Source organism: Lactuca sativa, chromosome 9, assembly GCF_002870075.4.
Source record: "Lactuca sativa cultivar Salinas chromosome 9, Lsat_Salinas_v11, whole genome shotgun sequence".
NCBI classification, from domain to species: Eukaryota; Viridiplantae; Streptophyta; class Magnoliopsida; order Asterales; family Asteraceae; genus Lactuca; species Lactuca sativa.
The window spans coordinates 118,005,891-118,150,069 of record NC_056631.2 but is presented as its reverse complement, the minus strand read 5'-3'; positions in this window follow the sequence as shown (position 1 = coordinate 118,150,069).

Genomic DNA, 144,179 nt, shown 5'->3' with positions numbered 1-144,179 from the left:
CTGTGTTTGAATTCACTAAGCTTCGTGCTTACGTTTTTCCCTTATAACTTTTCAGGTGTTAAGATTAAAGAGGCTAAGGCTTGACATGGAGCATCGGGACATCGCTACTAGTTATTTTGTTGGGACCTTATTATTATTATTACTTCCGCACTTATTTTATATGATTATTAAGTTGATGGATTATGTTATGACTATTTCAGTTGTTTTAATTTAATTTAAGATGGGTTTTAAAAGTTTAAAATTTTTGCAAAAAAAAATTGGGTGTCACAGTAGGATTTAAGTATTTGGTTTTATTTGTTTCCTTGTTTTTATTGTTTCTTGTCTCTAGATTTCCCAGTGGTTCAAGTTTGGTGAGAGGATTATTTTTTGCGCGAGACTTAGATGAATTTGAGTGAGGGGTTAGGAATGCGGCGAGAGAGGCGAATTTAAGCATATAGAGCGTTAATTTCATCACCGAAGCTGATGAGTCACATTTCCAGAAGTTCATATCTTCCTTAGTGACCGATTTATTGAAGAAATATGTTGTGAAATGCACTTGTTTTCACATCTTTACATCCACCACGATGTGGTCACATTTGTCACGACGTGGTGTCGTTACAGAAAACGAATATTATTTGTCACCCACTTAACACGACATGGTCTCGATACCACGCCGTGCTCACCGTTTCAAGTCCACTTTTCAAGTCTTTATCCTACACCTTATGAAGTACAAAATATCCAAGTCTTTTTGACGAGTTCCATAACAACCACACACTTCCTTTTTTACACATATTGGCAAACGATCCTACAAACAAGCAACACGATCAACCTTACAACTTCTATCCCATGGAGTCTATTCTTTTTTCTCCTTAAATTTTATATTTTTCATAGCATGCAATGAGGTCATTGCATTAAATAAGTGTGGGGTAGGGATTTATTGCTTTAGGAAAGAGCATTTGATTTTTAAAAATTTGCATTATCATAAAATTGCTAGTTTTTACGATATGCATTCATATAAACTTGAAATAATAGTTTAATTTAGGAAAATCATGCCAATTAATTTTTTTTACTAGTATTGCGTTGAATGATCCGATGAGAGCCCAAATGTTTGCATGAGCCAACACATGTTATAATGTATTTGTGGCTTCCCATTATTAGTGAAAAGCCATGAGATATGAAAGACAATCTGGTAGTTTATATGATGTAATAAGTTTTGCAGCGTGTAACTAAAATCCATCCAGGAAAGCTTATATAGTCATTGCAGTTAGACTAATACCTCTAACCAATAAAGGTTGAAGTCAAGCTCCTTGCTTAAGCTTGTAAGATTTGAGTGAAAAAAGTGAGATAGAAAAAAGATATTACCAAAAAGTTGAAAGAATTTTGGAGCTGTCAAAATATCAAAATCAAAAGATCAAAAATTCAGAAGAATCAAAAAGTTAAGATACCAAAAATCAAACAAGAAGGTGGTGAATTCAAAGAAATTGAAATGAAAATATCAAAGAAGAGATAAATTCGAAAGAGCTCCATTGTGGTATCAAAGTTGTAATTCTTTCTAGAATTTATGTATGCTTAGTAGTTTAACCAAAAATACCTTGAGGTTAAGAAAGATTTATGGGGATCGATTCGGAGGGTTGCAAAAATGAATGTTGTATAAGCTAAGGGGTGAATGTTTATAAGGATTGTGAGTATTTTGGAATGAGAAGATTTTCAAAATCATAGACACAAATACATGCATTACAGTCTTGGGATAATGGTTGGGTTTTAAATGGATTGTTTCATGAAATATTGGTAAGATAAAATAGGTTTGCTTGGGGGCAAGCAAAGATTAATTGTGGGGTATTTTGATATGTGCATATCTATACATATATTTTACATCATATATTATTATTTTTAGCCATTTTTATGACCATTATAAAACAAAAGGTACTTAATCTATTGTATTATGTGTTGTAGTGGTAAAACACATGCTCGGAGCAAAAAGGAAGCCGAAAGCTGGAATCTAGGAACTTGGATCAAGGAAAAAATGAAGTAAATACCCATTCCCACGATGTGGTGCTTTGAAGGCCAAGAACATAAATTTTGCTAGAGCTATTGTCATATTTTGAAGGCCAAGAACACACTTTGAGCTTTAGATTACATAAGATTGATTATAGCTTGGATTTGAGAGATTTGAGGCAATACAACTTGAATTTCATTTTTATGTGTTTACCTGTTGAAATCTTGGGCTAAAAACCCATGACTTCATTTAGATTAGATTGCTTGACTTTTTATGGCTTGATTTATGGTTTTGATTATGAATAATTGGTTATTTACGGGGATGGATTTGGAGGGTTGCAAAAATACCTTGAGGATAAGAAAGATTTTGGGGATGGATTCGGAAGGTTGCAAAAATTGAATGTCGTATAAGCTAATGGGTGAAGGTTCATAAGGATTGTGAGTATTTTGTAATGAGAAGATTTTCGGAATCATAGACACAAATACTTGCATTACGGTCTTGGGGTAATGGCTGGGTTTTAAATGGAATGTTTTATAAGTTATTTTGGTAAGATAAAAATAAGTTTGCTTGGGGGCTAACAAAGATTAAGTGTGGGGTATTTTGATATGTGCATGTCTATACATATATTTTACATCATATCTTAAAATTTTTAGCCATTTTTATGCCCATTTGAAAACAAAAGGTACTTAATCTATTTTATGATGTGTTGTAGCGGTAAAAGACATGCTCGGAGCAAAAAGGAAGTCGAAAACTGGAAGCTAGGAACTTGGATCTAGGAAAAAATGAAAAAAATACCCATTCCCACGACGTGGTGTTTTGAAGTTTCCCGTCTAACCTAGAAGACTTGCGGATTACGTGATAAAGTAGAAGACCACGTCGTGGTGGACTTGTCACCATGTGGTGGACCAACTTCGAGAAAATTATAAATAGAAGGCATAATCCTCCGAAAGCCCAACTTTTTCTAGAGCTAATGTCATATTTTGAAGGCCAAGAACACACATTGAAGCTTGGGGTTACATATGATTGATTATAGCATGGATTTGAGAGATTTGAGGCAATACAACTTGAATTTCATTTTTATGTGTTTACCTGTTGAAATCTTAGGATAAAAACCTATGACTTTGTTTAGATTAGATTGCTTGATTATTTATGGCTTGATTTATGGTTTGGATTATGAATAGTTGGTTATTTATGGGGATGGATTCAGAGGGTTGCAAAAATACCGTGAGGTTAAGAAAGATTTATGGGGATGGATTCGGAGGGTTGCAAAAATGAATGTCGTATAAGCTAAGGGGTGAAGGTTCATAAGGATTGTGAGTATTTTGGAATGAGAAGATTTTCGGAATCATAGACACAAATATTTGCATTACGGTGTTGGGATAATGGCTGGATTTTAAATGGACTGTTTTATGAAATATTGGTAAGATAAAAATAAGTTTTCTTGGGGGCTAATGAAGATTAAGTGTGGGGTATTTTAATATATGCATGTCTATACATATATTTTACATCATATCTTAATATTTTTAGCCATTTTTATGCCCATTATAAAACTAAAGGTACTTAATCTATTGTATGATGTGTTGTAGTGGTAAAAGAAATGCTCAGAGCAAAACGGAAGATGGAAACTAGAAGCTAGGAACTTGGATCAAGGCAAAAATGAAGAAAATACCCATTCCCACGACGTGGTGTTTTGAAGTTTCCCATCGAACCTCGAATACTTGCTGATTACGTGATAAAGTAGAAGACCACGTCGTTGTGGACTTGTCACCACGTGGTGGACCGACTGCGTGAAAATTATAAATAGAAGGCATAATCCTCCAAAAACCCGACTTTTTCTAGAGCTATTGTCATATTTTGAAGGCCAAGAACACACTTTGAAGCTTGGGTTACCTAATATTGATTATAGTTTGGATTTGAGAGATTGAAGAGAACTGTTATCGAGATTAAGAAAACGATTATGATTGAATGATTGAAATGTAAGAACACCACGAGTAAATATTAATCAGATCTTATATTGATGAAGACTGATTACAAAGCTTTTAAGCAGAAAGAATACTCGAGAGAAAAGTTTTTTCTACTTCTATCCTCAGCCCCTATTTATAGGAAACCTGAGTGTACAAAAAATATACCAAGTCTATTACAATACGCTTCGCATAAAACTGTGACTTAGTAAAATAACTAAAAATGCGAAACTAAACAAACAAATATTTCGACTTTTACAATTCATAACCTCTACAATCTCCCCCTTTGTAAACAGTCGAAGCTATTCAGTCCATAAGCCTCTGAACAGCTGAGTGAATTGTCTTTCGCACTTCTCCATACCAAGAAATCACATTCTTAAGCTCTCTCTTGTCTCCTTCATTATTCTTCTTGCAGTTGTTCATACGAACAATAAAGTTCATATATTGCGAAGAAGTATATCTTTCAACCTCCGAGACCTTGAACAAAAATTTCTTGGGCTTCCCCTTTGTATCTCTTCCTGAAAATACCATGCCAAAAGGTTTCAAGCATATTTCCCCAACAACATACTTAGATAGTGCTGACTGGGTCAAGGTATCTTCCCAAGGGACATTCACTTCTCTTCCCAAAGTAGTTGCAAGTTCTTCATCAGTTAAGGCCAAACAATCGAAGTAATTATCGATATAAGTCTTGACATGTCAGAACCCGATTCTAAACACTTCAGTTTCAGATCCTTTGAGCTTATTCTCTTCCATATGTTTGAAAATAAGAGTCGCTTGAATAAGATAATTGCAATTCATCAGAGGGAAGTCAACTATTGTGAAATCATACTGCTTGTTATCAGCTCGAATAACAAAATAACGAAAATTCTGAAGCATGTCTTCAAACATCGTATCCTTCTTGATCGTCAACACCTTTTTGATCTTCATTAAAGACCATACTTCATCTGGATTCTTTCCCAGTACAACATGAAATCTTATTTTCATGAGTATGTAGTCATCAACATTATCAAACTTCTCGCTAATCTTGTACTGAGCTGTAATGAGAAGCATTTCATTTATCGGAAAATCCAACTGGCATTTGTCCGAATTCGCAATATCGTAACTTCTCTTTGGCTTCTTCTCGAATTCATACATTTCCATTCCCACCACTTTCGAGTCTATAGTTTTATAAGAGTATAACTTCGCAGGATCTCCTTTATTCATTGTGGGAGGATCATTTTCCCTTTGCCTCATTATGCTTTGAACTTGCCTCATCCTTTCCAACTCAGCCTCTACTTCAGATTTCTTCTCCTCCTTCAACTTTTCATACAAAATCCCTTTTCCTTTTCCCACATTATCAGTTGGAGGTTTCGCACTAGAACTTCCTTCTTTTGACCCAATTGTTATTCCTTTGGCTATTGGTCTTGTGGTTATTGTTGTTGAAGAAATCGGCATAGTGAATATTGGAAGAGTAGATTTGAGCTGAGTAGATATGACTTTCCCCACGGTCTTCGCATCATCCTCTTTACTTGAGTTTGTCTCTCCCCCTTGCACCCCTGTGAAAGCAGGTGGGGCACTCTTCGGTAGTAAAGAGGTGAAGTTCGCAATCGGAGCAAGTGCCTTCTGAATTGCTTGTTCCAAAGTATTGACTTTGAGAGTCAAGAATTCAGGAGTGAGAATAGACGGAGATGAAGATTGCGAAATCAAGGCTTTCAACTCAGTCACCATTTGAATCAACTGATCAAACTTCTCCATGTTTTCTTTGTGATTCGCTTCAAAGATAGGAGCAGCAATAGCTTTGTTGATGTCTGAGACAACTACATCAAACCTCTTCTGTACTTCAATATGTTGAGAATTAATAGCTTGAAGCTCCTTCGCAAGTTCAGTTTTTAATCCTTCAATCTTGAAGTTCACATCCTCCCGAACCTTCTTTACATCCTGCACAAGCAGAACATGGCGTTCTTTTGCAACAGCTTGTAAATCCTTAACAACTCCATTAAATGAACTTCCTTGAGCTTTAATGCAAAGCTCATTGTTCTTGTCTGTCTGATCAACCTTCTCAAGTATTCTTTTCTCAGCAGCCTTGAGCATAACATCAACCTCCATTCCCGAGATAGATGACATTCTGCCAGAATCAGCTTGTGACTGAATAATGGCATTCAACTTTTGATTCAGGACTTTGAATTGCTTTCCTGTCATAAGCATATGATCAGGTATATCCTCCTCCTCTGAATCAAAGTGAATATCTTCAAATACTCCTCCAAAAGCTCATCCTTCGGTTTTATTATCAGACATAGGTTGCGAAGGTTGAGGAGTTTCAGGTGATTGTGATGGAAATAAGGTTGTAAATGGATTTTGTAGAGGATGGTAAAAAATGGATGAGGTTGTGGAAAGTGTAGTAGTTGGAAGTGATACTGGTGGTAATGAAATTGGTAATGTAGCTGGTAGGCTAATGGGCAAAGTGGTTTCAACACTTGTGATAGGTGCCCCCGTATCAGATATGTTGACAACCATATCGAAAATAGGTACCTCCTCAGAAACTGATTTGGTAGTCACTATTTCAAGTGGAATGGGTTGTGTGGAGATTTGCGAAACATTTGTAATGGAAACAGGTGGAATAGAAACGGTTACCGGTGTAGAAACAGGTGGAGTGTCTGGAACCACCTCTTCATCAGACGACTCATTGCGAATTATCAACTTTCGCTTCGTCAATAGAGTTTGTTGCATCTGTTTTGCAACATCCTGAGCTCGTTGCCTCTTTGAGACTGGAGAAACAGGAGCTGGAATACTGTGAACTGTCACCCGTTACTGCTAACTTCTGTTTTGCGAATCTTTTTCAATACCCCCGATTTTGAGGGTATTGTTTCTTTCTTCGATTTTGATGAGGTCTCCTCTATTTGAACCTCTTCTTCTTGACCTTGTTTCGAAGATTGAACGGTTTCATCCTTCTTGGCGGCCTTCTTCTTCTTTGGGGTTTTGGCAGTTACTTCTAACAAGATCCCAGTCTGCACAACTGGATCAAATGTCTTCATGTATCGTATCAACACTTTGTGAGTGGATGATACTTTGCAAAGCATCGCATATGGAATGCGAGCAACATGAGTAAAAATGTTTTCATCATCCTCCACCTCCTTCGGAAATTGATACAATGAAAATTCAGCAACCTCAGCACCCTCTGGAACTTGAATTCCCTCTTTGTTATACACCTTTTCCAGAATAAGGCTCCAATACCTTGCGCATGAAATACCTTTCTCAGAATTAGTGTTTTCCAAACTTTTTACGAACTCCTTCCACAACTGAGTTCCGTAATCAACACTAATATCATAATATAAGCCCATCACCATCGCGTAGACTTCCATACGCCCCCTATCAAGACCTACGGTTCTTCCTGTTAAACATCCGAGGAAAATTCCAAATAGAAAATTCCACATACAAGGTAATCCAGACTTTCTAAAATCACTAATCTTCTCAAGAGCTGGCTGGTGACCCATCTCATTGAACATAAAGATTATTTGGGAATTGAGAGGTTTGAAAAAAGGAGGGTTGTTGGGAATGTTCAAGAACTCGATGAACAGTTTCCTGGTGAGTTTAACCCTTTTGTTGTTCATCAGATTGAAGGTAATGACATCATTGACATAGTTGTATGAAGCCGATGATGCTGCCAATGACAACCAAGTCATCGGAACTGAGAAAGAATTGAACATTGCAGTAGACAGAGGAGATCTTTTCAAGGCTACGATTAACATCTTCAATCCTTCAGGGTATGATGAGACATTGGGATCAACCAGAAAGTTGGTACTTTGGATCTTCATGAGTGATTGTGAGAGAACTTCATCAGTGTTTGATTGGGTACCAGCCATTGATAGGGTTTGAAAGAGATGAAGTTGAAGAAGTTTGAAGATCTTTAGGATTGTGAGAGTTTTGTTCGCGTAACCGTATACAATGATCTTGATCCCCCTTTTATAGGTTACCCAAATCAATTTGAAATTAAAGCGGGATACATTTAATGTTATCCGATGTGGCACCTTGAAAATCGGATCATGACTGTAAAAGATAGCCATGCTGCAAAAAGTAACTGTCACATCTCCTAGAAAACCGGACAGAATACCAACCATCTTGAGTACACAGCCTGTCAATTTTCCCGTTATAGAATTTGAACCGTTAAAACCCTTCGCATAGAGGCAAGGCTCTTTCACTTTTGGGATGTAAAGTGAAGTCATATGCCAGATTTGCGAAATCATCAGCCTGAGTTGGTATTACTCAGAACCTCAAGGATTTCGTGAGTGCAGTGTTCCAAAGAAATAAGATGAGAAACAATCAATTTTTTTTTTGGAATTCTATGAGGTCAAAAATTCAATTTGACACGAATGCAGTTAAACCTCAGGCAAAGGTTGCTTCGTTAATTGTCAAGAGAGATGATCAACAGCTTGTGTAGTTTCCTGTGAATTACAATCGAATACTTTTGGATAAGAATCAAAGGGCTTCTTTTGAAAGATACTTTTGGGTTGGTTTCAAATTTCATTACATATCAACCTTAACATAAGGTGAGAAATTGTAACTAAAATTACTTGTATGACCAATGTAGTCAGTGACAAGTTGGATTTTGAAAATATTTATCATGACTAGGATTTGAAAATGAAACTCACACAAAAATCATATTCATAATTTTTTTTTGTACCGGATCTTGTTGGGTAACAAACATCGTGGGCTGCGAATGTTTGATCAATACCACACATGCGAATTGAATATGATTTGGAGTTTCGAAATTTTAGTACTGAAACAAAAGTTTCGTTAAAATCTGGAACTATGTTCCCCATCAATTCCTCAAAGTTTATGATTTTTGGGTTTCACTTTCATCACGGACTCATGATGTCAGATCATAAACACAGAATTTTTGTATATCTAAGTCTCGATGGGTTTGATCAGAGACCTCTCGGACATACGTCTTTGTGTGTGATTTGTGTGAAGAATTTTGAGATGAAAAAGATTGGTTATAAGATCGAATGTAACTCTGTTATTTGTGGACCAAACAGATAACTCTTAACTCATATGAGAAGAGTAAGGTAGCTCTTTTGACTTATGCGAATACAAGCCTTTTGGGAAGAAATTTTCATGAGATAATTTCATTAAGGCTTTCTTTTCTCACACATAGAGTCATATGAGGCTTGAGTCAACATGGTGCATCATTCTTCTAGGGACATCCTAACTAGTTCAAATTAAAAAAAATGATACCTTCCCATAGAAACATATAAGCATGACCTCTTCGCATTAAGCCCTGGACTAAACTCAAAACACACTAAAGAATATTTTTGTGATTTTTAAATTTTTCAAAATTAAAAACATAACAAAATAAAATCTTTTTGGATTTTTTATTTTTCAAAAACGAAAATGAATAAACATAGAATCTTTTTGGATTTTTCAAGTTTTTAAAAAAATACAAATCGAATCGTAAACCTAACCTGAGTTGTCATGAGTGCAAATGCGAAGAAATGTGGATGCGAAGCCATGCGAATCCTCTGGATGAACAGTAACATCTGAACAATTCTGACTCATAACTGTTGAATGAAACTTTCATGCTGGATATTTTGAAATTGAATTCACATCAATCATCCCCAAACCTGCTAAAATTCTTACAAATGATTTTTCATCAAGAGGTTTAGTAAAAATATCAGCAAGTTGTTCAGTTGTTTTAACAAAATGAATTTCAATATTGTAACAGCCCGGATCTCCAGGTATTTTATTGTTTTAATATTTTGAGTTTTGAGAAGGGACTCGGCGAGTTGGAGCTCAGACTCGCCGAGTAGGGTCGCGATTCTGGACACGGGATTCGTTCGGACTCGGCGAGTCCAGGATATGGACTCGGCGAGTCCACGCTGTTTAATGAAACCCTAATTTCTCGGGTTTGGGACCTATTTAAATGGCCTTATGGCCGTCATTTGCATCCATCAGTCCATAGAGAGAAACCCCAAAAGTGCTTTAGCGATTTGAGAGTGAAAGGAGGCATTTCTTGACATTTGTGAGTTGTTTAGCAAAGAAGAAGGAGGCTCTAGCCAAGAGGAGGCAAAGGAGACGACTATTTGGTGGATTTGAAGCTTGACCCTTCAATCTAAAGGTATGATTTCGACTCATCTCCTGTTTTGTGAAGTATAATCGATTTTAGGGTTTCTTGTGGCCTTGTTGAGTTGATTTGATGACCAAATAGTCCCATGCTAGTGATGAGACTTCGGATCTGGATCCATAGAGGTCCAGAGAGCCTCATTCTTCAAGCTTTATAGAGAACAATGGAGGCCATGACCTTGTGTAGTGAGATTTGTTGAAGATTCTTCATAATTGGTCATATAGAGGTTGTTAATGCATCAAGACTAGGACTTTACGTGATGAATCAGTCTAGGAGGGCCAGATCTATGAATTGTTGGAATGGATCTGACCTTAGAAGCGAGTTTGGGTGATTTCATGGAATGGACTCGCCGAGTCCGATGAGCAGACTCGGCGAGTAGCTTGAAGATTGCCTCGGACCGGCCAGTGAGTGGTCCAGACGAGTCAGGAGTTGACCCAGTGAGTCAGGGCGAGTTAGAGAGGATTGTCATGTGGTCTGAGTCGAGCTGGGACTCGCCGAGTCGTTCTTGAGACTCGGCGAGTTGAGTCGGGGTGGTCCCGCGATTCTTCCAGGTGGAACTCGTCGAGTCAGGGGGAGTACTCGACGTGTAGAAAGGGAATCCTAGAGAGTTGGTGAGAACGTCTAGACTCGCCGAGTTGCCGTGTGCACTCGCCGAGTCCGGTCAAAGTTGACCGTTGACCGTTGACCTGTGTTGACGTCTTAGGGGTAGTCAACCTTAGAGATAAAAAGTGTTAATTAGAGTCTTGTGATGTTATAGGAGGATTAGAGCTCGGAGGATCGAGCACGAGGGATTTCCAGGGATCGTGAGATACCGAGACACGCGAGGTGAGTCTTCTCACTATACCTTATCTTGAGTCGGTAATCAGAGTTATGTGTTAGTGCATGTATGTTACGTGTATGTTATGTGTTGTACTGCATTATTTCTATGTGATTTATGCTGTGCATGTTTATAGAGTTGGAACCGGAAGGTTCACAGAGTTAGAACCTGAGGGTTCACAGAGTTGGGTGCACGGACCCATAGAGTTATGGCCTCGAGTGGCTAATATGTGTTTTATGTGTGGTATTTTGGGGAACTCACTAAGCTTTGTGCTTACAGTGTTAGTGTTGTTGTTTCAGGTACGAGCGATGACCGTGGGAAGGCGCCGGCTTGATCTGTACACACGTAGAGGAATTCGATATAATTATGTGATCTTGGGATTTGTATGAGACATATTGGAATTTGAAACTTGATGTTTTATGGAATTAAAAGAGAAATGTTTTTTTTTTATAAATTGAAAAGAAAAAAAAAAAAAAATTCTAAAATTTTCGGTGTTACAAGTTGGTATCAGAGCCTTGGTTTGAGGGATTCGAGTACACCTTCGGGCGTATTTGAACTCAAACTGAGGATTTGAGATGTATTTTCAAAAAGAGTAAAGGATTTTCGAAAAAACGCAGAGCAAGAGATGTGTGTACGATCAGTCAGCGCCCGAACGGTAATTTCCCAAAATACCTTTTTATATTATGTGATATTGATATTGATATGATGTATCCGCATGCTAGAGTAGGCTAGGTATTGCTATTAGGACTAGAGTGGCCTGATGTGTGATGCCTTAGCCTAGGGAGAGGTGAGCTGCTATGAGATGCTTGAGAGTGAGTAGGTAGCAGCAAGGGACTTATGAGAGATCTATTAGAGAGTAGTCTATGCATGATAAAGTACTTAAGACCTGGGATCCAAAGAGAAGGACTTGGAGTGTATTCTGGTGCGGTGCGGACAGTAGTATTGGGCCCGTACTACTGGAAGCACCGGAGCGGTGTTCAGCCCAAGTCAGAATCTTTGGAATGCCAAGAATCAAGGAGAAAAGAGTTGTCGAGTGTGAGCATACTCGTGTGGATTCTAATTTATCGTATGTTGTATTTCAGAGGTAGATCATGGTGAGGACACGTTTGATGCCCGAGAGCAGTGGTACCAGTGAGGAGGAGATCCGCCGGATCATTCAGGAGGAGGTGGCTGCGGCCATCAGGGCAGAGATACCAGAGATGTTTGGGTCTATAAAGACCACATTGATTGAGACGTTTGATGAGCGTTATGCCGCTCTTTCTGAGGCTGCTGCTGCAGCAGCTACCGCAGCGATAGCTGCTGCGAGGCCGCAGGGTGGGGATGCGTTGCTGTTCCGTGAGTTCAGCAACACGAAACCACCAGAGTTTGATGGTACTCAGGATCCTGTGGCAGCTATGAGGTGGATATCTGATATTGAGGGGTGTTTCTTCACTTGCTCGTCTCCTGAGCATTTGAAGGTACGGTTCGCGCTGAACCAGCTTCGCTTGGGAGCGAAGGACTGGTGGAAGTTTGTGACAGCGCATTATTCGCCTGCTGAGCTTTCTGCGGTGACCTGGGAGAGGTTCACCACTATGTTTCAGGATGAGTACGTTCCCCAGGTGGAGAGGGAGCGTTTAGCACAGGAGTTTCTGACCCTCAAGCAGGGTACTGAGTCTGTTACAGCGATCACGAGGATGTTCCACGAGAGGGCGATGTTCTGCCCTGAGCACGTGTCCACTGAGCAGGCACGTATGAGCCGCTACTTGAGCATCTTGAGGAGGGATATTCGGGAGTTCGCTGCGAACTCCTCGTACCGGACATTTGCCGAGCTTCAGGCAAATGCTCGGAAGAGGGAGATTGAGCTTGAGACCCAGGCCAGGGAGGAGGCAGAGTCTCAGGGGAGGGACCGGCGACCGGCACTGTCGCAGCCGGCCGCCAAGCGGGCCAAGCCTGCTGATCCCAGACCAGGGAGCCAGAAGGGCCGCATTTGCGGAAAGTGCGGCAAGGGTCATGACGGAGTCTGCCGAGCAGGGTCTTGCTACAAATGTGGCAAGGAGGGGCACATGGCCAAGGACTGCCCCAAGGGGTTTGCAGTGTGCTTTCACTGCAACCAGACCGGACACCGGAAGGCCGAGTGTCCGCAGTTGCGCGGAGCATCTCAGGGGTCTGCTCCTGCCGCCACCAGAGTTACAGAGAGTCGGCCTGTGAAGGCCGAGACGCCGAGAGCTCGAGGGAGAGCCTTCCAGCTGACTGCGGAGGAGGTCCGCGCCGCGCCCGATGTTGTGGCTGGTATGTTTCCTTTCGTGTATTTATTTTGATATATGGTGTTATGCTTATATTATGTTATGTGTAGGTACCTTTCTTGTGAATTCCATACCTGCTTTAGTGTTATTTGACTCGGGTGCGAGTCGGTCTTTTGTATCTTTGGCTTTTAGCCAACATATCAGTGCTAGTCGTGAGGCACTGAGTCGGCCTCTGAGAGTCTCCATAGCTGATGATAGAGTGATTTGTGCCACAGAGGTTTTCCGGGGATGTGTGTTAGAGATCTTCGGGATTGAGTTTCCGATTGATCTGATTCCTATTGCGATGGGTGATGTTTGTGTCATTGTAGGCATGGACTGGTTGAGTCGATTCGGCGCGATTATCGACTGTGAGCGTCAGCTGGTGACTATACTGTTGGATAAGGTGTCTAAGTCCATAACTTATTTGGTATATACTTGACCCGACCGGCATGGTCCATTTGGGTTGCATCTCATCCAAACTATTATGGATAATTTTATGAGAGTTATACACATATGTTTATTAATATATTATGAGTTATAATATATTAATATGAAGTTACGTTATTTAATTAGTTTTAGTCTTAAATTAATTATGGATTAATTTAGAGATTAAAAGGAATACTAATTAAATTATGGGCTATTTGTTTTATATAGTGTGGGCTAATACTCATTTGTTAATGGGCTAGGCTTATGTGGAAGTCCATGGATGATCCATGGAGCTTTTAACCCATGGATCCTTGGAATAGGAAAAGACATGGGTTATTAGGGTTTCACCCTAACCATGCATACTATATAAGCATGCTTATGGAGCATGAAAGAGAGCCTAAGATAGCCTAAGAGAAAGCTAGTGTTCTAGTGTGTGTGTGCATGTGTGTGGCCGAAAATACAAGAGTGTGTATACTCTCTCAAAGTTTTCCAAGAGTTTGTGGTGTTTGTGATTCCATTTGAGGCATTCACACTATTGGTGCTTGGCCCTCAAACTCCTAAGAACCCAACACAACAAAGGTATGTAATCTCTTCTAACTCTTTTATGTTGAAATGTTCCCCATGCCATGTTAGATAGGTTATAAACCTTGGAAAATTATTATTTTGCATGTATTTAGACAAACATAGATCCAAGGTTTATTAGGGTTGCATGCACACTTAGGAAGTGTTAGATTGCTCAAAACCCAACAGTGGTATCAGAGCCTAGGCTTGCTTGTTTGATACTTGATGCAAAATAGTGAAAAAAGTCGAAATCGTTGCTGTCTGCATGCTAGACTCGCCGAGTCCATTGGGGGGACTCGCCGAGTCCAAGGCAAACTTCAACCTACTCGACGAGTCCGTTCGTGCACTCGGCGAGTAGGATCGAAAGAATGCAGAATCTCGACTTTTGCTGCTGGAAATGGACTGGAAACATTACCCTAAATTGTTTTGGTGTTGTAAAACTTATTTTAGTTGGTGTAATGGTTGTTCTAATCCATTTACAATAGCATATATCAAAAATCCATGATTTTATGTGTTCATATAATTCTTGAATTTTTGATGATCATGTTCATGTTCTTATGAATTTAGAAAATGATAGGAATTATTTGCTGAATTGTTTAGAATTAATTCTTAATCATTTATGTGTTTTAATGGAGTCCATAATTTGTCCTCAAGTTATGGATTACCAAAGGTCACTTTCATTTAACACACACTTAAAACACATAAGTTACATGAAAATGAAGAGTCTTCATTTTTATGAACCTTTAATTCATAAGTTATGAAATGAAGAGTTTTGCAAAGTTACAAAACTTGTCCTCAAGTTTTGGAATTTGTAAAGTTTCACACACTTTAATAAACTTTAATTCCAAACCTTAGAGTTTTAATAGTTAAAATTCAACCCTTATACTATTTATAACATTAATGGTTAATTATTATATATATGTATAAGAATAAGTCGTTTTACCGTTAGTAGGCCTCATTCACGAAGCCGGTCTATAAGGTGGGTATAAGGTTGTTGCCTATAAAATGGCGACTTAATGGGTGTATACTCTCACCCACCGCTTGCTTGATCGGTGGAGGGTCGTTAGCCGAACGGGTAGAACAACGACTTTAAATCCTCATTAAAAGTACAATGAATATTATAAAATAACTAAACTCTTTTAATTCCCAATCTTAGTTATTTTAGGAAAATGTGAACATGGTGCTAATCCATGGAATTCACACTTTGTACCTTACCAAGTCGTTAGTGGAGCGTGTGTGGTTAACCGGCACACTAATTAGACTAGTAAGGATCACGAAGGGTAACTTAATGTTGTCATAGATCAATGGAGCGTGTGTGGTTAACCGGCACATTGATTAGGTGATAATATTAGGAGTACCAAGTGAGTTAGCATGGTTATTCACACCTTGTTTTGTGATCCTCGGCATCCCAGTCACAAAACTTGAAGGGCACAATCGAGATTGAAACATGCCATTGAAAAGTTCAATGAATCTCAAAAGAATCTAGGAATTTCAAATCCAATTAAACCTAATTAATCATTTCGTTTTCATGGTGGAAATTGGTGAATCGTCATTCGCCTACCTTTCAAATATATTATTACTTAGATTACGACATCCCTCTTCTAAGTGTAATATATTGTGATTGGATCCTAGCCTTAATATTACATTTGGGTGTCTTATTAAGGATCCTAAATATCTAATCTAAACTTACTTTCTTCTTTCAGATGTCTTCCAACACTAATGCTTCAGGCTCTAACCCAACTGGTTCTTTCTCTCTCATGAATCTTTGTGGGAGGGTCATCTTTGATGGTTCCAACTTCATGGATTGGATTAGGAACATCAGGATGGTTACTCGTTACGAGGACAAGGAATATGTCCTCGATAAGGAGTTAAAAGAACTTGATGAGTCTACTGCTACTCCTGAGGAGATCGCTGAATTCAGGACTCATGAGAGAGATGCTACTAAGGTGGCATGTATCATGATGGCCACGATGACAGCCGAGCTCCAAAAGTCATATGAAGATTTCTACCCTTTTGAGATGCACCAAGACTTGATGGAAAGGTACCATCAGAGTGCTCGTCAGGAGCGGTATGAAATAATCTCCTCCATAATAACTACCCGCATGAAGGACGGTGAATCCATCACGGGCCACATGCAAAAGATGCAAAGGTATGTGGACCGTTTGCTGAAGCTGAATGTTAACATCCCCGAGGAGTTAGCAATTGACATCATTTTGCACTCCTTGCCTTCTTGTTATGATCATTTTCGAATGACATATCATATGAACAAGGAGGAAGTTACCCTCAGCAAGCTTCAAGGACTCTTGAAGACCGCTGAAACCGGTCTTAAGGGTAAAGCGGTTGTTACCTCTACTACTCCTACTCCAACTTCTACCCCTGTTTTAGCTATTGGGCAAGGCAAAGGGAAAAAGAGGAAGCACCCTTCGAAGGGTACCAAGGGAAAGTCTCTTGAAGGCTCCTCATCCAAGACTAAGAACGGTTCTGTCACTCCTTCTGCCATTCCAAAGGATGCTGAATGCTTTTATTGCCATGAAAAGGCACACTGGAAGCGAAACTGCCCTAAGTACTTGCAGGATCTAAAGGATGGGAAAGTGAAACCCACCTATGCAGGTATTTACACTATATTGTCTAATTACTCAACATATTCTAACTCTTGGGTGCTTGATACAGGATGTGGTATTCACATATGTTCTGATTTGCAGGGCCTAAGAAGAAGTGAGGATGTGGAGCACGGGAAGATAAACTTAATCATGGGGAATAGGAAGGCTTCACCTGTTTCCAAGATTGGAGTTTATACTTTGTTGCTTAATAATGGGTTAAAATTAGATTTGAATAAATGTGTATACTCGTCTGAAATGGCGAGGAATATTATTTCTTTTCATGCTTTGTACAAACAAGGTTTTACCTTTTCGTTTGATAATGAATGTGGTGGTATTAATGCCTTCTTTAATAATGTGTTTTATTTTAAAGCATTACCTTGTGATGGCGTGTATGAAACTGTGTCGATTGTAGACAACTTAGGAAATAATGTGTTGTATATTGATTCTTCTACTAGCCTAGATAAAGCATCATTGTGGCATTGTCGTCTTGGACATGTAAACAAGAAACGCATAGACCAACTCCAAAAGAGTGGAGTCTTGGAATCATTTGACCTCAAATCAGATGATAGTTGTGAATCTTGTCTACTTGGAAAAATGACAAAATCACCCTTCACTGGAACTTGTGAGAGGGGTGAAGGTTTGTTGGACCTAATACATACTGATGTATGTGGGCCATTCAAAACCGCCACAAGGGACGCTAATCGGTATTATGTGACTTTTATTGATGATTATAGTAGATATGGGTATGTCTACTTGATCAAACACAAGTCCGAAACCTTTGAAAGGTTTAAGGAATTCAAACAGGAAGTAGAAAATCAATTGGGCAGGAACATTAAGATGCTTCGATCCGATCGAGGTGGTGAGTATCTTAGTACCGAGTTCCTTGACTATCTTAAGGAGTGTGGGATTGTCTCACAATTGACTCCTCCCAGGACACCACAGCTGAATGGTGTAGCTGAGAGGCGTAATCGTACCTTGTTGGACATGGTTCGCTCTATGATGAGTCGAGTTTCGTTACCAATCTCTTTTTTGGGGGTATGCCTTAGAGACTGCCGCCCATATCCTTAATCTAGTCCCTACAAAGAAGGTTACCAAAACACCTCATGAGATGTGGACTGGGAAGGTTCCCAATTTGGACCACATCAAAATTTGGGGTTGCGAAGCCTTCGTGAGGCGTGAAACTCATGATAAGCTTGAACCCCGAAGTGAAAGGTGTATTTTCATCGGCTACCCACAGAAATCCTTCGGTTACCTTTTCTACAGACCCAGTGAGAATGTGGTCTTTGTAGCACGAAGAGGGATCTTTCGCGAGAAAGAATTTATAAGCCAAGGAGACAGTGGGAGGCAGATTGATCTTGAAGAAATTCAAGAATCAATTGGTGAAGGAACCTCAGACACTAGCAATCAACCTGAGGAAGAAACTCCTGTTGATCCAGCTGACGAGTCTGTACCTCCGAGACGTTCCACACGGGTTAGGAACACACCTTCATTTTATTATGGTTTTCATATTACTACGGAAGGTGATACGTTTATTAGTGATAGTACACTAGTAAATTTGGATGAACCTAGCACTGTTAAGGAAGCCATGGCAGGCCCGGAGTCTGCTAAATGGAAGGAGGCTATGGACAGCGAGATACAGTCCATGTATGACAATCAAGTTTGGAACTTGGTTGACAATGTACCAGGCCGTAAAACAGTCGGGTGCAAATGGATCTTCAAAAAGAAGACCGACATGGAAGGAAAAGTGCATACTTATAAGGCTCGACTGGTTGCGAAGGGTTTTACTCAAACTCAAGGTATTGATTATGATGAAACCTTCTCGCCGGTGGCCAAGATTAAGTCTATTAGGGTTATGTTAGCCATTGCAGCATTTCATGATTATGAAATATGGCAAATGGATGTCAAAACCGCTTTCCTTAATGGAAAGTTGGCTGAGGATGTGTACATGAATCAGCCAGAGGGTTTTGTCAATGCAGAGCACCCTAATAGAGTATGCAAGCTTAAGAAATCCATTTATGGATTAAAACAAGCATCTCGTAGCTGGAATCTTTGTTTTGATGAGAAGGTAAAAGAGTTTGGCTTCTTGAGAAGCGAAGATGAGTCTTGTGTGTATGTCAGAGCTAGTGGGAGTATAGTTAGCTTCTTGGTAATGTATGTGGATGACATACTACTCATAGGAAATGACATCCCAACCTTGCAGGAGGTTAAGTCCTGGCTTGGGAAGTGCTTTGCTATGAAGGACCTAGAGGAGGCTACCTATATCCTAGGGATAAGGATATTAAGAGAAAGGAGTAGAAGACTAATTGGACTTAGTCAGAGTATCTACTTGGATAAGGTGTTGAAAAGGTTCAACATGGAGAATTCCAAGAAAGGAGATTTACCGATCCAAAGCAATACCAAACTGAGTAAGACTCAGAGTCCGAGTACAGAGGCTGAGATAGCTGAGATGAGCCAATTACCATATGCTTCCGCAGTTGGCTCGATCATGTATGCTATGACTTGTACCCGTCCTGATGTGGCATTTGCTTTGAGCATGGTCAGCAGGTATCAGGGGAACCCTGGCAAGGCTCATTGGACCGCGGTAAAGAACATTCTCAAGTACCTGCGGAGGACTAAGGATTGGGTCCTTACCCTTGGTGGCAGTGATGACTTGAGAATATTAGGGTATAGTGATGCTGGTTTTCAGACTGATAGGGATAATTTCCGCTCTCAGTCGGGCTGGATCTTTACCTTAAATGGAGGGGCAATTTCTTGGAAGAGTTCCAAGCAGGAGACGGTGGCTGATTCGACTTGTGAATCAGAGTATATAGCAGCGAGTGAAGCAGCGAAGGAGGCGATATGGCTAAAAAACTTCATCGGAGACCTTGGAGTTGTACCAGCTATTAAGGAACCTATAGAGATTTTCTGTGACAACAATGCTGCGGTTATCTTAGCCAAGGAACCAAGAGATCATGGCAGATCCCGACACATTGACAGAAAATATCACTTCATAAGGCACAAGATTGAAGAAGGACTCCTTGTGACAAGGAGGATATCGTCAGATGAGAATCCTGCAGATCCCCTTACGAAGGGACTGACGAGGGTTAAGCATTTTCAGCATGCGAGACGCATCGGGCTGAGGGACGATATTAGTTTTACAGATTAGATAGTTTTCCTGAAACTTGTAAAATGTAATCGACGTTTGATGATGAATAAAATTTGTGATTTATTTATGAGTAAAGTGTTACTATCATTGTCAATTATTTACTATTGTTTCAGTTTTGCATGTTTTGACTTCCAGAATAATTAATTTGTTCAAACCTCCACAATCGATCATACGTCGGAAGTAGGTATGAATCAAGATTGTCATGAATTGGGTTTGTAGATGCCTTAAAGGTGTTTAGGCATGGCAATGGTTGCTGCAACATTCATGAGTACTCATAAGTTATGAGTATTGGTATAAACCCACGCTCACTTGTATCACTTCATGGAATTTATCTCGAGTGATCGTGAGACGATAACATCATATAAATCTTTAAACCTAGAGATATGAGTTGTTACCTATGAGTTGGTTGTGCATTGATTGCACGTAAACGCATCAGTAACTTGATGTTATAAAACGTGCCTTTGTGTACAATTCAATAAGTAGTAGAACAAGCATATCAGTCGAAGTTTATCTGTTCCTTCTAGAAATAGAAGCGATATCCGGGCCCCTCGATGATTTTGTGTTGACCCATATACCAGGCCTGGTCAGAACTAAACCGATGTGTTCAGTGAAGTTCTTCGTCAAACAAATCGGATAATCGAGAAACAACTGCTAGACAATAAGCAAGACATAGTTCCATGTGTTTGTCCGGCTGATATCATGAGAACAGAGGATTATGTGATCACTTATCTAAAATGGCGCTTCATAGTTCGACAGAGTCTTCATTGTTCGAGGGAGTTTTTGAGAGCTACGATTGTTGGTTGGTTCCTGAAGTTATAGGCAAATATAGTTATTAGACTTATCCAAGTGGGAGTCTGTTGGATAAGGTGTCTAAGTCCATAACTTATTTGGTATATACTTGACCCGACCGGCATGGTCCATTTGGGTTGCATCTCATCCAAACTATTATGGATAATTTTATGAGAGTTATACACATATGTTTATTAATATATTATGAGTTATAATATATTAATATGAAGTTACGTTATTTAATTAGTTTTAGTCTTAAATTAATTATGGATTAATTTAGAGATTAAAAGGAATACTAATTAAATTATGGGCTATTTGTTTTATATAGTGTGGGCTAATACTCATTTGTTAATGGGCTAGGCTTATGTGGAAGTCCATGGATGATCCATGGAGCTTTTAACCCATGGATCCTTGGAATAGGAAAAGACATGGGTTATTAGGGTTTCACCCTAACCATGCATACTATATAAGCATGCTTATGGAGCATGAAAGAGAGCCTAAGATAGCCTAAGAGAAAGCTAGTGTTCTAGTGTGTGTGTGCATGTGTGTGGCCGAAAATACAAGAGTGTGTATACTCTCTCAAAGTTTTCCAAGAGTTTGTGGTGTTTGTGATTCCATTTGAGGCATTCACACTATTGGTGCTTGGCCCTCAAACTCCTAAGAACCCAACACAACAAAGGTATGTAATCTCTTCTAACTCTTTTATGTTGAAATGTTCCCCATGCCATGTTAGATAGGTTATAAACCTTGGAAAATTATTATTTTGCATGTATTTAGACAAACATAGATCCAAGGTTTATTAGGGTTGCATGCACACTTAGGAAGTGTTAGATTGCTCAAAACCCAACATATACGAGACCCTAGTGGGGGAGTTCTTTCGGTGTACGGTGAGGGTACACGTTCGGGATCAGCCTTTTGTTCAGCCGCCAGGGCGAGGCAGTGTCTACAACAGGGCTGTAAGGGTTTTGTGGCGTACGTGATGGATACGCGAGCGACTTCCGGGAGACCGAGTTCAGTTGGGGAGGTACCCGTGGTATGCGAGTTTCCAGATGTCTTTCCCGAGGAGCTGCCGGGAATACCTCCTGTGAGGCAAGTAGAGTTTGGTATTGATTTGGTTTCGGGGGCTGCGCCTATAGCTAAGGTGCCTTATCGTCTTGCACCTCCAGAGATGCAAGAGTTATCCTCACAGCTTCAGGAGTTGCTGGGAAAGGGATTTATTCGGCCGAGCAGCTCGCCGTGGGGAGCACCTATTCTGTTCGTCAAGAAGAAGGATGGTTCACACCGGATGTGTATCGATTACCGGGAGTTGAACAAGCTGACGATCAAGAACCGTTACCCGTTGCCGAGGATCGACGATTTATTTGATCAGTTGCAGGGAGCATCTTGGTTTTCCAAGATCGATTTGAGGTCGGGATATCATCAGGTGAGAGTGCAAGATGAGGACGTCCAGAAGACAGCTTTCAGGACGCGTTATGGGCATTATGAGTTTGTGGTGATGCCTTTTGGGCTCACTAATGCCCCGGCGGTGTTCATGGATCTCATGAACAGGGTATGTAGGCCGATGTTGGATCGGTCGGTGATTGTATTTATCGATGACATTCTGGTGTATTCGAGATCTAGAGAGCAGCATGAGGAGCATTTGAGGGAGGTCCTTGGGGTACTGAGATCGGAGAAGCTTTATGCAAAGTTCTCCAAGTGTGATTTCTGGTTACGGGAGGTCCAGTTCCTAGGACATCTCGTTAACCAGGAAGGAATTCTGGTCGATCCGGCCAAGGTCGAGGCGGTGATGGGTTGGGAGGTGCCAAAGTCACCCTCTGAGATCAGGAGCTTCCTTGGATTAGCAGGGTATTATCGGAGATTTATCAAGGATTTCTCCAAGATCGCAGTGCCGCTCACCAGGTTGACCCGGAAGGGTGTTGCATTCTCATGGGGTCCCGAGCAGCAGACCTCCTTTGAGACACTTCGCCAGAGGTTGTGTGAAGCCCCGGTATTAGCCCTTCCGGAAGGGATGGAGGATTTTGTAGTATATTGTGATGCATCGATTTTGGGGTTGGGTGCGGTGTTGATGCAGAGGGGTCATGTGATAGCATATGCATCGAGGCAGCTGAAGCCTCAGGAGACGAGGTATCCCACGCATGATCTAGAGTTGGGGGCAGTAGTGTTCGCCCTCAAGATTTGGCGCCACTACTTATATGGGGTTCGATGTACGATATACACGGACCATAAGAGCCTGAAGTACTTGATGGATCAGCCCAATCTAAACATGCGTCAGAGGAGGTGGTTAGATGTGGTTAAGGATTATGATTGTGAGATCCTGTACCACCCGGGCAAGGCCAACGTGGTGGCCGATGCGTTGAGCCGCAGGGCGGAGAGCACTCCATTACGAGATGTATGTTTGAGATTGACCCTGATAGCTCCGGTATTGGATGCCATCCGTGGGGCACAGGCCGAGGCTGTGCAGCCGGAGATGCAGAAGAGGGAACGGGTCGTTGGTTTGGTTTCAGAATTCGTTACGGATGGGCGAGGGCTTATGACTTTTCAGGGTCGGATTTGGGTACCGTTTGTGGGTGGTTCGCGCACTTCCTTGATGGAGGAGGCACATCGTTCGAAATTTTCGATCCAGCCGGGGGCTACGAAGATGTATTTGGATTTGAGGAGAGAGTATTGGTGGCCCTGTATGAGGAGGGACGTCGCATGGTTTGTTGAGAGGTGCTTGCCCTGCCGTAGGGTTAAGGCCGAGCACCAGAGACCGCATGGCAAGTTGCAGCCATTGGAGGTTCCCGAATGGAAATGGGAACAGATCACTATGGATTTCATCACCAAATTGCCGAGAACTGCTAGGGGAGTTGATGCAATTTGGGTGATTGTGGATAGGCTAACGAAGAGCGCTCACTTCCTTGCCATCAGTGAGAGTTCTTCAGCAGAGAAGTTGGCAGAGTTATATGTGAGAGAAGTGGTATCTCGGCATGGGGTGCCGATCTCGATTGTTTCAGACCGTGATGTGCGCTTTACTTCCAGATTCTGGAAGAAATTTCATGAGGAGTTGGGTACCAGATTGCATTTTAGTACCGCATATCATCCCCAGACAGACGGTCAGAGTGAGCGGACGATTCAGACGCTTGAGGACATGCTTCGAGCATGTGTGTTGGATTTTGGGGGTAGCTGGGATGCGTATCTACCCTTGGCAGAATTTTCCTACAACAACAGCCATCATTCGAGCATTGGTATGCCACCCTTTGAGCTGTTGTATGGTAGGAGGTGTCGGACCCCCATTTGCTGGGGAGAGGTCGGACAGAGAGTGATGGGCAGTACCGAGATCGTGCTTCAGACGACAGAGCAGATTCAGCAGGTCAGATAGAGGTTGTTGACCGCCCAGAGTCGACAGAAGAGTTATGCAGACAGACGCCGGTCCGAGCTTGAGTTTCAGGTCGGTGACTTCGTTCTCCTGAAGGTCTCTCCTTGGAAAGGGGTGATTCGATTCAGGAAGAGGGGCAAGTTGGGGCCCCGGTATATTGGGCCATTTCGCGTGATTGCGAGGGTAGGCCGGGTAGCCTATCGTTTGGAATTGCTGTTGGGTTTTGAGCATTCTAACACTCCTAAGTGTACATGCAACCCTAAATACCTTGGATCTATGTTTTCTCTATTATACATGCAAATAAGAACATCCAAGGTATTATGCTAATCTATCATACATAACATAGATATAACAAGATAGAATACATACCTCTTGTAGAAAGTCTTCATGAAGCTTGAGTGCCTAGCCCCAATAGTGTGGAAGCCTCAAATGGAATCACAGTTATCAAAACACTTAGAATAACTTGAGAGAGTTCTACACTTCATGAAATCGGCTAGCCCTCTCTAGAATAATCCTAGTGGCCGATTTTTGTCAAGAATAATATCATTATATAGTGTTACAATTAGGGTAAATCCTTAATTGTCATGGCTTTCCATTTCCTTGGATCCATGGGTTCAAATACACCATGGAGCATCCATGGAGCATCATATGGGTTTTAGCCCAACTTGATTATCCATGGAGCATTAGCCCACTATATAAGTATGGATGATTTACACAATCAACCCATATATTTAATTAGTCTTCTTTTGATCACTTAATTAATCCTAGATTAATTCTTGATCAATACTAATTAAATAATCTTATTATTCTTATTATTAATATACTAGAACTTATAATATATTAATAACCATAAGTGTCTTATTTCTCTCATTATAGTCTATCCAAGTGCATGAAGGTTTGCAACCCAAATGGACCATGCCGGGTTGGGTCAAGTCTTACCAATTATAGTTATGGACTTAGACATTAATCCAACAGTCTCCCACTTGGATAAGTCTAAAACTATTATTGCGTATGACTTCAGGAACCAACCGACAATCGTAGCTCTCAAAAGCTTCTGTCGAACTCTGACCTTGTAGATGAACTCTGACCTTGTCAATGACTTGTCCATTAGATAAGGGATCATATAATCCTCCGTTCTCATGGAACAACGTCGTACTTATTGTCCAGCAGTTTGTTTCCCGATTTTCGATTTGTTTGACAAAGAACTTAATCGAACACATCAATTCAGTTCTGACCGGCCGGTACATAGGTCACAACAAAATCATCGAGGGGCCCAGATATCGCTTCTATTTCTAGAAGGAACAGATAAACTTCGACTCATATGCTTGTTCTACTACTTGTTGAATTGTACACAAAGGCACGTTTTATAACATCAAGTTACTGATGCGTTTACGTGCAATCAATGCACAACCAACTCATAGGTAACAACTCATATCTCTAGGTTTGAAGATTTATATGATATTATCGTCTCACGATCACTCGAGATAAATTCCATGAAGTGATACAAGTGAGCGTGGGTTTATTCCAATACTCATAACTTATGAGCACTCATGAATGTTGTAGCAACCATTGCCATGACTAAACTCATTTAGCCATCTACAAACCCGATTCATGACAGTCTTGATTCATACCTACTTCCAACATATGAACGACTGTGGAGTGTTTAAATAACTTAGTCATTCGGAAAGAATAACCTAGCTATTTTGGAAGTCAAAACATGCAAAGTGAAACACAATAATAATCGAATCTAATATGGTCTCAGAACCCTTTTGAATATAAATAAAACCACCTTTTATTTATCACCATATTGATTACACATTATTCAATGTTTCAAATAACAACTTAAGACTCGAATAAAAACAACAGTCGTCCCATGCTCCTAGCATGTACACTTTGTTTTCTAAACAATAGTTATGCCATACCCCAAGTATGCACACTATGTTTGTCTATGATCCTTACATTGTGATGTAGATCAATTGAACATAATTCCAATGATACTCATTTCACAATCCCAAATCCTTATTGTAAATGCAAGAATTCCAAATTTATGTCATTTACTGAAATCTGTTAGATTCTAAACTTATATGCATTGATCCTCTTGTAATGATTATGCACGAAGTCAGAAAGACTTGACAACAACCATTACAGAGCATTCCAAAGGAGATCAGCTCCTTGGGAACATCCTTCTTGCATTAAGTTTCCTAATCTTACATAGATTGAATAACTTCCACCTATGGAGACATTTCCATAGTCCTATTTGACTATCACTTCCGAACAAGAGTTACCTCTTTTCAGAAAATGTCAATATGGTCCTACCAAAATTAACACTATACTTCCAATTGTCCTTGAGAAACCAATCTTTGGCGAACCTCAGATTGTCCTCGACAATTGCTTAATCACTTTAGTCATATCCAGTTCTAGACTTTTCCCTTCTAAATGCCTTAAGCATTTGGAAAATTTAGAAAGGATGAATATTATAGCACATGAAATCGATCCTATATCCGAAGCATATGGGATACTATTCATGATGTTTGACATAAAGACATGACACTAGACCAGTCTTTTGCTACAATATTTTTCATTTGCCATGTTTTCAAAATTTAACTATGAAGAGGGATGCCGTAATCATAATCGAATTTTGAAAACGCAATATATATAGAATTTCCTTAAGTCGAACCATTCAGACATAAAATTCATATATATTCTTGACTAAAGATGATTAAAATCTCAATCTAAGCTTTAGAATTGAAATGAAGCATAATTTCCTCTCCCTTAATTATAGCAAAACAACTTTCAACCCCTGCAACTTCACGAATTGAAACTTTGTTTTCTCTAATTAACATTGCTAGCTTGCAATACTAATCATAATAATCATGCTCCCACTAACATGATGATTATCAACATAACACTTATGCTCCCACTAGCTTTGACATATTTCCAGAAATCTGCTGGACTTCTGAAATTTAGATTCATACACCCTTTCTTAGATAGCTCACATGTGTGTCTAAACAATTTTCAGAACTATGAAAAGGGATGCCGTAATCATAGTCTCAATTGCTTAGGCATTTGTCATTTCTCACAAGTCCATGTTAGTGTGCCGGTTAACCACACGCGCTCCACTAATGACTTTTGAAAATGCAAATGACACAATTGATATCTACTTAAAATCTATTTAGTGAAAGCGTTTCCTCACCATCATTTTCATGAATTGGAGAGAAACCTTATGACACTTAGATTTTATAGTGTATGAGTTCCTATCCATGCGAACTTGTCAAAACCATAATCACAAGATAAGGTTAGTGACAAATTCAGCCCTACATGGATTAAACTTATTCAATCTTAGTTTCTTGTCACCTTGGTAACACAAGGCCCACCAATGCTTCCAAGTTGAACTCTGATAACTCACATGTAAATTCAACTTATTTGAAGTAGGTACAGAAATAAGAATTATGTCAACACGATAGGTTATAAACCTCAAGTCGTGTGCTAGTGAAGAACTTGAGGTTTTATTCTTGATTATTTCTTGAGACTTTCAAGACCTTTAAGACTCCCACTGTCCTCTTGACATATAAGACTCCCTTGTCAAACATCCAAGAGATAGTGCGGATTCTAATCAAGAAAAACACTTTACCCAATTGGCCTAAGTTGGTCTTTGTTTTATCCAAAACATCACAACTTACCAATTTCAAATGTACAAGAGTAGAAAACTTTTACTCTTACATTTGACAAGTGTTTTAAACCTTCTTTAAGACATGTCACTCAAATGACAATCTTGGAGTATGACTCTAAGACTTGTATTGGAACGAAGTATGACTCATCTTCTTGATTTAACCATTTCAACAATTCAAGTTCCTCTTCTTAGTCATAAGAATGCACTAAGATTTCCTTAGAGAACTAATTTTGATATGGTTTCTTAATCAAAGATGATCACAAAACTGATACTAAAGTACTCTCCCATCTTTTCAGATTTGAGAAACTTTTATCCTTCTGCCTTATTTGATTCTTCTTATCGATCTTTAGTGGTGGACTTAATCAGTGCACAAGAATGTGTACTCGATCCCTAAGTCCTTTACTTGACTCACACATCCATGTGAACAAGTAATTAGTCTTAATTTTCCAAAACTTGAAAGTTCTCATTCATCATGCTATACAACTTGCATGATTCCAAGTTCCGGTCCAATTGAAACTTGGGTGATGAGAATCTTTCCTTATTTGGTAAATTTAGACATTACCACAAATGAAAGAATCAATTTCATACTTCCACTCTTGCTACTAATGGAATCTTATAAGCAACAAAAATTTCCACAGATGCCATTGTAAGGATATTTTAAAATAAATAAAATCAAAAATTTCCTTTTATTTTAAAACTTTGCGGAAAAACTATCCTTACAATCCATATGAAAACTTGTTGTTATCTATTCCTTAAGCAATATCTCATAACTCCTAAGAAGTAGCTCAAGAATCCGATTTTTCAAACTACGCGATAGAAATCCATCTATGCGATCAGATTCAGCATATTCTTTCTTTAAGTTTCTTCACCTTTCTTTCATTCTTAAAACATCACCATGTGAACCAGTCACATCATGTATCAAGAATCTCAGAATAGAAACTTAACAGAGTTAGATAGTGGAATTTACCTAAAGTAGAGTCAAACTTATTGACTTTAACATCCTTAGGTAAATTTGGCAGCTTCGTAACCAATGCCCCTTCCTTTGGCAATATAAACATATGGACCCTTTGATAAAGGTACACGGGACTATCACAGACTTAGCTTTTCTCTTTACCATTTGGTCAACCGAGTTGACTATGGCCGGTCCCTTTCCACTGGGAAGAGAGAGCTTTACTAGATATCCAATGTCATCATTGTCAATGTCCATAAAGATTTAGGAAGTTGATCTTCTAACAAAATTTGCTTTACTAGTGTTCCAAATCATTGCTGATTCCACAGCACAAAGCAAATAGATAAGATCATTAAGGCTCGTGTCATAGTTTGTCTCATAGTAGTCCCAAAGTGACCCGCTATGTTACTAAGAAAGTGATTGAACATCCAACTTTCACGAGACTTTGACACCCAACTCTCCCGTCTTGTCAATATGTGACTACATCTCCAAGATGTGACCACACCAAGACCTTAACTTGCCAATAGGGCTCGAGTGACCTTAAACTTTTTCAAGAACTTGTGGGGTAGGGAGAATAATTGGAGGAGATAAAGGAAGTGAAGCATGATGTTGAGGAACAACATCTTCAAGAGATTTGGGAAGATCATAAATGTCTAAACCAGACATGTTTTGGGAGATATTCAAGATAGTTAATTTAAAGTCCTTAATATGACACCCAATATGAAATATTAAGGCTAGGACCCAACAAACTATTTTATAACTTAGAAGAGGGATGCCGTAATCCAAGCTATAAAATATTTGAAGGTAGGCGAATGACGATTCACCAATTTCCACCATGAAAAACGAAATAATTTATTAGGTTTTAATTGGATTTGAAATTCCTAGATCTTTTGAGATTCATTGAACTTTTCAATGGCATGTTTCAATCTCGAGTGTGCCCTCTCAAATTTTGTGACTGGGATGCCGAGGATCACAAAACAAGGTGTGAATAACCATACCAATTCACTTGGTACCCTTAATATTATCACCTAATCAATGTGCCGGTTAACCACACACGCTCCATTGATCTATGACAAACATTAAGTCACCCTTCGTGGTCCTTACTAGTCCAAGTTAGTGTGCCGGTTAACCACACATGCTCCACCAACGACTTGGTAAGGTACAAAGTGTGAATTCCATGGGCTAGCACCAAATTCACATTTTCCTAAAGTAACTAAGATTGGGAATTATTAAGATTTTAGTTACTTTAGTATTTATCATTAATACTTTTAATGAAGGGAGAATTTAAAGTCATTGTCCTACCCGTTCGGCTAACGACCCTCCACCGATCAAGCAAGCGGTGGGTGAGAGTATACACCCATTAAGTCGCCATTTTATAGGCAACAACCTTATACCCACCTTATAGACCGGCTTCGTGAATGAGGCCTACTAACGGTAAAACGACTTGTTCTTATACATATATATAATAATTAACCATTAATGTTATAAATAGTATAAGTGTTGAATTTTAACTCTATAGAATTCTAAGGGCTAATTTGGAATTAAAGTATTCATAAGAGAAAAACTTTACAAATTCCAAAACTTGAGGGCAAGTTTTGAAACTATTCAAAACTAATTAATTCCATAACTTATGTGTTTAAAGTAGTTTTAATCCAAAAAACTCTTCAAGTTCCATAACTTATGGAAGACTTTAAACTAATAAAAGAATTAATCTTTTCTTTATTTTTATAACTTATGGAATTAATTAAGGTTACACTTTATTTATTTATTTATTTATTAATGAAGTGACTCTTGAATTTCCATAACTTGAGGACAAGTTATGGAGTCATAAAAAAAAATTGAATGACACAAGACTCTTCATTTTGTAACCATTACCAACTTTTATGAGTTTTATGAGTCTTTAATGTGACTCTTCATGTAACTTGAGGACAAGTTACACAAACACATTTTATACTCAACTCTTAGATTAAAATGGATTGAAAACAACTATTTCAATTAACTTTTCTATTAATCTAAGCAACTCATAAGAACAAGATAATTCATATCAAACTTCTTCATGTAATTAGTCTAAACCTTAAACTAATACAAAACATGAATCTATTGACAATTATCTTTGAAAATGGATTAGCATGAACATTACCACATTAAAAAACAAGTTTATAAGTTCAAAAACAACTTAGGGTAATGTTCCTAGTCCATTTCTAGCCAAAAACCTCGAAAATATGTTGTTTGGGGTCCAACTCGTCGAGTGCATGAACATAACTCGGCGAGTTGGATGCATTTTGCCTTGGAATCGTCGAGTCCCTTCGTGGACTCGGCGAGTCTGCTGGGCTGACAGCATCAAAACTCGATTTTTTCAGCTCCATTGCAAGTATAACAAGAAAACAAGCCTAGGCTCTGATACCACTGTTGGGTTTTGAGCATTCTAACACTCCTAAGTGTACATGCAACCCTAAATACCTTGGATCTATGTTTTCTCTATTATACATGCAAATAAGAACATCCAAGGTATTATGCTAATCTATCATACATAACATAGATATAACAAGATAGAATACATACCTCTTTGATGTAGAAAGTCTTCATGAAGCTTGAGTGCCTAGCCCCAATAGTGTGGAAGCCTCAAATGGAATCACAGTTATCAAAACACTTAGAATAACTTGAGAGAGTTCTACACTTCATGAAATCGGCTAGCCCTCTCTAGAATAATCCTAGTGGCCGATTTTTGTCAAGAATAATATCATTATATAGTGTTACAATTAGGGTAAATCCTTAATTGTCATGGCTTTCCATTTCCTTGGATCCATGGGTTCAAATACACCATGGAGCATCCATGGAGCATCATATGGGTTTTAGCCCAACTTGATTATCCATGGAGCATTAGCCCACTATATAAGTATGGATGATTTACACAATCAACCCATATATTTAATTAGTCTTCTTTTGATCACTTAATTAATCCTAGATTAATTCTTGATCAATACTAATTAAATAATCTTATTATTCTTATTATTAATATACTAGAACTTATAATATATTAATAACCATAAGTGTCTTATTTCTCTCATTATAGTCTATCCAAGTGCATGAAGGTTTGCAACCCAAATGGACCATGCCGGGTTGGGTCAAGTCTTACCAATTATAGTTATGGACTTAGACATTAATCCAACAGTCTCCCACTTGGATAAGTCTAAAACTATTATTGCGTATGACTTCAGGAACCAACCGACAATCGTAGCTCTCAAAAGCTTCTGTCGAACTCTGACCTTGTAGATGAACTCTGACCTTGTCAATGACTTGTCCATTAGATAAGGGATCATATAATCCTCCGTTCTCATGATATCAGCCGGACAAATACATGGAACAACGTCGTACTTATTGTCCAGCAGTTTGTTTCCCGATTTTCGATTTGTTTGACAAAGAACTTAATCGAACACATCAATTCAGTTCTGACCGGCCGGTACATAGGTCACAACAAAATCATCGAGGGGCCCAGATATCGCTTCTATTTCTAGAAGGAACAGATAAACTTCGACTCATATGCTTGTTCTACTACTTGTTGAATTGTACACAAAGGCACGTTTTATAACATCAAGTTACTGATGCGTTTACGTGCAATCAATGCACAACCAACTCATAGGTAACAACTCATATCTCTAGGTTTGAAGATTTATATGATATTATCGTCTCACGATCACTCGAGATAAATTCCATGAAGTGATACAAGTGAGCGTGGGTTTATTCCAATACTCATAACTTATGAGCACTCATGAATGTTGTAGCAACCATTGCCATGACTAAACTCATTTAGCCATCTACAAACCCGATTCATGACAGTCTTGATTCATACCTACTTCCAACATATGAACGACTGTGGAGTGTTTAAATAACTTAGTCATTCGGAAAGAATAACCTAGCTATTTTGGAAGTCAAAACATGCAAAGTGAAACACAATAATAATCGAATCTAATATGGTCTCAGAACCCTTTTGAATATAAATAAAACCACCTTTTATTTATCACCATATTGATTACACATTATTCAATGTTTCAAATAACAACTTAAGACTCGAATAAAAACAACAGTCGTCCCATGCTCCTAGCATGTACACTTTGTTTTCTAAACAATAGTTATGCCATACCCCAAGTATGCACACTATGTTTGTCTATGATCCTTACATTGTGATGTAGATCAATTGAACATAATTCCAATGATACTCATTTCACAATCCCAAATCCTTATTGTAAATGCAAGAATTCCAAATTTATGTCATTTACTGAAATCTGTTAGATTCTAAACTTATATGCATTGATCCTCTTGTAATGATTATGCACGAAGTCAGAAAGACTTGACAACAACCATTACAGAGCATTCCAAAGGAGATCAGCTCCTTGGGAACATCCTTCTTGCATTAAGTTTCCTAATCTTACATAGATTGAATAACTTCCACCTATGGAGACATTTCCATAGTCCTATTTGACTATCACTTCCGAACAAGAGTTACCTCTTTTCAGAAAATGTCAATATGGTCCTACCAAAATTAACACTATACTTCCAATTGTCCTTGAGAAACCAATCTTTGGCGAACCTCAGATTGTCCTCGACAATTGCTTAATCACTTTAGTCATATCCAGTTCTAGACTTTTCCCTTCTAAATGCCTTAAGCATTTGGAAAATTTAGAAAGGATGAATATTATAGCACATGAAATCGATCCTATATCCGAAGCATATGGGATACTATTCATGATGTTTGACATAAAGACATGACACTAGACCAGTCTTTTGCTACAATATTTTTCATTTGCCATGTTTTCAAAATTTAACTATGAAGAGGGATGCCGTAATCATAATCGAATTTTGAAAACGCAATATATATAGAATTTCCTTAAGCCGAACCATTCAGACATAAAATTCATATATATTCTTGACTAAAGATGATTAAAATCTCAATCTAAGCTTTAGAATTGAAATGAAGCATAATTTCCTCTCCCTTAATTATAGCAAAACAACTTTCAACCCCTGCAACTTCACGAATTGAAACTTTGTTTTCTCTAATTAACATTGCTAGCTTGCAATACTAATCATAATAATCATGCTCCCACTAACATGATGATTATCAACATAACACTTATGCTCCCACTAGCTTTGACATATTTCCAGAAATCTGCTGGACTTCTGAAATTTAGATTCATACACCCTTTCTTAGATAGCTCACATGTGTGTCTAAACAATTTTCAGAACTATGAAAAGGGATGCCGTAATCATAGTCTCAATTGCTTAGGCATTTGTCATTTCTCACAAGTCCATGTTAGTGTGCCGGTTAACCACACGCGCTCCACTAATGACTTTTGAAAATGCAAATGACACAATTGATATCTACTTAAAATCTATTTAGTGAAAGCGTTTCCTCACCATCATTTTCATGAATTGGAGAGAAACCTTATGACACTTAGATTTTATAGTGTATGAGTTCCTATCCATGCGAACTTGTCAAAACCATAATCACAAGATAAGGTTAGTGACAAATTCAGCCCTACATGGATTAAACTTATTCAATCTTAGTTTCTTGTCACCTTGGTAACACAAGGCCCACCAATGCTTCCAAGTTGAACTCTGATAACTCACATGTAAATTCAACTTATTTGAAGTAGGTACAGAAATAAGAATTATGTCAACACGATAGGTTATAAACCTCAAGTCGTGTGCTAGTGAAGAACTTGAGGTTTTATTCTTGATTATTTCTTGAGACTTTCAAGACCTTTAAGACTCCCACTGTCCTCTTGACATATAAGACTCCCTTGTCAAACATCCAAGAGATAGTGCGGATTCTAATCAAGAAAAACACTTTACCCAATTGGCCTAAGTTGGTCTTTGTTTTATCCAAAACATCACAACTTACCAATTTCAAATGTACAAGAGTAGAAAACTTTTACTCTTACATTTGACAAGTGTTTTAAACCTTCTTTAAGACATGTCACTCAAATGACAATCTTGGAGTATGACTCTAAGACTTGTATTGGAACGAAGTATGACTCATCTTCTTGATTTAACCATTTCAACAATTCAAGTTCCTCTTCTTAGTCATAAGAATGCACTAAGATTTCCTTAGAGAACTAATTTTGATATGGTTTCTTAATCAAAGATGATCACAAAACTGATACTAAAGTACTCTCCCATCTTTTCAGATTTGAGAAACTTTTATTCTTCTGCCTTATTTGATTCTTCTTATCGATCTTTAGTGGTGGACTTAATCAGTGCACAAGAATGTGTACTCGATCCCTAAGTCCTTTACTTGACTCACACATCCATGTGAACAAGTAATTAGTCTTAATTTTCCAAAACTTGAAAGTTCTCATTCATCATGCTATACAACTTGCATGATTCCAAGTTCCGGTCCAATTGAAACTTGGGTGATGAGAATCTTTCCTTATTTGGTAAATTTAGACATTACCACAAATGAAAGAATCAATTTCATACTTCCACTCTTGCTACTAATGGAATCTTATAAGCAACAAAAATTTCCACAGATGCCATTGTAAGGATATTTTAAAATAAATAAAATCAAAAATTTGAAAATGAAACTCACACAAAAATCATATTCATAAATTTTTTTTGTACCGGATCTTGTTGGGTAACAAACATCGTGGGCTGCGAATGTTTGATCAATACCACACATGCGAATTGAATATGATTTGGAGTTTCGAAATTTTAGTACTGAAACAAAAGTTTCGTTAAAATCTGGAACTATGTTCCCCATCAATTCCTCAAAGTTTATGATTTTTGGGTTTCACTTTCATCACGGACTCATGATGTCAGATCATAAACACAGAATTTTTGTATATCTAAGTCTCGATGGGTTTGATCAGAGACCTCTCGGACATACGTCTTTGTGTGTGATTTGTGTGAAGAATTTTGAGATGAAAAAGATTGGTTATAAGATCGAATGTAACTCTGTTATTTGTCGACCAAACAGATAACTCTTAACTCATATGAGAAGAGTAAGGTAGCTCTTTTGACTTATGCGAATACAAGCCTTTTGGGAAGAAATTTTCATGAGATAATTTCATTAAGGCTTTCTTTTCTCACACATAGAGTCATATGAGGCTTGAGTCAACATGGTGCATCATTCTTCTAGGGACATCCTAACTAGTTCAAATTAAAAAAAATGATACCTTCCCATAGAAACATATAAGCATGACCTCTTCGCATTAAGCCCTGGACTAAACTCAAAACACACTAAAGAATATTTTTGTGATTTTTAAATTTTTCAAAATTAAAAACATAACAAAATAAAATCTTTTTGGATTTTTTATTTTTCAAAAACGAAAATGAATAAACATAGAATCTTTTTGGATTTTTCAAGTTTTTAAAAAAATACAAATCGAATCGTAAACCTAACCTGAGTTGTCATGAGTGCAAATGCGAAGAAATGTGGATGCGAAGCCATGCGAATCCTCTGGATGAACAGTAACATCTGAACAATTCTGACTCATAACTGTTGAATGAAACTTTCATGCTGGATATTTTGAAATTGAATTCACATCAATCATCCCCAAACCTGCTAAAATTCTTACAAATGATTTTTCATCAAGAGGTTTAGTAAAAATATCAGCAAGTTGTTCAGTTGTTTTAACAAAATGAATTTCAATATTGTAACAGCCCGGATCTCCAGGTATTTTATTGTTTTAATATTTTGAGTTTTGAGAAGGGACTCGGCGAGTTGGAGCTCAGACTCGCCGAGTAGGGTCGCGATTCTGGACACGGGATTCGTTCGGACTCGGCGAGTCCAGGATATGGACTTGGCGAGTCCACGCTGTTTAATGAAACCCTAATTTCTCGGGTTTGGGACCTATTTAAATGGCCTTATGGCCGTCATTGCATCCATCAGTCCATAGAGAGAAACCCCAAAAGTGCTTTAGCGATTTGAGAGTGAAAGGAGGCATTTCTTGACATTTGTGAGTTGTTTAGCAAAGAAGAAGGAGGCTCTAGCCAAGAGGAGGCAAAGGAGACGACTATTTGGTGGATTTGAAGCTTGACCCTTCAATCTAAAGGTATGATTTCGACTCATCTCCTGTTTTGTGAAGTATAATCGATTTTAGGGTTTCTTGTGGCCTTGTTGAGTTGATTTGATGACCAAATAGTCCCATGCTAGTGATGAGACTTCGGATCTGGATCCATAGAGGTCCAGAGAGCCTCATTCTTCAAGCTTTATAGAGAACAATGGAGGCCATGACCTTGTGTAGTGAGATTTGTTGAAGATTCTTCATAATTGGTCATATAGAGGTTGTTAATGCATCAAGACTAGGACTTTACGTGATGAATCAGTCTAGGAGGGCCAGATCTATGAATTGTTGGAATGGATCTGACCTTAGAAGCGAGTTTGGGTGATTGCATGGAATGGACTCGCCGAGTCCGATGAGCAGACTCGGCGAGTAGCTTGAAGATTGCCTCGGACCGGCCAGTGAGTGGTCCAGACGAGTCAGGAGTTGACCCAGTGAGTCAGGGCGAGTTAGAGAGGATTGTCATGTGGTGTGAGTCGAGCTGGGACTCGCCGAGTCGTTCTTGAGACTCGGCGAGTTGAGTCGGGGTGGTCCCGCGATTCTTCCAGGTGGAACTCGTCGAGTCAGGGGGAGTACTCGACGTGTAGAAAGGGAATCCTAGAGAGTTGGTGAGAACGTCTAGACTCGCCGAGTTGCCGTGTGCACTCGCCGAGTCCGGTCAAAGTTGACCGTTGACCGTTGACCTGTGTTGACGTCTTAGGGGTAGTCAACCTTAGAGATAAAAAGTGTTAATTAGAGTCTTGTGATGTTATAGGAGGATTAGAGCTCGGAGGATCGAGCACGAGGGATTTCCAGGGATCGTGAGATACCGAGACACGCGAGGTGAGTCTTCTCACTATACCTTATCTTGAGTCGGTAATCAGAGTTATGTGTTAGTGCATGTATGTTACGTGTATGTTATGTGTTGTACTGCATTATTTCTATGTGATTTATGCTGTGCATGTTTATAGAGTTGGAACCGGAAGGTTCACAGAGTTAGAACCTGAGGGTTCACAGAGTTGGGTGCACGGACCCATAGAGTTATGACCTCGAGTGGCTAATATGTGTTTTATGTGTGGTATTTTGGGGAACTCACTAAGCTTTGTGCTTACAGTGTTAGTGTTGTTGTTTCAGGTACGAGCGATGACCGTGGGAAGGCGCCGGCTTGATCTGTACACACGTAGAGGAATTCGATATAATTATGTGATCTTGGGATTTGTATGAGACATATTGGAATTTGAAACTTGATGTTTTATGGAATTAAAAGAGAAATGTTTTTTTTTATAAATTGAAAAGAAAAAAAAAAAAAATTCTAAAATTTTCGGTGTTACAAATATTCCCATCTTCCACATGATCTTTGATAAAATGATATCGAAGAGCAATGTGTTTTGTCTTTGAATGTTGTACTGGATTATGACAAATGTGAATTGCACTTTGCGAATCACAATACAAGGGAATCTTTTTCATGTTTATTGCATAGTCACGAAGTTGACTCTGAATCCAAATAATTTGCGAAGTGCAAGCAACAACTGCAATGTATTCAGCCTCAGCAGTTGATATAGCCACACAAGTTTGCTTCTTCGATTGCCAACTTACCAACTTCCCATCCAATAGTTGACATCCACCACTCGTACTTTTCCTATCCAAAGTACATCCTCCTAGATCAGAAGCTGAAAAAGCATGAATGGAAAATCCCGATTTCGAAGGATACCAAAGTCCTAAAGAAACTGTTCCCTTAAGATAGCGAAAAATATTTTTCACTGCAGTCAAATGAGGTTCTCTGGGATTAGCTTGATATCTAGCACAATTACATACCGAAAACATAATATCAGGTCTACTTGTAGTTAAGTACAATAAAGACCCTATCATGCTTCGATAAAGTGTTAAGTCAACAGCAGGAGCATGTAATGAAGGAGTTAATCTTGTTCCCACTGCCATTGGTACTCTCAGTTTCGTGCTGTTGGTCATTCCAAACTTTTCAAGCAAGTTCTTCGTGTATTTTTCTTGATTGATTAAAATTCCATCGCTATTCTGTCTTATGTTCAATCCAAGAAAATTATTAATTTTTCCCATCATACTCATTTCAAATTGACTCTTCATAAGATTTTCAAATTCAATTGACAATGCTGGGTCAGTTGAGCCAAAAATAATATCATCAACATAAATTTGAACAAGCATTTGATGATTCCCAACATTCTTGCGAAATAATGTGGGGTCAACTGATCCTTGTTTAAATTTAGATTGTTTCAAGCAGTTTGTAAGTGTTGCGTACCAGGCTCTTGGTGCTTGTTTTAATCCATACACTGCCTTGTCTAAAATGTAGACATGATCAGGATGTTCATCATTTATAAATCCTGGTGGTTGTTCAACATAGACTGTTTCTTCAAGTTCTCCATTTAAGAATGCACACTTAACATCCATTTGAAAAACATCATAGTCTTTGTGAGCTGCATAAGCTAAAAATATGCAAACTGCTTCGAGTCTTGCAACAGGAGCAAATGTTTCTTCATAGTCTATTCCTTCTTGTTGCGAATAACCTTTAACAACTAGTCTAGCTTTATTTCGAATAAAATTTCCATTTTTGTCGGTTTTATTTTTAAAAATCCATTTTAATCTGAAAATTGAAACATCAGAAGGTTTAGGAATTAATCTCCAAACCTTGTTTCGTTCAAATTCAGCCAGTTCAGATTGCATAGCAACAACCCAATCTGAGTGTTCCATAGCATCCTTTACTGTCTTTGGCTCTATTTTCGAAATAAAGACATTAAACATACACAGTTCTTGGTTCGCATTCGGTACCTCATTTTTCGCACGAATTTGAGCTCTTGTCAACACACCATCTTGTGGATTGCCAATTACCTGTTCTTTTGGATGATTTCTTGTCCATTTTTTAAGTGGTGGATAATCAGGATTAAATTCCAATGGTGCATCTTCATACATATCTTCATTTTCAGATCCTGCAACAGAAAAATTATCATTTAGTTCATGAAATTCATCATTTTCATCAAGATTAATTGTCTCTGTTTCATCATGCTCCCCCTCAATATGATGTTCATCTTGATGCCCCCCCTCAAAATGATGATCCTGTTGAATTTGTGAATGCTCCCCCTCAACTTGATGATTCAAATTTTCATTCTCCCCCTCGAAAGTTTGCTTTCTGTATTCATTGTTAGTTGTATGCCCCCCTCCATACGAACTTCATGCACACTTTCGCAAGATATTGAACTTGTAGTGATTGTTGAATCATCAGTATGTTTTGAGGATTCTGATGATTGATTATCAGGAGCATTGTTTTCCGCATCAATTGCCCTGTCAGGAATTCCAAAAATTAAGTCATAATCAAAATCATTTATTTCAGAATTATCAATTTGTGTATCTGAATCAACAAGAACTGATTTATTTTCAAATTTACTATCCGTTTGTTTAAGATAGTAATCATCAAAAGTTAAATTGAAAGTTTCTTCAACTTTTCTTGTTCGCTTGTTTAGCGCCCTATATGCTACTGGATTTTGCGAATATCCTAAGAATATGCCTTCATCAGCTTTAGCTTGGAACTTTGTCAAATTATCTTTGAGATTCATTATGAAACACCTACAACCAAAAACATGAACAAATTTGACATTAGGTTTTCGATTGTTGAGCATTTCATACGGAGTGATATTGCATCTTCGATGAATGAATGATCAATTCTGAGTAAAGCACACAGTTGAAACCGCTTCAGCCCAAAGATATTGAGGTAGATTCGCATATGTTAACATGGTTCTGGCTGCTTCACATAGAGATCGATTTCTTCTTTCAACAACACCATTTTGTTGTGGAGTATATGGTGATGAGAAATTATGCGAAATTCCTTTGCCTATGAGAAATGAATCAAGAGTTTGGTTTTTAAACTCAGAACCATTATCACTTTTAATTTTATGAACATTCTTTTTAAGGCTAATCTCAATTATTTTGATAAAATCAATCATCGTCTGAGCAACTTCAGATTTTAACCTGAGAAAAAATACCCATGTGAATCGAGAAAAATCATCAATAATAACTAAAATGTACCGCTTTTTATTGATTGTAGCAACAGTTGACGGTTCACATAAGTCAATGTGAAGAAGTTCCAATGGTTCTACGATTTTTGAATCTATCACAATCGGATGACCTTTTCTGTGTTGTTTTCCTTGTTCGCAAGCTGCACACAGAGAATCATTGTCAAATTTTAGTACAGGTAAACCTCGAACTAAATCTTCAGTGACAAGTTTGTTAATATTGCGAAAGTTCAAATGTGACAATCTTCTATGCCAAAGCCAGCTGACATCATTAGATGCCTTTAATAGTAAACACACAGCAGGTTTGCCCACGATTGGTTTGATGTCCAGTGTAAACATATCACCATATCTTTTGGATTTGAGAAGTACTTCATTTGTCTTCGCATTTGAAATGATACTTCCTTCTTCATTAAACACAACCTGGTTTCCAGTACCCACAACAAGTTGCGAAACACTAATCAAGTTATGTTGAATATCTTCAACATAAGCAACCTTGTTAACAGTGAATTGTCCATTTGTTACTTTCCCATAGCCTTTCACTTGACATTTGTGATTATTTCCGAAATTGACTACTCCTGCATTTTCCAAGCTTCGATAATCTCGCAAGTTTTCCTTCCTTCCAATCATGTGATGAGAGCAACCACTATCAATATACCATTTCACATCATATTGCTCGTCACATATCACCTGCATTTATTGAAAAAATTTATGAACCCAAGACTTATTGGGTCCTCCATTAGTATTTTTGAACAAATGCTTTGAATTTAACAACCATGTTTTGACTTTGTCTGTGACACTATCAATTATATCAACATCATCAGATCGAGATATTGAAATATAGTTGTTCAACAGTTTTGGATTTTAATTGAGTTTCATCTCATCTTTCACAACATTCGCAACTTTGATAACTGGTTTCCATTTTTGTACTGGAACTTTCGAATTATAAGATGATAAACTACCAGTGGAAGAGTTATTTGCAAACTTATCAAATGAATTTTTTATTTGTTGCTCTGAAAACTTCCCACTTTGATATTGTTTTCCTTTCCCTTCAAGCCAACGATTGATCATACCTACATCAGATTTTCCTTTTGTATACGAAATTTTGGTCGGTTTTGAGACTGAAGGATTTGGAAAATTTGGTTGTTTAGGAGAAAACATCATTTTTGTTTGAGTTGTGACATTCAAAGATGATGAATCATTCGTGAATTTGCCAACTTTTTGAAACTTTGGATTTTTAACAAATTTTTGCGAATTCTCAAATTTTCGATTGTTGTCATATTTGCGAACAAGTTTATCATTATTTTTCATTGGAATCTTGTCAATAGAATAAATTGGTTTATGAAAACTTGTATCCTTTTTTTATTTATTCTTTGAAATTTTGACGATTTTGACTTTGAAATTTGTTCTTTTTCAGCTTTTGATTTATCATTGGACACAACTTGCCAAAAAATTGCTTTTCTTGCTTTTCTTTTTGAAACATTATTCTCTGTTGAATAATTTCCAACCATCAATTTAAATTCATGAGAATTTAATTTCACTTCAACCTTTGGTTTTTTAACTTTTTCAAAAACTTTGTTTGCTTTTTCACCTTGAACTACCCATTTTTGTGATGATTTTTGTGTTTGAAACACATAAGGATTTTGAGTTAAATTGTTTTCTTTTGTGTTTTGATTTGCGAAAAAACCTTCAGTAGTTGACCTTTGATTATCTTTTTCAACCATTTTGTTGAACTCAGGGTGAATTTTCTCAGCATTCCTAGTAGTAACAGAAACTTGATTTGGAAAAATGGTGTTATCAGTGCATATAGAATTTGGATATACCACAGTGTTGGTTTCCAAATAATGTGCACCTTTGTCATTTAAAATTTTGTCAAATTCTTTTTTATTTTCAAACACTTGATCAACCACAACTCTTGGAGGTATTTCATGTGAATCCTTCACATCTTCTTTGTTTTCATCAGTGTCATTAGATTTCTAGCTTTCAACTTCCACATTATCAAAATTACAGTGTTGCGAAGAAGAGGGTTTTTCAATGTCATCTTTGACCATGGAATCAACTATAATTTCTTTAACTTTGATCTTAGATGTGATATTAATGATTGACAATTGAGAACAATCAACCTCTTCTTCCTCTTCAATCTCACTGATTTCACTCACATTATCTGAATTGTCATCAATATCATTGAGTTGAGAATCAAGATTTGAGGTTTCAGTTTTCTTTAAGATTTTCACTTGTTCATTCTTTGTCAAACTTTCATTGACAATACTAACCAACTCATCAGCATTCAAAAATTCATCAATTTTGACAATACCATATGCGAATCTATCATCAGGTATTTTGTCAAATTGAGCAATTGTGTTTTCGCAATCATAAGACACAACATCAACTTTTCACGATCATATTCAAGAAAAGGTAAAAGTTTCCTATGTTGTTCTTTGCTAATTTTAGATGAATGATGTAAAGCAGTTAATTTTGCATACAAACGCTTAGCAGAGTTATAATATATATTTCTTTGTGCTAGCAACAACCTAACTTCATTTCCAAGATTGTCCTTATCACAATTTACATTTTTGATTTGTAATTCAAGTTTGTCTACTCTGCTTCGTTTTATTTGTAACTCTCTTCGTGTCTCAACTAGTTGCATATTTAAATTTTGAGCTTCGCTACTAGCAGACACAATAACAGAATCAAAATAAGCAACAATATCATCAAAAGAAGTAATTTCAGTATCATAAGCAGATAAAGGAATATTGAAAGATTCAAGAATAGCACGTACCTTGGTGGTCATTGGTGATTTGTCTGTGGATTTGGATACGAAGCACCTACCTGAAACATTCTCTTCGCAATTTTTTTCAAAGCTTGCGAACATTGCTCCATGAGTTGGATGCCTCATTTCTTCGTCATCGGATCCCGAAGACCATATCTGATATGTTCCACTTTCTTCCTCATCAGACTCACCCTTCGCAACAAGTGACATTCCTTTTGTCTTTGCACGCAACTCTTCAATCTTTTCCGAATAGTATGCTTCATCTTTCACTTTGTTCTTTTTCTCCTCTTTCTTTCGCAACATGCAATCAGCTGCGAAGTGATTCACACCATTGCAGTAGTGACAATAGATTCCAGAATCACCTTTCAGTTTCTTCACATCTTTATCATATTTTTGTTTTTCATCAACTTTTTCCATTTTCTTCTTCTCCTCTCCTCCAGCTTTTGAGACTCCACTCTGCGCATCATTTGCCTTTCCTTTTGGATTAAAAGGCTTTTTGAAAAACTTCTTAACTCTGTTGTTTGAATAGAATGCCACAACTTCATCATCTGAGTTCATTAAGAAGCCTTCATTGTCTGAACCATCTGTTTCATTAATTTCGACTTCAGATACCTTTGAAAAAAGAGCCAAAGGTCCTCCTATACTTTGTTTTGATTCTTCATACATTTCTGAAACTTCACTTTCGTGTGTTTTCAGCTGATTGTAGAGATCATTCAAGCTGGTTGTATCAAAACTCTATTGATTCAAAATCAACATACTCACACTTCGCCATTCCTTGCGAAGGCCCATGATGAATGTTAAATTGAACTCCGTGAGAGACCTAGTGATTCCATACCTATTGCAGCGATACACAAGCTCATTCAGACGGTCATAGTAATTTTCAAGAGTTTCAGAATCCTTTTGTCTGAATTCCTTTAGTTCAACAAGACATTGCTTCACAGAGTTGATTTTTGTCTTTTTGCTATCTTGATACTTCTCTTTTAGAGTGTTTCAGATCTCATTGGTTGTTTTACAACTACGAATGTAATTGTAAACCACAGGAGGTAGAGCACCTCTTAGTTCCCTCATGCATCTCTTTTCATTATTCATCAAACGTTTTTGTTGTTCAGCAACTTCAGCAGAAGTAGTAGACGGTCCAATTGGTTGAACATTAGCAGGAGCTTGCACTGTTCCATCGATACAATTCCAAAGTTCTTCATCAATTCCGTTTAAGTAATCCTCCATTCTATCAGCCCACTGATCATAGTATTCAGGGATTAACATCGGAATTTTGGTTGAGGAACCAAGAAAGTGAGAGAAAGAAGTCATTGTATTCATGTTGAAGTTCGCCATTGATAAACACGGAAATTTTCAGAAATATTGAAAAACTTGATGAATTTGAAAATTGATCAATTGAAATGATCACAAATTACTAATCGATCACTCGACTAAACAATTCAAAGACAGAATCAATTCAAATCTGAAGATCAAATGTGATTTTCAAAAGCAAAATGCGCGGAAAATTTTGAGTAAAGTTACTACTCACAAAGCAAATGATTCTAACACGAAAATCAGATCGATGCAGTTTGAATCCTGCTCTGATACGAATTGAAGAGAATTGTTATCGAGATTAAGAAAACGATTATGAGTGAATGATTGAAAAGTAAGAACACCACGAGTAAATATTAATCAGATCTTATATTGATGAAGACTTATTACAAAGCTTTTAAGCAGAAAGAATACTCGAGAGAAAAGTTTTTTGTACTTCTACCCTCAGTCCCTATTTATAGGAAACCTGAGTGTACAAAAAATATACTAAGTCTATTACAATATGCTTTGCATAAAACTGTGACTTAGTAAAATAACTAAAAATGCGAAACTAAACAAACAAACATTTCGACTTTTACAATTCATAACCTCTACAGAGATTTGAGGCAATAGAACTTGAATTTCATTTTTATGTGTTTACCTGTTGAAATCTTGGGCTGAAAACCTATGAATTCATTTAGATTAGATTGCTTGACTTTGTACGGCTTGATTTATGGTTTGGATTATGAATAGCTGGTTATTTATGGGGATGGATTCAGAGGGTTGCGAAAATACCTTGAGGTTAAGAAAGATTTATGGGGATGGATTCGGAGGGTTGCAAAAATGAATGTTGTATAAGCTAAGGGGTGAAGGTGTTGGATTAATGTCTAAGTCCATAACTATAATTGGTAAGACTTGACCCGACCCGGCATGGTCCATTTGGGTTGCATGGCATCATGCACTTGGATAGACTAAAATGAGAGAAATAAGACACGTATGGTTATTAATACATTATAAGTTCTAGTATATTAATAATAAGGATAATAAGATTATTTAATTAGTATTGATCAAGAATTAATCTAGGATTAATTAAGTGATCAAAAGAAGACTAATTAAATATATGGGTTGATTGTGCAAATCATCCATAACTTATATAGTGGGCCAAAGCTCCATGGATAATCAAGTTGGGTTAAACCCATAGGATACTCCATGGATGCTCGATGGAGGTTTCATAACCCATGGGTGATGGAAATGAAAGGTCATGACACATAGGGCTTACATGGTGTAACCCTAATTGTAACACACTATATAAGCATCATATTATTCACCAAAATTGGCCACTAGTGAGTGTAAAAGAAGGGCTATCCGATTTCATGAGTTGTGGATTTCTCTCAAGTTATTCCAAGTGTATTTGGTGTTGTGTGAACCATTTGAGGTGTCACACTTGAGGCACTAGGCACTCAAGCTTCATGAAGACTTTCTACATCAAAGAAGTATGTATTCTATCTTGCTATAGTCATTGTTTTGTATGCTAGATTAGGATGACACCTTGGATGTTCATATTTGTATGTATAATAGGGGAAACATAGATCCAAGGTATTTAGGGTTGCATGTACACTTAGGAGTGTTAGAATGCTCAAAACCCAACAATGGTATCAGAGCCTAGGATTGTTTTCTTGTTATACTTGCAAAAGTAGCTGAAAAAACGAGTTTTGATGCTGTCTGCCCAGCAGAATCACCGAGTCCATGAATGGACTCGCTGAGTCCATGAATGGACTCGCCGAGTCCAAGGCAAAATGCATCCAACTCGCTGAGTTGGTTCGTGCACTCGACGAGTTAGACCCCCAGACAGCATAAATTCGACTTTTTTGGCTGGAATTGGACTAGGAACGTTACCCTAAGATGTTTTTGGACTTATAAACTTGTTTTTGATGTGGTAATGTTCATGATAATTTAATTTCAAAGATAATTGTCAATAGATTCATGTTTTGTATTAGTTTATGGTTTAGACTAATTACATGAAAAAGTTTGATTTGAATTATATTGTTCTTATGAGTTGCTTAGATTAATAGAAAAGATGAGTGAAATAGTTGTTTTCAATCCAAATTAATCTAAGAGTTGATTCTAAAATGTGTTTTTGTAACTTGTCCTCAAGTTATATGAAAATCACATTTAAGTTTCATAAATCTCATAAAAGTTGGAAAAGGTTACAAAATGAAGAGTCTAGTTCTAATTAAATGGTTTTATGACTCCATAACTTGTCCTCAAGTTATGGAGGACCAAGAGTCTCTTCATTAAATAATAAGTAATAAAATATGTATCCTTAATTAATTCCATAAGTTATAAAATAAAGAAAAGTTAATTCGTTTATTAGTTTAAAGTCTTCCATAACTTGTCCTCAAGTTATGGAACTTGAAGAGTTTTTGGATTAAAACTACTTTAAACACATAAGTTATGGAATTAATTAGTTTTGAGTAGTTTCAAAACTTGCCCTCAAGTTTTGGAATTTGTAAAGTTTTCTCTTATGAATACTTTAATTCCAAGTTAGCCCTTAGAATTTTAAAAGTAAAAATTCAACCCTTATACTTTATAATATTATAAGTTAATAATATATATATATATATATGTATAAGAGTAAAGTCAGTCTTACCGTTAATAGGCCTCATTCACAAAGCCGGTCTATAAGGGGGGGGGGGGGGTATAAGGTTACTGCATATAAAATGGCAGTTTAATGGGTGTCCACTCTCACCGACCACTTCCTTGACCGGTGGAGGGTCGTTAGCCGAACAGGTTTGACAGGACTATAATTCTCCCTTCATTAAAAGTATTAATGATAAATACTAAGTAACTAAACGCTTAATAATACCTAATCTTAGTTACTTAGGAAAAATGTGAAGAAGGTGCTAATCCATGAAATTACACTTTGCACTTTGTTTAAGTCGGTTAGTGGAGTGTGTGTGGTTAACCGGCACACTAACTCATATTTAACAAGGTAGGCAAAGGGTAACTTAATGTTTATCATAATATCGATGGAGCGTGTGTGGTTAACCGGCACATCGATTGAGGAGTAAACACTTAAGGGTACCAAGTAATTTGCATGGTTACTTCACACCTTGTTTTGTGATCTTCGGCATCCTAGTCACAAAACCTGAAGGGCACACTCGAGATTGAAACATGCCATTGAAAAGTTCAATGAATCTCAAAAGATCTACGAGTTTCAAATCCAATTAAAACCTAATAATACATTTCATTTATCTTGGTGGAAATTGGTGAATCGTCATTCACCTACCTTCAAATATCTTATAGCTTGGATTACGACATCCCTCTTCCAAGTTATATAAATAGTCTGTTGGGTCCTAGCCTTAATATTTCATATTGGGTGTCATATTAAGGACTTTAGATCAACTATCTTGAATACCTCCCAAAAGATGTCTGGTTTAGACATCTATAATCTTCCCAAATCTCTTGAAACAAGCTTTCCTAAATGAAGATGATATCCCATGGAAATCATACTTCTTTCACCTCCTCCAAATTATTCTCCCTAACCCACAAGTTCTTGAAAAGTTTAAGGTCACTCAAGCCCTATTGGCAAGGCAAGGTCTTGGTGTGATCACATCTTGGAGATGTAGTCACATATTGACAAGCCGAGAGAGTTGGGTGTCAAAGTCTTGAGAGAGTTGGTGGTTTAATCACTTTCTAAGTCACATAATGAGTTCCTTTAGGAATCCTATGAAACAGACTAAGACAAGACCCTTAATGATCTTATCCATTTGCTAAGATCAACTTCCTAAAACTTTATGGACATTGACAATGATGACATTAGATATCCAGTAAAGCTCTCTCTTCCCAATGGAAAGGGATTGGCCATCTCGGTTGACCAAATGGTAAAGAGAAGCTAAGTCTGTGATAGTCCCGTGCACCATTACCAAAGGGTCCATATGTTTATATTGCCAAAGGAAGGGGCATGCCAATTTTACCTAAGGATGTTAAAGTCAATAAGTTTGACTCTACTTCAGGTAAAGTCCACTATCTAACTCTGCTAAGTTTCTATTCTGAGATTCTTGATACATGATGTGACTGGGTCACATGTTGATGTTTTAAGAATCAAAGAAAAGTAAAGAAACTTAAAGAAAGAATATGCTGAATCTGATCGCGTAGATGGATTTCTATCGCATAGTTTGAAGATTGGATTCTTGAGCTACTTCTTAGGAGTTATGATATTTTTGCTTAGGAATAGAAAACAACAAGTTTTCATATGGATTGTAAGGATAAGTTTTCCCGCAAAGTTTTTAAAATAAAAGGAAAATTTTTGATTTTATTTATTTAAAAAATATCCTCACAATGTCATCTGTGAAATTTTTTTGTTGCTTATAGGATTCCATTAATAGCAAGAGTGGAAATATGAAACTGATTCTTTCATTTGTGGTAATGTCTAAATTTACCAAATAAGGAAAGATTCTCATCGCCCAAGTTTCAATTGGACCGGAACTTGGAATCATGCTAGTTGTATAGCATGATGAATGAGAACTTTCAAGTATTATGAAAATTAAGACTAATTACTTGCTCACATGGATGTGTGAGTCATGTAAAGAACTAAGGGATCGAGTGCACATTCTTGTGCACCGGCTAAGTCCACCACAAAAGATCAATAAGATCATTTGTCATGCTCAGTAAATATGGTTATACTTAAAAGCTTAAGTGTAATTCTGAGACATTGGAAAAAGGTTCCAATGTATGACAGAGCGAATACGAAGAATCAACTTAGGCAGAAGGATAAAAGTTTCTCAAATCTGAAAAGATGGGAGAGTACTTTAGAATCAGTTTTTGTGATCATCTTAATGATTAACAAACCATATCAAAATTAGTTCTCTAAGGAACTCTTAGTGCATTCTTATGACTATGAAGAGGAACTTGAATTGTTGAAATGGTTAAATCAAGAAGATGAGTTATACTTCGTTCCAATACAAGTCTTAGAGTCATACTCCATGATTGTAACTTGAGTGACATGTCTTAAAAGAAGGTTTAAAACACTTGTCAAATGTAAGAGTAAAAGTTTTCTACTCTTGTACATTTGAAATTGGTAAGTTGTGATGTTTTGGATAAAACAAAGACCAACTAAGGCCAATTGTGTGAAGTGTTTGTCTTGATTAGAATCCACACTATCTCTTGGGTGTTTGACAAGGGAGTCTTATAGGTCAAGAGGACAGTGGGAGTCTTAAAAGTCTAGAAAGTCTCAAGAACTAATCAAGAATAAAACCTAAATTTCTTCACTTGCACACAACTTGAGGTTTATAACCTATCGTGTTGACATATTCTGTGCCCATTCCAGTTAAATTTGCCTTTGCATATGAGTTCTTAGAGTTCTCAATTTGTTGCACAACAACTTGGAAGCAATGGCAGGCCCTTGAGCTGCCAGTTGGCAAGAAATTAAGATTGAGTTCAGTCCATATGAGTTTGGATTTGTCACTAACCTAGTCTTGTGATTATGGTTTGACAATTCACATGGATAAGAACACATACACTAGTAAATCTAAGTGTCATAAGGTTTCTCTCTGATTCATGAAAATGATGGTGAGGAAACACTTTCACTAAGTAGATTTTAGCTAGATAGCAATTGTAATATTTGCATTCTCAAAGTCGTTAGTGGAGCGTGTGTGGTTAACCGGCACACTAACCTGGACTTATGAGAAGTGGCAAAAAGGTCTAACCATTATGATTACGGCATCCCTCTTCATAATTGTTTAGACACACCTGTGAGCTATCTAAAAGAGGTGTATGATTTTGATAAAGTTTTATCAAAACAATCTAGTATCAGAAATCTGAACTTTGGTAAGAAAGTCAGCTAATTTCTGAGTACATGTTAAAGCTAGTGGGAGCATAAGTGTTATGCTAATAATCATCATGTGAGTGGGAGCATGATAATTATGATAAGTATTGCAAGTTAGCAATGTTAATTACAGACAACAAAAGACTTCAATTGGGAAAGAGTTGTTTTGCTATAATTAAGGGAGAGGAAATTATACTTCATCTCAAATCTATAAGCTTAGATTGTGAGGTTTTAATCATTTAGTCAAGGATATATATATATATATATATATATATATATATATATATATATGAATTTCATGTTGGAATGGCTCAACATAAGGAAATTCTGTATATGGGTCCATTATTTGCGTTCTAAAATTCGATTATGATTACGGCATCCCTTTTCATAATCTGAATTATGAGAATTTGGCAAATAGAAATGGAAATGTTATAGCAAAAGACTGGTTTAGTCTTTATGTGAGACATCATGAATCGTGTCCGATATGCTTCGGATATAGGATCGATTACATGTGCTATATTCATCCTTTCTAAAATTTTCCAAATGCCGGGGGCATTAAGAAAGGAAAAGGTATAGAATTGGATATGACTAAAAGGATTAAGCAATTGTTGAGGACAATCTAAGGTTTACCAAAGATTGGTTGCTCAAGGACAGTTGGAAGTATAGTGATAATTCTGGAAGGACCATATTGACATAATCTATAAGGAGGCAACTCTTGTTCAAAAGTGATAGTCAAAATGGAATCTAGAAATGTTTCAAAGTTAGAAATTATTTAATCTGTGTAAGATTAGGAAACTTAATGCAAGAAGGATGGTTCCAAGGAGCTGATCTCCTTTGGAATGCTCTATAATGTTTGTTGTCAAGTCTTTCTGACTTTGTGCATAATCATTACAAGAGGTTCAATGCATATAAGTTTAGAATCTAACCGATTTCAGTAAATGGCATGAATTTGGAATTCTTGCATTTGCAGTAAGGACTTGGGAGTGTGAAAAGAGAATCATTGAAGTTATGTTCAATTGATATATTTCACAAAGTAAAGATCATAGACAAACATAGTATGCATACTTGGTGTATGGCATGACTAGTGTTTAGAAAACATAGTGTACATGCTTGGAGCATGGGAAAACTATTGTTTTAAATTCAAGTATAAAGTTGATAGCTGAAACAGTATACAATGAATAATGTGTAATCATATGGTGATAAATAAAAGGTGTTTTATTTATGTTCATAGGTTTTGATACCATATTGGATTTAATTATTCTGGTGTTTCATTTTGCATGTTTTGACTTCCAGAATAAACTAGGTTATTCTTCCGGAATGACTAAGTTATTCAAACCATCCACAATCGGTTATATGTTGGAAGTAGATATGAATCAAGACTATCATGGGTTGGCTTGTAGAGGTCTAAGATGTTGGACAAAGGGCTACAACACTCATGAGTGCTCATAAGTTCCGAGTATTGGATTCAACCCATGCTCATTTGAATCACTTCATCGATTTTATCTCGAGCGATCATGAGACGATAACATCTTATATTCTTCAAACCTAGAGATACGAGTTGTTACTATGAGTTGATAGTACATTGATTGCACGAAAACGCATTGGTAACTCGATGTTATAAAACGTGCCTTTGTGTATGATTCAACAAGTAGTAGAACAAGCCATATCAGTTGAAGTTTATCCATTCTTTTACCTTCGGGATAAAAGCGATATCTATGGGCCCCTCGGTGATTTGATGATGACAAATGGTAGTGCTCGGCTGGGCCAGGACTGATTTGATTTGTTCAATTACTCAGTCGTCATAAATCGAAAATCGGGAAACAACAAATGGACAGATAGAATGATTATAATCCATGTCTCAGTCCATATGATATCTAGAATGGAGGCATATATGATCCCTTATCTTATGGATAAGTCATTGACAAAGGTCAGAGTTCATCTACAAGGTCAGAGTTTGACGGAAGCTTTTGAGAGCTACGATTGCCAGTCGGTTCTTGAAGTCATACGCAATAATAGTTTTAGACTTATCCAAGTGGGAGACTGTTTGGATTAATGTCTAAGTCCATAACTATAATTGGGAAGACTTGACCCGACCCGGCATGGTCCATTTGGGTTGCATGGCATCATGCACTTGGATAGACTAAAATGAGAGAAATAAGACACTTATGGTTATTAATATATTATAAGTTCTAGTATATTAATAAGAAGGATAATAAGATTATTTAATTAGTATTGATCAAGAATTAATCTAGGATTAATTAAGTGATCAAAAGAAGACTTATTAAATATATGGGTTGATTGTGCAAATCATCCATAACTTATATAGTGGGCCAAAGCTCCATGGATAATCAAGTTGGGTTAAACCTATAGGATACTCCATGGATGCTCCATGGAAGTTTCATAACCCATGGGTGATGGAAATGAAAGGTCATGACAATTAGGGCTTACATGGTGTAATCCTAATTGTAACACACTATATAAGCATCATATTATTCACCAAAATTGGCCACTAGTGAGTGTAAAAGAAGGGCTAGCCGATTTCATGAGCTGTGGATTTCTCTCAAGTTATTCCAAGTGTATTTGGTGTTGTGTGAACTATTTGAGGTGTCACACTTGAGGCACTAGGCACTCAAGCTTCATGAAGAGTTTCTACATTAAAGAGGTATGTATTCTATCTTGCTATAGTCATTGTTTTGTATGCTAGATTGCGATAATACCTTGGATGTTCATATTTGTATGTATAATAGAGAAAACATAGATCCAAGGTATTTAGGGTTGCATGTACACTTAGGAGTGTTAGTATGCTCAAAACCCAACAGAAGGTTCATAAGGATTGTGAGTATTTCGGAATGAGAAGATTTTCGGAATCATAGACACAAATACTTGCATTACGGTCTTGGGATAATGGCTGGGTTTTAAATGGACTTTTTATGAAATATTGGTAGGATAAAAACAAGTTTGCTTGGGGGCTAACAAAGATTAAGTGTGGGGTGTTTTGATATATGCATATCTATACATATATTTTACATCATCTCTTAATATTTTTAGCCATTTTTATGCCCATTATAAAACAAAAGGTACTTAATCTATTGTATGATGTGGTGTAGTGGTAAAAGATATGCTCGGAGCAAAAATGAAGCTGGAAGCTAGGAACTTGGATCAAGGCAAAAAAGAAGTAAATACCCATTCCCACAATGTGGTGTTTTAAAATTTCCTGTCGAACCATGAAGACTTGCGGATTATGTGATAATGTAGAAGACCACGTCGTGGTGGACTTCTCACCATGTCGTGGACCGACTTTGAAAAAATTATAAATACAAGGCATAATCCTCCGAAAACCCAACTTTTGCTAGAGCTATTGTCATATTTTGAAGGCCAAGAACACACTCTGAAGCTTGGGGTTACATAAGATTGATTATATCTTGGATTTGAGAGATTTGAGGCAATACAACTTGAATTTCGTTTTTATGTGTTTACCTGTTGAAATATTGCGTTAAAAACTTATGAATTCGTTTAGATTAGATTGCTTGACTTTTTATGGCTTGATTTATGGTTTGGATTATGAATAGTTGGTTATTTATGGGGATGGATTCGAAGGGTTGCAAAAATACCTTGAGGTTAAGAAAGATTTATGGGGATGGATCTGAAGGGTTGCAAAAATTGAATGTCATATAAGCTAAGGGCTGAAGGTTCATAAGGATTGTGAGTATTTTGGAATGAAGAGAATTGTTATCGAGAATAAGAAAGCAATTATGATTGAATGATTGAAAAAGTATGAACACAATGAGTAAATATTAATCAGATCTTATATTGATGAAGACTGATTACAAAACTTTTAAGCAGAAGGAATGCGAGAGAAAAAGTTCTTTCTACTTCTATCCTCAGTCCCTATTTATAGGACACCTGAGTGTACAAAAAATATACTAAGTCTATTACAATACGCTTCGCATAAAACTGACTTAGTAAAATAACTAAAAATGCAAAACTAAACAAACAAACAATTCGACTTTTACAATACAACCTCTACAATAATCCATGATCATCTTTCAAACCTCCATAAGAAACCAAAGAATCCCATGAAATCAAACCTCCTTTCAACAATAATCCATAGAATTGAAATTCGTTGACTTCGTATTTCACACCTTCAATGATTACAATGCAAGAATCATACTCCAAACGCACCATGATCACAAAAACTTGAAGATTTCTAGAGAGAGAAAGTGATTTTGAATGGGTTTTCTAGAGAGAGAAAGTAAAAATCACTTGAATTCTAGTGAAGAAAATCGAATTATGAATAGAATCAAAGATGAATTCGATTTCTAGAATCCAAAAACTCTCTAAAACACAAAATCAAAGATCAAAACGATTCACCAAATCAAGATTGCCATCAAGGATCAATTCTTGATGAAATCAAGAACACCCGCTCTAATACCAATTGTAGTGGTGTTGATTATGATGGCATGTGCAGAATTAGAAAGATCTAGTGAATCATCATGTAAAATCAAGAACACATGGAGTAAATAAATCTTTGTAAGCTCTTATTAGATCTAGAAAGATTATACAAATGGGTTTGTATACAATTTCTCTCTCTAGTCTAACACTCCAAATGGGTCACTTGAATCAGATCATTGCAATCCATCAGAGGGAAGTCAGCTATTGTGAAATCATATTGTTTGTTATCAGCTCGAATAACAAAATAACAAAAATTCTGAAGCATGTCTTCTAACGTTTTTGTTGTTCAGCAACTTCAGCAGAAGTAGTAAACAGTCCAATTGGTTGAAAATTAGTAGGAGCTTGCACTATTCCATCGATACAATTCCAAAGTTCTTCATCAATTCCATTTAAGTAATCCTCCATTCTATCAGCCCACTGATCATAGTATTCAGGGATTAACATCGGAATTTTGGTTGAGGAACCAAGCAAGTGAGAGAAAGAAGTCATTGTATTCATGTTGAAGTTCGCCATTGATGAACACAGAAATTTTCAGAAAGCTTGAAAAACTTGATGAATTTGAGAATTGATCAACTGAATTGATCACAAATTACTAATCGATCACTCGACTAAACAATTCAAAGACAGAATCAATTCAAATCTGAAGATCAAACGTGATTTTCAAAACCAAATTGCGTGGAAAATTTTGAGTAAAGTTGCTACTCAAAAAGCAAATGATTCTAACACGAAAATCAGATCGATGCAGTTTGAATCCTGCTCTGATACGAATTGAAGATAATTGTTATCGAGAATAACAAAGCAATTATGATTGAATGATTGAAAAAGTATGCACACAATGAGTAAATATTAATCAGATCTTATATTGATGAAGACTGATTACAAAACTTTTAAGCAGAAGGAATGCGAGAGCAAAAGTTCTTTCTACTTCTATCCTCAGTCCCAATTTATAGGACACCTGAGTGTACAAAAAATATACTAAGTCTATTACAATACGCTTCGCATAAAACTAACTTAGTAAAATAACTAAAAATGCGAAACTAAACAAACAAACAATTCGACCTTTACAATACTACCCCTACATGGAATGAGAAGATTTTCGGAATCATAGACACAAATACTTGCATGATGGTCTTGGGATAATGGATGGGTTTTCAAGGGACTGTTTTATGAAATATTGGTAAGATAAAAATAAGTTTGCTTTGGGGCTAACAAAGATTAAGTGTGACGTATTTTGATATGTGCATGTCTATACATATATTTTACACTTTATCTTAATATTTTTAGCCATTTTTTTGCCCATTATAAAAAAAAAGGTACTTAGTCTATTGTATAGTGTATTGTAGTGGTAAAAGACATGCTGGAGCAAAAAGGAAGCTGGAAGCTGGAAGCTAGGAACTTGGATCAAGGCAAAAATGAAGAAAATACCCATTCCCACTACGTTGTGTTTTGAAGTTTCCCGTCGAACCTCGAAGACTTGCAGATTACGTGATAAAGTAGAAAACGAATTTTTGTGGTGGACTTGTCACCACGTGGTGGACCGACTTCGAGAAAATTTTAAATAGAAGGCATAATGCTCTGAAAACCCAACTTTTGCTAGAGCTATTGTCATATTTTGAAGGCCAACAACACAATTTGAAGCTTAGGGTTACATAAGATTGATTATAGCTTGGATTTGACAGATTGGAGGCAATACAACTTGAATTTCATTTTTATGTGTTTACTTGTTGAAATCTTGGGCTAAAAACCTATGAATTCATTTATATCAGATTGCTTGACTTTTTATGGCTTGATTTATGGTTTGGATTATGAATAGTTGGTAATTTAGGGGGATGGATTCAGAGGTTTACAAAAATACTGTCACACCCCAAAACCAAGAACGGTGGAAACGTTCTGGGGCGGAGGACGTCATGTATAGTATCACAACACAGTAAATGTAAATAAGCAAACAACATCATCCATTGCATTAAATATATAATTTTAATGCAAGCGTGTTCTATATAGTTATAGACACCAAAATAATGTAAATCATAATAATAAGATGAGTCTTGAATACGCTCCATCTTCTCAAAAGCTGGCCTCGGTACCTGTCTACTAATGACCTGAGAATACAAGTTATTTTGAAAGAGTTTATCAGCATTAAGCTGGTGAGTTCATAAGTATTTTAGTGTCAATGTTTGTTGTCAAAAACGTTTGGACATGTCTCAATGTATAAGTTTGTAAAATGTAAGTAAGTGTTTGAAAGTGTTTGTAAAAGTTTGAATCTCTCAGAAAAACCTATATTTTCTGTTAAAGTAACCTTCTACCAAGGCTTAACTGTTTTGTATGCTCGTTTGTTGTAAAAGTGTGTAATTTCCCAAGTGTAACTATCATTTAATAAAATATAGTTTGTACATTAATGCTTAAGTGAGGTCATCACTAAAATATGTAACAGGTAAATCATTGTAGTACTGTAGTTTTGTATAATAGGAACTACTTCCATACTAACTACCTTAAACCGGATTTATATTAAGGTATAATGTGATAAATTGCACCATGCTATCGACTGGTAATAACGACATAATGAATGGTCGTAATAACGGAATGACGTTTGGCACCCGCAGACCTGCAAGTCCGGTTGTAGCTAGCAGCAAGGTGTAGGATAGTCAATCCAGTATAGATCTATACGCAAACTCACACTCTCCCTCCAAGAGAATTCTAGCTACAACTCGGGCCATGACATTTAAGGCATGCTCCGACACAGTGGATCACAATTGTTAACGTGTTCATGTATATGAAATGTTTCTCGTTCTAGTATAGTTGTATATGTTCTGTTTCTAGTATAGTTGTATATGTTCTGTTTCTAGTATAGTTGTATATGTTCTCCTTCTAGTATAGTTGTATATGTTCTCCTTCTAGCATAGTTGTATATGTGCCTGTTTCTAGTATAGTTGTATATGTTCTGTTTCTAGTATAGTTGTATATGTTCCGGTGTTACCCCGATGGTAACTAACTATTGATGTACCGATAAGTATGAATATGGAAGTACTTTTATGTCTATACATGTATATATGATATATAACAAATATTGAAACGACCTTCGGACGGTTACCCGAAATCCCACCAGACCATATCCAAATCGAGAAAAAGGAAATAGGGCGGATGGCCTTCCTAAGCCCTTTAAACATTGCTTATATATCTATACATATATGGGCATGCAATTTATAAGGAGTAAACTAAAGTTTAATAAAAGCATTTGATAAGTAAAAGAGTTTGTAAAACATTTTGAAGTAAAACAGTTTGATAAACAGTTGGAACAGTGAATAAATCATTGATTTTCTAGTTATTAATCACATGTGATTAATGCAATCACATGTGATTGATGCAATAACTATAAGTATTTAACTTGTATTCCCCCCCATAAAGAATTTAAAACATTTAAAAGCATTTCAAAGGTTAATTAAAGGGGTATGAACTCACTTGTGGTGAGTAGATTGGATTGTAGTATCGGATACCGTGCTAGGTGGCAAACGGAGACTTGTTCACACGCACGAGCCTAGTTATCATATAATGAGAATATATATATATATATATATATATATATATATATATATATATATATATATATATAACTAATTAGCCAAATAATAACTTAATAAAATAAGTTGGGACACTTAGGAACATGAAAACAATTTGCATAAGTGTTAGGGGTCCTAATGGTTGCACCTAAGTTGCTACGGGACAAGGCAAAAGGATTTGAAGCTTCCAAAGGCCTTGTATAAGAGTTCACCACCCAACAAACCCCACCTTTGGAGTTTACGGTCGTAAACCCTTGATTTTACGGCCGTGAACTCCACACTTGGTGGTTTTGGGTGTTTTAAGGTGCTATATTAATCCTAGAATAAGCCTAGCACTTGTGGAATAATTCTTGAAGTAGTTTAAGGCCCTAGAATGCTCCATAGAGGAGTTTACGACCTAATGACCATATCCCCTATGAGGTGTTGGTTTTAATTCATTTAAGTCACTTGCACATGTAGGATAGCTTCCATGTTTTTGCTTAAGGCTAAAGGGGACAATAGGCACACATTTGTGCCTTCACTTGGAGTTTACGGCCCAAGTGATGTTCCTTGGCCGTAAACTCCCTTTAAGGGATGATTTTGATGTCATTCACTCCCCATTCAAGTTACAAGTATCAAAGGGTAATTGTCTCTAAGCCTTAGGGGTGTTTCGGGCACTTATAGCCCTTGAAAAAGGGGTTTACGGCCCAAGAGCATAGCCTTGGCCGTAAACTCCTAAAACTATATGATTTTGAAGTGTTTTGGTGTCTAAAATTGCTACTAGCATTAGAGGGTAAATGTATTAAGCCTTATGGGTGATTTAGGGCTCACTTTGGCCCTTGAAAATGGTGTTTACGGTCCAAGAAACTCTTGGGCCGTAAACTCCAAAAGCTTTATGTTCTTGGATGATTTCTAACCTCTAAAGATCCTACAATAAGTCCTTAACTAGTTGTCTAACAAGGAAATGGGACTAGGTAGCCTTAAAGCTCCATTTTGGAGTTTACTCCCCAAGAACGTTCTTGGGCGGTAAACTCCCGGATCTTGCATTTTAGACATGTAATCAATGTTATAAAGCATATAACAAGCATTAAAACACATTTAGGAAAGTAGACTCACAATCTGGGATGAAAACCCGAAGATCCGAGAGAGAGAAAATGGCTTTTCTCTATTTGGAAATGTGAATAATGAATTAATTTAATTCAGAAATCTACTTATAGTCCTGAAATATTTTGACAGAAAATATTTTTATTCCGGATATTGGACTATGACATTATGAAACTTGAAATGCTCAAATTTCACCAAACGAGGAGCATCCACTCTCCTGATATCTCCTTAAACGTAAACCCTAATGTACACAAACTTAAACGGAAAAGTATGAAATTCACTGAAACTGGACTAGCTCCTATTGAATAGATAATGTTCGTACAAATGGAAATTTCGGGTTGTCACATCATCCCCCCATTAGAAGGAATTTCGTCCCGAAATTAGAATTTAAGCAAATATGAAGTTACATCAATTTAGCGAAAAGATGAGGGTATTTCAGCTTCATCTGATCCTCGCGTTCCCAAGTGAATTCCGGTCCTCGCTTGGCGTTCCAGCGAACCTTCACGATAGGGATACGGCTTTGCTTCATCTGCTTGACCTCACGGTCCATGATCTCTACTGGTTCTTCCACGAAGTTGAGGCTCTCGTTGATCTCGATCTCGTCGAGTGGGATTACAAGAGTCTCGTCGGACAGACACTTTTTCAAGTTAGATACGTGGAATGTAGAATGTACGTTATGAAGTGTGTCGGGTAGGTCGAGTTTGTAAGCTACGGGGCTGACTCTTGCAAGAATCTCAAAAGTCCCTATGTACCTCGGATTAAGCTTCCCACTCTTGCCGAAGCGTATCAAACCTTTCCAGGGAGAGAATTTGAGAAGGACTCGGTCTCCTACCTGAAATTCCAAAGGTTTTCTTCGTTTATCAGCGTAGCTCTTCTGTCGGTCTCTAGAGGCTTTCAATCGTTCACGGATCTGAACGATTTTCTCTGTTGTTTCCCGAATGATTTCCGGACCGGTGAGAGTACTGTCGGAAGCTTGCCCCCTTGCTAATTAGGTATCACCCACCTCAGCCCAGCACAGAGGGGATATGCACTTTCGGCCGTAGAGAGCTTCGAATGGAGCAGCCTTGATGCTCGTGTGATAACTGTTATTATAGGAAAATTCGACAAGGGGTAAATGAGCATCCCATGCTTTCCCAAAATCAATCACACAGGCTCGCAACATATCTTCCAGTGTTTGGATGGTCCTCTCACTCTGTCCGTCGGTCTGTGGATGGTAGGCTGTGCTCATGTCCAGCCTTGTTCCTAAGGAATGTTGTAGTGATTGCCAAAATCTTGAGGTGAACCTACTATCTCTATCGGAGATAATGGACATAGGTACACCATGTAGTCGTACGATCTCGCTAATGTATGTTCTCGTAAGTTTCTCCATCTTGTTAGTTTCTCGGATAGGCAGGAAGTGTGCAGACTTGGTTAATCTATCAACGATGACCCATATGGTGTCAAGTCCACCCGTTGTCTTGGGCAACTTGGTTATGAAATCCATAGTGATCCGCTCCCACTTCCATTCTAGAATCTCTGGTTGTTGCAATAAACCGGAGGGCTTCTGGTACTCGACCTTAACCTTTGCGCAAGTAAGGCATTTACTTACGAAGGTAGCAATCTCATCTTTCATATTAGGCCACCAGTATAGCTTTTTAAGATCCAGATACATCTTATCTGAACCTGGGTGGACGGAATACCGAGTGTTGTGCGCCTCGGTCATGACCAAGTCTCGGAAACCACCGTGTTTCGGTGTCCAGATCCGGTTCATGAAATATAAGGCTCCGTCACCCTTGGCTTCTAAATTCTTGTCCATTCCTCTAAGGGATTCACTCGTCACATTTTCAGGTTTCATGGCCTCAAGTTGAGTCGCCTGAATTTGCTTAGACAAGTGTGAATGGATGGTTATTGACAATGACTTGACTTTGCGACCAGAATATTCCTTCCGACTTAGGGCGTCTGCTACTACGTTGGCTTTACCCGGATGATAATGAATATCGCATTCGTAATCACTGAGTAGCTCGACACACCGTCGTTGTCTCATGTTGAGCTCCTTCTGATCGAAAATATGTTGTAAACTCTTGTGGTCGATAAAGATAGTGCTCTTCGCTCCATACAAGTAATGTCTCCAGATCTTCAGAGCAAACACCACTGCTCCTAGTTCAAGATCGTGGGTCGTGTAGTTAACCTCGTGTGTCTTCAATTGTCTCGAGGCGTAGGCGATGACCTTACCTCGCTGCATCAGAACACATCCGAGCCCTTGATTTGATGCATCACAATAGACTACGAAGTCTTCTATTCCTTCGGGAAGGGATAGTATTGGCGCGGTACACAAGGCTCTCTTGAGCGTTTGGAACGCTCTCTCTTGTTTCTCTTCCCAGTCAAAGGCCACGCCTTTCTGGGTCAGGGTCGTAAGAGGTTTCGCTATTCGGGAGAAGTGCTGAATGAACCTGCGGTAGTAGCCAGCGAGACCTAGAAATTGACGAATTTCTGTAGGCGTCTTGGGTGCTGACCAGTTCTCAATGGCTTTAATTTTGGATGGGTCCACGTGGATTCCCTCTTCGCTTACCACATGTCCTAAGAATTCTACCCTTCGGATCCAAAATTCACATTTCGAGAACTTAGCATAAAGTTTCTCCTTTCGTAAAGTCCCTAGAACTTGTCGCGGATGATCGCCATGCTCTTTCTTACTTCGGGAGTAAATCAGGACGTCGTCAATGAAAACGATGACGAACTGATCCAAGTAAGCTCGGCATACTCTATTCATCAGATCCATGAAGACTGCGGGCGCATTGGTCAATCTGAATGGCATCACCACGAACTCGTAGTGTCCGTAACGAGTTCGGAAGGCTGTCTTCTGCACATCCTCTTCTAGCACTCGTAACTGGTGATACCCGGATCTCAGATCAATCTTGGAAAAATAGTTCGCCCCTTGCAGTTGGTCGAATAGATCATTTATGCGAGGCAGAGGGTAACGATTCTTGACCGTCAGTTTGTTGAGTTCTCTGTAGTCGATACACATACGAAATGATCCGTCTTTCTTCTTAACAAACAAGACCGGTGCTCCCCAAGGTGAGAAACTTGGTCTTATAAAGCCCTTACTGAGCAGTTCGTTAAGTTGACCAGAGAGTTCCTGCATCTCAGCTGGTGCTAGACGGTAGGGCGACTTGGCTACTGGGGTAGCTCCTGGGACTAAGTCGATTCTGAACTTGACTTGTCGTTGCGGAGGTAATCTAGGTAGCTCTTCTAGGAAAATGTCGGGGAAGTCGCTCACTACTGGGATATTCTTTAGTTCTTTCGCTTTGAGGTTCGTGTCGACGACGTGAGTAAGGAATGCATGATATTCTTTGCACATATATTTCTGTGCTTGAATACTTGATATAATGCGAAGACTCGCACCAGGTTTGTCGCCGTAGACTATAAGAGTTTCGTTAGACGGGAGGTTTAGACGGACTGCTTTCTCGTAGCACATGATGTTGGCGCGATGAAGACATAACCAATCCATGCCGATAATAACGTCGAAGCTTTTTATTGAGGCCGGCATAAGGTTGATTGGGAATGAATGGTTATCTAGGGTTAGGATACAACCTAAGTATATGCTATTTGTACTTTCAGTTTTCCCATTAGCCATTTCTACTGTGAATTGTTCATTAAGTGTGTGTGGTTGTTGCTTAAGCATGCGAGCAAATTTTTGGTTTACGAAGCTTCGCTCCGCTCCACTATCGAACAGAATGCATGCATAGGAGTTATCAAGGAGGAACGTACCAGTCACCACTGTCGGGTCAGCAACTGCTTCCCCGTGGCCTATAGCTAGTACCCTCCCAGCTCCTCCAGTATTCCTCGCTTTGGGGCAGTCCCTCTTAAAGTGGCCTGTTTCGCCACATCCATAGCAAGTTGGGCTCGCGCCAGAGCCAGAGACTTGGGAGATCGGTTGCGCCAGGAATTTACAGAAATGGACGGTGTGTCCTTTCCTGTTGCAGTTAGAACACTGCATTTCGCGGCAGGAGCCGTTGTGGTGGAAGTTGCATTTGTTTCACTTCGGCAAACTTCCAACATACTGCTTCCCCAGAGCAGTAGCAGCAGTAGGGGTTACTGCGGCATGCACTGCCACGATTTGCTGTTTCTTGGCAGCTCGCTGCTTCTTCTTTTCATCCCAGAATTTCCGCTTAGTGTCAGTGGGTTTGGATGGTTCTGGGATGGCTAGGGTTGTTGTTGTCGCAGGGGTTTTGACTCCATGGTCAATGAGTCTTTGTGCCAATCGCTTGGCACTGTCGAAGGTAGCGGGGTTTGAAGCTAGGACATTCCCCTGATACGGAGGCACTAGCCCCCATATGTACCGTTCGATCTTCTTCCCTTCAGTGGGAACCATATTGGGGCAGAGGGCCACCAGTTCGCTAAATCGGGCAGTGTAAGTGATCACATTGGTGCCCTTCATGGTCAGGTTCCAGAGTTCCTGTTCTAATTTCTGGACTTCGCCCCTCGGGTAGTATTCCTCAGTCATGAGGTCCTTCATCGTTTCCCAGCCCATGTCATTAGCCACGACGAGTGTTAGAGCTTTAACGTGGCCGTTCCACCACGTTAGGGCTTTTTCCTCAAAGGTGCATGCGACATATTTGACTTTGCTCGCAGCAGGGCATGAACAGATTTCGAAGACTGATTCAGTCTTCTCGAACCATTGCGAGAGGGCAATGACTCCGCCGGTGCCATAGAAAGGCTTCGGCTTGCAATTGGTGAAATCCTTGTAGGAGCACTCTCTCAAGCGCACAGGGATTTCGACCGGAATAGATTCAACAGGGGTTCCACCTCTGCTGGCATCGGATGAGTGATGCTGAGCCATGGCAGTTGCCACTGCTGCAACTATGGCAGCATTCAGGGCTGCAGTATCGATGACCGGAGGCAGTGGAGGTGCAGGGTTATTCCTGGGAGATTTGCGAGGAGGCATCTTTCAGCTATAAGTTTATAAGGATAAGAAAAATTGGTAAGAATCAATTTGTAAGAAATCGTGAGAGTGACACATGGACTAACTAACCATAGCCCAACAGTTGAATGAGTGTTTGAAATCATATCAAGGAATATTAGTAGGAAAACACAAGTGTACAGATTTTTCCCACAGATAGATAGATGTCAATCATACTGGTATTACCGATGTAATAAGTTCCGGGAAAATCGACCTAACAGTAGGTCTTACATCATACCATACAGGCAAGATTGACAGTCGTTAGATTCCTAATTAGAGTACTGAAAGTTAGGAATATTTTACAGACAAGTGCTACTTAGAGCACAGATGTTTAAAGGCTAATCTTTAACCAAAAGACAGAGATATACTAGACATCATCTAACGGCGATGGGAATTCCTCGGATGAGCCCTGAGGTCTGACACTTGACGAAACACCTCTTGAAGGTGTCGATCCTGAGCTCTGTAACGAGCTTGAAGTTCCATATCTGTACATATATTTCACATCATCTCTTAATATTTTTAGCCATTATTGTGCCCATTACAAAACAAAAGGTACTTAATATATTGTATGATGTGTTGCAGTGGTAAAAGACATGCTCGGAGCAAAAAGGAAACTAGAAACTGTAAGCTAGGAACTTGGATCAAGGCAACAATGATGTAAATACCCATTCCCACGATGTGGTGTTTTGAAATTTTCTGTCAAACCACGAAGACTTGCAGATTATGCGATAAAGTAGAAGACCACGTCGTGGTGGACTTGTCACCATGTTGTGGACCGACTTCGAAAATATTATAAATAGAAGGCATAATCCTACGAAAACCCAACTTTTTCTAGAGCTATTGTCATATTTTGAAGGCCAAGAACACACACTGAAGCTTGGGGTTACATAAGATTGATTATAGCTTGGATTTGAGAGATTTGAGGTAATAGAAGTTGAATTTCATTTTTATCTGTTTACCTGTTGAAATCTTGGACTAACAACCTATGACTTCGTTTAGATTAGATTGCTTGACTTTTTATGGCTTGAAATATGGTTTGGATTATGAATAGTTGGTTATTTATGGGGATGGATTCGAAGGGTTGCAAAAATACCTTGAGGTTAAGAAAGATTTATGGGGATGGATTTGAAGGGTTGCAAAAATTGAATGTCATATAAGCTAAGGGGTGACGGTTCATAAGGATTGTGATTATTTTGGAATGAGAAGATTTTCGGAATGATAGACACAAATACTTGCATTATGGTCTTGGGATAATGGCTGGGTTTTCAATGGATTGTTTTATGAAATATTGGTGTAACATCCAAAATTTCAAAACAATTAAAACTTTTCAAAATCACCCATTTTATGAACATTGTTGCAAAAAGGTTTTCAATACATTATTAAACAGAGTAATTTCCCAGGTTCATATCATAAAACACCAACGCGTGGAATGGTACGATCACGCCTTTGCCTTGCCACAGACTCTTGAGAACCTGAAACATAAAACCACAACTGTAAGCCCGAAAGCTTAGTGAGATACCCCCAGAATACCAACCACATATACGCCTTTCCAGGCCCTGACCTTCCGGTCCATGTGTCTCAGGGGACTTCCGTCCCTGCTGGGTAAACCTTCCGGTCCTACCCACGCCGACCTTCCGGTCCATCACACAACATAATCGCCTTCCGGCCCATAACATATCCCCTTCCGGCCCATAACATATTGCCTTCCGGCCCATAAGCATAAAATGCATATATATCATAACAAACAATCATATAACAGTGCATAAACAACAATCGATCACAGATCACATATCATAGCATTACTCTAACAAGATACCGGTCTAGCTGATTACTATTATAACATTACTCTATGAATCAGTCAACGTACTAAATGCATACATACGCCCTTCCAGGCCATGACCTTCCGGTCCACATAGTAATGCCTTCCGGCCTGTAACATATAATGACAACTACCCGGATTTCTATCCGGTAAAAAGGGTCGGCCTTGGTGCCATAAACCCTAACGATATAGTGAGGATAACTCACCTCGAAACTGCCGACTGAACAGATAGCTCAAGCTGCTCCGATCACTAATACGACCTCCACTCCTGGATAGCCGCCAATGCACTGAACTCAAACGATAAACAACAATTACCAAAATACCCCTGGAACCACTAGTCAATCCTTGGTCAAAGACAAGGTCAAAGTCAACCCCTGACTGACCCTACTCGTCGAGTCAACCCTGTGACTCGCCGAGTCCCCATACTCAGAACTTCACTTAACCCGCGACCTAACTCGCCGAGTCACCCCAAGACTCGCCGAGTTCAACGACTCTGAGTCCACTCGCCCTTGACTCACCGATTCCTTAAGATTCCCTTTCTACACGTCGAGTATCCCCTTTTTACTCGACGAGTTCCTCCTGGAAGAATCGCGGGGCCACCCCGACTCAACTCGCCGAGTCTGAAGAGCAACTCGACGAGTCCCAGTTATTCTTTAAGCTACTCGCCGAGTCTGTTCATCGGACTAGTCGAGTCCATGCCATGCAGTCGATCAAACTGCTTCCTGAGATAAGTATTGTCCCGAAATACACAAGCATGGGACCTTCTGGACCTCTAAGGTCCTAATACAGGGTTATAGTCGTTTGGGTAACAAGGTACTAATCCATCTAATCACCAAATGGGTTCCATAAACCCTAAATCCATGCACACATCTACATAACAGAAGAAGATCCGAAATATTACCTGAATAACGCACTCTCTGTGTCCCCAACCCACAGAACTCGAATCCCTTGCTGTTCCTTTAGCCAAAACTCTTCTCCTCCTTGCACAACAATTCCTTCAAGGCCCTAATATCCTTCAATCTTGCTCCAGATGCCCACAGCCGTTTAGGGTTCTTCTCAGTCGACTAAAGACGGACAATGACGGCCTATAAGTGCCTCTTATACGTCCCAAACCTGAACGGTTAGGGTTTTCGCCAAACAGCGCAGACTCGCCGAGTCCATATCTGGACTCGTCGAGTCCAGTTGCGAACCCGTGACCCGGTCTGCAATCCTACTCGGCGAGTCTAGGCTCCAACTCGCCGAGTCCCCTCTTAAAACACCCCCAAAATCATAATTATATCAATATTTGAAATTCTGGGCTGTTACAACTCTCCCCCACTAGAACTAGACTTCGCCCTCGAAGTCTCACTCTGAAAATAGCCCCGAATGCTGCTCCCACATATCACGTTCCAGATCACAGTTCATTTCCGATCCCCTCCGGTCTGCCACTGAACTAACACCCGAGGTATATCCTTATTCCTTAGAACCTCGATCTTCCGTTCTCTGATGACCACTGGCTTCTCGGCATAATTCAGGCTTGCATCCACCTGAATGTCTTCTAATGGAACCACTGCCGAGTCATCATCGGCTATATACTTCCTCAATTGCGACATATGAAATATCGTGGATTTGTCTCAAATCCGTGGACAACTCCAACCGGTAGACCCTCAGGCCTACCCCCGCAATCACATGAAAAAGCCCAATATACCGGGGCCCCAACTTGCCCCTCTTCTTGAATCGAACCACTCCTCTCCAAGGAGAGGCCTTCAGAAGTACGAAGTCACCGACCTGAAACTCAAGCTCGGACCGGCGTCTGTCCGCATAACTTTCCTGTTGGCTTTGTCGAATCTGCTCTGTTGACCGAAGCACGATCTCTGTACTGCACATCACTCTCTGTAACCCAAGTTGCAACTCTGCTCCAAACCTCAACGATCACTCGACCCATAAGGGTTAGGAAACCATGAACCACCGGGTCCCCGATCCAAAGCCCACTTTGTCCATTCCGGACCGACTGAGAGATCCATTCTCACTCTCAGAGCAACTCTCATAAGTTCTCCTCTTGCCATCACATACACATGCTGAACTAACCCCAACACCCGCAGGGTGGAAGACCCGATACACTGATGATATCCTTGAACATCTCCCAAAATGAACCACTACATCCACCCTACACTCTGATCAGAATCACACTGAGAATTTAGATTCTCTCTCCCCCTGCATCCCTTCTGAGCCTCAACAGACATCCCCAAACCGGATGGGTTCCTACTTCGCTGCCGCGAACACGATGCTCGAAGCCATACTCGAAATACTTTAACCATAACTCTGCTCTGTAGCTTTCATTCTTGTGAACTTGCACTCCCCTTCGGAGTTACACACCTTTCTCTTTTCCTTCCAAGGGACCCTCTTGGCCATAATGCCACTCCCACCGGTGCCACGGTGCTTGCCCCAAGCGACACCACCCTTTTTCGTAACCGCTATTCACATACTCTGGTTATCATTGCAGGGGCTCTCAATCCCATGCACTCTCTCCACTCATCAAAATCACTGCCTCAGCTAAACAAGATTACTAACCCGGGGCCAGACCTTCCAATGCAATCACATTGCAACATACACAATCCGCAACCTCAAACTGATCCAGCAATACCAACAGAGTCTCCAGCATGACTGGACCGACTCTCATAACACATACTAGCCACTCGAGGCTATATCTCTGTGGGTCCGTACACCCAAACTCTGCGAACCCTCAGGTTCTAACTCTGGGAACCTTCCGGTTCCAGCTCTAGAAACATGCACAACATAATCCCGTGGGATTAATACAGTACAACCCATCACGTACCTCAAACATACCAATACTCTGATCGCATAACCCCGATTACTTACTCAAGCTTGATCCCGGCCTCCTCTCAGGCCTCCACAATCAAATGCCCTAGGTCTGTATCCCGCCCCGCATACCCGACACCCGCTCTCGTCGGCCTATACTCTGAGCTGACAAACACTGCTGAATCCCAACAGCTAAGCACCCTCACATACTCATCGATCTCCTGGAGAATTCTCCAATTCTCCCCCACTAAAGCACTGACTAACTGCCACCGATCGTCATTAATGACCTTTCAGAACAATCCTGCACAGAGAGAACATTTACACACTGACTGTTTCCCACCAGCATAAGCAACCCTCAACAAAACACATCTCCTCCCTGATCAGTCCACTCAAAAGAATCTGATCTTTCAATTATCCACTCTACGACTGCAGATGCTACCCGACATTCAACCCAGTGCCGCATCTCCACTAACAACCCTCACGAACGATAACCAACGGAATTCCCAACAATAACCCGTAACCAAACCCACAACCTGCCAAAGGATGAATACCACATCGAAAACCGCACAAGGCTACCGGCACGAAAACACCAAACTATAACCATACCAACCCATCAGGGAACAACGATTTCCAAAGCGAAAACCTGAAGCACCAATCCATAACCATGCCCAACCCGCGAAATAACGAATACCGCATCGAAATCCACACAAGATACCAGCACGAACAATACACCACAATCAACGCAAGGCAATCAAGACATCAAGAAAGCCTCATCCCCGCAGCTGCCTCCGGCACTGCTCCGTCTCCCTCTGCCGCAAGCCGATAAGTACGACCCTGAGCCCTTAGGGCTCCGCTCCGTCCTGTCCTCCTCCTGAACTCCTCGAGGTGGCCGGTGCTAGAGCCTGCACCGGTCCTGCAGAAAGCTGTGGACAGTTGACCCTCAAATGTTCAACCTGCCGACACTGATAACAAATCCTCAAATCCCGAATTGGCACTGACTGCCGACAATCCCGTGCACCGTGCCCCTCCATTCCGTACTTGCGGTATGCACCACCGGACCAACAAGCTCCAGTGACATCCCTCCCACACTTCCCACAAGTGTGACCGCTCTGATCCCCCATTCTAACGTCTACGGTCCTGGACCGTTTCGGCGCCGACTGCGACTGCATCGGGGCCTGCCTCAGCTCACGCAACTGCAACTCAACCTCTAACTCATGCCACATGGCGGCCTCCTGCAACTCCAACAAGGTCTCACACTTCTGCGCAGACACGAACTGTCTGATATCCCTCTTGAGCATACTCAGATCTGAGCCCGCTCCGAAGCGAACGCAGGACAAAACATCGCCCTCTCAATAACATCCTGGTGATCTCAGTCACCGACTCCGAATCCTGCTTCAGCTCAAGGAACTCCCGAGCAATCTCTCCCTCTCATCTCGCGGAACATAGCGAGTACTGAACATCTCTCTAACTGATCTCCCTGAAACCGCAGCCCTCTGCGCGTCAGAATATGACCCCATGGTCAATCTCCACCAATAGGTCCAGAGCACACCTCGCCCTTTGATCAGCAGGGCATAAACTCGTGGAGAAACACCCCTCCACGTCTGATAACCATCTCATAGCAGCAATCGGGTCCTGAACTCCATCGAATGTGGGAGGCTTCGCATAATAGAAGTCCCGATACTGAAAACCCCGACTAGCTCCTCTCTTTGCCGTTGCTACAGCCGCTGTAACTGCCGCGGCAGCCGTCTCTGCGAGAGCCGCATATCGCTCATCAAACTACTCAATCATAGCGGTCCTGATCGACCCAAACAATTCTGGCGACTCAGCCCGCAACAATGCAGCAACCTCATCACGCAGGATCTCGCGAATCCTCGCATCCCGCTCGCTCGTGCTCGTCCGATCGATAACCTCCGACGGCACCGATCCACCCGGAACTCGCTCTCCAGCTCCCGATCCTGATCCGGATCCACTATCGTCATGCCTCGAGATCTCCATAATGAAGACACCCTACCAATCTCAGACACTTCCCAAAATCCTGGGATCCAACTCTCGCAACCCTACCCTAGAGACCATGGTTTCCCTGATACGCGTATGGGTCCTGTGCTTTCAGTAGTACGGGCCCATACTACCTTCCACACCTACCCATATTTGTATGAAGTACTACCACAATACCCTAGGGAACATGCATAACAACTATCAACCCTCACCACTAGAGGAACACTGAGAACATCCCATAAGGGACCCTAAGCTACCGGCATCACATATCAGGCAACATCATCATGAATTCCTGAAGATCCCTAGCCTAACTCTAGCATGCTGTTCTATCAAGCTCAATAAAACAAATATCACGTATGGTATCTTGGGGTTACTTACTGGCTCCGGCTGATTGTACCTCCGCGTCCTCCATTTACAAAATTTGAAAACCATTTTAATTTCTCTTTTTTTTTAAAATCCTCCTCGATTTGAGACTGGAGTCACACGAATGTTTCCCCAATTCACTCAAACCAAGGCTCTGATACCAACTTGTAACATCCAAAATTTCAAAACAATTAAAACTTTTCAAAATCACCCATTTTATGAACATTGTTGCAAAAAGGTTTTCAATACATTATTAAACAGAGTAATTTCCTAGGTTCATATCATAAAACACCAACGCGTGGAACGGTACGATCACGTCTTTGCCTTGCCACAGACTCTTGAGAACCTGAAACATAAAACCACAACTGTAAGCCCGAAAGCTTAGTGAGATACCCCCAGAATACCAACCACATATACGCCTTTCCAGGCCCTGACCTTCCGGTCCATGTGTCTCAGGGGACTTCCGTCCCTGCTGGGTAAACCTTCCGGTCCTACCCACGCCGACCTTCCGGTCCATCACACAACATAATCGCCTTCCGGCCCATAACATATCGCCTTCCGGCCCATAACATATTGCCTTCCGGCCCATAAGCATAAAATGCATATATATCATAACAAACAATCATATAACAGTGCATAAACAACAATCGATCACAGATCACATATCATAGCATTACTCTAACAAGATACCGGTCTAGCTGGTTACTATTATAACATTACTCTATGAATCAGTCAACGTACTAAATGCATACATACGCCCTTCTAGGCCATGACCTTCCGGTCCACATAGTAATGCCTTCCGGCCTGTAACATATAATGACAACTACCCGGATTTCTATCCGGTAAAAAGGGTCGGCCTTGGTGCCATAAACCCTAACGATATAGTGAGGATAACTCACCTCGAAACTGCCGACTGAACAGATAGCTCAAGCTGCTCCGATCACTGATACGATCTCCACTCCTGGATAGCCGCCAATGCACTGAACTCAAACGATAAACAACAATTACCAAAATACCCCTGGAACCACTGGTCAATCCTTGGTCAAAGACAAGGTCAAAGTCAACCCCTGACTGACCCTACTCGTCGAGTCAACCCTGTGACTCGCCGAGTCCCCATACTCAGAACTTCACTTCACCCGCGACCTAACTCGCCGAGTCACCCCAAGACTCGCCGAGTTCAACGACTCTGAGTCCACTCGCCCTTGACTCACCGATTCCTTAAGATTCCCTTTCTACACGTCGAGTATCCCCTTTTTACTCGACGAGTTCCTCCTGGAAGAATCGCGGGGCCACCCCGACTCAACTCGCCGAGTCTGAAGAGCAACTCGACGAGTCCAAGTTATTCTTCAAGCTACTCGCCGAGTCTGTTCATCGAACTCGTCGAGTCCATGCCATGCAGTCGATCAAACTGCTTCCTGAGATAAGTATTGTCCCGAAATACACAAGCATGGGACCTTCTGGACCTCTAAGGTCCTAATATAGGGTTATAGTCGTTTGGGTAACAAGGTACTAATCCATCTAATCACCAAATGGGTTCCATAAACCCTAAATCCATGCACACATCTACATAACAGAAGAAGATCTGAAATATTACCTGAATAACGCACTCTCTGTGTCCCCAACCCGCAGAACTCGAATCCCTTGCTGTTCCTTTAGCCAAAACTCTTCTCCTCCTTGCACAACATTTCCTTCAAGGCCCTAATATCCTTCAATCTTGCTCCAGATGCCCACAACCGTTTAGGGTTCTTCTCAGTCGACTAAAGACGGACAATGACGGCCTATAAGTGCCTCTTATACGTCCCAAACCTGAACGGTTAGGGTTTTCGCCAAACAGCGCAGACTCGCCGAGTCCATATCTGGACTCGTCGAGTCCAGTCGCGAACCCGTGACCCGGTCTGCGATCCTACTCGGCGAGTCTAGGCTCCAACTCGCCGAGTCCCCTCTTAAAACACCCCCAAAATCATAATTATATCAATATTTGAAATTTCGGGCTGTTACAACTAGAGTGGGTTAGATCTAATCCCACATCGGCTGGGAAGGAGAACTAAGCATTACTTATAAGGGGTGTGGATACCTTCCCTATCACAACGCGTTTTAAAGCCGTGAGGGCAGCAGATCCCATAAGAACTCTGCAGTTAAGCGTGCTCGGGCGGGAGTAGTACCAGGATGGGTGACCCCCTGGGATGTCCTCGTGCCGAGTGGCCCAAAGCGGACAATATTGTGATACGTGCCATAGGGGGATGTTACAAATGGTATCAGAGCCAGGGCACGGGTCGATGTGTTCGACGGGGACGTCGAACCCTATAATGGGGGTGAAAGTGGGTTAGATCTGATCCCACATCGGCTGGGAAGGAGAACTAAGCATTACTTATAAGGGGTGTGGATACCTTCCCTATCACAACGCGTTTTAAAGCCGTGAGGGCAGCAGATCCCATTAGAACTCTGCAGTTAAGCGTGCTCCGGCGGGAGTAGTACCAGGATGGGTGACCCCCTGGGAAGTCCTCGTGCCGAGTGGCCCAAAGCGGACAATATTGTGATACGTGCCATAGGGGGATGTTACAATTGGTAAGATAAAAATAATTTTGCTTGGGGGCTAAGAAAGATTAAGTGTGGCGTATTTTGATATGTGCATGTCTATACATATATTTTACATCATGTCTTAATATTTCTAGACATTTTTATGCCCATTATAAAACAAAAGGTACTTAATCTATTGTATGATGTGTTGTAGTGGTAAAAGACATGCTTGGAGCAAAAAGGAAGCTGGAAACTGGTAGCTAGGAACTTGGATCAAGGCAACAATGAAGTAAATACCCATTCCCATGATGTGGTGTTTTCAAGTTTCCCTTCGAACCTCGAAGAATTACAGATTACGTGATAAAGTAGAAGACCACGTTGTGGTGGACTTGTCACCATGTGGTGGACCGACTTCGAGAAAACTATAAACAAAAGGAATAATCCTCCGAAAACCCAACTTTTGCTACACCTATTGTCATATTTTGAAGGCCAAGAACACACTCTGAAGCTTGGGGTTACATAAGATTAATTATAGCTTGGGTTGACAGATTTGAGGCAATAGAAGTTGAATTTCATTTTTATGTGTTTACCTGTTGAAATCTTGGGCTAAAAACCTATGACTTCGTTTAGATTAGATTGCTTGACTTTTTATGGCTTGATTTATGGTTTGGATTATGAATAGTTGGTTATTTATGGGGATGGATTCAGAGGGTAGCAAAAAGACCTTGAGGTTAAGAAAGGTTTATGGGGATGGATTAGAAGGGTTGCAAAAATTGAATGTCGTAGAAGCTAAGGGATGAAGGTTCATCAGGATTAGAAGGGTTGCAAAAATGAGAAGATTTTTGGAATCATAGAGACAAATACTTGCATTACGGTCTTAGGATAATGGTTGGGTTTTAAATGGATTGTTTTATGAAATATTGGTAAGATAAAAATAAGTTTACTTGCGGGCTAACAAAGATTAAGTGTGGGGTCTTTTGATATGTGTATGTCTATACATATATTTTACATCATATCTTAATATTTTTAGCCATTTTTATGCCATTATAAAACAAAAGGTACTTAATCTATTGTATGATGTGTTGTAGTGGTAAAAGACATGCTTGGAGTAAAAAGGAAGCTGGAAACTGGAAGCTAGGAATTTGGATCAAGGCAAAATGAAGAAAATACCCATTCCCACGACGTGTGTTTTGAAGTTTCCCGTCGAACCTCGAAGACTTGCAGATTACGTGATAAAGTAGAAGACCATGTTGATGGACTTGTCACCACGTGGTGGACCGACTTCGAGAAAATTATAAATAAAAGGCATAATCCTCCGAAAACCCAACTTTTGTTAGAGCTATTGTCATATTTTGTAGGCCAAGAACACACTTTGAAGCTTGGGGTTACATAAGATTGATTATTTCTTGGATTTGAGAGATTTGAGGCAATACAACTTGAATTTAATTTTTATGTGTTTACCTGTTTAAATCTTGGGCTAAAAACCTATGACTTCGTTTAGATTAGATTGCTTGACTTTTTATGGCTTGATTTATGGTTTGGATTATGAATAGTTGGTTATTTATGGGTACGGATTTGGAGGGTTGCAAAAATACCTTAAGGATAAGTATGTTTTATGGAGATGGATTCGAAGGGTTGCAAAATTGAATGCCGTATAAGCTAAGGGGTGAAGGTTCATAAGGATTGTGAGTATTTTAGAATGAGAAGATTTTCGGAATCGTGGACACAAATACTTGCATTACGGTCTTGGGATAATGGTTGGGTTTTAAAAGGACTGTTTTATGAAATATTGGTAAGATAAAAGTAAGTTTGCTTGGGGGCTAACAAAGATTAATTGTGGGGTGTTTTGATATGTGCATATCTATACATATATTTTACATCATATCTTAATATTTTTAGCCATTTTTATGCCATTATAAAACAAAAGGTACTTAATCTATTGTATGACGTGTTGTAGTGGTAAAAGACATGCTCGGAGCAAAAAGGAAGTTGGAAACTGGAAGCTATGAATTTGGATCAAGGCAAAATGAAGAAAATACCCATTCCCAGGACGTGGTGTTTTGAAGTTTCCCGTCGAACCTCGAAGACTTGCGGATTACGTGATAAACTAGAAGACCATGTTGTGGTGGACTTCTCTCCAGGTGGTGGACCGACTTTGAGAAAATTATAAATCAAAGGCATAATCCTCCCAAAACCCAGCTTTTGCCAGAGCTATTGTCATATTTTGAAGGCAAAGAACACACTTTGAATCTTGGGGTTACATAAGATTGACTATTTCTTGAATTTGAGAGATTTGAGGCAATACAACTAAAATTTCATTTCTATGTGTTTACCTGTTGAAATCTTGGGCTAAAAACCTATGACTTCGTTAAGATTAGATTACTTGACTTTTTATGGCTTGATTTATGGTTTGGATTATGAATAGTTGGTTATTTATGGGTACGGATTTGGAGGGTTGCAAAAATACCTTAAGGATAAGTAAGATTTATGGGGATGGATTCGAAGGGTTGCAAAAATGAATGTCGTATAAGCTAAGGGGTGAAGGTTCATAAGGATTGTGAGTATTTTAGAATGAGAAGATTTTCGGAATCGTGGACACAAATACTTGCATTACGGTCTTGGGATAATGGCTGGGTTTTAAATGGACTGTTTAATGAAATATTGGTAAATACCCGTTCCCACGATGTGGTGTTTTGAAATTTCCGATCGAACCTCAAAGACTTACGGATTACGTGATAAACTAGAAGACCACGTCGTGGTGGACTTGTCACCATGTGGTGGACCGACTTCGAGAAAATTATAAATAGAAGGCATAATCCTCCGAAAACCCAACTTTTGCTAGAGCTATTGTCATATTTTGAAGTCCAAGAACACACATTGAATCTTGGGGTTACATTAAATTGATTATTTCTTCGATTTGAGTGATTTCAGGCAATACAACTTGAATTTAATTTTTATGTGTTTACCTGTCGAAATCTTGGGCTAAAAACCTATGACTTCGTTTAGATTAGATTGGCTGACTTTTTATGGCTTGATTTATGGTTTGGATTATGAATAGTTGGTTATTGATGGGGATGGATTCAGAGGGTTGCAAAAATACCTTGAGGTTAAGAAAGATTTTTGAGAATGGAATCAGAGGGTTGCAAAAGCTGAATGTCGTATAAGCTAAGGGGTGAAGGTTCATAAGGATTGTGAGTATATTGGAATGAGAAGATTTTCGGAATCATAGACACAAATACTTGCATTACGTTCTCGGGATAATGGTTGGGTTTTAAATGGACGGTTTTATGAAATATTTGTAAGATAAAAATAAGTTTGATTGGGGGCTAACAAAGATTAAGTGTGGGGTATTTTGATATGTGCATGTCTATACATATATTTTACATCATATCTTAATATTTATAGCCATTTTTATGACCATGATAAAACAAAAGGTACTTAATCTATTGTATGACGTGTTGTAGTGGTAAAAGACGTGCTCGGAGCAAAAAGGAAGCTAGAAATTGGAAGCTAGGAACTTGGATCAAGACAATAATGAACAAAATACACATTCCATGACGTTGTGTTTTGAAGTTCCTGTTGAACCTAGAAGACTTGCGGATTACGTGATAAAGTAGAAGACCATGTCATGGTGAACTTGTCAACACGTGGTGGACCAACTTCGAGAAAATTATAAATTGAAGGCAAAATCCTCCGAAAACCCAACTTTTTCTAGAGCTATTGTCATATTTTGAAGGCCAAGAACACACTTTGAAGCTTGGGGTTACATAAGATTGACTATAGCATGGATTTGAGAGATTTGAGGCAATACAACTTGCATTTCATTTTTATGTGTTTACTTGTTGAAATCTTGGGCTAAAAACCTATGACTTCGTTTAGATTAGATTGCTTGAATTTTTATGTCTTGATTTATGGTTTGGATTATGAATAGTTGGTTATTTATGGTGATGGATTCGGAGGGATCCAAAAATACTTTGAGGTTAAGAAAGATTTATGGGGATGGATTTAGAGGGTTACAAAAACGAATGTCGTATAAGCTATGGGGTGAAGGTTCATACGGTTTGTGAGTATTTTGGAATGAGAAGATTTTCGGAATCATAGACACAAATACTTGCATTACGGTCTTGGGATAATGGTTGGGTTTTAAATGGACTGTTTTATGAAATATTGGTAAGATAAAAATAATTTTGCCTGGGGCTAACAAAGATCAAATGTGGGGTGTTTTGAAATTGTAATATCTACACATATCTTTTACATCATGTCTTAATATTTTTAGCCATTTTTATGCCCATTATAAAACAAAAGGTAGTTAATCTATTGTATGATGTCTTGTAGTGGTAAAAGACATGCACAGAGCAAAAAGGAATCGGGAAACCGGTAGCTAGGAACTTAGATCAAAGTAAAAATGAAGAAAATACCCATTCCCACGACGTGGTGTTTTGAAGTTTCTCGTCGAACCTCGAAGACTTGCGGATTATGTGATAAAGTAGAAGACCATGTTGTGGTGGACTTGTCACGACGTGGTGGACCGACTTCGAGAAAATTATAAATAGAAGGCATAAACCTCCGAAAATCCAACTTTTGCTAGAGCTATTGTCATACTTTGAAGGCCAAGAACACACTTTGAAGCTTGGGGTTACATAAGATTGATTATAGCTCAAATTTTATAGATTTGAGGCAATACAACTTGAATTTCATTTTTTTATGTTTACCTGTTGAAATCTTGGAATAAAAACATATGACTTCGTTTAGATTAGATTGCTTGACTTTTTATGGCTTGATTAATGGTTTGGATTGTGAATAGTTGTTTATTTATGGGGATGGATTCGGAGGGTTGCAAAAATAACTTGAGGTTAAGAAAGATTTATGGGGATGGATTTGGAGGGTTGCAAAAATGAATGTCGTATAAGCTAAGGGGTGAAGGTTCATAAGGACTGTGAGTATTTTGGAAGGTGAAGATTTTCAGAATCGTAGACACAAATACTTGCATTACGGTCTTGGGATAATTGCTGGGTTTTAAATGGACTGTTTTATGAAATATTGGTAAGTTAAAAATAAGTTTTCTTGGGGACTAACAAAGATTAAGTGTGGGGTATTTTGATATGTGCATATCTATACATATATTTTACATCATATCTTAATATTTTTAGCCATTTTTATGCCCATTTTAAAACAAAAGGTACCTAGTCTATTGTATAGTGTATTGTAGTGGTAAATGACATGCTGGAGCAAAAAGGAAGCTGGAAGCTAGGAACTTGGATCTAGGCAAAAATGAAGTAAATACCCAATCCCACGATGTGGTGTTTTGAAGTTTCCCGTCGAACCTCAAAGACTTGCGGATTATGTGATAAATTAGAAGACCACGTCGTGGTGGACTTGTCACCATTTGGTGGACCGACTTCGAGAAAATTATAAATAGAAGGCATAATCCTCCGAAAACCCAACTTTTGCTAGTGCTATTGTCATATTTTGAAGGCCAAGAACACACTCTGAAGTTTGGGGTTACATAAGATTGATAATAGGTTGGATTTGAGAGATATGAGGCAATACAACTTGAATTTCATTTTTATGTGTTTACCTGTTGAAATCTTGGAATAAAAACCTATGACTTCGTTTAGATTAGATTACTTGACTTTTTATGGCTTGATTTATGGTTTGGATTATGAATAGTTGGTTATTTATGGGGATGGATTCGGAGGGTTGCAAAAATACCTTGAGGTTATGAAAGATTTATGGGGATGGATTTCGAGGGTTGCAAAAATGAATGTCATATAAGCTAAGGGGTGAAGGTTCATAAGGATGGTGAGTATTTTGGAATGAGAAGATTTTCAGAATCATAGACACAAATACTTGCATTACGGTCTTGGGATAATTGCTGAGTTTTAAATGGACTGTTTTATGAAACATTGGTAAGATATAAATAAGTTTTCTTGGGGACTAACAAATATTAAGTGTGGGATGTTTTGATATGTGCATATCTATACATATATTTTACATCATATCTTAATATTTCTAGCCATTTTTATGCCCATTATAAAAGAAAAGGTACTTAGTCTATTTTATAGTGTATTGTAGTGGTAAAAGACATGCTGGAGCAAAAAGGAAGCTGGAAGGTGGAAGCTAGGAATTTGGATCTAGGGAAAAATGATGTAAATACCCAATCCCACGACGTGGTGTTTTGAAGCTTCTCGTCGAACCTCGAAGACTTGTAGATTATGTGATAAATTAGAAGACCACATTGTGGTGGACTTGAAACCATGTGCTGGACCAAATTCGAGAAAATTATAAATAGAAGGCATAATACTCCGAAAACCCAACTTTTGCTATAGCTATTGTCATATTTTGAAGGCCAAGAACACACTCTAAAGCTTAGGGTTACATAAGATTGATTATAGCTTGGATTTGAGAGATATGAGGCAATACAACTTGAATTTTGTTTTTATGTGTTTACCTGTTGAAATCTTGGGCTGAAAACCTATGACTTCGTTTAGATTAGATTGCTTGACTTTTTATGGCTTGATTAATGGTTTGGATTATGAATAGTTGGTTATTTATGGGTATGGATTCGGAGGGTTGCAAAAATACCTTGAGGTTAAGAAATATTTATGGGGATGGATTTGGAGGGTTGCAAAAATGAATGTCGTATAAGCTAAGGGGTGAAGGTTCATAAGGATTGTGAGTATTTTGGAATGAGAGGATTTTCAGAATCATAGACACAAATAATTGCATTACGGTCTTGGGATAATGGCTGGGTTTTAAATGGACACTTTTATGACATATTGGTAAGATAAAAATAAGTTTTCTTGGGGACTAACAAAGATTAAGTGTGGGGTGCTTTGATATGTGCATATCTATAAATATATTTTACATCATATCTTAATATTTTTAGCCATTTTTATGCCTATTATAAAACAAAAGGTACTTAGTCTATTGTATAGTGTATTGTAGTGGTAAAAGACATGCTGGAGAAAAAAGGAAGCTGGAAGCTGGAAGCTAGGAACTTAGATCTAGGCAAAAATGAAGTAAATACTCGATCCCACGATGTGGTGTTTTGAAGTTTCCTGTCGAACCTCGAAGACTTGCGGATTATGTGATCAATTAAAAGACCATGTTGTGGTGGACTTCTCACCATGTGGTGGACCGAATTCGAGAAAATTATAAATAGAAGGCATAATCCTCCGAAAACCCAACTTTTGCTAGAGCTGTTGTCATATTTTGAAGGCCAAGAACACACATTGAAGCTTGGGGTTACATAAGATTGATTATAGCTTGGATTTGAGAGGTATGAGGCAATACAACTTGAATTTCATTTTTATGTCTTTACCTGTTGAAATCTTGGGCTAAAAACCTATGACTTCATTTAGATTAGATTACTTGAGTTCTTATGGCTTGATTTATGGTTTGGATTATGAGTAGTTGGTTATTTATGCGGATGGATTCGGAGGGTTGCAAAAATACATTGAAGTTAAGAAACATTTATGGGGATGGATTTGGAGGGTTGCAAAAATGAATATCGTATAAGCTAACGGGTGAAGGTGCATAAGCATTGTGAGTAATTTGGAATGAGAAGATTTTCGGAATCATAGACGTAAATACTTGCATTACGGTCTTGGGATAATGGCTGGGTTTTAAATGGACTGTTTTATGAAATATTGGTAAGATAAAAATAAGTTCGCTTGGAGGCTAACAAAGTTTAAGTGTGGGGTGTTTTGATATGTGCATATCTATACATATATTTTACATCATATCTTAATATTTTTAGCCATTTTTATGCCCATTATAAAACAAAATGTACTTAATCTATTGTATGATGTGTTGTAGTGGTAAAAGACATGCACAGAGCAAAAAGGAAGCTGGAAACTGGAAGCTATGAACTTGGATCAAAGTAAAAATGAAGAAAACACCCATTCCCACGACGTGGTGTTTTGATGTTTCCCGTAGAACCTCGAAGACTTGTGGATTACGTGATAAAGTAGAAGACCACGTCGTGGTGGACTTGTCACGACGTGGTGGACCGACTTCGAGAAAATTATAAATAAAAGGCATAATCCTCCGAAAACCCAACTTTTGCTAGAGCTATTGTCATATTTTGGAGGCCAAGAACACACATTGAAGCTTGGAGTTACATAAGATTGATTATAGCTTGGATTAGATAGATTTGAGGCAATATAACTTGAATTTCGTTTTTATGTGTTTACCTGTTGAAATCTTGGAATAAAAACCTATGAATTCATTTAGATTAGATTACATGACTTCTTATGGCTTGATTTATGGTTTGGATTATGAATAGTTGGTTATTTATGGGGATGGATTTGGAGGGTTGCAAAAATACCTTGAGGTTAAGAAAGATTTATGGGGATGGATTTGGAGGGTTGCAAAAATGAATGTCGAATAAGCTAAGGGGTGAAGGTTCATAAGGATTGTGAGTATTTTGGAAGGTGAAGATTTTCAGAATCATAGACACAAAAATACTTGCATTACGCTCTTGGGATAATTGCTGGGTTTTAAACGGACAGTTTTATGAAATATTGGTAAGATAAAAATAAGTTTTCTTGGGGACTAACAAAGATTAAGTGTGGGGTGTTTTGATATGTGCATATCTATACATATATTTTACATCATATCATAATATTTTTAGCCATTTTTATGCCCATTATAAAACAAAAGGTACTTAGTCTATTGTATAGTGTATTGTAGTGGTAAAAGACATGCTGGAGCAAAAAGGAAGCTGGAAGCTGGAAGCTAGGTACTTGGATCTAGGTAAAAATTAAGTAAATACTCAATCCCACGATGTGGTGTTTTGAACTTTGCTGTCGAACCTCGAAGACTTGCGGATTATGTGATAAATTAGAAAACCACGTTTTGGTGGACTTGTCACCATGTGGTGGACCAACTTCGAGAAAATTATACATAGAAGGCATAATCCTCAGAAAACCCAACTTTTGCTAGAGCTATTGTCATATTTTGAAGGCAAAGAACACACTCTGAAGCTTGGGGTTACATAAGATTGATTATAGCTTGGATTTGAGAGATATGAGGCAATACAACTTGAATTTCATTTTTATGTGTTTACCTGTTGAAATCTAGGTGTAACGACCCGTTTCCGGTATGTTAATTCCTTGGTAATTGTTGTAAGTTTTGCAAGAGGAACTCGGCGAGTTCATAGCCTGACTCGCCGAGTAGGGTCACGGCTGCAAGCACGCGTGAGCCGGGGACTCGGCTAGTCCATATCCTGGACTCGGCGAGTCCATCCGTCTGGGTGAAACCCTAAATCCCCGGGTTGCCCACTATTTAAACCACCTTATAGCCCCATTCTCGCCTCCCTCACCCTGAGAACACAGTGAGAAAACCCTAATCCTCCCTTGAGAGCTTATAAGTGATTTGGTGCCATTTTGTGAAGGTGTGAAGAAGGAGAAGAAGAAAGAAGCAAGGAAACGAGTTGTAGTGCAAAGATCCAAGGGCAAATCTGAGTTTATTGAGGTATTTTCGGAGTTCCCTTCTTGTTATATGCTTTAAGCTTCCTTTAGAGCTCTTCTAAGAGCTATTTGATGTTTGTTCCAAGCCTTATGTTTGCATGAATGTCTTAATAAGTCGAAATACCTTTGGATCTGAATGTTGGGGTGTTGTAGAGCCCAGATCTACTGTCTTTTTGGAGTTACTTTGCATATTAATCATAGATCTACCCATTTTATGCATCTTTTAGCCTTATTTCCCTTATTCATGAGGTTGTGCACGTAAAGTTGGAAACTTTACGTGGTAAATCAGCTTATTGGACTCAGATCTATCAATTGTATGTGTTGGATTCGAACAAAATCGAGTAAAAATCAGTTGCATGGCGGCAACTCGGCGAGTCGGGAAGAACGACTCGGCGAGTTGGGTCGCGAGTTCCCGAGTCCTTCATTTTGATCAGTGTCGAGTGAATCCAGTGAGTTAGAGAGTGGACTCAGCGAGTTGAGGGTAGACTCAGTGATGGAGGGACTCGGCGAGTTGTTCATACAACTCGGCGAGTCCAAGGCAATCTTCTTAGGATCATGAACAACTCGTCGAGTTTGTTCATACGGCTCGGCGAGTCGGATGAAGATTGTCTGAGTTCTTGGATCAAGAGGGTACTCGTCGAGTCGATGCCACACTCGACGAGTAGCAGCGTGTAGAACTGAGAAATGAGAGTTGGACTCGGCGAGTTGGGTGGCCCAACTCGGCGAGTCAGCCCAAAGAGAGTTGACTTTGACCAAGGGTAAAAGAGTCATTTTACCCCAAGTGCAGTGTTTAGTATTTGATTGAGTGTGCTTATGGACTTGTAGCCGAGGAGATTCAGGAGCAGCAGCCGTTAGCTTCCCGAGCCACACACTCAGCAGCCAGCTTACGAGGTGAGTTTCCTTCGAGTACGGACGGGTCTAAGGCCACAATGCCGGCCCGTCCAGTTAGCAGTAGTTTCCGGACTTCGGTCCGATGTAGCAGCTAGTATGTTTGATGCCTTCGTGGCCCAGACATGATTTATGTGCTATGTTTTATGTGTACATGTTATGTGTTCCGGGCTACGGCTCGATGTAGTATGCAGTATATGTGTTCATGCTAGTTGATATGCTATGATATGTTCAGTCAGTTAGTTCCGGACTCTGGTCCGATGCAGGGGACAAGGTCCCAGTTAGTTCCGGACTTCGGTCCGATGCAGTTAGTTCCGGACTTCGGTCCGATGCAGTTAGTTCCGGACTTCGGTCCGATGCAGGGGACAAGGTCCCAGTTAGTTCCGGACTTCGGTCCGATGCAGTTAGTTCCGGACTTTGGTCCGATGCAGGGGACAAGGTCCCAGTCAGTTCCAGACTTCGGTCCGACGCAGTTTCCGGGCTTCGGCCCGATGCAGTGGGCAAGGCCCAATATGTGTTATATGTTATTGTATGGTATGTGGTATTTTGGGGGAGCTCACTAAGCTTCGTGCTTACAGTTTCAGTTTTGGTTTCAGGTACTTCCGCAAGCAAAGGGAACAGCTCGGGGTGACAGCATCGCACACACCACAGCTTAGCTTTTATCCTGGGGACGGTTTTAGTTGTTTTGGATTTGATGTAGTATGATACAGTTTTCCGCACAATATTTTATTATGATTGGGATACATCGCGTATGTTTTTATGTTATGATACTCATATTATGGTTTTGATTATATTGAAAAATGAAAATTTTTGGGTCGTATTTTTGGGTTGTTTCACTAGGGCTAAAAACCCATGACTTCGTTTAGATTAGATTGCTTGACTTTTTATGGCTTGATTTATGGTTTGGATTATGAATAGTTGGTTATTTATGGTTACGGATTTGGAGGGTTGCAAAAATACATTAATGATAAGTAAGATTTATGGGGATGGATTCGAAGGGGTGCAAAAATAAATGTCGTATAAGCTAAGGGATGAAGGTTCATAAGGATTGTGAGTATTTTGGAATGAGAAGATTTTCAGAATCATAGACACAAATACTTGCATTACGGTCTTGGGATAATGGCTGGGTTTTAAATGAACTGTTTTATGAAATACTGGTAAGATAAAAATAAGTTTGCCTGGGGGCTAACAAAGATTAAGTGTGGGGTGTTTTCATATGTGCATATCTATACATATATTTTACATCATATCTTAATATTTTTAGCCATTTTTATGCACTTTATAAGTTGTGACTTGGAGGGGGAGCTCTTCAAAGACAAGAAGTGATTCAGTTTCTTTGTTCTGAAATGGTTTTTATGGCGGGTTTGGTTTTCATGAAGATTCTTTGGGATTACATTCGAAAATGAAGTTTAAAGACATTACTTCAGTGCTTGATTTATATATCCTAGAGCCCGTGTTTGAAGACCATTGAAGAATCAAGATTCGTGGATTGCTTCATATATTCCTCGTTGCAGATCTTTTTATTTGCTAGATGCTTGTTTTGGAAGTTAAAGCATTGTCATCCATTCCATACTTTGAGGGGGAGATTGTAGGGTTTCAAAGCACTCCATGGATGATGGCAATGGGCCCCTTTGATGAATTCTAGGTTAATAGCCCAAGACTTGTCTTTTCCCTATAAATAGTCATGTATTATTCATTAATTAGGGTTAAGAGTGTGAGGCAAAATGTAGCCGCCACGTGAGGTTTCTTGTAGAGTTAGATTCTTATTTCTTAAGTGTAATTTGTTCCTCACAATTCAATAAATCGAGTGATCATTCGACATAATCTTCATATTTGTGTTTGTTCTTATTTTCCGCATCTTGTTCATCAAATCTCAATTAGGGTTTTAATCCCAACAAGTGGTATCAGAGCAGGTCTTTGAAAATCTATTGATTTTTGAAGTATCGGTTCTTGATTTGGTGATTTTCTGCACATATATTGAAGATTATTGGTGTTTTGGCGGTATGGAATCAAGATTTTTGTTCATGTTACTGTTCATGGAAATCTATCACTTTTCATCTGTTAAATCTGGAAGTCAAAATCAGATCAAAAGGTTAAAACGAATCTGCAAAGTCAATTTTGTGAATGGATTTCTTACCTGCGAACGAGTGTTAATCGGGATGAACATTGGCCTATGCAATAAGTCAAAATTGGAATGCGAACGAGTGTCGATCTTGATTCGGTATTTCTTTTGGAAGCATTCGGAACTAGAAACCGATTCCCTGTTGGTAAAATCTTGATTGGATTGAGCAGATGTTCTTGTGAGTCAAACCTCAAAAGTCAAAATCGACTCATACAAACGAAGAACTGTGGGTTGTTGATCTGGAATCAAATTGGAATCAGGTTCTTAATCGCCAAATGGGTCTTACCTTTGGGGCTTAATTCATTGGTTCAAATGAAATTGAGTTCGCTTTGTCAAGTCTAAACTGGTTAGAAAAGGCGTTACCTGAGAATGTATGAGATCTGAATCGTAACTCAATCGGGTGAACATGAGAGAAAGATTAAGGGTTTGGTGATTGTGATTCTGTGTTCGCGCTCATTCTTCTCCCACGATTGATCGACTGAGAACTTGTGATTGGATGTGGTTTTGATTCGCGCCGTGTTTGTGATGGATTGATTAGGAACGAAAGAAGGGATGACAGTAAGCAAACCTGGGAATGGAGACTCGCCTTGGGGTATAATCAACGGAATTGGAACGAACCTTGATCTGACATTGGGTTCGTGTTTGAAATTGGTTCGCTTTGGGTGAGATTCTTGGTGTTCAGAACATAGGGCTCGGTATGAAGGCTTATGCTCGAAACGAACGTGAAATAATCTTGGGGTCATTTGTTAGCACTTGAACGACAGGGGGGAGATTCCCTTTGGTAGCTATTGGATCGAACCTCGATCTTGAATCCGCGTGTTTAAGCTAGGTTCGGTTGTTAATGGTTGGAGCGATCGAAGGATGAACCGAAAGCGAAAGGGGTTTCGCCTGATGAAGCTTGATATGAAACGAACCGAACGTTCGGTTCGCGTGAATAGATGGCAATCTTGAAACGAACCTTGGTTCGGTTGCTGGTACTTGAAACGAAAGTATGATCTGTAGCATTTGTTCCAGTCGCGCATTTCTTTTATCAGCCATATATATTGGGGAAGAAGATAGTAATGTTTCATTTTTGGTCCCTGAAACTTCAGCGAATTGGCTCTTTTGGTCCCTGTTGTTTTCACAGTTTGGTATTTTTGGACCATTTCCAGTTTTTGTTACAAATGAAAGGGTTTGTTGATGCTGAATTACCATTCCAGCCCCTGTCTTTCAGCAAGTGACAGTTTCTGCCCAATATTAAGAAAAGTTTAATACATTAAGGGCCGGTGAACAGTTTTGGATTCTTTAACGCTCATATTTTTTTTTTGTGAACAGAAAAATAAAGATTCCATCAAGTCTTGGCGGTTCGGAAAGTCGTTTTTTTTTAACGTCAAGTTTTCACGATTTTTCCGGATTTTTTTTTTATCTTTTTGTCGCGGGGGAGCATAGTAAATTTTTATCCATTCAAGATCATTCTCATGACCTTTTGAAGGCTTTATAATCATGTTTTTGATTATAAATCGGGGGAGAATTTGGTATGGCCATTCGAAATTGGATTTGTGACTTTTCAAAGTCGAAGATTTTTGATAAAGCTTGTGGGAGAATTATGAAGGTAGCTTTTTTACAGAAGTTCTTCATCGAGCTCTACTAAGGTTTTTACAGAGAAGTATCCTTTACAGCAAGAGTTCTTCATCGAGCTCTGCTAAGGACTTGTTATATCTCCGACTTCTTGTATTTTCTCGATCAAGTGGCGTTACGAATCTTAAAGTTTGGGTTGTTACATGATATTTTTTGATGGCTTATATCATTAGCTTATTTGAAGATCGTTGTGACTTGGAGGGGGAGCTCTTCAAAGACATGAAGTGATTCAGTTTCTTTGTTCTGAAATGGTTTTTATGGCGGGTTTGGTTTTCATGAAGATTCTTTGGGATTACATTCAAAAATGAAGTTTAAAGACATTACTTCAGTGCTTGATTTATATATCCTAGAGCCCGTGTTTGAAGACCATTGAAGAATCATGATTCGTGGATTGCTTCATATATTCCTCGTTGCAGATCTTTTTATTTGCTAGATGCTTGTTTTGGAAGTTAAAGCATTGTCATCCATTCCATACTTTGAGGGGGAGATTGTAGGGTTTCAAAGCACTCCATGGATGATGGCAATGGGCCCCTTTGATGAATTCTAGGTTAAAAGCCCAAGACTTGTCTTTTCCCTATAAATAGTCATGTATTATTCATTAATTAGGGTTAAGAGTGTGAGGCAAAATGTAGCCGCCACGTGAGGTTTCTTGTAGAGTTAGATTCTTATTTCTTAAGTGTAATTTGTTCCTCACAATTCAATAAATCGAGTGATCATTCGACATAATCTTCATATTTGTGTTTGTTCTTATTTTCCGCATCTTGTTCATCAAATCTCAATTAGGGTTTTAATCCCAACAAGTGGTATCAGAGCAGGTCTTTGAAAATCTATTGATTTTTGAAGTATCGGTTCTTGATTTGGTGATTTTCTGCACATATATTGAAGATTATTGGTGTTTTGGCGGTATGGAATCAAGATTTTTGTTCATGTTACTGTTCATGGAAATCTATCACTTTTCATCTGTTAAATCTAGAAGTCAAAATCAGATCAAAAGGTTAAAACGAATCTGCAAAGTCAATTTTGTGAATGGATTTCTTACCTGCGAACGAGTGTTAATCGGGATGAACATTGGCCTATGCAATAAGTCAAAATTGGAATGCGAACGAGTGTCGATCTTGATTCGGTATTTCTTTTGGAAGCATTCGGAACTAGAAACCGATTCCCTGTTGGTAAAATCTTGATTAGATTGAGCAGATGTTCTTGTGAGTCAAACCTCAAAAGTCAAAATCGACTCATACAAACGAAGAACTGTGGGTTGTTGATCTGGAATCAAATTGGAATCAGGTTCTTAACCGCCAAATGGGTCTTACCTTTGGGGCTTAATTCATTGGTTCAAATGAAATTAAGTTCGCTTTGTCAAGTCTAAACTGGTTAGAAAAGGCGTTACCTGAGAATGTATGAGATCTGAATCGTAACTCAATCGGGTGAACATGAGAGAAAGATTAAGGGTTCGGTGATTGTGATTCTGTGTTCGCGCTCATTCTTCTCCCACGATTGATCGACTGAGAACTTGTGATTGGATGTGGTTTTGATTCGCGTCGTGTTTGTGATGGATTGATTAGGAACGAAAGAAGGGATGACAGTAAGCGAACCTGGGAATGGAGACTCGCCTTGGGGTATAATCAACGGAATTGGAACGAACCTCGATTTGACATTGGGTTCGTGTTTGAAATTGGTTCGCTTTGGGTGAGATTCTTGGTGTTCAGAACATAGGGCTCGGTATGAAGGCTTATGCTCGAAACGAACGTGAAATAATCTTGGGGTCATTTGTTAGCACTTGAACGACAGGGGGGAGATTCCCTTTGGTAGCTATTGGATCGAACCTCGATCTTGAATCCGCGTGTTTAAGCTAGGTTCGGTTGTTAATGGTTGGAGCGATCGAAGGATGAACCGAAAGCGAAAGGGGTTTCGCCTGATGAAGCTTGATATGAAACGAACCGAACGTTCGGTTCGCGTGAATAGATGGCAATCTTGAAACGAACCTTGGTTCGGTTGCTGGTACTTGAAACGAAAGTATGATCTGTAGCATTTGTTCCAGTCGCGCATTTCTTTTATCAGCCATATATATTGGGGAAGAAGATAGTAATGTTTCATTTTTGGTCCCTGAAACTTCAGCGAATTGGCTCTTTTGGTCCCTGTTGTTTTCACAGTTTGGTATTTTTGGACCATTTCCAGTTTTTGTTACAAATGAAAGGGTTTGTTGATGCTGAATTACCATTCCAGCCCCTATCTTTCAGCAAGTGACAGTTTCTGCCCAATATTAAGAAAAGTTTACTACATTAAGGGCCGGTGAACAGTTTTGGATTCTTTAACGCTCATATTTTTTTTTTGTGAACAGAAAAATAAAGATTCCATCAAGTCTTGGCGGTTCGGAAAGTCGTTTTTTTTTAACGTCAAGTTTTCACGATTTTTCCGGATTTTTTTTTTATCTTTTTGTCGCGGGGGAGCATAGTAAATTTTTATCCATTCAAGATCATTCTCATGACCTTTTGAAGGCTTTATAATCATGTTTTTGATTATAAATCGGGGGAGAATTTGGTATGGCCATTCGAAATTGGATTTGTGACTTTTCAAAGTCGAAGATTTTTGATAAAGCTTGTGGGAGAATTATGAAGGTAGCTTTTTTACAGAAGTTCTTCATCGAGCTCTACTAAGGTTTTTACAGAGAAGTATCCTTTACAGCAAGAGTTCTTCATCGAGCTCTGCTAAGGACTTGTTATATCTCCGACTTCTTGTATTTTCTCGATCAAGTGGCGTTACGAATCTTAAAGTTTGGGTTGTTACATGATATTTTTTGATGGCTTATATCATTAGCTTATTTGAAGATCGTTGTGACTTGGAGGGGGAGCTCTTCAAAGACATGAAGTGATTCAGTTTCTTTGTTCTAAAATGGTTTTTATGGCGGGTTTGGTTTTCATGAAGATTCTTTGGGATTACATTCAAAAATGAAGTTTAAAGACATTACTTCAGTGCTTGATTTATATATCCTAGAGCCCGTGTTTGAAGACCATTGAAGAATCATGATTCGTGGATTGCTTCATATATTCCTCGTTGCAGATCTTTTTATTTGCTAGATGCTTGTTTTGGAAGTTAAAGCATTGTCATCCATTCCATACTTTGAGGGGGAGATTGTAGGGTTTCAAAGCACTCCATGGATGATGGCAATGGGCCCCTTTGATGAATTCTAGGTTAAAAGCCCAAGACTTGTCTTTTCCCTATAAATAGTCATGTATTATTCATTAATTAGGGTTAAGAGTGTGAGGCAAAATGTAGCCGCCACGTGAGGTTTCTTGTAGAGTTAGATTCTTATTTCTTAAGTGTAATTTGTTCCTCACAATTCAATAAATCGAGTGATCATTCGACATAATCTTCATATTTGTGTTTGTTCTTATTTTCCGCATCTTGTTCATCAAATCTCAATTAGGGTTTTAATCCCAACAAGTGGTATCAGAGCAGGTCTTTGAAAATCTATTGATTTTTGAAGTATCGGTTCTTGATTTGGTGATTTTCTGCACATATATTGAAGATTATTGGTGTTTTGGCGGTATGGAATCAAGATTTTTGTTCATGTTACTGTTCATGGAAATCTATCACTTTTCATCTGTTAAATCTAGAAGTCAAAATCAGATCAAAAGGTTAAAACGAATCTGCAAAGTCAATTTTGTGAATGGATTTCTTACCTGCGAACGAGTGTTAATCGGGATGAACATTGGCCTATGCAATAAGTCAAAATTGGAATGCGAACGAGTGTCGATCTTGATTCGGTATTTCTTTTGGAAGCATTCGGAACTAGAAACCGATTCCCTGTTGGTAAAATCTTGATTAGATTGAGCAGATGTTCTTGTGAGTCAAACCTCAAAAGTCAAAATCGACTCATACAAACGAAGAACTGTGGGTTGTTGATCTGGAATCAAATTGGAATCAGGTTCTTAACCGCCAAATGGGTCTTACCTTTGGGGCTTAATTCATTGGTTCAAATGAAATTAAGTTCGCTTTGTCAAGTCTAAACTGGTTAGAAAAGGCGTTACCTGAGAATGTATGAGATCTGAATCGTAACTCAATCGGGTGAACATGAGAGAAAGATTAAGGGTTCGGTGATTGTGATTCTGTGTTCGCGCTCATTCTTCTCCCACGATTGATCGACTGAGAACTTGTGATTGGATGTGGTTTTGATTCGCGTCGTGTTTGTGATGGATTGATTAGGAACGAAAGAAGGGATGACAGTAAGCGAACCTGGGAATGGAGACTCGCCTTGGGGTATAATCAACGGAATTGGAACAAACCTCGATTTGACATTGGGTTCGTGTTTGAAATTGGTTCGCTTTGGGTGAGATTCTTGGTGTTCAGAACATAGGGCTCGGTATGAAGGCTTATGCTCGAAACGAACGTGAAATAATCTTGGGGTCATTTGTTAGCACTTGAACGACAGGGGGGAGATTCCCTTTGGTAGCTATTGGATCGAACCTCGATCTTGAATCCGCGTGTTTAAGCTAGGTTCGGTTGTTAATGGTTGGAGCGATCGAAGGATGAACCGAAAGCGAAAGGGGTTTCGCCTGATGAAGCTTGATATGAAACGAACCGAACGTTCGGTTCGCGTGAATAGATGGCAATCTTGAAACGAACCTTGGTTCGGTTGCTGGTACTTGAAACGAAAGTATAATCTGTAGCATTTGTTCCAGTCGCGCATTTCTTTTATCAGCCATATATATTGGGGAAGAAGATAGTAATGTTTCATTTTTGGTCCCTGAAACTTCAGCGAATTGGCTCTTTTGGTCCCTGTTGTTTTCACAGTTTGGTATTTTTGGACCATTTCCAGTTTTTGTTACAAATGAAAGGGTTTGTTGATGCTGAATTACCATTCCAGCCCCTATCTTTCAGCAAGTGACAGTTTCTGCCCAATATTAAGAAAAGTTTACTACATTAAGGGCCGGTGAACAGTTTTGGATTCTTTAACGCTCATATTTTTTTTTTGTGAACAGAAAAATAAAGATTCCATCAAGTCTTGGCGGTTCGGAAAGTCGTTTTTTTTTAACGTCAAGTTTTCACGATTTTTCCGGATTTTTTTTTTTATCTTTTTGTCGCGGGGGAGCATAGTAAATTTTTATCCATTCAAGATCATTCTCATGACCTTTTGAAGGCTTTATAATCATGTTTTTGATTATAAATCGGGGGAGAATTTGGTATGGCCATTCGAAATTGGATTTGTGACTTTTCAAAGTCGAAGATTTTTGATAAAGCTTGTGGGAGAATTATGAAGGTAGCTTTTTTACAGAAGTTCTTCATCGAGCTCTACTAAGGTTTTTACAGAGAAGTATCCTTTACAGCAAGAGTTCTTCATCGAGCTCTGCTAAGGACTTGTTATATCTCCGACTTCTTGTATTTTCTCGATCAAGTGGCGTTACGAATCTTAAAGTTTGGGTTGTTACATGATATTTTTTGATGGCTTATATCATTAGCTTATTTGAAGATCGTTGTGACTTGGAGGGGGAGCTCTTCAAAGACATGAAGTGATTCAGTTTCTTTGTTCTAAAATGGTTTTTATGGCGGGTTTGGTTTTCATGAAGATTCTTTGGGATTACATTCGAAAATGAAGTTTAAAGACATTACTTCAGTGCTTGATTTATATATCCTAGAGCCCGTGTTTGAAGACCATTGAAGAATCATGATTCGTGGATTGCTTCATATATTCCTCGTTGCAGATCTTTTTATTTGCTAGATGCTTGTTTTGGAAGTTAAAGCATTGTCATCCATTCCATACTTTGAGGGGGAGATTGTAGGGTTTCAAAGCACTCCATGGATGATGGCAATGGGCCCCTTTGGTGAATTCTAGGTTAAAAGCCCAAGACTTGTCTTTTCCCTATAAATAGTCATGTATTATTCATTAATTAGGGTTAAGAGTGTGAGGCAAAATGTAGCCGCCACGTGAGGTTTCTTGTAGAGTTAGATTCTTATTTCTTAAGTGTAATTTGTTCCTCACAATTCAATAAATCGAGTGATCATTCGACATAATCTTCATATTTGTGTTTGTTCTTATTTTCCGCATCTTGTTCATCAAATCTCAATTAGGGTTTTAATCCCAACAAGTGGTATCAGAGCAGGTCTTTGAAAATCTATTGATTTTTGAAGTATCGGTTCTTGATTTGGTGATTTTCTGCACATATATTGAAGATTATTGGTGTTTTGGCGGTATGGAATCAAGATTTTTGTTCATGTTACTGTTCATGGAAATCTATCACTTTTCATCTGTTAAATCTAGAAGTCAAAATCAGATCAAAAGGTTAAAACGAATCTGCAAAGTCAATTTTGTGAATGGATTTCTTACCTGCGAACGAGTGTTAATCGGGATGAACATTGGCCTATGCAATAAGTCAAAATTGGAATGCGAACGAGTGTCGATCTTGATTCGGTATTTCTTTTGGAAGCATTCGGAACTAGAAACCGATTCCCTGTTGGTAAAATCTTGATTAGATTGAGCAGATGTTCTTGTGAGTCAAACCTCAAAAGTCAAAATCGACTCATACAAACGAAGAACTGTGGGTTGTTGATCTGGAATCAAATTGGAATCAGGTTCTTAACCGCCAAATGGGTCTTACCTTTGGGGCTTAATTCATTGGTTCAAATGAAATTAAGTTCGCTTTGTCAAGTCTAAACTGGTTAGAAAAGGCGTTACCTGAGAATGTATGAGATCTGAATCGTAACTCAATCGGGTGAACATGAGAGAAAGATTAAGGGTTCGGTGATTGTGATTCTGTGTTCGCGCTCATTCTTCTCCCACGATTGATCGACTGAGAACTTGTGATTGGATGTGGTTTTGATTCGCGTCGTGTTTGTGATGGATTGATTAGGAACGAAAGAAGGGATGACAGTAAGCGAACCTGGGAATGGAGACTCGCCTTGGGGTATAATCAACGGAATTGGAACGAACCTCGATTTGACATTGGGTTCGTGTTTGAAATTGGTTCGCTTTGGGTGAGATTCTTGGTGTTCAGAACATAGGGCTCGGTATGAAGGCTTATGCTCGAAACGAACGTGAAATAATCTTGGGGTCATTTGTTAGCACTTGAACGACAGGGGGGAGATTCCCTTTGGTAGCTATTGGATCGAACCTCGATCTTGAATCCGCGTGTTTAAGCTAGGTTCGGTTGTTAATGGTTGGAGCGATCGAAGGATGAATCGAAAGCGAAAGGGGTTTCGCCTGATGAAGCTTGATATGAAACGAACCGAACGTTCGGTTCGCGTGAATAGATGGCAATCTTGAAACGAACCTTGGTTCGGTTGCTGGTACTTGAAACGAAAGTATGATATGTAGCATTTGTTCCAGTCGCGCATTTCTTTTATCAGCCATATATATTGGGGAAGAAGATAGTAATGTTTCATTTTTGGTCCCTGAAACTTCAGCGAATTGGCTCTTTTGGTCCCTGTTGTTTTCACAGTTTGGTATTTTTGGACCATTTCCAGTTTTTGTTACAAATGAAAGGGTTTATTGATGCTGAATTACCATTCCAGCCCCTGTCTTTCAGCAAGTGACAGTTTCTGCCCAATATTAAGAAAAGTTTACTACATTAAGGGCCGGTGAACAGTTTTGGATTCTTTAACGCTCATATTTTTTTTTTTGAACAGAAAAATAAAGATTCCATCAAGTCTTGGCGGTTCGGAAAGTCGTTTTTTTTAACGTCAAGTTTTCACGATTTTTCCGGATTTTTTTTTTTATCTTTTTGTCGCGGGGGAGCATAGTAAATTTTTATCCATTCAAGATCATTCTCATGACCTTTTGAAGGCTTTATAATCATGTTTTTGATTATAAATCGGGGGAGAATTTGGTATGGCCATTCGAAATTGGATTTGTGACTTTTCAAAGTCGAAGATTTTTGATAAAGCTTGTGGGAGAATTATGAAGGTAGCTTTTTTACAGAAGTTCTTCATCGAGCTCTACTAAGGTTTTTACAGAGAAGTATCCTTTACAGCAAGAGTTCTTCATCGAGCTCTGCTAAGGACTTGTTATATCTCCGACTTCTTGTATTTTCTCGATCAAGTGGCGTTACGAATCTTAAAGTTTGGGTTGTTACATGATATTTTTTGATGGCTTATATCATTAGCTTATTTGAAGATCGTTGTGACTTGGAGGGGGAGCTCTTCAAAGACATGAAGTGATTCAGTTTCTTTGTTCTGAAATGGTTTTTATGGCGGGTTTGGTTTTCATGAAGATTCTTTGGGATTACATTCGAAAATGAAGTTTAAAGACATTACTTCAGTGCTTGATTTATATATCCTAGAGCCCGTGTTTGAAGACCATTGAAGAATCATGATTCGTGGATTGCTTCATATATTCCTCGTTGCAGATCTTTTTATTTGCTAGATGCTTGTTTTGGAAGTTAAAGCATTGTCATCCATTCCATACTTTGAGGGGGAGATTGTAGGGTTTCAAAGCACTCCATGGATGATGGCAATGGGCCCCTTTGGTGAATTCTAGGTTAAAAGCCCAAGACTTGTCTTTTCCCTATAAATAGTCATGTATTATTCATTAATTAGGGTTAAGAGTGTGAGGCAAAATGTAGCCGCCACGTGAGGTTTCTTGTAGAGTTAGATTCTTATTTCTTAAGTGTAATTTGTTCCTCACAATTCAATAAATCGAGTGATCATTCGACATAATCTTCATATTTGTGTTTGTTCTTATTTTCCGCATCTTGTTCATCAAATCTCAATTAGGGTTTTAATCCCAACAAGTGGTATCAGAGCAGGTCTTTGAAAATCTATTGATTTTTGAAGTATCGGTTCTTGATTTGGTGATTTTCTGCACATATATTGAAGATTATTGGTGTTTTGGCGGTATGGAATCAAGATTTTTGTTCATGTTACTGTTCATGGAAATCTATCACTTTTCATCTGTTAAATCTAGAAGTCAAAATCAGATCAAAAGGTTAAAACGAATCTGCAAAGTCAATTTTGTGAATGGATTTCTTACCTGCGAACGAGTGTTAATCGGGATGAACATTGGCCTATGCAATAAGTCAAAATTGGAATGCGAACGAGTGTCGATCTTGATTCGGTATTTCTTTTGGAAGCATTCGGAACTAGAAACCGATTCCCTGTTGGTAAAATCTTGATTAGATTGAGCAGATGTTCTTGTGAGTCAAACCTCAAAAGTCAAAATCGACTCATACAAACGAAGAACTGTGGGTTGTTGATCTGGAATCAAATTGGAATCAGGTTCTTAACCGCCAAATGGGTCTTACCTTTGGGGCTTAATTCATTGGTTCAAATGAAATTAAGTTCGCTTTGTCAAGTCTAAACTGGTTAGAAAAGGCGTTACCTGAGAATGTATGAGATCTGAATCGTAACTCAATCGGGTGAACATGAGAGAAAGATTAAGGGTTCGGTGATTGTGATTCTGTGTTCGCGCTCATTCTTCTCCCACGATTGATCGACTGAGAACTTGTGATTGGATGTGGTTTTGATTCGCGTCGTGTTTGTGATGGATTGATTAGGAACGAAAGAAGGGATGACAGTAAGCGAACCTGGGAATGGAGACTCGCCTTGGGGTATAATCAACGGAATTGGAACGAACCTCGATTTGACATTGGGTTCGTGTTTGAAATTGGTTCGCTTTGGGTGAGATTCTTGGTGTTCAGAACATAGGGCTCGGTATGAAGGCTTATGCTCGAAACGAACGTGAAATAATCTTGGGGTCATTTGTTAGCACTTGAACGACAGGGGGGAGATTCCCTTTGGTAGCTATTGGATCGAACCTCGATCTTGAATCCGCGTGTTTAAGCTAGGTTCGGTTGTTAATGGTTGGAGCGATCGAAGGATGAACCGAAAGCGAAAGGGGTTTCGCCTGATGAAGCTTGATATGAAACGAACCGAACGTTCGGTTCGCGTGAATAGATGGCAATCTTGAAACGAACCTTGGTTCGGTTGCTGGTACTTGAAACGAAAGTATGATATGTAGCATTTGTTCCACTCGCGCATTTCTTTTATCAGCCATATATATTGGGGAAGAAGATAGTAATGTTTCATTTTTGGTCCCTGAAACTTCAGCGAATTGGCTCTTTTGGTCCCTGTTGTTTTCACAGTTTGGTATTTTTGGACCATTTCCAGTTTTTGTTACAAATGAAAGGGTTTGTTGATGCTGAATTACCATTCCAGCACCTGTCTTTCAGCAAGTGACAGTTTCTGCCCAATATTAAGAAAAGTTTACTACATTAAGGGCCGGTGAACAGTTTTGGATTCTTTAACGCTCATATTTTTTTTTTGAACAGAAAAATAAAGATTCCATCAAGTCTTGGCGGTTCGGAAAGTCGTTTTTTTTAACGTCAAGTTTTCACGATTTTTCCGGATTTTTTTTTTATCTTTTTGTCGCGGGGGAGCATAGTAAATTTTTATCCATTCAAGATCATTCTCATGACCTTTTGAAGGCTTTATAATCATGTTTTTGATTATAAATCGGGGGAGAATTTGGTATGGCCATTCGAAATTGGATTTGTGACTTTTCAAAGTCGAAGATTTTTGATAAAGCTTGTGGGAGAATTATGAAGGTAGCTTTTTTACAGAAGTTCTTCATCGAGCTCTACTAAGGTTTTTACAGAGAAGTATCCTTTACAGCAAGAGTTCTTCATCGAGCTCTGCTAAGGACTTGTTATATCTCCGACTTCTTGTATTTTCTCGATCAAGTGGCGTTACGAATCTTAAAGTTTGGGTTGTTACATGATATTTTTTGATGGCTTATATCATTAGCTTATTTGAAGATCGTTGTGACTTGGAGGGGGAGCTCTTCAAAGACATGAAGTGATTCAGTTTCTTTGTTCTGAAATGGTTTTTATGGCGGGTTTGGTTTTCATGAAGATTCTTTGGGATTACATTCGAAAATGAAGTTTAAAGACATTACTTCAGTGCTTGATTTATATATCCTAGAGCCCGTGTTTGAAGACCATTGAAGAATCAAGATTCGTGGATTGCTTCATATATTCCTCGTTGCAGATCTTTTTATTTGCTAGATGCTTGTTTTGGAAGTTAAAGCATTGTCATCCATTCCATACTTTGAGGGGGAGATTGTAGGGTTTCAAAGCACTCCATGGATGATGGCAATGGGCCCCTTTGATGAATTCTAGGTTAAAAGCCCAAGACTTGTCTTTTCCCTATAAATAGTCATGTATTATTCATTAATTAGGGTTAAGAGTGTGAGGCAAAATGTAGCCGCCACGTGAGGTTTCTTGTAGAGTTAGATTCTTATTTCTTAAGTGTAATTTGTTCCTCACAATTCAATAAATCGAGTGATCATTCGACATAATCTTCATATTTGTGTTTGTTCTTATTTTCCGCATCTTGTTCATCAAATCTCAATTAGGGTTTTAATCCCAACAAGTGGTATCAGAGCGGGTCTTTGAAAATCTATTGATTTTTGAAGTATCGGTTCTTGATTTGGTGATTTTCTGCACATATATTGAAGATTATTGGTGTTTTGGCGGTATGGAATCAAGATTTTTGTTCATGGAAATCTATCACTGTTCATCTGTTAAATCTGGAAGTCAAAATCAGATCAAAAGGTTAAAACGAATCTGCAAAGTCAATTTTGTGAATGGATTTCTTACCTGCGAACGAGTGTTAATCGGGATGAACATTGGCCTATGCAATAAGTCAAAATTGGAATGCGAACGAGTGTCGATCTTGATTCGGTATTTCTTTTGGAAGCATTCGGAACTAGAAACCGATTCCCTGTTGGTAAAATCTTGATTAGATTGAGCAGATGTTCTTGTGAGTCAAACCTCAAAAGTCAAAATCGACTCATACAAACGAAGAACTGTGGGTTGTTGATCTGGAATCAAATTGGAATCAGGTTCTTAACCGCCAAATGGGTCTTACCTTTGGGGCTTAATTCATTGGTTCAAATGAAATTAAGTTCGCTTTGTCAAGTCTAAACTGGTTAGAAAAGGCGTTACCTGAGAATGTATGAGATCTGAATCGTAACTCAATCGGGTGAACATGAGAGAAAGATTAAGGGTTCGGTGATTGTGATTCTGTGTTCGCGCTCATTCTTCTCCCACGATTGATCGACTGAGAACTTGTGATTGGATGTGGTTTTGATTCGCGTCGTGTTTGTGATGGATTGATTAGGAACGAAAGAAGGGATGACAGTAAGCGAACCTGGGAATGGAGACTCGCCTTGGGGTATAATCAACGGAATTGGAACGAACCTCGATTTGACATTGGGTTCGTGTTTGAAATTGGTTCGCTTTGGGTGAGATTCTTTGTGTTCAGAACATAGGGCTCGGTATGAAGGCTTATGCTCGAAACGAACGTGAAATAATCTTGGGGTCATTTGTTAGCACTTGAACGACAGGGGGGAGATTCCCTTTGGTAGCTATTGGATCGAACCTCGATCTTGAATCCGCGTGTTTAAGCTAGGTTCGGTTGTTAATGGTTGGAGCGATCGAAGGATGAACCGAAAGCGAAAGGGGTTTCGCCTGATGAAGCTTGATATGAAACGAACCGAACGTTCGGTTCGCGTGAATAGATGGCAATCTTGAAACGAACCTTGGTTCGGTTGCTGGTACTTGAAACGAAAGTATGATATGTAGCATTTGTTCCAGTCGCGCATTTCTTTTATCAGCCATATATATTGGGGAAGAAGATAGTAATGTTTCATTTTTGGTCCCTGAAACTTCAGCGAATTGGCTCTTTTGGTCCCTGTTGTTTTCACAGTTTGGTATTTTTGGACCATTTCCAGTTTTTGTTACAAATGAAAGGGTTTGTTGATGCTGAATTACCATTCCAGCCCCTGTCTTTCAGCAAGTGACAGTTTCTGCCCAATATTAAGAAAAGTTTACTACATTAAGGGCCGGTGAACAGTTTTGGATTCTTTAACGCTCATATTTTTTTTTTTTTGAACAGAAAAATAAAGATTCCATCAAGTCTTGGCGGTTCGGAAAGTCGTTTTTTTTAACGTCAAGTTTTCACGATTTTTCCGGATTTTTTTTTTTATCTTTTTGTCGCGGGGGAGCATAGTAAATTTTTATCCATTCAAGATCATTCTCATGACCTTTTGAAGGCTTTATAATCATGTTTTTGATTATAAATCGGGGGAGAATTTGGTATGGCCATTCGAAATTGGATTTGTGACTTTTCAAAGTCGAAGATTTTTGATAAAGCTTGTGGGAGAATTATGAAGGTAGCTTTTTTACAGAAGTTCTTCATCGAGCTCTACTAAGGTTTTTACAGAGAAGTATCCTTTACAGCAAGAGTTCTTCATCGAGCTCTGCTAAGGACTTGTTATATCTCCGACTTCTTGTATTTTCTCGATCAAGTGGCGTTACGAATCTTAAAGTTTGGGTTGTTACATGATATTTTTTGATGGCTTATATCATTAGCTTATTTGAAGATCGTTGTGACTTGGAGGGGGAGCTCTTCAAAGACATGAAGTGATTCAGTTTCTTTGTTCTGAAATGGTTTTTATGGCGGGTTTGGTTTTCATGAAGATTCTTTGGGATTACATTCGAAAATGAAGTTTAAAGACATTACTTCAGTGCTTGATTTATATATCCTAGAGCCCGTGTTTGAAGACCATTGAAGAATCATGATTCGTGGATTGCTTCATATATTCCTCGTTGCAGATCTTTTTATTTGCTAGATGCTTGTTTTGGAAGTTAAAGCATTGTCATCCATTCCATACTTTGAGGGGGAGATTGTAGGGTTTCAAAGCACTCCATGGATGATGGCAATGGGCCCCTTTGATGAATTCTAGGTTAAAAGCCCAAGACTTGTCTTTTCCCTATAAATAGTCATGTATTATTCATTAATTAGGGTTAAGAGTGTGAGGCAAAATGTAGCCGCCACGTGAGGTTTCTTGTAGAGTTAGATTCTTATTTCTTAAGTGTAATTTGTTCCTCACAATTCAATAAATCGAGTGATCATTCGACATAATCTTCATATTTGTGTTTGTTCTTATTTTCCGCATCTTGTTCATCAAATCTCAATTAGGGTTTTAATCCCAACAAGTGGTATCAGAGCGGGTCTTTGAAAATCTATTGATTTTTGAAGTATCGGTTCTTGATTTGGTGATTTTCTGCACATATATTGAAGATTATTGGTGTTTTGGCGGTATGGAATCAAGATTTTTGTTCATGTTACTGTTCATGGAAATCTATCACTGTTCATCTGTTAAATCTGGAAGTCAAAATCAGATCAAAAGGTTAAAACGAATCTGCAAAGTCAATTTTGTGAATGGATTTCTTACCTGCGAACGAGTGTTAATCGGGATGAACATTGGCCTATGCAATAAGTCAAAATTGGAATGCGAACGAGTGTCGATCTTGATTCGGTATTTCTTTTGGAAGCATTCGGAACTAGAAACCGATTCCCTGTTGGTAAAATCTTGATTAGATTGAGCAGATGTTCTTGTGAGTCAAACCTCAAAAGTCAAAATCGACTCATACAAACGAAGAACTGTGGGTTGTTGATCTGGAATCAAATTGGAATCAGGTTCTTAACCGCCAAATGGGTCTTACCTTTGGGGCTTAATTCATTGGTTCAAATGAAATTAAGTTCGCTTTGTCAAGTCTAAACTGGTTAGAAAAGGCGTTACCTGAGAATGTATGAGATCTGAATCGTAACTCAATCGGGTGAACATGAGAGAAAGATTAAGGGTTCGGTGATTGTGATTCTGTGTTCGCGCTCATTCTTCTCCCACGATTGATCGACTGAGAACTTGTGATTGGATGTGGTTTTGATTCGCGTCGTGTTTGTGATGGATTGATTAGGAACGAAAGAAGGGATGACAGTAAGCGAACCTGGGAATGGAGACTCGCCTTGGGGTATAATCAACGGAATTGGAACGAACCTCGATTTGACATTGGGTTCGTGTTTGAAATTGGTTCGCTTTGGGTGAGATTCTTGGTGTTCAGAACATAGGGCTCGGTATGAAGGCTTATGCTCGAAACGAACGTGAAATAATCTTGGGGTCATTTGTTAGCACTTGAACGACAGGGGGGAGATTCCCTTTGGTAGCTATTGGATCGAACCTCGATCTTGAATCCGCGTGTTTAAGCTAGGTTCGGTTGTTAATGGTTGGAGCGATCGAAGGATGAACCGAAAGCGAAAGGGGTTTCGCCTGATGAAGCTTGATATGAAACGAACCGAACGTTCGGTTCGCGTGAATAGATGGCAATCTTGAAACGAACCTTGGTTCGGTTGCTGGTACTTGAAACGAAAGTATGATATGTAGCATTTGTTCCAGTCGCGCATTTCTTTTATCAGCCATATATATTGGGGAAGAAGATAGTAATGTTTCATTTTTGGTCCCTGAAACTTCAGCGAATTGGCTCTTTTGGTCCCTGTTGTTTTCACAGTTTGGTATTTTTGGACCATTTCCAGTTTTTGTTACAAATGAAAGGGTTTGTTGATGCTGAATTACCATTCCAGCCCCTGTCTTTCAGCAAGTGACAGTTTCTGCCCAATATTAAGAAAAGTTTACTACATTAAGGGCCGGTGAACAGTTTTGGATTCTTTAACGCTCATATTTTTTTTTTGAACAGAAAAGTAAAGATTCCATCAAGTCTTGGCGGTTCGGAAAGTCGTTTTTTTTAACGTCAAGTTTTCACGATTTTTCCGGATTTTTTTTTTTTATCTTTTTGTCGCGGGGGAGCATAGTAAATTTTTATCCATTCAAGATCATTCTCATGACCTTTTGAAGGCTTTATAATCATGTTTTTGATTATAAATCGGGGGAGAATTTGGTATGGCCATTCGAAATTGGATTTGTGACTTTTCAAAGTCGAAGATTTTTGATAAAGCTTGTGGGAGAATTATGAAGGTAGCTTTTTTACAGAAGTTCTTCATCGAGCTCTACTAAGGTTTTTACAGAGAAGTATCCTTTACAGCAAGAGTTCTTCATCGAGCTCTGCTAAGGACTTGTTATATCTCCGACTTCTTGTATTTTCTCGATCAAGTGGCGTTACGAATCTTAAAGTTTGGGTTGTTACATGATATTTTTTGATGGCTTATATCATTAGCTTATTTGAAGATCGTTGTGACTTGGAGGGGGAGCTCTTCAAAGACATGAAGTGATTCAGTTTCTTTGTTCTGAAATGGTTTTTATGGCGGGTTTGGTTTTCATGAAGATTCTTTGGGATTACATTCGAAAATGAAGTTTAAAGACATTACTTCAGTGCTTGATTTATATATCCTAGAGCCCGTGTTTGAAGACCATTGAAGAATCAAGATTCGTGGATTGCTTCATATATTCCTCGTTGCAGATCTTTTTATTTGCTAGATGCTTGTTTTGGAAGTTAAAGCATTGTCATCCATTCCATACTTTGAGGGGGAGATTGTAGGGTTTCAAAGCACTCCATGGATGATGGCAATGGGCCCCTTTGATGAATTCTAGGTTAAAAGCCCAAGACTTGTCTTTTCCCTATAAATAGTCATGTATTATTCATTAATTAGGGTTAAGAGTGTGAGGCAAAATGTAGCCGCCACGTGAGGTTTCTTGTAGAGTTAGATTCTTATTTCTTAAGTGTAATTTGTTCCTCACAATTCAATAAATCGAGTGATCATTCGACATAATCTTCATATTTGTGTTTGTTCTTATTTTCCGCATCTTGTTCATCAAATCTCAATTAGGGTTTTAATCCCAACAAGTGGTATCAGAGCGGGTCTTTGAAAATCTATTGATTTTTGAAGTATCGGTTCTTGATTTGGTGATTTTCTGCACATATATTGAAGATTATTGGTGTTTTGGCGGTATGGAATCAAGATTTTTGTTCATGTTACTGTTCATGGAAATCTATCACTGTTCATCTGTTAAATCTGGAAGTCAAAATCAGATCAAAAGGTTAAAACGAATCTGCAAAGTCAATTTTGTGAATGGATTTCTTACCTGCGAACGAGTGTTAATCGGGATGAACATTGGCCTATGCAATAAGTCAAAATTGGAATGCGAACGAGTGTCGATCTTGATTCGGTATTTCTTTTGGAAGCATTCGGAACTAGAAACTGATTCCCTATTGGTAAAATCTTGATTGGATTGAGCAGATGTTCTTGTGAGTCAAACCTCAAAAGTCAAAATCGACTCATACAAACGAAGAACTATGGGTTGTTGATCTGGAATCAAATTGGAATCAGGTTCTTAATCGCCAAATGGGTCTTACCTTTGGGGCTTAATTCATTGGTTCAAATGAAATTGAGTTCGCTTTGTCAAGTCTAAACTGGTTAGAAAAGGCGTTACCTGAGAATGTATGAGATCTGAATTGTAACTCAATCGGGTGAACATGAGAGAAAGATTAAGGGTTCGGTGATTGTGATTCTGTGTTCGCGCTCATTCTTCTCCCACGATTGATCGACTGAGAACTTGTGATTGGATGTGGTTTTGATTCGCGTCGTGTTTGTGATGGATTGATTAGGAACGAAAGAAGGGATGACAGTAAGCGAACCTGGGAATGGAGACTCGCCTTGGGGTATAATCAACGGAATTGGAACGAACCTCGATTTGACGTCGTGGTGGACTTGTCACGACGTGGTGGACCGACTTCGAGAAAATTATAAATAAAAGGCATAATCCTCCGAAAACCCAACTTTTGCTAGAGCTATTATCATATTTTGAAGGCCAAGAACACACATTGAAGCTTGGGGTGACATAAGATTGATTATATCTTGGATTAGATAGATTTGGGGCAATACAACTTGAATTTCATTTTTATGTGTTTACCTGTTGAAATCTTGGAATAAAAACCTATGACTTCGTTCAGATTAGATTACTTGACTTCTTATGGCTTGATTTATGGTTTGGATTATGAATAGTTGGTTATTTATGGGGATCGATTCGGAGGGTTGCAAAAATACCTTGAGGTTAAGAAAGATTTATGGGGATGGATTTGGAGGGTTGCAAAAATGAATGTCGTATAAGCTAAGGGGTGAAGGTTCATAAGGATTGTGAGTATTTTGGAATGAGAAGACTTTCAGAATCATAGACACAAATACATGCATTACGGTCTTGGAATAATTGTTGGGTTTTCAATGGACTGTTTTATGAAATATTGGTAAGATAAAAATAAGTTTTCTTGGGGACTAACAAAGATTAAGTGTGGGGTGTTTTGATATGTGCATATCTATACATATATTTTACATCATATCTTAATATTTTTAGTTATTTTTATGCCCATTATAAAACAAAAGGTAGTTAGTCTATTGTATAGTTTATTGTAGTGGTAAAAGACATGCTGCAGCAAAAAGGAAGCTGGAAGCTGGAAGCTAGGAACTTGGATTCAGGGAAAAATGAAGTAAATACCCAATCCCACGATGTGGTGTTTTGAAGTTTCCCGTCGAACCTCGAAGACTTGCTAATTATGTGATAAATTAGAAGACCACATTGTGGTGGAGTTGTAACCATGTGGTGGACCGACTTCGAGAAAATTATAAATAGAAGGCATAATCCTCCGAAAACCCAACTTTTGCTAGAGCTATAGTCATATTTTGAAGGCCAAGAACACACATTGAAGCTTGGGGTTACATAAGATTGATTATATCTTGGATTAGATAGATTTGGGGCAATACAACTTGAATTTCATTTTTATGTGTTTACCTGTTGAAATCTTGGAATAAAAACCTAAGACTTCGTTTAGATTAGATTACTTGACTTCTTATGGCTTGATTTATGGTTTGGATTATGAATAGTTGGTTATTTATGGGGATGGATTCGGAGAGTTGCAAAAATACCTTGAGGTTAAGAAAGATTTATGGGGATGGATTTGGAGGGTTGCAAAAATGAATGTCGTATAAGGTAAGGGGTGAAGGTTCATAAGGATTGTGAGTATTTTTGAATGAGAAGATTTTCAGAATCATAGACACAAATACATGCATTATGGTCTTGGGATAATTGTTGGGTTTTAAATGGACTGTTTTATGAAATATTGGTAAGATAAAAATAAGTTTTCTTGGGGACTAACAAAGATTAAGTATGGGGTGTTTTGTTATGTGCATATCTATACATATATTTTACATCATATCTTAATATTTTTAGCTATTTTTATGCCCATTACAAAACAAAAGGTACTTAGTCTATTGTATAGTGTATTGTAGTGGTAAAAGACATGCTGGAGCAAAAAGGAAGCTGGAAGCTGGAAGCTAGGAACTTGGATTCAGGGAAAAATGAAGTAAATACCCAATCCCACGATGTGGTGTTTTGAAGTTTCCCGTCGAACCTCGAAGACTTGCGGATTATGTGATAAATTAGAAGACCACGTTGTGGTGGAGTTGTAACCATGTGGTGGACCGACTTCGAGAAAATTATAAATAGAAGGCATAATCCTCCGAAAACCCAACTTTTGCTAGAGCTATTGTCATATTTTGAAGGCCGAAAACACACTCTGAAGCTTGGGGTTACATAAGATTGATTATAGCTTGGATTTGAGAGATTTGAGGCAATACAACGTGAATTTCATTTTTTTGTGTTTACCTGTTGAAATCTTGGGTTAAAAACCTATGACTTCGTTTAGATTAGATTGCTTGACTTTTTATGGCTTGATTTATGGCTTGGATTATGAAAAGGTGGTTATTTATGGGGATGGATTCAGAGGTTTGCCAAAACACCTTGAGGTTAAGAAAGATTTATATGGATGGATTCAAAGGATTGAATAAATTGAATGTCATAGAAGCTAAGGGATGAAGGTTCATAAGGATTGTGAGTATTTTGGAATGAGAAAATTTTCGGAATCATAGACGCAAATACTTGCATTACGGTCTTGGGATAATGGCTGGGTTTTAAATGGACTGTTTTATGAAATATTGGTAAGATAAAAATAAGTTTGCCTGGAGTCTAACAAAGTTTAAGTGTGTGGTGTTTTGATATGTGCATATCTATACATATATTTTACATCATATCTTAATATTTTTAGCCATTTTTTGCCCATTATAAAACAAAATGTACTTAATCTATTGTATGATGTGTTGTAGTGGTAAAAGACATGCACAGAGCAAAAAGGAAGCTGGAAACTGGAAGCTAGGAACTTGGATCAAAGTAAAAATGAAGAAAACACCCATTCCCACGACGTGGTGCTTTGAAGTTTCCCGTAGAACCTCGAAGACTTGCGGATTACGTGATAAAGTAGAAGACCACATTGTGGAAGACTTGTCACGACTTGGGGTTACATAAGATTGGTTATAGCTTGGATTTCATAGATTTGAGGCAATACAACTTGAATTTCATTTTTAGGTGTTTACCTGTTGAAATCTTGGAATAAAAACCTATTAATTCGTTTAGATTAGATTGCTTGACTTTTTATGACTTGATTTATGGTTTGGATTATGAATAGTTGGTTAGTTATGGGGATGGATTCGGAGGGTTCCATAAATACCATGATGTTAAGAAAGATTTATGGGGATGGATTTGGAGGGTTGCAAAAATGAATGTCATATAAGCTAATGGGTGAAGGTTCATAAGGATTGTGAGTACTTTGGAATGAGAAGATTTTCAGAATCATAGACACAAATACTTGCATTATGGTCTTGGGATAATTGCTGGATTTTAAATGGACTGTTTTATGAAATATTCGTAAGATAAAAATAAGTTTTCTTGGGGACTAACAAAGATTAAGTGTGGGGTGTTTTGATATGTGCATATCTATACATATATTTTACATCATATCTTAATATTCTTAGCCATTTTTATGCTCATTATAAAACAAAAGGTACTTAGTCTATTGTATAGTGTATTATAGTGGCAAAAGACATGCTGGAGCAAAAAATAAGCTAGATGCTGGAAGCTAGGAACATGGATCTAGGCAAAAATGAAGTAAATACCCAATCCCACGATGTGGTGTTTTGAAGTTTCCTGTTGAACCTCGAAGACTTGCGAATTATGTGATAAATTAGAAGACCACGTTGTGGTGGACTTGTCACCATGTGGTGGACTTGCTTCGAGAAAATTATAAATAGAAGGCATAATCCTACGAAAACCCAACTTTTGCAAGAGCTGTTGTCATATTTTGAAGGCCAAGAACACACTTTGAAGCTTGGGGTTACATAAGATTGATTATAGCTTGGATTTGACAGAGTTGAGGCATTACAACTTGAATTTCATTTTTATGTGTTTACCAGTTGAAATCTTGGGCTAAAAAGCTATGACTTCGTTTAGATTAGATTGCTTGAATTTTTGTGGCTGATTTATGGTTTGGATTATGAATAGTTGGTTATTTATGGGGATGGATTCGGAGGGTTGCAAAAATACCTTTAGGTTAAGAAAGATTTATAGGGATAGATTCGAAGGATTGCAAAAATTGAATGTCGCAGAAGCTAAGGGATGAAGGTTCATAAGGATTGTGAGTATTTTGGATTGGGAAGATTTTCATAATCATAGACACAAATACTTGCATTACGGTCTTGGGATAATGGCTGGGTTTTAAATGGACTGTTTTATGAAATATTGATAAGATAAAAATAAGTTTGCCTGGGGGCTAACAAAGATTAAGTGTGGGGTGTTTTGATATGTGCATATCTATACATATATTTTATATCATAACTTAATATTTTTAGCCATTTTTTGCCCATTATAAAACAAAATGTACTTAATCTTATGTATGATGTGTTGTAGTGGTAAAAGACATGCACGGAGCAAAAAGGAAGCTGGAAACTGGAAGCAAGGAACTTGGATCAAAGTAAAAATGAAGAAAACACCCATTCCAACGACGTGGTGTTTTGAAGTTTCCCGTCGAACCTCGAAGACATGCGGATTACGTGATAAAGTAGAAGACACGTGGTGGTGAACTTGTCACGACGTGGTGGACCGACTTTGAGAAAATTATTAATAGAAGGTATAATCCTCCAAAAACCCAACTTTTGCTAGAGCCATTGTCATATTATGAAGGCCAAGAACACACTTTGAAGCTTGAGGTTACATAAGATAGATTATAGCTTGAATTTGATAGATTTAAGGTAATACAACTTGAATTTCATTTTTATGTGTTTACCTGTTGAAATCTTGGAATAAAAACCTATGACTTCGTTTAGATTAGATTTCTTGACTTTTTCTGGCTTGATTTATGGTTTGGATTATGAATAGTTTGTTATTTATGGGGATGGATTCGGAGCATTGCAAAAATACCTTGAGCTTAAGAAAGATTTATGGGGATGGATTTGGAGGGTTGCAAAAATGAATGTCGTATAAGCTAAGGGGTGAAGGTTCATAAGGATTGTGAGTATTTTGGAATGAGAAGATTTTCAGAATCATAGACACAAATACTTGCATTATGGTCATGGGATAATTGTTGGGTTTTAAATGGAATGTTTTATGAAATATTGGTAAGATAAAAATAAGTTTTCTTGGGGACTAACAAAGATTAAGTGTGGGGTGTTTTGATATGTGCATATCTATACATATATTTTACATCATATCTTAATATTTCTAGCCATTTTTATGCCCATTATAAAACAAAAGGTACTTAGTCTATTGTATAGTATATTGTAGTTGTAAAAGACATGCTAGAGCAAAAAGGAAGCTGGAAGCTGGAAGCTAGGAACTTGGATATAGGAAAAAATGAAGTAAATTCCCAATCCCATGATGTGGTGTTTTGAAGTTTCCCGTCGAACCTCGAAGAATTGCTAATTATGTGATAAATTAGAAGACCACGTTGTGGTGGACTGACTTCGAGAATATAACAAATAGAAGGCATAAACCTATGAAAACCCAACTTTTGCTAGAGCTATTGTCATATTTTGAAGGCCAAAAACACACTCTAAAGCTTGGGGTTACATAAGATTGATTATAGCTTGGATTCCAGAGATTTGAGGCAATACAACTTGAATTTCATTTTTATGGGTTTAACTGTTGAAATCTTGGGCTAAAAACCTATGACTTAGTTTAGATTAGATTGCTTGACTTTTTATGGCTTGATTTATGGTTTGGATTATGAATAGTTGGTTATTTATGGGGGTGGATTCGGATGGTCGGAAAAATACCTTGAGGTTAAGAATGATTTATAGGGATGGATTCAAAGGATTGCAAAAATTGAATGACGTAGAAGCTAAGGGATGAAGGTTCATAAGGACTATGAGTATTTTGGAATGAGAAGATTTTTTGAATCATTGACACAAATACTTGCATTACGGTCTTGGGATAAAAATAAGTTTGCCTGGGAGCTAACAAATATTAAGTGTGGGGTGTTTTGATATGTGCATATCAATACATATATTTTACATCATATCTTAATATTTTTAGCCATTTTTATGCCCATTATAAAGCAAAAGGTACTTAATCTATTGTACGATGTGTTGTAGTGGTAAAAGACATGCATGGAGCAAAAAGGAAGCTGGAAACTGGAAGCTAGGAACTTGGATCAAAGCAAAAATGAAGAAAATACCCATTCGCACGACGTGGTGTTTTGAAGTTTCTCGTCGAACCTGGAAGACTTGCGGATTACGTGATAAAGTAGAAGACCACGTCGTGGTGGAATTGTCACCACGTGGTGGACCGACATCGAGAAAATTATAAATAGAAGGCATAATCCTCCAAAAATCCAACTTTTGCTAGAGTTATTGTCATATTCTGAAGGCCAAGAACACACTTTGAAGCTTGGGGTTACATAAGATTGATTATAGCTTGGATTTGACGGATTTGAGGCATTACAACTTGAATTTCATTTTTATGTGTTTACCAGTTGAAATCTTGGGCTAAAAACCTATGACTTCGTTTAGATTAGATTGCTTGACTTTTTATGGCTTGATTTATGGTCTGGATTATGAATAGGTTGTTATTTATGGGGATGGATTCGGAGGGTTGCAAAAATACCTTGAGGTCAAGAAAGATTTATGGGGATGGATTCGGAAGGTTGCAAAAATGAATGTCGTATAAGCTAAGGGGTGAAGGTTCAAAAGGATTGTGAGTATTCTGGAATAAGAAGATTTTCGGAATCATAGACACAAATACTTGCATTACGCTCTTGGGGTAATGGCTGGCTTTTAAATGGACTTTTTTATGAAATATTGGTAAGATAAAAATAAGTTTTCATGGGGACTGACAAAGATTAAGTGTGGGGTGTTTTGATATGTGCATATCTATACATATATTATACATCATATCATAATATTTTTAGCCATTTTTATGCCCATTATAAAGCCAAAGATACTTCGTCTATTTAATAGTTTATTGTAGTGGTAAAAGACATGCTGGATCAAAAAGGAAGCTGGAAGCTGGAAGCTAGGAACATGGATCTAGGCAAAAATGAAGTAAATAACCAATCCCACGATGTGGTATTTTGAAGTTTCCTATCGAACCTCGAAGTCTTGCAGATTATCTGATAAATTAGAAGACCACGTTGTGGTGGACTTCCCACCATGTGGTGGACCGACTTCGGGAAAATTATAAATAGAAGGCATAATCCTCCGAAAACCCAAATTTTGCTAGAGCTATTGTCATATTTTGAAGGCCAAGCACACACTCTGAAGGTTGGGGTTACATAAGATTGGTTATGGCTTGGATTTGAGAGATATGAGGCAATACAACTTGAATTTCATTTTTATGTCTTTACCTGTTGAAATCTTAGGCTAAAAACATATGACTTTGTTTAGATTAGATTGCATGACTTTTTATGGCTTGATTTATTGTTTGGATTATGAATAGTTGGTTATTTATGGGGATGGATTCGAAAGGTTGCAAAAATACCTTGATGTTAAGAATCATTTATAGGGATGGATCCGAAGGATTGCAAAAATTGAATGTCGTAGATGCTAGGGGATGAAGGTTCATAAGGATTGTGAGTATGTTGGAATGAGAAGATTTTCAGAATCATAGACACAAATACTTGCATTACAGTCTTGGGATAATGGCTGGGTTTTAAATGGACTGTTTTATGAAATATTGGTAAGCTAAAAATAAGTTTGCCTGGGGGCTAACAAAGAACAAGTGTGGGGTGTTTTGATATGTGCATATCTATAAATATATTTTACATCATATCTTCATATTTTTAGCCATTTTTATGCCCATTATAAAAAAAAGGTACTTAATCTATTGTATGATGTGTTGTAGTGGTAAAAGACATGCACGGAGCAAAAAGGAAGTTGGAAACTGGAAGCTGGGAACTTGGATCAAAGTAAAAATGAATAAAATACCCATTCCAACGACGTGTTTTGAAGTTTCCCGTCGAACCTCGAAGACTTGCGGATTACGTGATAAAGTAGAAGACCACGTCGTGGTGGACTTGTCACGACATAGTGGACCGACTTTGAGAAAATTATAAATAGAAGGCATAATCCTCCGAAAACCCAACTTTTGCTAGAGCTATTGTCATATTTTGAAGGCCAAGAACAAACTTTGAAGCTTGGGGTTACATAAGAATGATTATAGCTTGGATTTGATAGATTTGAGGAAATACAACTTGAATTTCATTTTTATGTGTTTACCTGTTGAAATCTTGGAATAAAAACCTAAGACTTCGTTTAGACCAGATTGCTTGACTTTTTATGGCTTGAATTATGGTTTGGATTATGTATAGTTGGTTATTTATGGGGATGGATTCGAAGGGTTGCAAAAATACCTTGAGGTTAAGGAAGATTTATGGGGTTGGATTTGGAGGGTTGCAAAAATGAATGTCGTATAAACTAAGGGGTGAAGGTTCATAAGGATTGTGAGTATTTTGGAATGACAAGATTTTTAGAATCAAAGAGACGAATACTTGCATTACGGTCTTGGGATAATTGCTGGGTTTTCAATGGACTGTTTTATGAAATATTGGTAAGATAAAAATAAGTTTTCTTGGGGACTAACAAAGTTTAAGTGTGGGGTGTTTTGATATGTGCATATCTATACATATATTTTACATCATATCTTAATATTTCTAGCCATTTTTATGCCCATTATAAAACAAAAGGTACTTAGTCTATTGTATAGTATATTGTAGTTGTAAAAGACATGCTAGAGCAAAAAGGAAGCTGGAAGCTGGAAGCTAGGAACTTGGATATAGGAAAAAATGAAGTAAATTCCCAATCCCATGATGTGGTGTTTTGAAGTTTCCCGTCGAACCTCGAAGAATTGCTAATTATGTGATAAATTAGAAGACCACGTTGTGGTGGACTGACTTCGAGAATATAACAAATAGAAGGCATAAACCTATGAAAACCCAACTTTTGCTAGAGCTATTGTCATATTTTGAAGGCCAAAAACACACTCTAAAGCTTGGGGTTACATAAGATTGATTATAGCTTGGATTCCAGAGATTTGAGGCAATACAACTTGAATTTCATTTTTATGGGTTTAACTGTTGAAATCTTGGGCTAAAAACCTATGACTTAGTTTAGATTAGATTGCTTGACTTTTTATGGCTTGATTTATGGTTTGGATTATGAATAGTTGGTTATTTATGGGGGTGGATTCGGATGGTCGGAAAAATACCTTGAGGTTAAGAATGATTTATAGGGATGGATTCAAAGGATTGCAAAAATTGAATGACGTAGAAGCTAAGGGATGAAGGTTCATAAGGACTATGAGTATTTTGGAATGAGAAGATTTTTTGAATCATTGACACAAATACTTGCATTACGGTCTTGGGATAAAAATAAGTTTGCCTGGGAGCTAACAAATATTAAGTGTGGGGTGTTTTGATATGTGCATATCAATACATATATTTTACATCATATCTTAATATTTTTAGCCATTTTTATGCCCATTATAAAGCAAAAGGTACTTAATCTATTGTACGATGTGTTGTAGTGGTAAAAGACATGCATGGAGCAAAAAGGAAGCTGGAAACTGGAAGCTAGGAACTTGGATCAAAGCAAAAATGAAGAAAATACCCATTCGCACGACGTGGTGTTTTGAAGTTTCTCGTCGAACCTGGAAGACTTGCGGATTACGTGATAAAGTAGAAGACCACGTCGTGGTGGAATTGTCACCACGTGGTGGACCGACATCGAGAAAATTATAAATAGAAGGCATAATCCTCCAAAAATCCAACTTTTGCTAGAGTTATTGTCATATTCTGAAGGCCAAGAACACACTTTGAAGCTTGGGGTTACATAAGATTGATTATAGCTTGGATTTGACGGATTTGAGGCATTACAACTTGAATTTCATTTTTATGTGTTTACCAGTTGAAATCTTGGGCTAAAAACCTATGACTTCGTTTAGATTAGATTGCTTGACTTTTTATGGCTTGATTTATGGTCTGGATTATGAATAGGTTGTTATTTATGGGGATGGATTCGGAGGGTTGCAAAAATACCTTGAGGTCAAGAAAGATTTATGGGGATGGATTCGGAAGGTTGCAAAAATGAATGTCGTATAAGCTAAGGGGTGAAGGTTCAAAAGGATTGTGAGTATTCTGGAATAAGAAGATTTTCGGAATCATAGACACAAATACTTGCATTACGCTCTTGGGGTAATGGCTGGCTTTTAAATGGACTTTTTTATGAAATATTGGTAAGATAAAAATAAGTTTTCATGGGGACTGACAAAGATTAAGTGTGGGGTGTTTTGATATGTGCATATCTATACATATATTATACATCATATCATAATATTTTTAGCCATTTTTATGCCCATTATAAAGCCAAAGATACTTCGTCTATTTAATAGTTTATTGTAGTGGTAAAAGACATGCTGGATCAAAAAGGAAGCTGGAAGCTGGAAGCTAGGAACATGGATCTAGGCAAAAATGAAGTAAATAACCAATCCCACGATGTGGTATTTTGAAGTTTCCTATCGAACCTCGAAGTCTTGCAGATTATCTGATAAATTAGAAGACCACGTTGTGGTGGACTTCCCACCATGTGGTGGACCGACTTCGGGAAAATTATAAATAGAAGGCATAATCCTCCGAAAACCCAAATTTTGCTAGAGCTATTGTCATATTTTGAAGGCCAAGCACACACTCTGAAGGTTGGGGTTACATAAGATTGGTTATGGCTTGGATTTGAGAGATATGAGGCAATACAACTTGAATTTCATTTTTATGTCTTTACCTGTTGAAATCTTAGGCTAAAAACATATGACTTTGTTTAGATTAGATTGCATGACTTTTTATGGCTTGATTTATTGTTTGGATTATGAATAGTTGGTTATTTATGGGGATGGATTCGAAAGGTTGCAAAAATACCTTGATGTTAAGAATCATTTATAGGGATGGATCCGAAGGATTGCAAAAATTGAATGTCGTAGATGCTAGGGGATGAAGGTTCATAAGGATTGTGAGTATGTTGGAATGAGAAGATTTTCAGAATCATAGACACAAATACTTGCATTACAGTCTTGGGATAATGGCTGGGTTTTAAATGGACTGTTTTATGAAATATTGGTAAGCTAAAAATAAGTTTGCCTGGGGGCTAACAAAGAACAAGTGTGGGGTGTTTTGATATGTGCATATCTATAAATATATTTTACATCATATCTTCATATTTTTAGCCATTTTTATGCCCATTATAAAAAAAAGGTACTTAATCTATTGTATGATGTGTTGTAGTGGTAAAAGACATGCACGGAGCAAAAAGGAAGTTGGAAACTGGAAGCTGGGAACTTGGATCAAAGTAAAAATGAATAAAATACCCATTCCAACGACGTGTTTTGAAGTTTCCCGTCGAACCTCGAAGACTTGCGGATTACGTGATAAAGTAGAAGACCACGTCGTGGTGGACTTGTCACGACATAGTGGACCGACTTTGAGAAAATTATAAATAGAAGGCATAATCCTCCGAAAACCCAACTTTTGCTAGAGCTATTGTCATATTTTGAAGGCCAAGAACAAACTTTGAAGCTTGGGGTTACATAAGAATGATTATAGCTTGGATTTGATAGATTTGAGGAAATACAACTTGAATTTCATTTTTATGTGTTTACCTGTTGAAATCTTGGAATAAAAACCTAAGACTTCGTTTAGACCAGATTGCTTGACTTTTTATGGCTTGAATTATGGTTTGGATTATGTATAGTTGGTTATTTATGGGGATGGATTCGAAGGGTTGCAAAAATACCTTGAGGTTAAGGAAGATTTATGGGGTTGGATTTGGAGGGTTGCAAAAATGAATGTCGTATAAACTAAGGGGTGAAGGTTCATAAGGATTGTGAGTATTTTGGAATGACAAGATTTTTAGAATCAAAGAGACGAATACTTGCATTACGGTCTTGGGATAATTGCTGGGTTTTCAATGGACTGTTTTATGAAATATTGGTAAGATAAAAATAAGTTTTCTTGGGGACTAACAAAGATTAAGTGTGGGGTGTTTTTATATGTGCATATCCATACATATATTTTACATCATATCTTAATATTTTAAGCCATTTTTATGCCTATTATAAAACAAAAGGTACTTAGTCTATTGTAGTGGTAAAAGACATGTTGGAGAAAAAAGGAAGTTAGAAGCTGGAAGCTGGATCTAGGCAAAAATGAAGTAAATACCCAATCCCACGATGTGGTGTTTTGAAGTTTCCCGTCGAACCTCGTAGACTTGCGGATTATGTGATAAATTCGAAGAACACATTGTGGTGGAAAGACTTCGAGAAAATTATAAGTAGAAGGCATAATCCTCCGAAAACCCAACTTTTGCTAGAGCCATTGTCATATTCTGAAGATCAAGAACACACTTTGAAGCTTGGGGTTACATAAGATTGATTATTGCTTGGATTTGACATATTTGAGGCAATACAACTTGAATTTCATTTTTATGAGTTTACCTGTTGAAATCTTGGTCTAATAACCTATGACTTCGTTTAGATTAGATTGCTTGAGTTTTTATGGCTAGATTTATGGTTTGAATTATGGATAGTTGGTTATTTATGGGGATGGATTTGGAGGGTTTCAAAAATACCTTGAGGTTAAGAAAGATTTATAGGGATGGATTCGGAGGATTGCAAAAATAAATGTCGTATAAGCTAACCGGTGAAGGTTCATAAGGTTTGTGAGTATATTGGAATGAGACGATTTTTGGAATAATAGACACAAATACTTGCATTTCGGTCTTGGGATAATGGCTGAGTTTTAAATGGACGGTTTAATGAAATATTGGTAAGATAAAAATAATTTTGCTTGGGGGCTAACAAAGATTAAGTGTGGGGTGTTTTGATATGTGCATGTCTATACATATATTTTACATCATATCTTAATTTTTAAGCCATTTTTATGCCCATTATAAAACAAAAGGTACTTAATCTAGTGTATGATGAGTTGTAGTGGTAAAAGACATGCACGGAGCAAAAAGGAAGCTGGAAACTGGAAGCTAGGAACTTGGATCAAAGTAAAAATGAAGAAAACACCCATTCCAACGACATGGTGTTTTGAAATTTCCCGTCGAACCTGGAAGACTTGCGGATTATGTGATAAAGTAGAAGATCACGTTGTGGTGGACTTGTCACCACGTGGAGGACCGACTTCGAGAAAATTATAAATAAAAGGCATAATCCTCTGAAAACCAAACTTTTGCTAGAGCTATTGTCATATTTTGAAGGCCAAGAACACACTTTGAAGCTTGGGGTTACATAAGATTGATTATTGCTTGGATTTGACATATTGGAGGCAATACAACTTGAATTTCATTTTGATGAGTTTACCTGTTGAAATCTTGGGCTAAAAACCAATGACTTCGTTTAGATTAGATTGCTTGACATTTTATGGTTTGATTTATGGTTTGGATTATGAATAGTTAGTTATTTATGGGGATGGATTCGGAGGGTTGCAAAAATACCTTGAGGTGTAGAAAGATTTATGGGGATGGATTCAGAGGGTTGCAAAAATGAATGTCGTATAAGCTAAGGGGTGAAGGTTCATAAGGTGTGTGTGTATTTTGGAATGAGAAGATTTTCGGAATCATAAACCCAAATACTTGCATTACGGTCTTGGGATAATGGCTGGGTTTTAAATGGACTGTTTTATGAAATATTGGTAAGATAATAATAAGTTTGCTTGGTGACTAACAAAGATTAAGTGTGGGGTGTTTTAATATGTGCATATCTATACATATATTTTACATCATATCTTAATATTTTTAGCCATTTTATGCCCATTATAAAAGAAAAGGTACTTAATCTATTGTACGATGTGTTGTAGTGGTAAAAGACATGCACGGAGCAAAAAGTAAGCTGAAAACTAGAAGCTAGGAACTTGGATCAAGGAAAAAATGTAGAAAATAGCCATTCCCACGACATGGTGTTTTGAAGTTTCTCGTCGAACCTCGAAGACTTGTGGATTACGTGATAAAGTAGAAGACCACATGGTGGTGGACTTGTCACTACGTGGTGGACCGACTTCGAGAAAATTAAAAGTAGAAGGCATAATCCTGCCTGAACCCAACTTTTGCAAGAACTTTTGTCATATTTTGAAGGCCAGGAACACACTTTGAAGCTTGGGGTTACATAAGATTTATTATAGCTTGGATTTGACATATTTGAGACAATACAACTTGAGTTTCATTTTTATGTGTTTACCTGTAGAAATCTTGGGCTAAAAACCTATGACTTCATTTAGATTAGATTGCTTGACTTTTTATGGCTTGATTTATGGTTTGGATTATGAATACTTGGTTATTTATGGGGATGGATTCGAAGGGTTGAAAAATACCTTGAGTTTAAGAAAATTTTATGGGGATGGATTCGGAGGGTTGCAAAAAGTGATTGTCGTATAAGCTAAGGGGTTAAGGTTCATAATGTTTGTGTGTATATTGGAATGAGAAGATTTTTGGAATCATAGACACAAATACTTGCATTACAGTCTTGGGATAATGGCTAAGTTTTAAATGGACGGTTTTATGAAATATTAGTAAGATAAAAATAAGTTTGCTTGGGGGCTAACAAAGATTAAGTGTGGGGTGATTTGATATGTGCATGTCTATACATATATTTTACATCATATCTTAATTTTTTTGCCATTTTTATGCCCAATATAAAACAAAAGGTACTTAATCTGTTGTACGATGTGTTGTAGTGGTAAAAGACATGCTTTGAGCAAAAAGGAAGCTAGAACTAGAAGTTAGGGACTTGGATCAAGGAAAAAATGAAGAAAATACCCATTCCCACGACGTTGTGTTTTGAAGTTTCCCGTCGAACCTCGAAGACTTCCGGATTATGTGATAAAGTAGAAGACCACGTCGTGGTGGACTTGTCACCACGTGGTGGACCGACTTCGAGAAAATTATAAATATAAGGCATAATCCTTCGAAAACCCAACTTTTTCTAGAGCTATTGTCATATTTTGAAGGCCAAGAACACACTTTGAAGCATGGGGTTACATAAGATTGATTATCGCATGGATTTGACATATTTGAGGCAATACAACTTGAATTTCATTTTGATAAGTTTACCTGTTGAAATCTTGGTATAAAAACCTATGACATCCTTTAGATTAGATTGCTTGACTTTTTATGGCTTGATTTATGGTTTGGATTATGAACGGTTAGTTATTTAAGGGGATGGATTCAGAGGGTTGCAAAAATACCTTGAGGTTAAGAAAGATTTATGGGGATGGATTCAGAGGGGTGCAAAAATGAATGTCATATAAGCTAAGGGGTGAAGGTTCATAAGGTTTCTGAATATTTTGGAATGAGAAGATTTTCGAAATCATAGACATAAATACTTGCATTACGGTCTTGGGATAATGGCTTGGTTTTAAATGGACTGTTTTATGAAATATTGATAAGATAAAAATAAGTTTGCTTGGGGGCTAACAAAGATTTAGTAGAGGGTGTTTTGATATGTGCATATCTATACATGTATTTTTCATCATATCTTAATGTTTCTAGCCATTTTTATACCTATTATAAAACAAAAGGTACTTACTCTATTGTATGTTGTGTTGTAGTGGTAAAAGACATGTTGCAGCAAAAAGGAAGCTTGAAGCTGGAAGTTAGGAACTTCGAGCTAGGAACAAATGAAATAAATACCCAATCCCATGATGTTGTGTTTTGAAGTGTCCCATTGAACCTCGAAGACATGCGGATTATGTAATAAATTAGAAGACCACGTCGTGGTGGACCGACTTCGAGAAAATTATAAATGGAAGGCATAATCCTCCGAAAACCCAACCTTTACTAGAGCTATTGTCATATTTTGAAGGCCAAGAACACACGCTGAAGCTTGGGGTTACATAAGACTGATTATAGCTTGGATTTATGAGATTTCTGGCAATACAATTTGAATTTCATTTTTATGTGTTTACCTGTTGAAATCATGGGCTAGAAACCTATGACTTCATTTAGATTAGATTACTTGACTTTTTATGGCTTGATTTATGGTTTGGATTATGAATAGTTGGTTATTTATGGGGATGGATTTGGAGGGTTGCAAAAATACCATGAGGTTAAGAAAGTTTTATGGGGATGGATTCGCAGGGTTGCAATAATGAATGTGGTATAAGCTAAGGGGTGAATGTTCATAAGGTTTGTGAGTATATTGGAATGAGAAGATTTTTGGAAACATAGACATAAATACTTGCATTACGGTCTTCGGATAATGGTTGGGTTTTAAATGGACGGTTTCATGAAATATTGGTAAGATAAAAATAAGTTTTCTTGGGCGCTAACAATGATTAATTGTGGGGTGTTTTTATATGTCCATATCTATACATATATTTTACATTATATCTTAATATTTTTAGCCATTTTTATGGCCATTATAAAACAAAAGGTACTTAATCTATTCTATGATGTGTTGTAGTGGTAAAAGACATGCTCAGAGAAAAAAGGAAGCTGGAAACTGGAAGCTAGGAACTTGGATCAATGCAAAAAATCAAGAAAACACCCATTTCCACAACGTGGTGTTTTGAAGTTTCCCGTCGAACCTCGAAGACTTGCGGATTACGTGATAAAGTAGAAGACCACATCGTGCTGGACTTGTCACCACGTGGTGGACCGACTTCGAGAAAATTATAAATAGAAGGCATAATCCTCCAAAAACCCAACTTTTTCTAGAGTTATTGTCATATTTTGAAGGCCAAGAACACACTTTGAAGCTTGGGTTACATTAGATTGATTATAGATTGGATTTGACAGATTTGAGGCAATACACCTTGAGTTTCATTTTTATGTGTTTACCTGTTGAAATCTTGGGCTAAAAACCTATCACTTCGTTTAGATTAGATTGCTTGACTTTTTATGGCTTGATTTATGGATTGGATTATGAATAGTTGGTTATTTATGGGGATGGATTCGGAGGGCTGCAAAAATACCTTGAGGTTAAGAAAGTTTTAGGGGGATGGATTCGGAGGTTGCAAAAATGAATTTCGTATAAGCTAAGGGGTGAAGGTTCATAAGGCTTGTGAGCATATTGGAATGAGAAGATTTTTGGAATCATAGACACAAATACTTGCATTACAGGCTTGCGATAATGGCTGGGTTTTAAATTGACTATTTTATGAAATATTGGTATGATAAAAATTAGTTTGCCTTGGGGCTAACAAAGATTAAGAGTGGGGTGTTTTTATATGTGCATCTCTATTCATATATTTTACATCATATCTAAATATTTTAGCCATTTTTATGCCCATTATAAAACAAAAGGTGCTTAATCTATTGTATGATGTGTTGTAGTGGTAAAAGACACTCTCGGAACAAAAAGGGAGCTAGAAACTGGAAGCTAGGAACTTGAGTCAAGGCGAAAATGAAGAAAATACCCATTCCCACGACGTGGTGTTTTGAAGTTTCCTGTCGAACCTCGAAGACTTGCAGATTATATGATAAAGCCGAAGACCACGTCGTGGAGGACTTATCAAGACATGGTGGACCGACTTCGAGACAATTATAAATAGAAGGCATAATCCTCCGAAAACCCAACTTTTGCTAGAGCTATTGTCATATTTTGAAGGCTAAGAGCACACTTTGAAGCCTGGGGTTACATAAGACTGGTTATAGCTTGTATTTCAGAGATTTGAGGCAATACAACTTGAATTTCATTTTTATGTGTTTAGCTGTTGAAATCTTGGTCTAAAAACCTATGACTTCATTTAGATTAGATTGCTTGAGTTTTTATGGCTTGATTTATGGTTTGGATTATGAATAGTTGGTTATTTATGGGGATGAACTCGGAGGGATGCAAAAAATACCTTGAGGTTAAGAAACATTTATGGGGATGGATTCAGAGGGTTGCAAAATTGAATTGCGTATAAGCTAAGGGGTGAAGGTTCATAAGGTTTGTGAGTATTTTGGAATGAGAAGATTTTCGGAATCATAGACACAAATACTTCCATTACGGTTTTGTGATAATGGCTCGGTTTTAAATGGTCTGTTTGATGAAATATATGTAAGATAAAAATATGTTTGCTTGGGGGCTAACAAAGATTATGTGTGGGGTGTTTTAACATGTGGGTATCTATACATATATTTTACATCATATATTAATATTTTTAGCCATTTTTATGCCCATTACAAAACAAAAGATACTTAATTTATTGTATGATGTGTTGTAGTGGTATAAGACATGCTTGGACCAAAAAGGAAGTTGGAAACTGGAAGCTAGGAACTTGGATCAAGGCAAAAATGAAAAAAATACCCATTCCCACGACGTGGTATTTTGTAGTTTCCCATCGAACCTCGAAGACTTGCGGAATATGTGATAAAGTAGAAGACCACGTCGTGGTGGACTTATCACCGCGTGGTGGACCGACTTTGAGAAAATTATAAATTAAAGGCATAATCCTCCGAAAACCCAACTTTTGCTAGAGCTATTGTCATACTTTGAAGGCCAAGAACACACTTTGAAGCTTGGGGTTACATAAGATTGATTATTGCTTGGATTTGACAGATTTGAGGCAATACAACTTGAAGTTCATTTTAATGTGTTTACCTGTTGAAATCTTGAGCTAAAAACCTACGACTTCGTTTAGATTAGATTTCTTGACTTTTTATGGCTTGATTTATAGTTTGGATTATGAATAGTTGATTATTTAAGGGGATGGATTCGGAGGGTTGCAAAAATACCTTGAGGATAAGAAAGATTTATTGGGATGGATTTTGAGGGTTGCAAAAATGAATGTCGTATAAGCTATGCGGTGAAGGTTCATAAGGATTGTGAGTATTTTGGAATGAGAAGATCTTAGGAATCATGGATAGAAATACCTGCATTACGGTCTCGGGATAATGGTTGGGTTTTAAATGGACTGTTTTATTAAATATTGGTAAGACGAAAAATAAGTCTGCTTGGGGGCTAAAAAAGATTAAGTGTGGGTTGTTTTGATATGTGCGTATCTATACATATATTTTACATCATATCTTAATATTTGTAGCCATTTTTAGGCCCATTATAAAACAAAAGGTGATTAATCTATTGTATGATGTGTTGTAGTGGTAAAATAAATTCCCAGAGCAAAAAGGAAGCTGGAAGCTAGGAACTTGGCTCATGGCAAAAATGAAGTAAATAGCCATTCCCACGTTGTGGTGTTTTGAAGTTTCCCGTCGAACCTCGAAGACTTACGGATTACGTGAAAAATTAGATGACCACGTCGTGGTGGACCGACTTCGAGAAAATTATAAATAGAAAGCATATTCCTCCGAAAACCCAATTTTTGCTAGAGCTATTGTCGTATTTTGAAGGCCAGAACACACTTTAAAGCTTGGGGTTACATAAGATTGATTATAGCTTGGATTTGACAGATTTGAGGCAATGCAACTTGAGTTTCATTTTTATGTGTTTTTATGTTGAAATCTTGGGCTAAAAACCTATGAATTCGTTTAGATTAGATTGCTTTACTTTTTATGGCCTGATTTATGGTTTGGATTATGAATAGTTTGTTATTTATAGGGATGGATTTGGAGGGTTGTAAAAATACCTTAAGGTTAAGAAAGATTTATGGGGATGGATTCGGAGGGTTGCAAAAATAAATGTCGTATAAGCTAAGGGGTGAAGGTTCATAAGGATTGTGAGTATTTTGGAATGAGAAGATTTTCGGAATCATGGACACACATACTTGCATTACGGTTTTGGGATAATGGATGGGTTTTAAATGGAATTTTAGATGAAATATTGGTAAGATAAAAATATGTTTGCTTGTGGGCTAACAAAGATTAAGTGTGGGGTGTTTTGATATGTGCATATCTATACATATATTTTACATCATATCTTAATATTTTTAGCCATTTTTATGCCCATTATAAAACAAAAGGTACTTAATCTATTGTATGATGTGTTGTAGTGGTAAAAGACATGCACAGAGCAAAAAGGAAGCTGGAAACTGGATGCTCGGAACTAGGATCAAAGTAAAAATGAACAAAACACCCATTCCCACGACGTGGTGTTTTGAAGCTTCCCGTCGAACCTCGATGACGTGCAGATTACGTGATAAAGTAGAAGACCACGTCGTGGTGGACTTGTCTCCATGAGGTGAACCGACTTCGAGAAAATTATTAATAGAAGGCATAATCCTCCGAAAACCCAACTTTTTCAGGACCTATTGTCATATTTTGAAGGCCAATAACACACTTTGAAGCTTGGGGTTACATAAGATTGATTATAGCTTTGACTTGACAGATTTGAGGCAATACAACTTGAATTTCAGTTTTATGTGTTTACCTGTTGAAATCTTGGGCTAAAAACCTATGTCTTCGTTTAGATTAGATTGCTTGACTTTTTATGGCTTGATTTATGGTTTGGATTATGGATAGTTGGTTATTTATGGGGATGGATTCGGAGGGTTGCAAAAATACCTTGAGGTTAAGAAAGATTTATAGGGACGGATTCAGAGGGTTGTAAAAACAAATGTCGTATGAGCTAAGGGGAGAAGGTTCATAAGGATTGTGAGTATTTTGGAATAAGAAGATTTTCTGAATGATAGACACAAATACTTGCATTACGGTCTTTGGATAATGGCTGGGTTTTAAATGGACTGTTTAATGAGATATTGGTAAGATAAAAATAAGTTTTCTTGGGGGCTAACAAAGTTTAAGTGTGGGGTGTTTTAATATGTCCATATCTATACATATATTTTACATCATATCTTAATATTTCTAGCCATTTTTATGCCCATTATAAATCAAAAGGTACTTAATCTATTGTATGGTGTGTTGTAGTGGTAAAAGACATGCTGGAGCAAAAAGGAAGTTGGAAGCTGGAAGTTAGGAACTTGGAGCTAGGAAAATACGAAATAAATACCCAATCCCACGATGTGGTGTTTTGAAGTTTCCCGTCGAACCTTGAAGACATGCGGATTATGTGATAAATTAGAAGACCACGTCGTGGTGGGCTTGTCACCATGTGGTGGACCGACTTCGAGAAAATTATAAATGGAAGGCATAATCCATCGAAAACCCAACTTTTACTAGAGTTATTGTCATATTTTGAAGGCCAGTAGCACAATTTGAAGCTTGGGGTTACATAAGATTGATTATAGCTTAGATTTGAGAGATTTGAGGCAATACAAGTTGAATTTCATTTTATGTGTTTACCTGATGAAATCTTGGGCTAAAAACCTATACTTGGTTATTTATGGGGATGGATTCGAAGGGTTGCAAAAATACCTTGAGGTTAACAAAGTTTTTGGCGGATGGTTTCGGAAGATTGCAAAAATTAATTTCGTATAAGCTAAGGGGTGAAGGTTCATAAGGTTTGTGAGTATATTGAAATGAGAAGATTTTTGGAATCATAGACACAAATACTTGCATTACGGTCTTTGGATAATGGCTAGGTTTTAAATGGACGGTTTTATGAAATATTGGTAAGATAAAAATAAATTTGCTTGGGGGCTAACAAAGATTAAGTGTGGGGTGTTTTGATATGAGCATGTCTATACATATATTTGACATCATATCATAATTTTTTAGCGCTTTTTATGGCTATTATAAAAGAAAAGGTACTTAATCTATTGTATGATGTGTTGTCGTGGTAAAAGACACGCTCGGAGAAAAACGGAAGCTAGAAACTGGAAGTTAGGGACTTGGATTAAGGAAAGAATGAAGAAAATAGCCATTCCTACGATGTGGTGTTTTGAAGTTTCCCGTCGAACCTCTACGACTTGCGGATTACGTGATAAAGTAGAAGACCACGTCGTGGTGGACTTATCACCATGTGGTGGACCGACTTCGAGAAAATTATAAATAGAAGGCATAATCCTCCGAAGTCCCAACTTTTGCAAGAGCTATTGTCATATTTTGAAGGCCAAGAACACACTTTGAAGCTTGGGGTTACATAAGATTGATTATAGCTTGGATTTGACAGATTTGAGGCAATACAACTTGAATTTCATTTTTATGAGTTTACCTGTTGAAATCATGGTGTAAAAAGCTATGACTTCATTTAGATTAGATAGCTTGTCTTTTTATGGCTTGATTTATGGTTTGGATTATGAATAGTTGGTTATTTATGGGGATGGATTCGGAGGGTTGTAAAAATACCTTTAGGTTAAGAAAGATTTATGGGGATGGATTAAGAGGGTTGCAAAAACGAATGCCGTATAAGCTAATGGGTGAAGGTTCATAAGGTTTGTGAGTATTTTTGAATGAGAAGATTTTCGGAATCATAGACATAAATACTTTCATTACGGTCATGGGATAATGGCTGGGTTTTAAATTGACTGTTTTATGAAATATTGGTAAGATAAAAATAAGTTTGCTTGAGGGCTAACAAAGATTAAGTGTGGGGTGTTTTGATATGTGCATTTCTATACATATATTTTACATCATACCTTAATATTTCTAGCCATTTTTATGCCCATTATATAACAAAACGTACTTAATCTATTGTATGGGGTGTTGTAGTGATAAAAGACATGCTGGAGAAAAAAGGAAGTTGGAAGCTGGAAGTTAGGAACTTGGAGCTAGGCAAATATGATAAATTCATTTAGGAAGTTAGGAAGCTGGAAGTTAGGAAGTTAGGAAGCTGGAAGTTACGATGTGGTGTTTTGAAGTTTCCCGTCGAACCTCGAAGACTTGCGGATTATGTGATAAATTAGAAGACCACGTCGTGGTGGATTTGTCACCACGTGGTGGACCGACTTCGAGAAAATTATAAATGGAAGGCATAATCCTCCGAAAACCCAACTTTTTCTAGAGTTATTGTCATATTTTGAAGGCCAGGAACACACTCTGAACGTTGGGGTTACATAAGATTGATTATAGCTTGGATTTGAGAGATTTGAGGCAGTACAAGTTGAATTTCCTTTTTATGTGTTTACCTGATGAAATCTTGGGCTAAAAACCTATGACTTCGTTTATATTAGATTACTTGACTTTTTATGTCTTGATTTATGGTTTGGATTATGAATAGTTGGTTATTTATAGGGATGGATTCGAAGGGTTGCAAAATACCTTGAGGTTAACAAAGTTTTATGTGGATGGTTTCGGAGGATTGCAAAAATGAATGTCGTATAAGCTAAAGGGTGCAGGTTCATAAGGTTTGTGAGTATATTAGAATGAGAAGATTTTTGGAATCATAGACAAAAATACTTGCATTACGGTCTTGGGATAATGATTGGGTTTTAAATGGACGGTATTATGAAATATTGTTCAGATAAAAATAAGTTTGCTTAGGGGCTAACAAAGATTAAGTTTGGGGTGTTTTGATATGAGCATGTCTATACATATATTTTACATCATATCGTAATTTTTTAGCGCTTTTTATGGCTATTATAAAAGAAAAGGTACTTAATCTATTGTATGATGTGTTGTAGTGGTAAAAGACATGCTCGGAGCAAAAAGGAAGCTAGAAACTGGAGGTTAGGGACTTGGATCATGGAAAGAATGAAGAAAATAGCCATTCCTACGATGTGGTGTTTTGAAGTTTCCCGTCGAACCTCTACGACTTGCGGATTACGTGATAAAGTAGAAGACCACGTCGTGGTGGACTTATCACCATGTGGTGGACCGACTTCGAGAAAATTATCAATAGAAGGCATAATCCTTGGAAATCCCAACTTTTGCAAGAGCTATTGTCATATTTTGAAGGCCAAGAACACACTTTGAAGCTTGGGGTTACATAAGATTGATTATAGCTTTGATTTGACAGATTTGAGACAATACAACTTGAAATTCATTTTTATGAGTTTACCTGTTGAAATCATGGTGTAAAAAGCTATGAATTCTTTTAGATTAGATTGCTTGACTTTTTATGGCTTGATTTATGGTTTGGATTATGAATAGTTGGTTATTTATGGGGAGGGATTCCGAGGGTTGCAAAAATACCTTGAGGTTAAGAAAGATTTATGGGGATGGATTCAGAGGGTTGCAAAAACGAATGTCATATAAGCTAATGGGTGAAGGTTCATAACGTTTGTGAGTATTTTGGAATGAGAAGATTTTCGGAATCATAGTCATAAATACTTTCATTACGGTCTTCGGATAATGGCTGGATTTTAAATTGACTATTTTTTGAAATATTGGTAAGATAAAAATATGTTTGCTTGGGGGCTAACAAAGATTAAGTGTGGGGTGTTTTGATATGTACATATCTATACATATATTTTACATCATATTTTAATATTTCTAGCCATTTTTATGCCCATTATAAAACAAAAGGTACTTAATATATTGTATGGTGTGTTGTAGTGGTAAAAGATATGCTGGAGCAAAAACGAAGTTGGAAGCTGGAAGTTAGGAACTTGGAGCTAGGCAAATATGAAATAAATACCCAATCCCACGATGTGGTGTTCTGAAGTTTCCCGTCGAACCTCGAAGACTTGCGGATTATGTGATAAATTAGAAGACCACGTCGTGGTGGATTTGTCACCACGTGGTGGACCGACTTCGAGAAAATTATAAATGGAAGGCATAATCCTCCGAAAACCCAACTTTTGCTAGAGTTATTGTCATATTTTGAAGGCCAGGAACACACTCTGAACGTTGGGGTTACATAAGATTGATTATAGCTTGGATTTGAGAGATTTGAGGAAGTACAAGTTGAATTTCCTTTTTATGTGTTTACCTGATGAAATCTTGGGCTAAAAACCTATGACTTCGTTTATATTAGATTACTTGACTTTTTATGTCTTGATTTATGGTTTGGATTATGAATAGTTGGTTATTTATAGGGATGGATTCGAAGGGTTGCAAAATACCTTGAGGTTAACAAAGTTTTATGTGGATGGTTTCGGAGGATTGCAAAAATGAATGTCGTATAAGCTAAAGGGTGCAGGTTCATAAGGTTTGTGAGTATATTAGAATGAGAAGATTTTTGGAATCATAGACAAAAATACTTGCATTACGGTCTTGGGATAATGATTGGGTTTTAAATGGACGGTATTATGAAATATTGTTCAGATAAAAATAAGTTTGCTTAGGGGCTAACAAAGATTAAGTTTGGGGTGTTTTGATATGTACATGTCTATACATATATTTTACATCATATCGTAATTTTTTAGCCCTTTTTGTGCCCATTATAAAACAAAAGGTACTTAATCTATTGTATGATGTGTTGTAGTGGTAAAAGACATGCTCGGAGCAAAAAGGAAGCTAGAAACTGGAGGTTAGGGACTTGGATCATGGAAAAAATGAAGATAATACCCATTCCCACGATGTGGTGTTTTGAAGTTTCCCGTCGAACCTCGAAGACTTGCAGATTACGTGATAAAGTAGAAGACCACGTCGTGGTGGACTTGTCACCACGTGGTGGACTGACTTCGAGAAAATTATAAATAGAAGGCATAATCCTTGGAAATCCCAACTTTTGCAAGAGCTATTGTCATATTTTGAAGGCCAATAACACACTTTGAAGCTTGGGGTTACATAAGATTGATTATAGCTTTGATTTGACAGATTTGAGACAATACAACTTGAAATTCATTTTTATGAGTTTACCTGTTGAAATCTTGGTCTAAAAAGCTATGAATTCTTTTAGATTAGATTGCTTGACTTTTTATGGCTTGATTTATGGTTTGGATTATGAATAGTTGGTTATTTATGGGGAGGGATTCCGAGGGTTGCAAAAATACCTTGAGGTTAAGAAAGATTTATGGGGATGGATTCAGAGGGTTGCAAAAACGAATGTCATATAAGCTAATGGGTAAAGGTTCATAACGTTTGTGAGTATTTTGGAATGAGAAGATTTTCGGAATCATAGTCATAAATACTTTCATTACGGTCTTCGGATAATGGCTGGATTTTCAATTGACTATTTTATGAAATATTGGTAAGATAAAAATATGTTTGCTTGGGGGCTAACAAAGATTAAGTGTGGGGTGTTTTGATATGTACATATCTATACATATATTTTACATCATATTTTAATATTTCTAGCCATTTTTATGCCCATTATAAAACAAAAGGTACTTAATATATTGTATGGTGTGTTGTAGTGGTAAAAGATATGCTGGAGCAAAAAGGAAGTTGGAAGCTGGAAGTTAGGAACTTGGAGCTAGGCAAATATGAAATAAATACCCAATCCCACGATGTGGTGTTCTGAAGTTTCCCGTCGAACCTCGAAGACTTGCGGATTATGTGATAAATTAGAAGACCACGTCGTGGTGGATTTGTCACCATGTGGTGCAACGACTTCGAGAAAATTATAAATGGAAGGCATAATCCTCCGAAAACCCAACTTTTGCTAGAGCTATTGTCATATTTTGAAGGCCAGGAAAACACTCTGAATGTTGGGGTTACATAAGATTGATTATAGCTTGGATTTGAGAGATTTGATGCAGTACAAGTTGAATTTCATTTTTATGTGTTTACCTGATGAAATCTTGGGCTAAAAACCTATGACTTCGTTTATATTAGATTACTTGACTTTTTATGTCTTGATTTATGGTTTGGATTATGAATAGTTGGTTATTTATAGGGATGGATTAGAAGGGTTGCAAAATACCTTGAGGTTAACAAAGCTTTATGCGGATGGTTTCGGAGGATTGCAAAAATGAATGTCGTATAAGCTAAAGGGTGCAGGTTCATAAGGTTTGTGAGTATATTAGAATGAGAAGATTTTTGGAATCATAGACAAAAATACTTGCATTACGGTCTTGGGATAATGATTGGGTTTTAAATGGACGGTATTATGAAATATTGTTCAGATAAAAATAAGTTTGCTTAGGGGCTAACAAAGATTAAGTTTGGGGTGTTTTGATATGTACATGTCTATACATATATTTTACATCATATCATAATTTTTTAGCCCTTTTTGTGCCCATTATAAAACAAAAGGTACTTAATCTATTGTATGATGTGTTGTAGTGGTAAAAGACATGCTCGGAGCAAAAAGGAAGCAAGAAACTGGAGGTTAGGGACTTGGATCATGGAAAAAATGAAGATAATACCCATTCCCACGATGTTGTGTTTTGAAGTTTCCCGTCGAACCTCGAAGACTTGCAGATTACGTGATAAAGTAGAAGACCACGTCGTGGTGGACTTGTCACCACGTGGTGGACTGACTTCGAGAAAATTATAAATAGAAGGCATAATCCTTGGAAATCCCAACTTTTGCAAGAGCTATTGTCATATTTTGAAGGCCAATAACACACTTTGAAGCTTGGGGTTACATAAGATTGATTATAGCTTTGATTTGACAGATTTGAGACAATACAACTTGAAATTCATTTTTATGAGTTTACCTGTTGAAATCTTGGTCTAAAAAGCTATGAATTCTTTTAGATTAGATTGCTTGACTTTTTATGGCTTGATTTATGGTTTGGATTATGAATAGTTGGTTATTTATGGGGAGGGATTCCGAGGGTTGCAAAAATACCTTGAGGTTAAGAAAGATTTATGGGGATGGATTCAGAGGGTTGCAAAAACGAATGTCATATAAGCTAATGGGTAAAGGTTCATAACGTTTGTGAGTATTTTGGAATGAGAAGATTTTCGGAATCATAGTCATAAATACTTTCATTACGGTCTTCGGATAATGGCTGGATTTTAAATTGACTATTTTATGAAATATTGGTAAGATAAAAATATGTTTGCTTGGGGGCTAACAAAGATTAAGTGTGGGGTGTTTTGATATGTACATATCTATACATATATTTTACATCATATTTTAATATTTCTAGCCATTTTTATGCCCATTATAAAACAAAAGGTACTTAATATATTGTATGGTGTGTTGTAGTGGTAAAAGATATGCTGGAGCAAAAAGGAAGTTGGAAGCTGGAAGTTAGGAACTTGGAGCTAGGCAAATATGAAATAAATACCCAATCCCACGATGTGGTGTTCTGAAGTTTCCCGTCGAACCTCGAAGACTTGCGGATTATGTGATAAATTAGAAGACCACGTCGTGGTGGATTTGTCACCATGTGGTGCAACGACTTCGAGAAAATTATAAATGGAAGGCATAATCCTCCGAAAACCCAACTTTTGCTAGAGCTATTGTCATATTTTGAAGGCCAGGAAAACACTCTGAATGTTGGGGTTACATAAGATTGATTATAGCTTGGATTTGAGAGATTTGAGGCAGTACAAGTTGAATTTCATTTTTATGTGTTTACCTGATGAAATCTTGGGCTAAAAACCTATGACTTCGTTTATATTAGATTACTTGACTTTTTATGTCTTGATTTATGGTTTGGATTATGAATAGTTGGTTATTTATAGGGATGGATTAGAAGGGTTGCAAAATACCTTGAGGTTAACAAAGCTTTATGCGGATGGTTTCGGAGGATTGCAAAAATGAATGTCGTATAAGCTAAAGGGTGCAGGTTCATAAGGTTTGTGAGTATATTAGAATGAGAAGATTTTTGGAATCATAGACAAAAATACTTGCATTACGGTCTTGGGATAATGATTGGGTTTTAAATGGACGGTATTATGAAATATTGTTCAGATAAAAATAAGTTTGCTTAGGGGCTAACAAAGATTAAGTTTTGGGTGTTTTGATATGTACATGTCTATACATATATTTTACATCATATCATAATTTTTTAGCCCTTTTTGTGCCCATTATAAAACAAAAGGTACTTAATCTATTGTATGATGTGTTGTAGTGGTAAAAGACATGCTCGGAGCAAAAAGGAAGCAAGAAACTGGAGGTTAGGGACTTGGATCATGGAAAAAATGAAGATAATACCCATTCCCACGATGTGGTGTTTTGAAGTTTCCCGTCGAACCTCGAAGACTTGCAGATTACGTGATAAAGTAGAAGACCACGTCGTGGTGGCCTTGTCACCACGTGGTGGACTGACTTCGAGAAAATTATAAATAGAAGGCATAATCCTTGGAAATCCCAACTTTTGCAAGAGCTATTGTCATATTTTGAAGGCCAATAACACACTTTGAAGCTTGGGGTTACATAAGATTGATTATAGCTTTGATTTGACAGATTTGAGACAATACAACTTGAAATTCATTTTTATGAGTTTACCTGTTGAAATCTTGGTCTAAAAAGCTATGACTTCGTTTAGATTAGATTGCTTGACTTTTTATGGCTTGATTTATGGTTTGGATTATGAATAGTTGGTTATTTATGGGGAGGGATTCGGAGGGTTGCAAAAATACCTTGAGGTTAAGAAAGATTTATGGAGATGGATTCAGAGGGTTGCAAAAACAAATGTCATATAAGCTAATGGGTAAAGGTTCATAAGGTTTGTGAGTATTTTGGAATGAGAAGATTTTCGGAATCATAGTCATAAATACTTTCATTACGGTCTTCGGATAATGGCTGGATTTTAAATTGACTATTTTATGAAATATTGGTAAGATAAAAATATGTTTGCTTGGGGGCTAACAAAGATTAAGTGTGGGATGTTTTGATATGTACATATCTATACATATATTTTACATCATATTTTAATATTTCTAGCCATTTTTATGCCCATTATAAAACAAAAGGTACTTAATATATTGTATGGTGTGTTGTAGTGGTAAAAGACATGCTGGAGCAAAAAGGAAGTTGGAAGCTGGAAGTTAGGAACTTGGAGCTAGGCAAATATGAAATAAATACCCAATCCCACGATGTGGTGTTCTGAAGTTTCCCGTCGAACCTCGAAGACTTGCGGATTATGTGATAAATTAGAAGACCACGTCGTGGTGGATTTGTCACCATGTGGTGCAACGACTTCGAGAAAATTATAAATGGAAGGCATAATCCTCCGAAAACCCAACTTTTGCTAGAGCTATTGTCATATTTTGAAGGCCAGGAAAACACTCTGAATGTTGGGGTTACATAAGATTGATTATAGCTTGGATTTGAGAGATTTGAGGCAGTACAAGTTGAATTTCATTTTTATGTGTTTACCTGATGAAATCTTGGGCTAAAAACCTATGACTTCGTTTATATTAGATTACTTGACTTTTTATGTCTTGATTTATGGTTTGGATTATGAATAGTTGGTTATTTATAGGGATGGATTAGAAGGGTTGCAAAATACCTTGAGGTTAACAAAGCTTTATGCGGATGGTTTCGGAGGATTGCAAAAATGAATGTCGTATAAGCTAAAGGGTGCAGGTTCATAAGGTTTGTGAGTATATTAGAATGAGAAGATTTTTGGAATCATAGACAAAAATACTTGCATTACGGTCTTGGGATAATGATTGGGTTTTAAATGGACGGTATTATGAAATATTGTTCAGATAAAAATAAGTTTGCTTAGGGGCTAACAAAGATTAAGTTTGGGGTGTTTTGATATGTACATGTCTATACATATATTTTACATCATATCGTAATTTTTTAGCCCTTTTTGTGCCCATTATAAAACAAAAGGTACTTAATCTATTGTATGATGTGTTGTAGTGGTAAAAGACATGCTCGGAGCAAAAAGGAAGCAAGAAACTGGAGGTTAGGGACTTGGATCATGGAAAAAATGAAGATAATACCCATTCCCACGATGTGGTGTTTTGAAGTTTCCCGTCGAACCTCGAAGACTTGCAGATTACGTGATAAAGTAGAAGACCACGTCGTGGTGGACTTGTCACCACGTGGTGGACTGACTTCGAGAAAATTATAAATAGAAGGCATAATCCTTGGAAATCCCAACTTTTGCAAGAGCTATTGTCATATTTTGAAGGCCAATAACACACTTTGAAGCTTGGGGTTACATAAGATTGATTATAGCTTTGATTTGACAGATTTGAGACAATACAACTTGAAATTCATTTTTATGAGTTTACCTGTTGAAATCTTGGTCTAAAAAGCTATGAATTCTTTTAGATTAGATTGCTTGACTTTTTATGGCTTGATTTATGGTTTGGATTATGAATAGTTGGTTATTTATGGGGAGGGATTCCGAGGGTTGCAAAAATACCTTGAGGTTAAGAAAGATTTATGGGGATGGATTCAGAGGGTTGCAAAAACGAATGTCATATAAGCTAATGGGTAAAGGTTCATAACGTTTGTGAGTATTTTGGAATGAGAAGATTTTCGGAATCATAGTCATAAATACTTTCATTACGGTCTTCGGATAATGGCTGGATTTTAAATTGACTATTTTATGAAATATTGGTAAGATAAAAATATGTTTGCTTGGGGGCTAACAAAGATTAAGTGTGGGGTGTTTTGATATGTACATATCTATACATATATTTTACATCATATTTTAATATTTCTAGCCATTTTTATGCCCATTATAAAACAAAAGGTACTTAATATATTGTATGGTGTGTTGTAGTGGTAAAAGATATGCTGGAGCAAAAAGGAAGTTGGAAGCTGGAAGTTAGGAACTTGGAGCTAGGCAAATATGAAATAAATACCCAATCCCACGATGTGGTGTTCTGAAGTTTCCCGTCGAACCTCGAAGACTTGCGGATTATGTGATAAATTAGAAGACCACGTCGTGGTGGATTTGTCACCATGTGGTGCAACGACTTCGAGAAAATTATAAATGGAAGGCATAATCCTCCGAAAACCCAACTTTTGCTAGAGCTATTGTCATATTTTGAAGGCCAGGAAAACACTCTGAATGTTGGGGTTACATAAGATTGATTATAGCTTGGATTTGAGAGATTTGAGGCAGTACAAGTTGAATTTCATTTTTATGTGTTTACCTGATGAAATCTTGGGCTAAAAACCTATGACTTCGTTTATATTAGATTACTTGACTTTTTATGTCTTGATTTATGGTTTGGATTATGAATAGTTGGTTATTTATAGGGATGGATTAGAAGGGTTGCAAAATACCTTGAGGTTAACAAAGCTTTATGCGGATGGTTTCGGAGGATTGCAAAAATGAATGTCGTATAAGCTAAAGGGTGCAGGTTCATAAGGTTTGTGAGTATATTAGAATGAGAAGATTTTTGGAATCATAGACAAAAATACTTGCATTACGGTCTTGGGATAATGATTGGGTTTTAAATGGACGGTATTATGAAATATTGTTCAGATAAAAATAAGTTTGCTTAGGGGCTAACAAAGATTAAGTTTTGGGTGTTTTGATATGTACATGTCTATACATATATTTTACATCATATCATAATTTTTTAGCCCTTTTTGTGCCCATTATAAAACAAAAGGTACTTAATCTATTGTATGATGTGTTGTAGTGGTAAAAGACATGCTCGGAGCAAAAAGGAAGCAAGAAACTGGAGGTTAGGGACTTGGATCATGGAAAAAATGAAGATAATACCCATTCCCACGATGTGGTGTTTTGAAGTTTCCCGTCGAACCTCGAAGACTTGCAGATTACGTGATAAAGTAGAAGACCACGTCGTGGTGGACTTGTCACCACGTGGTGGACTGACTTCGAGAAAATTATAAATAGAAGGCATAATCCTTGGAAATCCCAACTTTTGCAAGAGCTATTGTCATATTTTGAAGGCCAATAACACACTTTGAAGCTTGGGGTTACATAAGATTGATTATAGCTTTGATTTGACAGATTTGAGACAATACAACTTGAAATTCATTTTTATGAGTTTACCTGTTGAAATCTTGGTCTAAAAAGCTATGACTTCGTTTAGATTAGATTGCTTGACTTTTTATGGCTTGATTTATGGTTTGGATTATGAATAGTTGGTTATTTATGGGGAGGGATTCGGAGGGTTGCAAAAATACCTTGAGGTTAAGAAAGATTTATGGAGATGGATTCAGAGGGTTGCAAAAACAAATGTCATATAAGCTAATGGGTAAAGGTTCATAAGGTTTGTGAGTATTTTGGAATGAGAAGATTTTCGGAATCATAGTCATAAATACTTTCATTACGGTCTTCGGATAATGGCTGGATTTTAAATTGACTATTTTATGAAATATTGGTAAGATAAAAATATGTTTGCTTGGGGGCTAACAAAGATTAAGTGTGGGATGTTTTGATATGTACATATCTATACATATATTTTACATCATATTTTAATATTTCTAGCCATTTTTATGCCCATTATAAAACAAAAGGTACTTAATATATTGTATGGTGTGTTGTAGTGGTAAAAGACATGCTGGAGCAAAAAGGAAGTTGGAAGCTGGAAGTTAGGAACTTGGAGCTAGGCAAATATGAAATAAATACCCAATCCCACGATGTGGTGTTCTGAAGTTTCCCGTCGAACCTCGAAGACTTGCGGATTATGTGATAAATTAGAAGACCACGTCGTGGTGGATTTGTCACCATGTGGTGCAACGACTTCGAGAAAATTATAAATGGAAGGCATAATCCTCCGAAAACCCAACTTTTGCTAGAGCTATTGTCATATTTTGAAGGCCAGGAAAACACTCTGAATGTTGGGGTTACATAAGATTGATTATAGCTTGGATTTGAGAGATTTGATGCAGTACAAGTTGAATTTCATTTTTATGTGTTTACCTGATGAAATCTTGGGCTAAAAACCTATGACTTCGTTTATATTAGATTACTTGACTTTTTATGTCTTGATTTATGGTTTGGATTATGAATAGTTGGTTATTTATAGGGATGGATTAGAAGGGTTGCAAAATACCTTGAGGTTAACAAAGCTTTATGCGGATGGTTTCGGAGGATTGCAAAAATGAATGTCGTATAAGCTAAAGGGTGCAGGTTCATAAGGTTTGTGAGTATATTAGAATGAGAAGATTTTTGGAATCATAGACAAAAATACTTGCATTACGGTCTTGGGATAATGATTGGGTTTTAAATGGACGGTATTATGAAATATTGTTCAGATAAAAATAAGTTTGCTTAGGGGCTAACAAAGATTAAGTTTTGGGTGTTTTGATATGTACATGTCTATACATATATTTTACATCATATCATAATTTTTTAGCCCTTTTTGTGCCCATTATAAAACAAAAGGTACTTAATCTATTGTATGATGTGTTGTAGTGGTAAAAGACATGCTCGGAGCAAAAAGGAAGCAAGAAACTGGAGGTTAGGGACTTGGATCATGGAAAAAATGAAGATAATACCCATTCCCACGATGTGGTGTTTTGAAGTTTCCCGTCGAACCTCGAAGACTTGCAGATTACGTGATAAAGTAGAAGACCACGTCGTGGTGGCCTTGTCACCACGTGGTGGACTGACTTCGAGAAAATTATAAATAGAAGGCATAATCCTTGGAAATCCCAACTTTTGCAAGAGCTATTGTCATATTTTGAAGGCCAATAACACACTTTGAAGCTTGGGGTTACATAAGATTGATTATAGCTTTGATTTGACAGATTTGAGACAATACAACTTGAAATTCATTTTTATGAGTTTACCTGTTGAAATCTTGGTCTAAAAAGCTATGACTTCGTTTAGATTAGATTGCTTGACTTTTTATGGCTTGATTTATGGTTTGGATTATGAATAGTTGGTTATTTATGGGGAGGGATTCGGAGGGTTGCAAAAATACCTTGAGGTTAAGAAAGATTTATGGAGATGGATTCAGAGGGTTGCAAAAACAAATGTCATATAAGCTAATGGGTAAAGGTTCATAAGGTTTGTGAGTATTTTGGAATGAGAAGATTTTCAGAATCATAGTCATAAATACTTTCATTACGGTCTTCGGATAATGGCTGGATTTTAAATTGACTATTTTATGAAATATTGGTAAGATAAAAATATGTTTGCTTGGGGGCTAACAAAGATTAAGTGTGGGATGTTTTGATATGTACATATCTATACATATATTTTACATCATATTTTAATATTTCTAGCCATTTTTATGCCCATTATAAAACAAAAGGTACTTAATATATTGTATGGTGTGTTGTAGTGGTAAAAGACATGCTGGAGCAAAAAGGAAGTTGGAAGCTGGAAGTTAGGAACTTGGAGCTAGGCAAATATGAAATAAATACCCAATCCCACGATGTGGTGTTCTGAAGTTTCCCGTCGAACCTCGAAGACTTGCGGATTATGTGATAAATTAGAAGACCACGTCGTGGTGGATTTGTCACCATGTGGTGCAACGACTTCGAGAAAATTATAAATGGAAGGCATAATCCTCCGAAAACCCAACTTTTGCTAGAGCTATTGTCATATTTTGAAGGCCAGGAAAACACTCTGAATGTTGGGGTTACATAAGATTGATTATAGCTTGGATTTGAGAGATTTGAGGCAGTACAAGTTGAATTTCATTTTTATGTGTTTACCTGATGAAATCTTGGGCTAAAAACCTATGACTTCGTTTATATTAGATTACTTGACTTTTTATGTCTTGATTTATGGTTTGGATTATGAATAGTTGGTTATTTATAGGGATAGATTAGAAGGGTTGCAAAATACCTTGAGGTTAACAAAGCTTTATGCGGATGGTTTCGGAGGATTGCAAAAATGAATGTCGTATAAGCTAAAGGGTGCAGGTTCATATGGTTTGTGAGTATATTAGAATGAGAAGATTTTTGGAATCATAGACAAAAATACTTGCATTACGGTCTTGGGATAATGATTGGGTTTTAAATGGACGGTATTATGAAATATTGTTCAGATAAAAATAAGTTTGCTTAGGGGCTAACAAAGATTAAGTTTGGGGTGTTTTGATATGTACATGTCTATACATATATTTTACATCATATCGTAATTTTTTAGCCCTTTTTGTGCCCATTATAAAACAAAAGGTACTTAATCTATTGTATGATGTGTTGTAGTGGTAAAAGACATGCTCGGAGCAAAAAGGAAGCTAGAAACTGGAGGTTAGGGACTTGGATCATGGAAAAAATGAAGATAATACCCATTCCCACGATGTGGTGTTTTGAAGTTTCCCGTCGAACCTCGAAGACTTGCAGATTACGTGATAAAGTAGAAGACCACGTCGTGGTGGACTTGTCACCACGTGGTGGACTGACTTCGAGAAAATTATAAATAGAAGGCATAATCCTTGGAAATCCCAACTTTTGCAAGAGCTATTGTCATATTTTGAAGGCCAATAACACACTTTGAAGCTTGGGGTTACATAAGATTGATTATAGCTTTGATTTGACAGATTTGAGACAATACAACTTGAAATTCATTTTTATGAGTTTACCTGTTGAAATCTTGGTCTAAAAAGCTATGACTTCGTTTAGATTAGATTGCTTGACTTTTTATGGCTTGATTTATGGTTTGGATTATGAATAGTTGGTTATTTATGGGGAGGGATTCGGAGGGTTGCAAAAATACCTTGAGGTTAAGAAAGATTTATGGAGATGGATTCAGAGGGTTGCAAAAACAAATGTCATATAAGCTAATGGGTAAAGGTTCATAAGGTTTGTGAGTATTTTGGAATGAGAAGATTTTCGGAATCATAGTCATAAATACTTTCATTACGGTCTTCGGATAATGGCTGGATTTTAAATTGACTATTTTATGAAATATTGGTAAGATAAAAATATGTTTGCTTGGGGGCTAACAAAGATTAAGTGTGGGATGTTTTGATATGTACATATCTATACATATATTTTACATCATATTTTAATATTTCTAGCCATTTTTATGCCCATTATAAAACAAAAGGTACTTAATATATTGTATGGTGTGTTGTAGTGGTAAAAGACATGCTGGAGCAAAAAGGAAGTTGGAAGCTGGAAGTTAGGAACTTGGAGCTAGGCAAATATGAAATAAATACCCAATCCCACGATGTGGTGTTCTGAAGTTTCCCGTCGAACCTCGAAGACTTGCGGATTATGTGATAAATTAGAAGACCACGTCGTGGTGGATTTGTCACCATGTGGTGCAACGACTTCGAGAAAATTATAAATGGAAGGCATATTCCTCCGAAAACCCAACTTTTGCTAGAGCTATTGTCATATTTTGAAGGCCAGGAAAACACTCTGAATGTTGGGGTTACATAAGATTGATTATAGCTTGGATTTGAGAGATTTGATGCAGTACAAGTTGAATTTCATTTTTATGTGTTTACCTGATGAAATCTTGGGCTAAAAACCTATGACTTCGTTTATATTAGATTACTTGACTTTTTATGTCTTGATTTATGGTTTGGATTATGAATAGTTGGTTATTTATAGGGATGGATTAGAAGGGTTGCAAAATACCTTGAGGTTAACAAAGCTTTATGCGGATGGTTTCGGAGGATTGCAAAAATGAATGTCGTATAAGCTAAAGGGTGCAGGTTCATAAGGTTTGTGAGTATATTAGAATGAGAAGATTTTTGGAATCATAGACAAAAATACTTGCATTACGGTCTTGGGATAATGATTGGGTTTTAAATGGACGGTATTATGAAATATTGTTCAGATAAAAATAAGTTTGCTTAGGGGCTAACAAAGATTAAGTTTTGGGTGTTTTGATATGTACATGTCTATACATATATTTTACATCATATCATAATTTTTTAGCCCTTTTTGTGCCCATTATAAAACAAAAGGTACTTAATCTATTGTATGATGTGTTGTAGTGGTAAAAGACATGCTCGGAGCAAAAAGGAAGCAAGAAACTGGAGGTTAGGGACTTGGATCATGGAAAAAATGAAGATAATACCCATTCCCACGATGTGGTGTTTTGAAGTTTCCCGTCGAACCTCGAAGACTTGCAGATTACGTGATAAAGTAGAAGACCACGTCGTGGTGGCCTTGTCACCACGTGGTGGACTGACTTCGAGAAAATTATAAATAGAAGGCATAATCCTTGGAAATCCCAACTTTTGCAAGAGCTATTGTCATATTTTGAAGGCCAATAACACACTTTGAAGCTTGGGGTTACATAAGATTGATTATAGCTTTGATTTGACAGATTTGAGACAATACAACTTGAAATTCATTTTTATGAGTTTACCTGTTGAAATCTTGGTCTAAAAAGCTATGACTTCGTTTAGATTAGATTGCTTGACTTTTTATGGCTTGATTTATGGTTTGGATTATGAATAGTTGGTTATTTATGGGGAGGGATTCGGAGGGTTGCAAAAATACCTTGAGGTTAAGAAAGATTTATGGAGATGGATTCAGAGGGTTGCAAAAACAAATGTCATATAAGCTAATGGGTAAAGGTTCATAAGGTTTGTGAGTATTTTGGAATGAGAAGATTTTCAGAATCATAGTCATAAATACTTTCATTACGGTCTTCGGATAATGGCTGGATTTTAAATTGACTATTTTATGAAATATTGGTAAGATAAAAATATGTTTGCTTGGGGGCTAACAAAGATTAAGTGTGGGATGTTTTGATATGTACATATCTATACATATATTTTACATCATATTTTAATATTTCTAGCCATTTTTATGCCCATTATAAAACAAAAGGTACTTAATATATTGTATGGTGTGTTGTAGTGGTAAAAGACATGCTGGAGCAAAAAGGAAGTTGGAAGCTGGAAGTTAGGAACTTGGAGCTAGGCAAATATGAAATAAATACCCAATCCCACGATGTGGTGTTCTGAAGTTTCCCGTCGAACCTCGAAGACTTGCGGATTATGTGATAAATTAGAAGACCACGTCGTGGTGGATTTGTCACCATGTGGTGCAACGACTTCGAGAAAATTATAAATGGAAGGCATAATCCTCCGAAAACCCAACTTTTGCTAGAGCTATTGTCATATTTTGAAGGCCAGGAAAACACTCTGAATGTTGGGGTTACATAAGATTGATTATAGCTTGGATTTGAGAGATTTGAGGCAGTACAAGTTGAATTTCATTTTTATGTGTTTACCTGATGAAATCTTGGGCTAAAAACCTATGACTTCGTTTATATTAGATTACTTGACTTTTTATGTCTTGATTTATGGTTTGGATTATGAATAGTTGGTTATTTATAGGGATAGATTAGAAGGGTTGCAAAATACCTTGAGGTTAACAAAGCTTTATGCGGATGGTTTCGGAGGATTGCAAAAATGAATGTCGTATAAGCTAAAGGGTGCAGGTTCATATGGTTTGTGAGTATATTAGAA